The sequence below is a fragment of the Prorops nasuta genome, unplaced genomic scaffold (assembly GCF_024137725.1).
Source record: "Prorops nasuta isolate Cenicafe-Biocafe unplaced genomic scaffold, Cenicafe_Pnas_1.2 PNAS00003, whole genome shotgun sequence".
In the NCBI taxonomy this organism is placed as follows: domain Eukaryota; kingdom Metazoa; phylum Arthropoda; class Insecta; order Hymenoptera; family Bethylidae; genus Prorops; species Prorops nasuta.
The window spans coordinates 3,067,543-3,173,500 of NW_027116800.1; the positions used below are offsets into that span (position 1 = coordinate 3,067,543).

Sequence of the window (105,958 nt, forward strand, 5' to 3'; positions counted from 1 at the left end):
AATTTTTATGCACTAGCTACAATTTCAATTATTGCTTTTAATAAATAAATACTCTTTGCAATTTGACGCTAATAGATAAAGCCATTATTACATGGTAAATAATCAAAAAGTGAATTTAACTTCATCTCAAAGCTAAATCCTGTAGCGTATACAGAAACATTTTCCGTAAAAATTAACTTTCTTGGAACAGTAGATTATCAAAAAGAAATTATTGCAACGTACTATAAAAACTTATTATTGGTTTCTATTCCTTTATTGTATTGTTTTTGGAATGGACAAAACGATAATAATGATCTATAAACTTTGTGTTCAATGACATAAGATTTCTTATTTTATATTAGTACACAATGCTATGATTCATAACAATTTTATCATTACATCCTATAACATGGATATCTGAAAATCGTTATAGCTTAGATCTGGATTTCGTTCTTGTGTGACATAAGAAGCATATAAACGTTCAGATACTTGTATAGGATTTCCCGTGAAAAAAAAAGTGTAGGAAATAATTGTTATATTTAATTGTGGCTGGCAATCTTTTGTTTTAATTATCTAGATACTCTGGAGCTACTCGTCGGGGTACATACTAATTAATAATAACTAGGAACTTGAAGAAGCATGCTTCCATTTCTGTTTATATATATGTATATATATATATACAGAAATACCGATTATCTTTTCGGAAATACCTTTAAGGTAAGATATTCATTAAGAATAGACCCACGCGATACATTTGATCTTTTTGATAATCAAAGTGTTATTTCACTTACAATCTCTTTTTATAAATTAAACTTTAAGTTATCAGAAAAAACTCACAACTCTTTTAGAAAAAACTATGTATTTCCCAGATTACAAGGATGACTAAACGAAATGAATTGATAAGAGCAGAATCTAATAACAAATTGCGAATAAAACAGTTATCAACCTCATTAATCCGTACTTTCCTGCGTATACTGAATGAAAATTATAAGGTAACGAAATATAAAAACCGTAAATTAAGCTATAATATTGAACAATTGAACTAATAATGGCATAAACATAGTCCTTTTTAAATTAACTAGCTCCCTCTTATTTACAAGCTCACATGCCCCTTCGTCATCGTTTTAAATACACTTTGGAAAAAAATTTTTAACATCGTTCATAGAATTACATGGTACACAAAAAGTTTCGTTTACCACTTATGCGCACTTTGTTTCCACGCATCACATCTAATGTATTTCTTATAAATCTTTGAAGTTGCACGCACCATACGGACTATAACGTTATTAATCCTTTTATGAGCACAAGTCAAGTAACAATCAGCGGTTAAAATGCTGAGTGATAATAATCGTATGTAGGCCAGTATGGCTGTAGCCACTCCTAGCTGGTGCGCTGGCGCTTTTTGGCAGGGTGCTCCTCGGAGGAGTGTGCCGGTGCTGGCACTATGATATCACCTCTATTGAACATATATTTAAATTGTGGCATAAACTTCATTACGCTTCTAACTTGAATTAAAGGTAATTCTTCATTAATGGAAGAACATTTTCCTGCTTCCATAAGTATTTTCATCTGCATTCTAAAAGCAACAATTATCTTCCGTTAATTAAAGTAAATCATCTTTCTAAACGGAAATATATTAAGTTTGCCTAGTATATATATTGAAGTGCCCACAGTTATTTTGGTAAACATTGATCAACGTTTCCGAGTGTGTTGTTCAGGGAGAGTATGGTTCTTTAACTAAATGCATCATCATTCATTACATAATACATTTTGTCAATTTTGGTAACAAAGATTGACGTTTGGTTAACGTTGACAAAAGTTTACTATTCATCTGCAGGCGCCTTTATGTATTTCACAAAAAGATCATAGTTTTATTAATTTACCTATTTCCTTGGTATAAATCAATATGAAGAACATCCGTGAGGACCTGTCGGCAACTATTAATGTCACAAGCTGGAAAATATTGTGTGACAAAATCCGGAAGTGTCATTAATAATTCTGTATAGATGTAAGGTTTAAAGTTTATGCAAGGTACTAGCTTATCTTCAACTAGTGCCTTTTGAAGCTGATACGGTGAAACTTGACAGTTTGCAAAAACTGTCTCTACTATAGGTATTAATGGCTTTCTTCCCCTATAACAAAAATATATTATAAATAACTATTTATAATATTATATATAAAATATGGTAAAATCAACAGCATTCTTTTTTAAGACATATTAATACCTACCTAGAATTGTTGTTACTGCCATTCACAGGTATTAAAGGTGGTGGATATTTTGCATGAGATGTATTGTGCACAGGTGGTGTATGTCTTTGAGTGTGCAATAAAGATGATGGTGGTGTTGGTGCAGGCATAAGTGCTTGCACCTGCTCGCTTAGACCAAGCATTTGAGGATAGGTATTCCCACTACCAGCATTTGGTACTCCTATGCTAGGCGTTGTGTATGTAGCCACCCTGAAATACAAAATTATGAATTATGATAATCCAACATAATTAATAAATATTGTAATTGCAATGTTAAAGTGTATGTTTAATGGTGATGCATTCATATTTTATGTTGGTTACTGTATTAAAATGATACCCCTTAATGTAGCCTATTTATAGTTTTTAAAATTATAAGCAAAAGTTTAATATCAAATTATTAAAAACAACCTGCATCAAATATTTTGCATTCAAGTAACATAATGAATATGAAATAAGATAATATAAAAATATTTGTCAAAACAAACTTTAATTATAAAGTGGAAAACTTTGTATATCAATCATGGCTTAAAGTAATTGAAACCTAATGGAGTATCTATGGTATACAAGGGGGACTGGGGATACTAGCATCACAGAATACCAAGAACTAATATCAAGATATTCCTATATGACCTATGGAGTTTTAAAACAATTATGGAATAGCAGTTAAATACATTTATAAACAAGCTTTACACGAATTTATAGAATAATACTGGAAACTGCATGTTATATAAATTTTCATGAAAGTTAACACAATAAAAACAAAGATACAAGTATACCCACTCTCCTTTGATAAACCGCTATGAAAAAATAATGTCACGTATCAAATAACTTTTGTAGAATGCAATCAAATTTATGAAAAATACAAGCAATACAATTGATTAGAGGCAATGTAAAAAATTTTGTAATTCTCATTTTGAGAAACATCTTATATAGATCAGAGAGAATTGTTTATAAAATTGATAAAATAATATATTTAATGGTTAGGTCTTAAGAACTTTCTATAATTCATAAATTTAAACAAAAAGCTAATGCACATAATAAAATTATGATTCAATCAGATATTTAGTATTTGTATTAACTTTTCGCATGCTTTTAACTTTTCATGACCATAATACACTTTACAGGGACTCACCAGTCATCCTTCCCATAGGTTGGATAACTATACAAAAAATCATAGAATGTATGTACAAATGTAGGAACCTATTGTGCAGGCTGTCTACGTTAAAAGATATTTAAATAAATGTTTCAATTTAAATCAAAATGAACACTTGTTTAAAGTAGAATGTTTCTTTTATAAAAATGAGACACTCCATGCATTCTGAACCACTTTCCTTTTACTTATACTGAAGACTATTTATATGATATAAAAATTTGTGGTTATAAGTTAAGCCAACATTTAACATCACAGCAATCTGGTTACTCAGATTTTATATAATTTTTCAGCCATTTTAGTTATAAATCAGAATAAACCTGTTTATTGCTTTATTAGATAATTTTAAAGCAAGTATACAACTTTAAGCAAAAATTCTATGTAAATTAAAGTAACTCTTCAATCAAATTTTTTTCATTTGATGTCAGCAGCTTAAAAATGATTTGGATTAATTATGCAAACTTTCTAATGAAATAACTTACCCGAGGCTGGGTTGACTGGAATGGGCTGTTGCTCTGACAAGAGGGGGTGGTTGAGCTTGAGCAACAGCTTGCATAGTTGTAACTGGATAAACTCCAGGATATGTTGCTGGTGCTCCTCCACCACCCCCTCTACTCCTAGAGGGTGGTTGTGTATATGTCTTAGAGGGTGCAGACAGTTGCTACAATTTGAAAATAAATTGATAAGAATATTAACAAATATTTAATCATTTTACATAGAAATAAATAAAAAGTGATAATGTATTTACAGTTGATTTATATATCAATAGAAAGCTTACATTATGAATTCTCATAATCTGATTTGCCGAAGAGTCTAATGCTGATTGAAAAGCTGGCTGGCCACCAACTAGACCCGACCATCCATTCACCAATTGTGTGACCACAGGATGGGTTGTTACAATTGGTCTTGCCGTTTGCATTACTCGCTGAGGTTGCGGCTGTTGTTGTTGATGCTGTTGTTGTTGATGCTGTTGTTGTTGTTGCTGTTGTTGTTGTTGCTGCTGTTGCTGTTGTGGTTGCACTTGCGACACATTGGTCGTCGGGGCACGCGGCAACATATTTTGTAGAGTAGCGGAACGTACCACCGAATTCATATTGGATTTATTTGCATTGTTTTGTATTTGTGGCGGAGGAGGTGGCGGCGGAGGTTTTGCCGCTGGAGGTGTAGCTGGCTGTTTGGTCCATCCACCTCCGGCACCACTACCCTTACTACTCACCAACAACTGGGAATCCATCACTTTTGTCGGCCAGTAATCCTCAAACCCCGTACCCGGTGGGAAATAACTCTTAATATCACTCAAACTAATCACTGAACATGTTTCACTCGCAAATAATTCATTACGTATACCCTGTACTTTACAACAGAACTTTAAGTATGACAAGTCCCAACCCTCAAGTTTTTCAGCTTTGAGCTTCAAGTTCTCGGTCTCTCCCTCAAAATAAAACAGAGGCACGTACTGAAGACCGTCCTTTACCGTATAAGGAACCACAGATTCCTTGTTTATGCGAATAAAACCGCATTTATCCACTTTTCGTACACTAGAAACACTAGGATTCGTGCCAGTAGTCAATTTTGTGTAACACACTTCAAGGAACGTATAAAATTCTCGCGCATCTGAGAGTCGCACAACCAAATCTTTGCACGTGAATTGTTCCCGCCCAAATTGGTTCTCGCAATGTTTCAGATTGATCTCATTAAATAGTTTGCTCTCAGCCTCGGTAATATAATAGCTCCTTATACATGTACAGCTGTAAATGTCCGAGTGCAAGTAGCTCAGGTACTTATTCAATAATTTAGACTCTAAGATTCGGACTGCACAATATTTCTCGCCTGCTCTATAAATGTATGGTATGTGACAGTCATCGAAACTGGTCCATCCAAAGCGACCACGTTGACTATCATCGTCCAATGGAACTTTGCCACTATCGTTGCTAGTGGATACTGGTTTCCCGTTACTTGACGAATCCGCCTGTCGTTTGCTTAGGAACCCTAGGATACCAGGAAGATTTGTCTGGGGGAGGAGGCACTGCGACCGCTGTTGCTGTTGTTGCTGCGGTTGCTGTATCCCAAGTGCCCCAACCGCATTTGCCACCATTTTCGCTTTATTTGCTTCCACCATTTTGGTAGCCAGCTCACGGATTTCCGCTTCATCAGGACGTTCTTGTTTCACGGCAACTTTTTCAAAGGAACCTGCATCAAAAGAGAAAATCACTCAATGAACCTTTTTGCTACTATATCTAATACTTATTTAGTAAATATAATTGTCAATTCACAGTTGGAAACTATACATCTGTATGGTACCATATATGTACCATACACAACACAACAACTATAAAATAAACATCTTATTATGTGAGTAGGAATCATTTACATAAATTGCTCGAATCTGCGTCAGTTTGGGTCAGAAACATATTAGCCGTATAAGGAGCAATATTAACGAAGATGACGATGACATGCTGTGCGATAAATATTTTTTAAGTTGAGGAAATTATTTAAGAGCGCAGAAAAAATCTAAGCGAGGCTATAGAACAAAAATCAGAATCAATAGTTTATTCGGCTTATACTTTCCTATTCAGTTGGCTGCTTCAGCCAAATTAGGAAAATAACTGTAAAATGTTAGTAACGTCTAATCCTTTAAATTAAGATCAAGTATGTAAAATAAGAATGTGTATTTTCACAATAAATCATTCTAAGCATGATGCATGCGCTTTGTTTCTGGTGTAATTTTTTTCTCTAAAGTAACACAATATTTAAATTACTATCAAATGCTATCAATTTTTTGTTATCTCAAGGGTAGTAGTTTCAGGATATTTAAAAATAAATATAATTTCATACCAAATATAAAGAGTTAGATTAGCGATAGTGACTGGAAACTGCGTAAAAAGAGAATATGATACTCTTGCTGAAACTGCTATAATTTCTATGAGCCTAATGTAGGAGAGAAGAAGAATATAGGACATACGGTGCGACACACGATCGGGCGCTGACTGTGATAATCTCCTATCCTCTAGCCATATGGCATCAACGCTGCTGTCAGCATTCGCGAAAGACACGTCCGTGAAGTCGCTCCTCATCCTTGACGTTGAATCGTCCTCCTTCTCTTTTATATCTATATGTTTCTCTCTCTCTCTCTCTCTCTCTGGTAAACACACTCCCTCGTAAGTCCTACTCCTACTCTCTCTCTCTCTCTCTCTCTCTCTCTCTCTCGTTCGCTCGCTCGCTCTCCCCCTCTCTCCTGCGCAACCTCAACACCTCTCTCTCCCACACATACGCGCACACCAAACTCTCGCTTTATCGAGAGCCCATAATTCCAAATTATGTTGGATCGTTTAGGTTATAGCGAAGGAATCACTGCAAAATGAACACACCGTAGAGAGATTCGAAGAAAAGCATATTGTACACAAAATCTCACAAAAAAGGCTGTTTCAATACCGCGTGAAAACAATTAAAGGCGAGTGCGAGAAGCAATTCACCATGATGTCGCTCCATTGTTTTAACGTTGTTCTTGGAGGTAGAGTCAAAAGATGTAAAACGCACATTTCCCTGCTTCGTATGTAGTACATGAACGTAGAAGAAAGATATAGTAAAATAACGAGAGTGAAGGATGTATAATACAGATAAATCGAATCGTTCAGTGTGCTGACGGTGGTGAGTCTTATCAATGAGCGTGCGTTACTTTTTCGACGTGCAGCGAGAGTAACAGTTACAGTGGCAGCATTGAGGTTATTTGCACAATTTTGTTCGCGTTTTAATAAGAAAGCAGCGACCTCGTCCCTCGCTTTAACGTAAAACACGACGAGGAACCGCGTCTTGGTTCGCGACTCTCGCCGCGCTCTTCACGCTTTCCATCCAACAAGGCGAACGAGCGACGTTTCTCGCTACAAATCCCGTCGCCGTCGCGCTTAAGCGCCAATCCACCAGGTGGCAGTGTCTATCTTCTACCCCTGGTCCCCCTGGAGGCTATTTCGCTTCCTACTGTCCTTTTCCTTCTGTTACGGATTTTCTCTATCTATCTTTCTTTCTTTCTCCGTATCCCTCCCTCGGTAACCCTGTCCCTCCCCCGTCACTATTTTGTTTCTCGTTTTTCCTTATTCTCCCCCCCTTCCTTCACCTTTTCCTCCTTATCTCGGAAAAACCGTACGAAGATCGTTGGAAGAGGCAAGGGAACATATACGCGACTAATACGTATATATATTTGTATATATATGTGTGTGTGTGTGTGTATTCGTTGGAGGAGCACAACAGTATTACCTTTGGGCCCCGATGATGCTTCAAAGTAGTTTATCCTGCTCTCTGACCAGGAGAGTGCCATTATACAGTAACCCGCTGGCTGTCAATTCTTGATTTCAAGTCGTAGAAGAAGCCATGTTGTGACATCGGACTTGTCTGCTTGCAGCTGTACGGGACACTAGGCATTCTCGCGATCTAGCCGACGTATCTGCTCGGTTGAACCATCGCAAGGACCGACCAGAACACAAGGCAATTTTCTTTTTTACTCGGACTGTACCACTAGGTACGTGCCAAGCCAGCTTTGCCGTTCTCCGTTCTTTCGAACACGCGGGTCTACCGCGTGTACTTTCGGAACACATCCAGTACGAGGATTTCTAGACTTCTTCGTGAAAATCGAGGCCATCGCATATTCGCCAAGCTTATTAAAAAGTTATACATATTTCTGAATTAGGTAGCTTTGTATCTTTCGAATTTTAATCCTTTCGGCCTGTGCCAATTATTATGTTAAGCCTATAAAAGGACGAGTATGTGTAGCTCTTTATTACAAATATGCAATAATAAATAGACTCGCAACAAACATTACTTCCAATTCATATGTAGTTTACCAGACTTTAACCTCTTAAAAATGTCATTATTGCTAATTACAGACTTTTTAAAGGCAAATTATTACGGCTTGCACATAAAAAGTATAAGGTAATATGATATGTTGCGATAATGAAACAATAAACGTCAATACAGTCTTTATCTACTCCTGACTCCTCTTTGAATTCTACCGAAAATATTATATGTATATTGACATCGCGCAGCGTTTGCTAGTTTGCCTCCTTCCCTTAGTCGTATCCGAACGCCGATGAGCGAAGGATGGCTTAGTGTAACTCGGCAAGTCGATGCTCAGCAATACTAATGTATAAACCTTTAGTGAAATTGTTACACGTTGGAAATATCATTAATTTCTCCTCAAATGAAGCAATTTCACTCAATGAAATAAGTGCAATAACGAAAAAAATTGATTTTTCATTGTTACTAAATATAAAATCGTGTTAATATTTTTGTTTTTCAATATTTTTACATAAAGTCAAAATAAATCAACATTTTTAAAGGAGTATAAAAACATGATCATTATGAAAGCTTTTTATAAGACCCTTCTACTTTAATTAAATTGTCCCATTATTCAAAAATAACAAAGCCTTTGCTGTATATTAGTAAGCTAAAAAATTATGTACAAATTAGAGGTTTGGCTAAATCTTCAGAATTTTGATATACGCGTATAGGTTTTCTCTAACAGTAGTATGTAGGATTTGTGTTTATTGACTATAAAGGTTTGGGTCAATATGATCACTTTTGAATCTTAAAAAATTAAAAAAATGTACTCGAATATTTACATATACTGCCATCATAATTAATCAAATATTAAAGTGTCTATTCTCATAAAAAAGCATCACAGTTTTTTAATGTAATAATTTGTCTAAACTATTTTCACTTACATCACGTTTAATACTAAATTAAATCAAATATGGTATAATACTGAGGGCTATAGTCAGACAACAGAAAATTGCCTAAATGCGGCTGTTAAAAAACCCCTGGTTTTTATATAAAAGCACAGCTTGTCATAGGAATTACTTTTAGCAAACAAATACATAAAGATGTATATTTAACATATTATGTATGTTGACAAGTGAAAATCATTGTACCCTTGCAATTACATGAGGCATCGTGTGACATGGATTAATTGTGGGGGTAAAGTACATACTGTTCAAAGAATCACCAGAGTATCGTGTAAGATCGTGCGGACGATGTGACAACGCTGCTCGGTCGATATGCTCTTTCAGGCAAAGTGCCAAGATTGGCGAACGAAGGGGGGTATATACATATAGTCATGATTTCAGGTACTATTTCCTCCCCTACCCCCTTTTGTACCATTAAGCTTCATCCCCACCACCTGACTTTTTACGCATTGGTGGGAATTTAAGGAAGAGTGGGGGTAGAAAATTTGGAGAAGGGGAACTGAAGCTGCGCAGAACCCAGCCAGACGTTCGTTTTTCACATACCTCTGCGCAACTTCTATGTATATCGCTCATCAGTCCTATGTACAACTAGCTTCGAACGCACACATCCACAGGTAGCCGTATATAGTATACTTATTATTTTAATCGTGATTTATGGCTGCAGCGTTGCCGGATCTCCTAGTAGGCACACCCACCCCCACTAATATTTTTTTTTACTTTGCAGGATATATATGTACATAATACAGAATACAAAGCGGAAAAGAATGATAAAGTTTGATCGATACTTATAAAAAAATGATGATCTCAGAGCAATATTATAATACTATTAAAAAAAAATGAATATTAAACTTGATGACTTTTATCAATCTATTATCACTATTGAAAGATGGCTGCCATGCCCAATATGTCCGCAGCAAAAACATAGGTTAGGGTACATCCGTTTTGGCAACACTGGAAGGCCATTTCGGTCTATTTATAGCAATTCCCTATTGTCGCTGTTGCTATGCTGTTCTGAGCACACTCCGTAGAAGAGAGGTTAGGTTAGTTTCGAGGAGAAGGGATGAATTATCCCGAGAACAATATGGCGGCAAACCGGATATACCCCCTCCCTCGCGCTTCTGCGCTCTTTTCTCATCGTGTTTCTTATTTCCGTCCACCATAGATAAACATTTTTAAGGAACATGTACTTCGTGCTTTCTATCCATATACATAGGCGCGATAAGTAATCCCGAAGATGAAGGTCGTGCAGGTCTTACAGTGGCTAACGCTCTAAGATGGTAACACGTAGGTGAATTAAAGAGAAAAAAAGATAGCAGCAATAAAAACATGACAAAGAAATAACTAGAGAAAGCTTTCTATTATGTAGCATTAGTACGCTGAAGAAAAAAGTTATAATCAACTGACGAATAGGACGTTTTTTTATATACCAAAACGAAATTGCATATGGCGGCGTACATTGACAGCAGCTGATGATACTCGTGGTATACATACATGTACATGCGATTCTACGCAGCGAATTGCCCGAAAGTATGAGACTCGGCAATGTCCGGGTATCTTCGGGCAGCTGCCTCTTTGTTACATCATTCTTTGGGCTTTATGTACTATATGTACATATGTAGACGGGTACATTATGTACTGCTAGGCCCGTAAGTACATAGTCTCCCCTCTTAGTTTTCTTCCACAGCATATATAGCCCGCATATAACTATATACACAGTACGAGTACTACACATACGAAACGCGGGCGGACAAGAGATCGAGCAAGCAAGCTACGATCTACGTTATATGGAGCGCAGTTTTCAGAATCCATTGCATGGAACGAAAGGAAATAGGGCGTATGCTTTCCACTTACGAAAGATAAATTAATGTTAGAAAAAATTAAGAAGCATAACGCTTCGAGTAAGCATTTTGATTCTTCGAATGATAAAGATAGTTTCAATTAATGCAAAAATAAGATGCGACTCTTACTATGCGTTTTACTTATGCTGGGTAACTGTAAACTTAGTTTTACTGTCTATATTTATATTTATAAAGATAAAAAAAAGTCAACAAGAATACAGCATAATATTTTGATATGGTAAGAGTTTTGGATATCGTTTTGTACGCATCGTACATTTTTTTATTAATATTTATTTTCATGTTACAACAGATATAGCTTCAGTACAACAATAACAACATTTAATATACAGCCAAATGTAAATTCGAAGGCTTTCACTAAATTAACATAGTGATTTGATTCTTTCCAATTATCATTATCTCAAACCACGAATAGATATTACGATATCATACCTTCCGGGTTAAGGGATATTTATACTACAATTATCGTAAAATCCGAAAATCTTTAATTTATTGATTTACGTGTAATTATAATAAATCTGGCAAATACTAACTACACTTTGATTTATAAATTTAACTCTCATTATCACAAATGATTCTATGAAGAAAACCAATAGGCACATTATTTTATAACAACGAAAAAAAGATGATTCATTACATCTAATAAGACTAATTACTTTTCGCGTACTTTAATTAGAAGAATAAAATTGTGCTATTAATAATTTTTGAGTATATTTACTATGGCACAAACTTTCTGAACTATATTATTCGATTTATAACTTTTTATCTTCTTTTCGCAATGCAAACACTAAATCGTACAGATTTGTGAAATAGCAATAAGGAAGATCAAATAAATAAGCAAAATACATTTCCAGAAGTTTGACGAACAAAAAGATCAATAACAATTGCTAATGTAAGGGTTTCCAAAAATCTGCTTTAAAGATCATATATTCTTTTTCTTATATAATTGTGAAAATGTTCACTTTTTTTACTATAAAAGTAGTCCAATTCTAACTTTTTGTAAAAAATGTTACTACATCAGTTTCTTAAATACACATTTTTATTTTAATTTATTCACTTTCATTTTCTCTTTTTTTCTCTTCCACTCTTTCTCTCTTTATATTCAGGATTTTTCTAGCACACAACCCGAAATGTATGTTTGCTGATAGAAGAGCACGCTTTATATAGAACACGAGGTGCCCTTATCCAAAACACCCCACTTGCATCGATGCAACAAGATGATTAAAAAATTGTATGATTCGACAGATGTAAGGTGCAAGTGACAGTTTTAAAGATGCAATTGGGAGAAAAATTAATAAATAGCAGATACAGAAATATTACGAAAAGAGATACGGAAGGACTTGGAGAGAAGCTGAAGTCGTTGAAGAGTGAAAAACAATTGAGTAGGTAGGTGGCTGTTGTAGTATATAGGATGGGGTTGGGTAGGGGTTAGGATTGCACGAGTCGCCGTCTTGCGCGACTACTGTACTGTTCGCCGCCACCGTTGGTGGTGGCGGCGAAGGCTCTGAAACCGCCAGCCGTAAGCCGCCATTGCCCAAACGCCGGAGGAAACCATAACCTCAAACTTACCTTTGTTGATATGAGCTTCGACGATCTGAACGTCCTCATTGCTTTCCCTGTCGTTCATCTTCTTCTCTTTAGCATGAAGGTCCATGCACATAATTCCTTTGAGCTAAATAGCACATTCGACACATGATACATGTACCTTGATCGTTTCACTCTATAATCCGCACGTCAACAATGCTGAAGATGTCCAATTGTGCTCCAAGTCCCAATGTTGACCGCGTTGACACGCGGCAACTCGCGTGTCCCACGTTTATCGCGTATTTTCTAAGTACTGTTTTTCACAGAGGTCTACCGAGAGTTACACTGAGATCCGTCCCGGTTAATTTGAATGTGGCACACGTTGCCAGTTCTTTCTTGCACCTCACCCCTCCCGCCCTTATGTATTTAACGGTTGCGACGTTGCCGCACATCCGGTATCTCCTCTATAGGATTCGCTGATTGGTAGGGAAAACACGGGAATTTTGAGAGGGGGGAGAACAAAAAGAGTGGGGGAAGTACATAGGTATATGAAACGTGGTGGGGTAGGTAAGGGGAAAATATTTACGGAGGGGACAGGAATGCAACATCAGGAATGGAAATTTTCCATGACGCGTATACTAACAGCAACCGTTACATGATCACGTGATCAAACCGGAAATCAAGAAAACGCGCGTAACACCCTTATTACAAAATTTACAAGGCAAATAGAACAGCAAATAGCAAAGTTTTTTCCAGACATTTTACTATCATTTTCCTAAAATATAACTTTGTTAATAATTTCCTTTCTAAGCATTACAAATATAAGATAACAATATATTAAACAATTTTACTACTTAGAAGTATAATAAATTCATTTGGTTAACCTCTTTCAGCTGCCATCAGCTGCAGTTACTACTTAAAATGATATAATTATAATGGTTTATTTTTTAATATGAAGAAATATAACTTCAAATGATTTAATTATATATCTATATATAATATTTCATTATAAAATTAATTTGTTTATATATAATTTATTAGTGAAAATGTATTTTGTGATCTAATTTATATAATAATAATAGGTTTTAAAGAAATTTGTCCAAATATATTGTGAGTACTGTTCAGAAAATCGTTGCGAGTAGATTTAAGATATCCTGTGTGTGTGTGATGGTTGTTTTAGTTATAATCACACATAAATTTATTTAGGTTGATTATTAAAAAAATGAACGATCTTTGTGGTCAAAAGTATAAATATTTTAAATGTTTCAGTCTGGTTAAACTATACATACATACATACGCACACATATATCTACATATATATAATTATTTTACTTTTAGACTTAAAAATATATAATATTCAACTATAAACGAAACGTTATTTGTTATATGCTTTTGTTACGGTAAATTTTGTCGCTATAAGTATGTATTAATCAAATTTTATATTATTTAACATAAATGACTTATTCCTATGTTTAACAAATAGTTGATAATGCAGTACGCACTACTGGTTATTAGCATGCTTCAGTAATGTAGGGAACGTATGAAATGTATCTTTGTGGAAGTGTTACCCCCCATCGTCATTACGTTCTACCGATAATACTTTTAGCAGCTTATGGCTTATAGTATCAGCTGTAGTTTTAAAAATAAAAATATTAACATTACATTTTACCGTTTTGGCAATACATAACGATATGTAATAAGGGTGAAAATCAGCTTATAATAATACGTTTTCTTTTTATGAACTGTTAAAAAAAAAAATCCTAAATAGAAAAACTTATTTTCATAGTAAAAGATTTCATCAAAAGTTTTCGGTGTTTTTTTTTTGTATATTATTTTCTGATCAACAAGTCACGATGACGCTTTGGAGGTTAAATGATGGAAATAGTTTGTTATTAATTCTTTCTTCAACGTAGCTAATCTGTTTTAACTAAATTAATTTTTGTATAATATCTAATTTAAAAACCAGTTCCTAAAAAGATTAATTAGTGCTGAATCTAGCACAGAGTTTTCAAGCACAATGAGCAAAATGTATTCTACTGCAAATCTATCAGACAAGGAGCTTAAAGAACAAGGAAACCGACTATTTAGTCTTCATAAGTTTGAGGATGCTGCCAATTGCTATACAAAGGCAATTGTAAGTGTAAATCCCTATGATCATTGGCTATTCAAGATATTTCTACAATATTTTTACAGATAAAAAATCCAGAAGAGCCAGTGTATTATACAAATAGAGCTTTATGCTATTTAAAATTAAAAAGATGGGAATCGTCATGCCAAGATTGCAGGCATGCTCTTGATATGGATTCCTGCCTTGTAAAAGGGCATTTCTTCTTAGGGCTTGCACTTCAGGAGCTAGAACTTTATGACGAATCTATCAAGCATTTGCAGAGAGGTATACTTATTACTTATCTAACTTTCTCTTAAAAGGTATTATGAGTAACAAACCATCACCTTAGCAAACTAGAATGCAATAAAAAAGCAATTTTTAAGATAATGTTTAACTTGTGGTACCTTTTAAGTACTAATATATTTAAGGAAAAATTATTACAAATTTGATATAATGGTATTTTATCATTCAGCGGTAGATCTCGCTAAAGAACAAAAATTAAATTATGGAGATGATATGACTAGTGTTTTAAGGCAAGCTCGTAAACGTCGTTTTCAATTAAAAGAAGAACAAAGAGTTGCTCAAGATATAGAATTACAAACATATTTAAATCAATTAATAATAGAAGATGCAGAACGCAGCTTAGCTGCTTTAAAGAAAAAAGAAATGGACATAATAAAAACTGATGAAGATGCAATGATTAAAATACAACAAGAAAAGGAAGAAATAGAAGAGAAAAAAGAAGCTAGTATGACCCGCTTAAATGATTTATTTTCAAAAGTTGGAGAGCAAAGAAGGGTTAGTGTACTTGTTTTTAATTGCATTTTGAAAATCAATTATTATTTCTTTAAAATTAAATATTTTCAGAAGCGTGAAGTACCAGATTATTTATGCGGTAGAATTAGTTTTGAAATTCTTCAAGAACCAGTAATTACTCCAAGTGGTATAACCTATGAACGTAAAGATATAGAAGAACACTTACAAAGGGTAGGGCATTTTGATCCGGTAACTCGTGTTCGTTTAACTCAAGATCAGCTAATACCGAACTTGGCAATGAAAGAAGTAGTTGATACTTTTCTTCAAGAGAATGAATGGGCATTGTATTATTAATATGGCCATTGTTGATCCTTTAATATAAGTATAGGATTTTATTAAATTTGCATATCTAACTTTTCTGAGAGGATTGGTGACTTTACATTTACTACATATGTTTGTCTGATGATCAGTAACAGGATTATACTAGATTTTAATGAGATGTTTGCTTTTTCATACAATTATATTACACTTTATTATACTGTTATGAGCATTCATTGAATAAGCATGCTTTATAGTCTTTTATATTCTTATAAATATAAGCTGTAACACAGCAAACATGTTACAATGTTAAAAAACTCTTAAATCTAAATAGGAGATAAATAATTACAATGTAAATTTAATTTGATTATAGATAATAAAAGCAATAATTTATTTTCTGATGCAGTAAGCTTTTATTTATTATGTCATTATAACAAAATACATTACATAAAAATGTAGAAATTTACACTGGATATTGATTTTTAAACTATAAACAAATTATAGATATCTCATATATGAAAAATTTGAAAGAATGTTCATAAAATAATTATCTTTGTACAAAATTTAACAATGGATGATTTGTCATTAATTTGAAAAAGCTGTATCAAATTAATGTTTATTTCTATAAGGTATCAGGTAATTCAGCGCAATAAGAATTATAACTCCTGCTATTACCGGGGGTAAATGACAATGATAAGACGCTGGATGTTCTGATGATGCTGTAGAAAGAATAACCCAGCTTAAAAAACGTATAACATTAGCTAATACCTCAGAACGAAGGCCCATATATTTTGAAGGAATTTGCACAATGTCAAGTGTACCACATGAAATTATTATGACCCAGCTAAGGAGTAAAACTGGATCTTCTGTTGATAACCTTCTTTCATAACTGCAAAAAAGTTATTTAATTAAATGGCTCTAAATTATTATTCCAGTTTCAAATTATGCATCTTATAAACCTGAAATTTTTTGCCCAGACTAAAGCAGACGGTATCGCAGGAACAGCTGCAAAGAGCCATAGTAGAAAAAGATTTAATTGAGTAGTAATATTTTTCCGTATATTTCCATTTGTTTTTTTTCTCCGAATTTTTAAACGTGTGAGCCACGCAAATTGTTGTAATGAATTCATTAATAGTTCTTCCAAACATTCCTCATACATTTTTGTCAATTTTAAGAAATACAAAATAACTGTTAGGATCATAACTAATGCACCACAAGTCGCTGACGCCAGCGATAATGCTATAACAGTTGTAATAAATGGTAACTGATTTAATCCACCCAAAAGCCAGTCTGACCATGTTGTAGAAAATGTAATTGCACGAGCAAGGAATCTATAAAACAGCACATATTAAATATTTCAATTATTTCTCAGTAATTTGGTAAATTGATATAAAGTAATTTGTATTTTCTTACCTGACTGTTATATTACGTGCAACTGACCCAAAACATACAACTGCACAACATGTAAGTACTGATAAAATACACAGAAAGGTAATAACAGCAAAACTCTCTATAATTGTATTAAACATAATACTAAGAGCTAATGTTACTATTAGAGTTGGCTTTTGAGATCGTTTATGATCTATAGTAATAGAAATAGTAAGTAATAAAATACTAATAATTACAGAATATAAAATTGGCCAACGATCTCTTATAACACAAGATAATTGATCTATTATAGTATTTCTATGTATAATAAAATTACATGTACATCCTGCAGATACAGTTATTCTCAGTAATGCAGTTTCATTTTTGAATCCATATATTGTTTGTAGTCTAAAAGTCTTAGATTTTTCACCACTGTGAATAATAATAATGTAAGTAAATGCAAAATTAATAGAAAATTATCAATGTAATGACAAATGGTGTACAATAAAATTTCTTACGTGTCGGTTAAAGATTGAATTTGGCTTATGGTTGACACCCATGGTTCTATAAGCTCTAATATTGCAATTGTGGATTGTTGAAAACTAGTACTACACACTTTATGATTCAATTCTACTGTTATACCATTTCTAATATTGTGAAGGTTGATGAAATACCTAATATGTCCACGTGATGTTTCTATTAAATTGTATTTCAGAGCATCAAAGTTTTCAAATAAAACCAATTTTGAGATACCATTTTTTAAAGATGTTGTACGATCTACTTTTTTATATGAGTCAACATTAATTATAACACGGTCATCTAATTCACTTGCAGGTATACGAATTAGAATGTGAGATATACTTTTATATACTTTTAAATCATTTGTGCTTAGATCTACAGTTCTTCGTAGTCGATATTGATGATCTGGTACTAAACGTGTACGATTGGTAAGGTTCCATCCCCATTCACTAAAATATTAAGAGACATGCAATATTATGTTTTGAATAATATAAGAAATTTAAAATATTCACCAATATCTTGACTGTCTTCGTACTGCAGAAACTGAGCAAACAAATAGCCAATCTTTTGCCTTTAAATTTACAGTGTCAATACTTATGTGATCAATTAATTCATCTAGTCTTATCATGAGATAAATAGGAGAAGGTTTTCTATAGTTGATTACTGAACTATTCCAGGTATATTGCTTTCTGCCATTTTCTATCCATTCACCATCTGATTCAAATTGAATCTTCTCTGGATATTCATACAATTTTTTTCCAGCAGCCCTCTATAAATAATGCATATGTCCATTTCAATTTGTTGCAATGATAGACAGTGTTAAAGGCTTAAAGTTTTAGCTTACATGTAAAAAGTGATATTTTAAAGCATTTAATCTGTTTTGAATGTGATTTGATATTCTTGGAGGTTTTTGTGAAATATCAACACAATCAAATAGCGAGCGTACAATAGATAGTATTAATTGATTACACCATAAAATACTGAAGTGATCTGTTGACTTCCAAACGTCAGGTACATTTGTTGAAAGAACATTAATATCTGCTGTAGGGTCTAAAGATTGATAGCCAGTCACAAGAATGTCCCTTGGTCCTCCACCAATTGATACAACATTAACACCTACTTTATTTATTTCATTCATTTTATTTTTTATATTTTGGTAATAAAGAGCAAAAGTTTTATCTGGTATTAAGGGAGGATAATATGGTGTGCCTAAATTAATAATAATATTTGCATAACTTGCATTTATAATGGGGGTTAATAAAAGAGATCCTTTAGCTATTACACCACCCTGAAAACCAATTAATGATTTGTGTATAAAGAATAATTAATTGAATTAAACTTTGATTTATAATAGTTAACATTACCATTGAATGTCCAATAAGCACAATACTATCCATATTATTTTTGTACAAGGTTAAGATTTTTTTTATACAGTAAGAGACATATATTGTTTCCTCCATCAAAACACCTTTGTTGAAGTAGTGTAAAAATATTATTAAATGAACAACTTTTCAAGAGAAAGTTAGATGTGTTTCAAATGATTATTTAAATAATTAGATAAGCTATACCTCCATATATGGCAGAATAATCCTCTCCCAGAGAAACAGAGAAATAATCAAAATGAAATGGAGTATGGTCTTTTAAACTTTTTCTCAAGCTCACTGATGCAAGAGACCTTACTGTAAGAAATATATAATATAAAATAAAACCAATAGAACTAAATAAATATCTACAAACCTTGTTTATGTGATCCTGCATGACCTGGAATAAATAGAACAGGTATTCCTGTAAAATGCATTCTTCTAAGTTTTTCTGTAATGAAGCCTTCTCCATAAGCATATAATCCAAAACGTGGGTAACTATTTTCTATCTCGCTATCTAAAGAAACTCTCTAACATAAAAAATGCAAGGTTAAATTTTTGCCATTAAACATATTTATAATAAATGCAGAAAGAAAATACATACCACATATTGTGGATATTCAAACATATATGTCATTTTGCAAGTATTTTCTTCAATGTTGGTAATTAGATGAAATGCTCCAAAAATATATAAGACAAGATTGGCTATAAAAAAGCCAAATAATATGCCCAAAAAAATAATTGACTTTATCGAAATCATTTTAAATAATATTTAAAATTATAACTTGGTTTTTACTATTTTTTAGAAATTTCCTACAATTCCAAGTTTAACCTTACATTTAATAAAAGTTATTACAAATTCGTTTAATGTTAATCATTAGTATTGTTTCAATTAAACGTATATTGTAATATAAAATGGTAAAATTATCATTTTATTCTATTAAATTGTGACTGAGATTTAATATTAACATTACATGGTCTCATGTCTGATTTCAGTTGGTTTGTTTGTTTAATAACTTTGACTGTTGATTAGTGACATCTGTGACATTAATGTTGATATTACGTTCTAAATTTGTCCATTCAAGTCATTCAACACCATAGTATGGGCACGTTCCATTTTGGCGTTCTAAATGGTACAGAAATGTTCTACACTTATTGTGGCTGCGTTCGTTTATTAACTGCGAGTACTAAAACTCTACAATGTATGTCACGTAAAATATAGGTTTTCAGCACTGGCAGTACATAAACGAACGCAGCCTGTATCATACCGAGAGAGTTGAGATGTATATGTACATGTCACACAAACTATATACATATGTGTCCAATTTTTTTAAGATTTTCAGGCTAACTGGAAAGTAACAATTGAATATTTGGCTAAAGTTAACAACAAATATATTGGTATGTTTTATATGATAAATGTATATACTTGTATATATCGTTTTCGGTCCCTACCGATAACGATAATATTCGTTAGGGACAGATTTTTTGGTTATTGGTAAACGTTTTGATAAATTTATCCGTTTGGTAGAACTTGAAATTGAATAGGGTTTACTGCAATTTGTAATTTTTACCAAATAGATATATTTTATGAATAGGTACAAAACTAGCCCTTATTCGTTAAAGAATACAGGCTCAGTACTCAATAGTATGTATGTACTACATAGTATACAGTATGTATGTATATACACAACTGCAAGGAGAAAATGTATGCTATTGGCCATTACTTTCAGATCTAATAGTTTTATCTGATAATTGCAAGTTCTTAAAAAGAATTACTCAACAATTGTACAACTAATAACTGATGCTCTGCTGAATGCCACCATTGGCTAAAAGGGCGAGGACCTCTTAGATTATTAAGAGCACATTAAGGCCCGGGTCTAACTCTCTGGTTAAAGTTAACTTAACTCGTAGTTAAAATGGTATAGTTTAAGTAACAGAGGCTATACCATTTTAACTACGGGTTAAATTTAACCAGAGAGTTGGACACGGACCTTAAGTTAATATTGTTATATTTTACCTGACGTATAATGTAGTAAAATTAATTTAATAAACTGAGAGGTCCTCGCCCTTTTGGTGAAAGCTAATTACACACTATATACATACTATAATACACCATGGTATAAAAGTAAATGGGTGCTTTCAACCGACGCTTAGCGGTCTCAGCTGCTAAATAGAAAATGCCTATGATTGGTTGACCAGTTGAAATTGGCCAATCGTAAGTGTGTTTTACTTAGCGGCTGAGAGGATTGGGTGTTGGCCAGACGCACATCTGATTTTGTTGCTTACACTTTATGTATATTTTACGGTTCCAAATTATGCAAAGAATGAAGATAAAAATTTGAAAGGTGTAGGCAACAAAAATAGACCTAATGATTCAATTTACCGTAACGCCTATTACAAGAGACAACTGGACTAGAAAATACAATTGAACGCATTTTTAGGGAAGTTAAACTTTTGTTTTATATCCAATATATTCTTGACTGCGGCAAAATTAAAATGAAATCATAATAGTATAATAGTAACAAATTATATAAAACTTACAATATACAGTAGCAATTTTCATATGAAAAACTTAATACTAAATGTACAAAATAGTATCTTCATTGTTGACATTTTATTGAATATAAATTGTAAAATAATCTTTTTTGAGCTAGGTACTTCTAATCAGTGGCATCTTCCTTAGATACAGCAATTGGCTCCTTCAAAGTTTCTACTCCACAATCAGCAATAACAACATCTTTTGTTGGCTTATCCCTATTATCCGTGCTTGTATTTTCAATTCTTCTCACAATATCCTGTTAAAAGTTATTAATATTTTTAAATAATTAATTTATTATAATACATTTTGATATATTAAAATAAGATATATATTCCCTACCATTCCCTTGAGTATTTTTCCAAAAACCACGTGTCTACCATCAAGCCAAGGTGTCTGTTTCACTGTTATAAAGAATTGAGAGCCATTAGTATTTTTTCCTGCATTAGCCATAGACAACCATCCAGCACCATAGTGTTTCAGCTTAAAGTTTTCATCATCAAAACGGTCTCCATATATACTACGTCCTAAAGTATTATGAAAATTTATTTATGTTATAGAAAAATAATGTTTTATATTAAAAGTACATTAGTTCAAATGAATTATCACCTCCAGTTCCATCTCCTTTTGTAAAGTCTCCACCTTGAATCATAAAATCTTTGATAACTCTGTGGAATTTACTACCTTTGTATCCTTCCCCTTCAGGCTTCTTGGCAAGCTCCAAGAAGTTTTGAGCAGTTTTTGGTACTGTTTTTCCAAAAAGACCAATTTCAATTCGTCCTGCTTTTTCACCTCCAATTGTAATATCAAACCATACCTAAAACGTTAAGCAATAACTTAAGTAATCTGTGGCAATATGAAAAAATCTGCATTGCTTGCAGGCTTATAGTAGAAAATCCACGTCACACGCTTTAAAAGAAATTTGTCTCGACCATACAAAGGAGTTGTCTTACCTTATCAGTTACTTTAGGTCCTTTTTTACTTCCATCATCACCGCTAGCGTAGCAAACAGCTAAAGTTGCTGATAGTAATAAGAGGATTTTCATTTTTTATAAAATTAAACCTTTTACTTAATTGGGGAGCAGACTCAATTGATATACGGCAGCGGCGGCGAGCCTTTGGCCTTTAATACTATACTATACTATAAATGTACATGTATGTGTGTATAGTATATATACGTAGGTAGATTAACCGTCAAATCGCCAACTCAAATCTACCTTGAGCGGAGATGGAGAAGAAAGAATGGAACGCATACATGAAACGCGACAAACGCAGTGTGGCTATACACTGTATATATGTATACGACCAACGTACGATCAGCCGACCAACCCCGACTTAACGCGTATATATTTTTCTATCCTTTACTCCAACTCCAATTATTGAGTTAAGTCAAACCGGTCCGGCCCCCACGATTAACATTAGCCTACAAAAACACACATACATACAACTACCAGCAACTACCAGTCTACCAATCTCTTCCGTTCTTCCAGTAGTTCGAGAACTTCAGTTACTCCTACAGGAGTTGCCAACTTGCTAGAAATGGGTAATTTCTTCCCCCCATTATGTTCTCATTTCCAGAGTATGTACATCAAAAAGGGGAGCATAGTGTGGAGAAGAATTACTCGTTTCTGCCAGTTTCTGCCGACATCAATACTAGCAGCTAAGTTCAAACATCAGCCGAGCACTTTGTAAGACGAAGACCGATTTATGCATTGTATTGAAAGCTAAAGTGAGACGTCTTGGATTTTGGTTAAGCAGCGCAAGCTTATTTTACGTTTAATGGTACGTGAATGTATGTATGTACATACACTGTACAGTTTCAAAAGTCGGTAGGGCATCTTGAACTCCAATGAAATTTCTCCAGGTGGCGTTGCTATCAGCGCCATCTTCAAAATATATTTTTCTTAAACAAGTTAGTCACAAATCCAATAGTCGAAAAGGTTTTGAGAAATTTGATTGGTTTTTAATTTTACCATTATTATCGTAAAACCATGGTATTAATTTTTTTTATGATACATTTATTTTACAGTTATTGTTTTACTTGTACAATTAGTTGAACTAATGACAAGACTGTATTAATTTTTGATTCGCTACTTTGAAAGTTTATATTTATGCTGTGGTGCATGTAACTGCCTTCGCATCATTGGAAGTAAACAACTTTGGAAAGCTATTAATTGTCAATCTCATTATGAATAATGAACAGTGGAAAATGTTTAAGAGTCCTTATACTTATAGCTATCATACATATAGTGAATGAAGGGTAATATAAGAGTTTTTCTGAATCATCAGATGTTTTGAGAAAAAAATCACTAATGCTTATTAGTGCTTCGTTATTAAATGTGGCATGGTGAGGTTAATTTTCGATCTACGTATTCCACTTTTTTTTATCCTGATATTATTTGTTATAAACGTTGAAAACAAAATTAAATATAGAGAAAATTATGCAAAATATTTCAAGCATCAGGAACACGTCGATAAGCAACACAATCTAGAAAGTGTTTACAGCAATAATACAACTTTTTCTAATTCTCCGAATAAGCATGAGTTTCACATAAATAATTTAACTCACGATGGTGTACAAATAATGCATAAACCATATTCAACTAATTTCCATAAGGGTAAAACGGAGTTTGCTGTTTTGCGGAAAATTCGTAAATCTTCTCAATTCACAGATAACTTAAGCCCCTTAATTAATGAGTTCAATAATAATCGCCAAGGCTCGCTCTTTAAAAGGAGAGATTATTTTACCGAAGCACCAGTAATGAATCTTTTGAAAGGTTCTAAAAGCAGCGATTCAAACTTGGAGCCTTTGAATCACTTATTTGGAGTAATAAACAAAGACAATTCGTTCCATATTCAAAAGGAACGATCTATGCAAAATCAGAAAGGAACAGAATTCCAACCAACAAGCAACTACATTTTATCATCAAAATTAGAAGCCAATGAATTTCTCCCTACTTTCGTCGATGAAAATAAGCATCATTCCTTTCAAATACCTAATCAAACAGAAAGTTATGGCATATTCGATTCAGTTACAACGTTGAATAATTTATATAAATTTGAGCATACTACTTCGAACCCTTTTATGAACTTGTACAATGATAATTCAAATATTGGGGATATTCTAACAGATGCACAACATAATTATAATAAAACGCATTTAGAATTGTTTTCCATAAAAAATAATGAGGTAACAAAACCGGTACCTTTCCGACTAAATTATGAAAGTCAAACCTTTTCTGACACATATAAAAGTAATGAATTTCTTTCAATCGATAATAATGAATTTAAGCCAAAAAGGTATAAACGATCGATCGTACCTAACGGAATCTCATGGGGAAAGGCGAAACGTCGCAAAGGATTCGCGAGAAAGCTTTTTGGTCGAAGGAAGAAAAAGAAAAAAAGAAAGAAATTTTTCAAACGTCTGCACAAACGTTACCATGAGCTACCATCAAATTTAAAAGCGATCAATGCTCAACAGCAACGAATTAAGTATGACACCGAAGAACAAAAAATGTTAAATGATGTTAAGAGCCATGAAAGAATTGATGAAAACATTGATGCCATAAAAAGTATTATAAAACGCGAAATTTCAGGAATTCCTACAAATAATATGATCGCGAAAGAAAGGAGAGGATTATACAAAGACAGGAACCAGCTTACGAAAACAGAGACTGACTCGGAAAATGTAGGGAATCAAGAAAATGCTAAGAGTTTTGAGGATAATTTATCCAAAGGAAAGATTTCCGAAGATAATAGTTTAGTTAAAGATTCCAATGTGGATACTTCGAGTGTTTTGAACAGACCGAAACCAAATGGACAATTAAGAATTAAGAGGAACGAAGGAAATTTTAAACATAAAGTAAAGTCCGAGCCTAATCACGCAGATGAATCAAAGTCTTCGAAAGTTGACGCAATGTCAAAGCAAACTGCTGATGAAATTAAAGAGTTATCGGAGGAAATAATCGCCAAGGTCAGGCCTGAGATATTATGCATTGGTACATAGGACAATTAAAGTAAACCTCTCTTCTATCTATAGCTTATTTTATTCAGATAGAATTACAAATTTTATTATAGGTAAATAACCTGCAAAATTATTTCAACGGATGTTTTCGCATGAAAAGAGGAAGGGCTCGGTCTGTTGTTACGAAGTCTAATGAAGGAAAAAAGGCCGTAATAGAAAAATGTAGACCATTGAAAAATGCAAAGATCTCCTCTGGGGCAGTTCCGTCGAAAGTTGCAAAGGGTATTGGTGAAGATGAAACGAATAATGAGGAGAGATTTATCCTGGATAAAAATATACCTGTCGGAAGAAGAAGCTCTGTCAATTCCTTTGAGCTTGAGTCTGAATTAGCTAACAATGCAAGAAGAAAAAGAAAGTCACGTCGTAAATGGGATAGATGGACTGATTGGAGTAGCTGTAGTGTCACCTGCGGCAAAGGTCGGCAAATTAGATGGAGGCATTGTTTAAGAGATTGCTATACTGCTGAAACAGAAATGGAGGAAAAAGCTTGCCAATTACCAGCTTGTCCACCTGGAAAATTTCTTGGAATCTTTAAATGATTCTTATAATTACTAAATAACTCTTAGATATTTTAGATTAATTTTTATTATGAATGTAACTATGTATAATTTTTACATTTTGTAACTATCAAATGAGATGCGTATGAATAAAAGAAAACTGGGCATTGAGTAACAGTAAAGAAATATTCATTTGTTTAACAAATTGTTTGAGTTTATTTTGTTTCTCGTTTCATTACCAAATACACAATATATTATACAGAATATTTTAAACAATATCTCTTTTTTATCGTAAGCATTCACAAAATTTGTTCAGCACTGGATAATTTGCTACTGTTGGATCATACGTTAATTCAATAGACGATAGGCTCGACAATCGTATTTCGAAATAATGTTGTAAAATTATAAAAAAATTGTGAGAAATTGGTGTTTCGTGGCTATACAATATTCAAAATTTAATCGCGCGTTTAATAACTTTATATTTAACCGACATTTCATGCCTTTAATCATTTTCTTTATTTCCTTCGGCAATAATCAACGATGCTCCATTTCGCTCTAATTCTTAAATCTAATATCTACCGCATTATCGTTAGAAAAATTGTCTTCGTAAAAATTGACAATATACCGTAAGTTTAAATTTATATTTTAATTTTTTTTTTTTACAAATTCAGGCATATACCATGAGATCCGATCATTCTAGCGCTTACGCGTTTTATCTCGGCATTCGTTTAAAATAGACGGATCACTGAAGTTGTGCTTTTAAATTACATCACCTATGTTTATTTTAATGTGCGATAAAATGCACAATTTATCCTACGTAATAACGCATCGATGAATATTCACAGCTAATCACCGGCGTACAGCAATTGTCACAGTCGTACTTTTAGGCTTAATAAAAAAATATAAAAAAAGAAACCAAGCACCATTGATTGTAGAAGTGACATTTGCACACAATTTAGGCTCTACGATCCAACCTGGTTTTAAGCGTTAATTCAAATTTCAATAAAATCATCCTTTTCAGCACTTAAAATGCTGTCACAAAATTCAAGACGGACTGTTGATTACAAAAATTTAGACCTATACTACGTCGTCGTATTATCAATATCGACAATATGAAATGCAAAAAATCTCTCATCGTTAATAAAAACGTAACTAAAAATATACGGTTTGTCCGTGAAACTACTTACATGTACAGATTCATCACAATTGTAAACACATATTTAAACGCGCGTAGGACGCGCGAGCACGTACATACATAAAAATGTTTATACACTTGCTTGTTCTTGTATCATTGTACAATATCGTTTTACATTTATCGCGTGCAACGTATATGCACGTTTTCGCTTTTACTGTTAATTGCCAGACATTCTTGTATAAATGTTACACCTGTGAAACTTGAGCTTGGTCTTTTGCCAATTTGCAAATGCACTTCTCCCCTCGTTGATTTTATAAAAAAAATTACTCCTGGTTTATATATTTATTATATTTGCGGCTCGGACGTTGACATGGAAGAATGTGTACTGCTCCTGAGCAAATTACGCAAAGGATTTGATACGGTGCGTGTGATTACGAGCGTAATGATAACGGGTGCTACTGCTATTGATCCAACACTGGGATTGATAAGGAAAGAGCGATCAAATGTATTATTGAGATACAAAATTTCGCGCTTGCTCCAAATCTATTACACCGTAAGCTGGATGTACTTCACCACCGGCTAATACTCTAACGTCTTGGTCAGGATCCAAACGCATCGTTCGAAGTCTTTTCTCCACTTCTTCCGCCCCTTGCTCACCCAGCCAATCAGCTGCAACGAAAAGAGCGAATCAATAAAATCAAACATGTAATATTATTATTATGTATTGTTTTAATACGTATATATTATATATTGCTTACAGCCTTTCGCTAAAATATCTTGAGCCATGGTTCTTGCTACTGCTAATCTGACATTAGGTACTTTATCCCAAGATAGCTTTAATAAGCTAGGGAGCATTTCCTCGGAAAATTTTTCTCCGGTTATCGCGTCGCTAGATATTAATCGTTCGCAAAGAATCGCGTACATTTGCCTTCTCATCCAGTTGTTCGTATCTATTGCGAGTGTTTCTGTGAGCTCTTGTAGTACTGCAGTTACGAGGATTTCATCATTAGAAAGAAGCGCAACTATTTGCGTGACCTAAACACACGAATAAACGGTTACGATCGTTATAAACGTAAAGTAGTTTTAAAGTACGCACCAAAATAAGCGCCATATATCTGACTGCGGCAACTTTGTCGACTAGCAGCTGCATCGACAATGAAACAATGTGTCCTGCCACGCCAATCGGACTGTACAACGTGAGAGCTTCGATTAATTGTGCAGCAAGCTCCTCTCTAAACCTCCAATTCCATTCACTGTCAGTCGCAAGGAAATCTTTGAGTCTTGGTAAATATCGACAGCGTTCAGCAGGCTTTAATACTTTTAAGAATGTAGCAAGATGCTTGAGAACTCCTATTCTGACCTCATCGAGGTCCTTGATAAATCCATCGTAAATAGGTAAGAGATCAATGGCAGTGAGTTCCTCGCCCAATATCATAGCAATTTCATGAATACTAGATGCTAAAGTTCGTCTCACTTTCCACTGCTTAGCTCCCGCCAATGATTGATAGGCTTTCCTTAGGCAACGCCAATTTTCTCTACCCAATGTGAGAGTAACCGCGGGAAAACTGAAGGCACAATGGTGTGAGATATCTGCACCTAATTCACTGCATTCTTCCCGTTTAGGCATTGATACGAAAAAATCGACCAATATCTGAGGTACTATTTCTTGCGTGTATATTTCTTGTTCTACCGAGAGTTGTTTCGTCATCATTATATTTTGCTCCAGAATGCTTTTATCCATAGACATCATCGATATATCGAAGGTGTCCTCGAGTGTATCATTCGTTTCTTCTTCGCTCTTCGAGATACCACTGTCCTTCTTGTAAGATGCAACGGTTTCAGCTTCGCTCTTATTTTTTGCCTCGTCTTTCTCTTCTTTTCCTACTTGACTTTTCTCTTCCCTATTGGTAACATGCTCTTCCGATGTATCTCTGGCTAACTCATCAGGCGGCTCTGCGCTTGCTTCGCTAATTGCTTCTCCAAAATCGGTCTTCGCATCGCCAGATTTCTCAAAGCTTTCCATTGTACCCGTAGTATCCACTGAAGTTTTCGAGGCAGACATTTTGACAGCTTGTACGAGCTCATCATTCAGCGGTAATTCTGGCGGTATGTAATAATAAAGGAATTGGTTGTATTTCTCAATTTCTCTTGCATCCTCGGAATCCTCGCTTGAATATTCCTGAAAGAGAAGTAAAATTAAAGTTATCTTTCTGATCCGAGAAGCAAATAAATTATTACGATAGCGATTGTCGCTCTCGGTACACTTACCTCAATCTCTTTTCTCCTGGTACCGTATAACAACCGATTTTCGATATCCCCTTCGACTTCTGAATTTTTACAGTCAAATATTTGGTCATAGATTTTGGTCATGTACTCTTCACCTTTTTTCATGTTTACGTTTTTCTTACGCCAATATTCTTCATCGTCTTTCTCGTGATCTTCGACGGTTTTGCATTTAAAAATATGATTAACTCTAAAGGGTGACGTACTTTCCTTTTCATATTCCACTCCCGAAGGAAATAAACCTTCATTGGAATATCGAATACTGAAAACAGAAAAAGGCTGATCAGCATAAATCGAGCTTGTAAATATTAGCTAAATGGTAACAGGTTGAACCATGTAAAGCGCTACAGAGTATAGAGGTGCGAAAACGTTTATCTTGGTGACTATTAGAAATATCAATTATGTGCATAAGGTACTTTTGATACTCCTTGCGAATTGCACCCGCGAAGGTCAAATATTAAAAATTGATATATCTTATAGGTCACGAAAGAGACATTTGCTCACATTCAAGCTATGAAGCATTCTCAGCGACGTACCCTATACACTACAATTCTTTAGGTTTAACACGTACCTAGAATTAGTTCCTTGCTGACTTGTAAATACCAGCTCTCCATATTGATTGTAGCCTAATCCTGTAAATTCTTTAGCGAACGTAGATATGTATGGTCCAAGAATCTGGAAAGCGGACATTCGAACCCATTTGGAATCATCGTTTAATCTACATGCTAAAAGATCTGCTAATTTAAATCGCCGGTGCTTTATTGTCAGATGACAGGAAACTGGCATCATTACATCGACGCATGCTTTCCGGACTGCCCAGGCTTTATCACAGCATAAAGAAACGAACGTTGGGAACTGAAAATGCAATATTAGTATTATTTTTTAACGATCCGAAAGAAGCAGAAGCAGAGAAAGAAAAGACGGTGGATGATAGGGCTTACCAATTTATCGAAAAGTGCCTTTTTTCCAACAGCAGAACACATTTCACCGAAATGCGTTGCACAGGTTTTCCTTACAAATACCGTTTGACTTTTACACAACTCGATGTATCTGTCCAGGAAGAATTTTTCTGTCAGTTCGCTTCCGATTAGAGGTGCCATTTTGCTCATGAGCTGTGAACGGATATAAAAATGTGAAAGATGCAAATTAATTATTGTTCGATGACATGTTAATGAAAAAAATGCAATTATTTATATATATAGAGAGAGATGTGTGTGTGTGTGTGTGTGTGCGCGCGCGCGCGCGCGCGCTTGCGTGTGTGGATAAAGCTATTCGGAACTTATTTAAAGCTTATAATGTTTGAGAAAGAAAATCGTTCAAAAGAATTGCGTCATGCCGTTTCGATGATCAAAGCTGGCTGTGATATGAGTAAAATGCACCACATCACAACCACTCTGACCGGCAAAGCAGCCGGTATTTCTTATTCCTCTCAAGTTTACTTTTGCTGTAAATAAATAGAAATAAAAACACAGATCTTAATTAAAATTTATACTATATATACTCTACAAGCAATGAAAATTTCAGCGAAAATTATATTATATAAATTCTTAAAAGATCAATAACACGGAAAGAAATATAAGCTAATCTTGATAGAAACAGTTTATAATTGAATCAAATCAAAGATTCATTTTGCACACTGAGTAAACGGTTGATTAAGAATAGTAAATGTTGTTCAAATGATTCCTTGTTTATCTAGATCGAGAAGACTTAATATTAAATAAAGAATTTAATTATGATTTTAGGAGAGATAAAGAATAAATTCTGCAATGTAGATATTAAGAAAATTATTTTCTTATAGAATAATAGCCTAATAATTCTTTCCGTGAAACGATTACAGTGGTGCGCTAATCTATTGTTTGACATTTTTCATGACTGTTTTTCTTATATGCGATTATTATAAACTAGAAATTGTAGGTGATTCAGGTTGGCGCGATGAACGTTACCGCAACGCTCATCAAAGCTGGCTGTGATATGGGCTATACATTTAAAGCATAAGACAGCCACTTTGAGAGCGACGCATGCACGCTTTCTCCTGGTTGCATCCTGGATGGACGAATCTCTGCGAGCAACGTTGACAACTTGACCATGGGACGATGTAAGTACGACAGTCGAATTCGTCTTAATGGCTGTGATATGAAATTGAGAATAGCAACATATCACAACCATTTCGACGGTTCGACTTAGCGTTTAATGCAACAAATTTTCTCGAGGCTGAAAGACACGTTTCGCGCCAAGAAAGAGAAGAAAACTAGGATCGATTCAGCAGCATCATCGATGTCGTTGCTTTGCAATCGTGTGGCCTGTGAGGCCTTTGACGCCCGATTCTGCGAGCCAATAACACCAAAATGGCTGTGATATGATCAAAAACATTGCACATCCAATTTGATGCATCGGACCGCAAAAGATACTTACTCCCTCTCCCTCTCTCTCTCTCTCTCTCTCTCTCTCTCTATCTCAACTTAATTTCGTTTCGTTCATTTTGTGGAAAATGTTTCATTCGTCATACAGAGGGCTAGCTGGCTGCTTGCCTGCCTTCCTTCCTCTCTCCCTATATCCCCTCTTTTCATTCAAGTTTTTCCTGTTTCTTCACTCCCATTAACCGAGATCCCCGCGGCTCATCTACTCTCTCTCTCTCTCTCTCTCTCTCTCTTTCTTCTCTTAGCATCCCGTTGAGAACAGACACAATTTTGCTCATCAAAGCTGGCTGTGATAGTCGATCTCTATGACAAACCAACTTTGATGATAAAAGCATGCCCTTGTCGAAAATCGCTCGACCCTCGAGTGGCATATTTCTTTTACTCCATTCCTACATCGGATTTTTCCAACAAACATCTTTTGCCTCCCGCTAATCATTTCTTTTCATTCAAAGTAGCGCGCGATGCTTCCTTCGCTCAATCAATGCGCGATTGTTAAATTTCAACTCTCCAGGTTGATCGTGAACGCGTGCCGCATGAAAGACAAGGTAGTGAGACGCATATATTGCGCGGGAACATCTCACTACCCATGTCTTTCAAGCAGAATACGTTATTCTTCGCTTATACGCAGCATTCGTTAGACTAACAACGATATAACCAATATTCCACAGCGAGAGTAGTATATATATATATATATATATATATATATATATTATATTACAATTTAACGCTATAAACTACTATCTCAAAGATTGTAACCTAAAGCTAAAGAAAATTCGTGAAACTTACAGAAATGCCTGTACTGAGGAATTCGGACATGAAAGACAAAAATTCCACAACTGGGTAAACTTTGTTTTCAATTGTTTTCTTGTCCAATAGCTCCCGTTCTATCAAGACCAAGAGGGCTGCTTGCGCCGTTTGTCGAACCTTCAAGAAAGCGATATGTAGTTTTCCTGCTTATCTATATCCTCAGCTCTATTATTTCACACATCCTAATATCTTTTCTTATAATTCTTACCTGACTATCGTCGTCTTGAAGAAATTTTATGATGATTTCCAGAAGATGACGATGAAGTACATCTTCGAAGAGATCTGGAGACTCGTGGCAAATCATTGCAACTTGTGGTAGCTGCTCCACCAAAACGGAGCGAACTTGTGCCTCTGTGAAGAAAGAAGAAAAAATAATTAATTATTTTCGCTAATCCTCTGTAGTACTTCGAGTAAGCAATATATCATCGGTGCATTTATTTAGTTAATAGCCGCGAAAGGCAAAAGAGGCAATTTTCTCTGCCCATTGCCCTATTTGTTTGAGCTGTTTATAGGTATATAAGTGGGGCGAGGCTCGCGAGTCAAATATCCTAATGGTAAAGTAAAACCGAATTCTCTCGTCGAGCAATACGAATTCCTCGCTCTTTCGTTATTAAATATATAAAAATATACCGGAGATTATCCGATAAAATGTCAGTAGATTCTGAAAATTAGCCAAGTGTCCGCAACAGAGGGATAAAATTGCGAAAAATCGCCACTGTGAGAAGCCACAGTAAAAGCGATATATACATATCTTACGGAAATCATCGTTGAGGAAAATCCATCGGGTGTAGAATTAAAAACGCTTTGAATCGAAGCGAAGCACTTGAAAACTGATAGAAACTTGACGGCACGAGAGTACCGAATGGAAATATCGCACAAGTATCGAGTATCCATCCTGACCACGAGACAAAACGGAGCTGACGAGCGTCCGTATCAAGTGCGTGGGTGCAACTGAGAAACGAAGGTTTGGCTTTGGTCGCTTTGGCGATCTGCTAGAAAAATTCACCTTATTTTCCAGCCTGGTAGGGGAAAAGAAAAAGGGCCCCCACTCCAAGGGCCCAGTCTTACGAGAGTGGGGATATATAGCAGTGTTAAGGGAATTCTCATCCTCGTCTTAACGCCAACTGTGCAAGATGAACACGTGCTACATCCCCGTCTTCGTCGTTTTTCCTCTCCCCTCCTCTGCTATATCTTCTTCTTTCTCCATTTCCGGTTACTACCATATATTCTCCCTATCTCTTTTCTCATTTTCCTATCCCTTCAAACTAAACGGTTCTTTCACAATCTTTGCATATCCTTCTCAATACCACAATCAATGTACGCAACATTCCTTTATAATTGAGGAGAGAAATATCAAACGAGACTTTGGTAAACGCAATTAATCGTCTTTCGATCAGTGAGATTGTATTCTTCGGGAAATTCGAAGGGTGAAGAAAGAGGCGAAGAATTTTGAGAATGGAAGGAGCTCGATTTGCGAGGAGTTCGAGAGAAGCAAGGTTTTTCCAAAGTTTCCTCGAAAGGACGGCAAAAGTGAGCAGCGTTTCCTTGTTCGGAGCAGCGACACAGCGCACAGCCTTTGTCCATTAATCACTCGTAGCCAGTCTTATCTACTTGCCCGCCTACTCCATCCTTGCGCCTTCTGCATCGTGAAATCCCGTCAAAAATATTCCATTGGAGTCCTTTAAGGTCCCATGCGCCATTTTTCCTCCTACCGCTGCTGACCCCGTTGTCTTTGCATCTCTTTCTCTCAATTTCCATTCGCAGAGTAAAAAAGACGAAAAGAGAAAAGAAAAGGAGGAGCCGAAACGCGCGCGCATTTAATCCTTGTAAAAACAGCCCTAAACTATTTTCCCAGCTGTTTATTGAAATCTTGAGTTCGTCATTGTTTGTGGAACGAGCGAGCCGAGTATTTTCGTTGGAGAGATACTTTGAGAATAAAATGTTCGAGTAAGAAGATTTGACAATATAAGAGAGGCTGGAGTCCTGAAAATTTATGGAGGATCGGTGGGAAAGGGGGGTAGTTTGTAGCGTTGTAATCCCGAAAGCAAGGAATACTGTTGACGGAAATAAGTGAAAGCTGTAACGCGATTGTCCCTATTTGGTTGTGGGACGGGATATATTTGAGGAATTTTGGCGCGTGGTTCTTCACGTGCGGAAGCGAAGAGGGACAGCTAGGGCGCTTGTGTGGAAGTAGCTTGGAGGAATGCAGCATCTCGAACGCGGGCACCAGGCTCCGAAAACTAGGAAAAAGGAGAAAAGAGAAAAAAAAAGGTGTCGCGTGCCCCGTAAGTATAAATCGGTGATCGCTCCCATCGGCCTGCGATCCCCTCTCACGGAAAAACACTGATGGTATGGTAGCACGTGTTAGGCGCAAGATGTTCCAATGATCCCCTAAAAATAGTCCTCCGATGCTTCAGGCCCTTGAAGAACCCTAACACCCTGGAAAGCCAATAACCATAGAGAGATCCCAGTATCCTGCTCCCAGCTTCCTCCCTTGAGTCTATACCACGCGCTCCGCTTCAATCTTCTTCCACCTCATTCCTCCTTCCTTCCTTCCTGCCTTCCTGCCTTTCCTACCAATCCATTGGACATTTTTCAAACGTCTCTCGTTTAAGGTTAAATCTACCTTTCGATTCACAGCTGTTATCTAATTTCTTTACGAGTTTGACACGATCCCCCTCCTTCCGAAGCACGAAAATATCTCCAAAGTCGAGTGCGTGCGACTCGGCGTACGTCTCTTCTTCAATGAGCATAAGAATCGCGCGCCTATAACGAAACTGCGTTGCAAACTTGACTAATATTTTCCAATTTGCCGGCTTGCCGTTCTTCCCTATTACACACGGACATTTCTCTCCTTTTCTTTCTCTTTTATAACGAGAAGCGTATTATATGTGTTCTTGAGCTGAAAATCCCTGGAGACGCGCGCGGGCAAATCCATTAGCCGGCCGGGACATGGGAAAAGGCGCTACGTGTCATTTTCTACGTTTCTACGAAACTGTTCTCAGGTAAAAAGAAAACGTTTTTCGCAGAAGGGTCGCAAAAGCAAGCCGTCCTTTTCAGAAGAGCTCTCCCGAGTGACGCTTCCCGTAGATAGCATCGGAAAACTGCGTCTTTGACCATAAATTTACGCGTTATGAAAGAAAAGTAGCGGCATCTCGAGCGGTCGTCGGTCGCAGTTGTTTCAGCGTCGAGAGTCTATAATAATTTAGGTAGCGCATGCGAAAAAATTGGCGTCTTCTCTCCTAGAAGGATGTTTTCCTGGATCGAGTTGCGTCGTATATGTATTATATATATAGGCAACGACGGAGCGAGTCCTGCGGATGCACGCATCCATCGAGGGCATTCGAGGAGGCACACGGTATACGGTTGTTGTATAAATACCCCGCGCGTATATGCCTTAAGAAACATGGATGTCATCCGGCAGAGCACGTGCCTCACCGGAAGTGGGAGCATTCTATCGTCACCTCGAGCAATGGCCGTCCCCCACTTAGGGTCTCCACACTCCTCCGCGCGCACACACGGACTCCCCACGAACATTCTGCCTTCTCTCAAAAACACCTCCGGCGCACAGTTGGTCTCCGCTCCTCGCTATTTTTACAAGCAACGCCAGGAGATTTAAGTCCCGACTATCCGGCAGCACGAGCCACCCTTCGACGGCGCGCGCGCGGCCATCTTGTTATTTTTGGTACTGCGCAGCAAGAAAAATCCCTCCCGATCGGACCAAAAACAGTCTTTCATTATTCACGCGCGAGCTAGCTCTTTTTCTCTAATGGCCTGAATGGCCGGAGAATGAGGGTTATAGACTGCATACTACTTTCGATTGGACGCCCGCTTCAAAACTATTGTATCAGATCGATACGCGTGAATTCTCTCCGGAGAAAACAGTTATTTCGAGTGTCGCGTGCAGCTCATATTTCGTAAAAGTAACGCGTGACATAATACGAGACAACTAGCTCTTGCGGGACATGGTATATTGACCTGGCCAGCCGAGCGGTCGAGCAAGAGTCTACTACTGCAGGGGTGAACTAGGCAAACCAGTCGGAGCATTTCTTCTATTCGCCATGCAGCCATCTCTCTCTCTCTCTCTCTCTCTCTCTCTCTCTCTCTCTCTCCCCTCTATTATCGATTATGGATATATGTATTATATAGTTAAACGATGTTGCGCACATGCCAATTTCTCCACTCGCTTCTCAACGTACCATAATACTACTACTACTACTACTGTATATGTATATATGGTATAATTTCTTGTAGAGATTTACCAAATTGGCTGAAAATGAAATTGAGAAGAATGAGGCTTTCGGTATCGTTCGAGAGACGTTGCCACATTAATTATATTAGAATTCCATATAATTTCCATTCCTTATCTCTCGACGACCGTTCTGATACTCGTCTTTTACGAGAAAAAAGCGTACGAGTTATTAAAAGCAAGAGTCTACTAGCAAGCAAATATTTAGCCAGTTGATTCATTGAATTAATTGGCTGTTCCGAAAGCTATCGCAGATTCTTTCGACACCGATCGAAAAATATACGTTACAACGATTTATCTAAGAAGCCGTGTGATATTTTTACAGTATATGTAATAGCGCCTTCTAGATTGGACGCTATACAACAACAAAAATAACAAATAAAGCGTGTGCGTGTGCGTGCGCGTATGCAGTTTGTACAAAATGCGTGCAAGCGAGTGCAAAAGAAAAGAAGAAATATTCTAAAGCTGAATAAAATTTCTCATGGATCGGTTCATATTCAGCTGTAAATGCGTCCTTAAGTTGTGAAGGATTGACTCTGCTCTTGATATTTCTAATCCTTACACACACTTATACATACATACATATACACACACAAACACATAGACACAGCTTTTTTCGTATACTTTGAAAGATAAAAAAACATAGAACAAATGAAGCGTATCTAAATTAAAGCTATTTGCATTACATATTAAACGTACGTAGTTTGTATAGGGCAAACTGTTTTGAAGTTTGATATTTTCACAAACTCCAATAACTGGCAGCACTTGTTAATTATAGGAAAACTCGAAAGAGATTCCGAAGAAGGAAAGCAGGTATAACGAAGAGTGAAGTTTGAAGCTTACCAGGATCATTAATAACCTGTTGAACATGGGACATGACGTTGTTGACATCGATTCTCATCCCTGCGTCAGCGGCAGTTCGAAAAATATCCACTAGATTTTGTCCGACCAGCAATCTGCAATAAAGTAAAAAGAGAGAAACGTTAGAAGATTGATAAGACAGGAGAAGAAATCGTCGCGAGGTACGCAAGAGAATGCTTTGCATAGAAAAATGTTCAATTTGTCGAAGGATAAAATTAAATGGTATATATACTATATATATATATATATATATATATATAGGGAAAGAGAGACGACGCGAGCTGCTGATAAAATGGGGTGGTGGTTGAAGTTTGAATCGATGGTATGGCTGAGAGGAGGATGGTGAGCGGTGGTGATAAGGAAACACGGAAGGAAGTTGGAAAGGAAGAAGAAGAAGAAAGGTGAAGGAGAGAGAGAGAGAGAGAGAGGGAAGAAAGTGTCCAAGTTCAATGAGTTTATAGCGACTTCCCCCACTTTGGACAGCGGTGAAGTCAAAGGAAGTTTTCTTTGTGGTGGCGAGGGAGAAGGGGAGTCGAGCACCAACGGAAGACCGTTGGTGTGCCCCACCAGAAGTGTGAGTCGTTGGTCGCAAAGTGGGGGCAGCTTGTTCTCCAAAGTAGTTGGAGAACCGACTAGCAACCGGTACCGCCCGTGACCGCCTACCATCCCCGCGCAAACATGGCCGCGCCGCCTCCACCGTCATCGCTCTCCTCTTCTCGATCGACGTAGACGTAGATTTCCTCCTCTCGTCAACGCAACGATACTCTTAATCGTTCTTGATTTTTCATCGACCTTCGAAGCCATGCTTCGTCCCTTATTTTCAATTTGACCTCGCCTCGTTGAAAAGTCTACCCCTAGAAGCGAGCAACCTTCGGTGAAACCTGGTGGTTGTTCACCCTCTTTCTCTCTCTCTCTGCAACGCCACTTCAACGTCCGATCGATCAAGTACTGCCAGTATTCGCGAAAAATCCTATGAGAAAGTGGAAAAGTTGAAGCGATCGAATTGCTAATAACGCGACGCGTACCTTCCTCCCTGAGGAGATTATTCAATAATTTCCTCCGACAGAAAGTTCCATCTGGAAAGTTCGCGCCGGCGAGTTTGAGAGAAAACTGGAACGTCCCAAGTTGTGGAAATAAACGGTCATCGCACTTGTACCCGACTGCATAAATAGCTGCATTCAAAGTGTACAACGGATATACCGAAGGAATAGAATACGCCCCTACTGCATCGCCACCATCCTGCCACCTTGAAATACGAGACTCATCCTCAATGATTACACGTGTGTATCTATACATATATTACTTAATAAATGCAAAGCTATTATTATTAAGACAGCTTGAAGGGAGAGGGGGGGGGGGGGAGACACGTGGTAAAAGCGCGGGAATATTTGAAAAGCCGCGAAGAGAGTGGATTGGTCGAGAGGCATAAAAAAAGGTCAAGGGAGAAGCGAGGAGAGGCGATAAAATGGAGATATCGCGTCGAGACAAAATATTTGCCACGTTGCTGGATCGACGCGGAAGCCAAGTGGAAGTTGCTATCGGCTGGCATATAAAGTTATTGCGAAATTTCAAAAGAACTTTCCACAACTTCTCATCGTAATTGGATTCAGGTGGGTTATGGCGGTGGCGGTAGCTTATAAAGTGCTGGAGGATTGCTCTTATCCGAACGAGTCGCCGGCGTCTTTGACACGGACGGTTTCCTCGATGGGGTCATGAGCGAACAAAACACGCTACTTTCCCGCGCAAAATACACAACGATATCGGTGTCCGACGACGACATAGGTCCAAGCCAATCCAATTAACGCAACTCTCCCCTCGTCCTTACTGTTCTCCGCAGTATCGCTTCGTTCTACTCCAATCGTAAATTCTCCATTGACCAACCAACGTTCCTCGTTCTTGCAAACCTTCATTTTATAATTCTATCGGATCGCCAAATCAATTCTCCAGCCTTCTTATTGTTCTTTCTCTTATAGGATGGAGGAAAAATGAGTCTCGAGGTTCGCGCGAAGGGAATTCACATGACTTTCGACGAAAGGTATATGTAGTCGTGGTCTCTCCCCTTGTCCGAGGTTCTCCTCTCTCTTTCTCGCACTTGATAGTACGGTGGAAGGTATGTAGAAACCGAAGGGTGAAGGGAGATCTCGCAGGGACGATTGAAAAGGTGAGACGGGAGTATATATATATATATATGCGGAGACCCTTTGAAAATTCGCAGTCTGTAATAAGTTGTTCCTCGTACGGGACTTTTCAACAGGTCCTCTCAATTCACACGCTTTTCACTCGCCCTTCTTAATTTATCTATTTTCCCAAATCCCTTCTCCTGCTCCTGTATCTCCTTATTATTTTTGCAATTTACATCTGACAAAACTTGGAAAATGTTGTATACATACATGCACATATATACACGTCATAATAGCTATGTGTTTGTGATCGTCTGATAATGGTCGGGCGTAGGAGCGTATATCGATCGTTAAGAGAATTTGAACGAGCGATTTCAGGGGCAATCGCGAGAGAAATGGTAAAATCAGGGCCCCGCACGGTAACTTAGGGGAGCCAGCCGCCGCGCCCTATAGCCAGGTGCACTCCTGTATCATGCGCGGAAGAGAGGGAGGGAGAGAAAGCGACAAACGAAGGAAGGATCGAAATCGGTGCGCATTTGAACCTATGCATCTGTCGTATGTAGCAGCACGTTCCATTAATCTACCTTAATGCCGTAGCCGCGGGGCCATTATGAAGCTGTGATACGTCAGGGCGAGAGAGAAGAAAGGACGAGTTTATAATAAATAAGGTTGTAATCAGTGAGATTTCATGGAGGATTACCAACATTGAATGAATAAAACTTGAAAATAGCGAGAGAGCAACATAGAATAGAGGCGAGCAAAAAATACTGATAATAATTATACAAAAAGAAAAGCTAAATAGGCATTTATAGCAATTGGTAGAGCGTGTACTCTGAAAGAGAGAGAGAGAGAGAGAGAGAGAGAGAGAGAGAGAGAGAGAGAGAGAGAGAGAGAAGGTAATACTTGTTGCAGAGCCGTTAAGGGAAAAAGAATTGTCGGGCTGGGAGGATAAACATTGGCAGGAAGCGATCAGTCAATTTGTCCTTGGCAGATTTATATGCATCCATGGGAGGATAGCTCTGAGCTGGCAGCTAGAATTTGCCAACTGTGCTCGGTAAAAGGAAAAGCGGTAAAAGAGGAGACGGAAGGGAAAGTATAAAGAAATGAAAATAAAAGGAGAGGAGGGAAAAGAAGGGAAAGAAGGAAATTTGGTTCCTTGCGAGGTTAAAAGCGGATTAGGTCCTGCAGCGAAAACAATATGTCGCAAATAAGCGCGATTTACGGAGAGAAGACGGAGGCCCTCTTTTGACCGAGAGAAAATAACAGGATTGCCCCCCCCCCCCCTCCCCTCTCTTCTTAAAGGTTAAGATTAATGCTTTTGCCTAAATTTGTTTATGGTAGCCGATTCCATGGTCGAGAGAGCAGCGGCGAGGCTGCGAGAGCGCCGTTATCGCCCGAGCCGAGCTCCTTCACCGAACGCCTCGAGGAGGAGAGAGACTCCGAAGAATGGAGAAACGAAGGCTCGTAATGTTAATTGCAGGAGGCAGGCGTCTTCTCTTTATTGCTAGGCCAAATATTCCCCGGTGGTTGCTCAGATTTATCGCCGGATTTTCCCTTCTAGACCCTCGCACCTGTCGGCGGCGGACACTTTGACGCCACCACTGGCGCTACCTATCAAAACTAACTACCTTCTTCTTCTTCTCCCTTCTTCCACCTCCCATACCCTCTTACCATCCTTGCACGCAGGTAGCTAGACCGTTCTACCCGTCGCTCTCGCTGTATATCTTGATAAATCAACGCCCATCAATGTCCCAATAGCCATTGACAGATCTTATCGGCACCTCTCTCAATTCAATTGGAAAAAGTCCTTTAGCCAACGAGTCCTCCGTCTCTACGACGAATATACTGCAGCACCGTTTTAACGAATATAGTAGCTATTATTAACGCAAACGGTATACTATACCGAACGTCTGCGAAGGAACTGTTATAGATTCCAGCTGGTTAAATGGCTATGGATATTTGCGGTAGCAGAAACTCGGACAATCTCGTAGGGTTGCTCTCTTACGACATTGTTGCTCCTTCGACGCACACTGGCTAAATAGGAAGAGTCTGCCGGAGACTCGGGAACGAGATGCTGTTGCGAACATGTTTTTCAAGACGCCTTCTTCATTTTGCAAGATCTATTTTTGTACTTTTCCTCTCTCCCGTGCAATTTTTACGAGCGTAAAATGGATGGCTTCCACGGCGCGATGTTTCATCAAGTTGCCGTTAAGTACTGTCAGTACTAGCTAAGTGAATGTTCCATGGGAAAGAAAACGACGTTCTTACAGCTTGACCGATCGATTATTCTCTCGTTAGAATAGACAGGATCGATTTATTGGCAGCTTCTCGGATCTATCTTCGTCCATCCCAGCTTATAGCACGCTATCGACGTGATTCCTCATGTATAACGGTCTTGATGCGGGTGTCGAAAAGTGAAAAAATAATAAGTGTGGGGGAATTATTATTGATTCCCCATGGAGCCTTGGATGGGACGGAAAAGGAGAGTCGTCGTCGTCGGTGGATGGCTTTTTATTGCCTACCCGATGGCCTCCTTCCGTCTCTATCGACTGTCCCGTAGTGGGATCATCCAGCCGTGACATCTGCCTCTTCCTAATTATTGTACTACAGTGTCGTCTCGATTAGCGCAGTCAATTACTGCTCGATCAGTCGCTACCGTTAGCGGTCCCTCCGAAATATCTCAATAAGCCGCCCACCTGTGCGGCTGCTGTGTACTATATACATATTCGCGTCACGAGTGGGAAAGGAGATTTCCGTTCGTAAATTTCTTCCTCTACTGGACAGTCGTAAATTGTCATTGATCGAACGTGAGAGAAGATTGAAGGGATATAATAAGGATGGAGAGGGTATGACATTAGGAATGGGTTTGAGGACGGAGTAAACAAAAGAGGGGGTTGTGGTGGTTGTAGATGTGAGTGAAAGAGTGTAGTAGGGAGGGGGGAGGGGGATATGGAAGATCGCAGGCGCGCGTCTGGTATCGGCGGTATTCCTTCGTGGTGGCACGAAGAGAGCAGCTTTAGAGAGAAGGAATGTTGTTGTTGTGCCGGGGGAGTCGGTGGAGGAGTACGGGAGGCGGCGGGGTGGCGCGGTGTGGTGCGGTGCATCCACCGAGTAGGAGAGGAGAATCGAGAGAGAGGTGGGGGAGGCAAAGTCAATGTACTACGGGGGAATGCAATGCGCGCTCGCCCAGTAAAGTAATACAGAGCCTACGTCAGAGTGAATTCTGCCGCGTTTTACGACTACGTCGTCGGGAGCGCGCACGCGCTTGTCTTTCCTTCACTCTTTCTTCTGTTACATTTCCCCTACTCAGCAGTCGATCGTTTCTGCGCAAAAGCTGCGGCCCAATCGCGCTTGCGGCTTCCACGTTACTTTCTCAAGGTCATCCCCCCCCCCCCACACCCCATTAACACAGCTTTCCATTTAGAGGAAAACTCGCAAAATTTCAAAACTTTTCCAAAGCTGCAAACGAAACTCTATATTAAAAATGAATAAGTGCAATTCTCCTGTATTAATTCAAGTTTAATAAGGAAAAATTCCTGAAACTTGATGTTGTTTCTCAAACCCAACCATTCATCATGAAAGTATACACAGGCGAGTGAACGAAAAAGGAGATTAATATTTTGATCCTGTAGACTGTAAACAGAATTCCGAGCGAGCAATGTTTTTTTTTCCCCGAAGGTTTAATGCTCGTTTGTGTTGCTGGTTGACTTTTAAGGTAAGGTAATGTAAACAGACGGCGTGTGGTCTTCTCTCGAGGCTGTAGGTAATGTAGAATCTGTGTCATATTCCCGCCAAGCCGTCTCGTTCTTCTACTTCAGTACCCGAGTAGAGGATTCGTTTGGACGGAATGGATCGAACGACGAGGAGAACGCGTCGAAAAGCGTTGTTGTGGTTGGTGAGAAATACGAAGCGCGCAGCGTGTGGAAGCTGAGAGAGAAGGGAGTTGAAAATGCGCGCGTAAAAGCCACGCGGCATCGACGGTCACGTTCGGTTCAGTCACTGAGGCCGTTCGCATCGAACCGAAACTCCTCTCGAGTCTCGGTCGCTTCCCATCCTTCTCTCCCCCCCCCCCCCCCCCCCCCCACCTCTCTAGGAAATAGTACAGTACTGTCGTTCCGATGCCAGATTCTACGACGCAATTACAACGCGGATATTCTTGCAGGGAAAATGAAGCAATCGATACTTCTTATCAATGGAGAATTTTCTTTAATTTATAAATGAGTGAGAGAGATTTGGAAGACTTGTATGTGTGTGTCGTATTTATGGGAAGAGGAGGGGGAGGAGAGAGAGAGAGGGAAGCACGTCAGCGTGTGTACGCGCGATGCAGACGGTGCATGCGCTGTACAAGATCGAGAGGCGCACTGAATGAATTCCCCCACCAGGCGTACACACGCTGTGGCTACGACGAGACTCCGAGAAGGGAAGGATGGCGGGAGAGAGACGGCTCCGCTGCTACGTACCGATAGAGGCGCGGGAGACGCCAGAGACGATAGTCCAGATGCTTCCACACTCTTTGCGCCACGACGCTCCCGCCACAGTTGCTCATTTTCCTAATTATCTCTCTCACTCTGCCGTGCATTTGCTCGATTTATCAGAATACTAAGAGCAAAATAAATGTATCGGTCAGAGGATAATCCCTCTCTAATTACAAATCCACCAGGAGACGCTAGTCCGGACGCGAAGGATTTTTTGTCGGACCGGAAGTAGGCTACCGAAAATTCGAGAGGACACGCGTTCACGGCGTAAACTGGAGAAGGCATGTGTGGATGGGGTGAATCGGGGGATGGAGAGGAGAGGAGAGAAAAGAGAGAAGCGTTGGCGCGCGCTCTCTCGTTTAACATATGCCAGCTGTCGTGTGCTTGCAGCTGCTATATCGTCGTCGGCGTGTTTGGGTCGGTGGGTGACACGTTTCGTGTGTTGTGCGCGACTGCTATATACCGTTGGTTCGAGCGAGAGAGAGAGAGAGAGAGAGAGAGAGAGAGAGAGAGTAAGGACAGAAGGACGCGAATAGAAAAGGAGAGACTGCAGCAGATATTGATTTGCAGCTAGAGAACCTCTCGACGCACGATGGCGCTTCACAAAAACATACCGGGGCCTCCCCTTTCTCCTCTGATTTTTTTCTCTCCTTCTCGCTCTCTTTGTCCGACCAAGCAATACCGGTGAGTTAAGCTTGCGCCCCTCCCACAGTCGCAAACCCTACGGGGGGAGAATCCTAGTGTGCGTGTGTGTGTGTGCGTGTGTACCGTGTAGGGGGAGGGGGGCAAATAGTAGGGGAGTGACTGCATCCTTTGGGTGGGTCAGGGCCAGAGACGTAGGAAGCTCAACAGGGGTGCCGAAAGAGCGAGAGAGGGGGGGGGGGGGAGGGGAGGGGAAGTGAAACGAGGAGAACGTAGCCCGAAGAGGGGGTGTCGGTTGCTAAAGTTCGTCAAACCTCAGAGGTCCTTACACCCTGGCAAACTGCACCGACCCCGCACGCCCCAGCGAATCTGCCAAATTCCTCCGATCCTGTGGACCCTTTGGTTAACGAGTTCAGAGCCCCTGTGCCTTGCTGCCCGCCTGCCTGCCTTCCTACCTACCTACCTACCTACCCCCCCCCCCCCTCCCTCTCACCAATCCCTTTCCCCTTCTCACCCTACCTCTCGCATTTCTGCCTGCCAACATTCTCTACTCGAACGACCGCCAACGCTGTTCTTTATATCAAATAATCTGCCGAATCGTATCAAACTTGTACCACAATAACCATTCTCTCTCTCTCTCTCTCTCTCTCTCCCTTTATTTAGCAACAGGTATCAATCCTCCATTACGTGTAAGCTATATATATAGATTGTAGAATTAAGCTTTTCCCATATGTACGAGACGGGATGTCGTAAGAAGATTGCGCGCGCGAGACCCTGGAATTCGAGCGAGCATATATATAGTGACATCGATTTAAATATTCAAGATAGAGTCTTACGCGCGCTTTGGTACATGTGTTTGTAGTACGGGACGAGGGCGTGAATTATGGAAGATTGGCCCGTGTAGAGGGTAAGATGCGGCACTTGAGTAAAGGATGCGTTGTAGTAAGGGGAAGAGAGATCGGAAGGAGGAGGGGGGGGGGGGGGGGAGACGGAGTCGAAGCTGTGGTAGGCGGTGTTTCGCGAAGTAAACAAGTGGAAGTGATGGAATGGGATGGGCACCGGTCAGTGCGGTGCATTTGGCGCATTCCTGCAGTCTGAACTGCTGTGTTGTTGCTGGACAGAGGGAGGGAAGATCGCGAAAGAGGGAGAGGGAGAGGGAGAGCAGAAGGAGAAGGAAAGAGTTCGCGCAGCGGCGCGCCGCTTTGGACCTACGGACGCACAAACCACATTCCCGGCCGTGACCTTCGCTAGGACATCGCCACTGTCCCCACCCCCGTTCCGTTCCACCACCCCACCCCACATCTCTCTCCTCCCTCTTCTTCTTCTTCTTTCAACTCTATTCTCTTTAGTCTCTACCGCTCCTACCAGCGCCAACTCTCTTTCACGTAACCCAATAATAATACTACAAATCCACAGCCTAAAATCATTCTACACATATCCCTCCCTACTACTTTTCCCTCATTCTTCGGCGGGTTTCAAGATAACTCTATATATATATATATATATATATACGCGACTGAACGTAAAATTGAAAAACAGCAAACATACGGATAGAGAAAGTGTGTAACGGTTACGTGTGAAAATTTGCTCTTGCTAAATTTCGTGGATCCAACTGGCCTCTTCTTCCTGACGAGGAGAAGGAAGGACGCCTTTATTCCAAGTGCGTCGAGCGTTGATTCAGGCGCTAAGACGAGGGTGCCGGCAAAAATACTCGCTAAAATCTCTCTTTGAACAAAGCCACGAGAGAAAGAGAGAGAGAGAGAGAGAGAGAGAGAGAGAGAGAGAGAGAGAGAGAGAGAGAGAGAGTTGTATGGAAGAGAATGGGGGCAAAAGTTGGTAGTACTGGTTGAGAAAGGGCAAAGAGTTGGCGACCCCTGTAAAACCATGACCTCGACGAGTGTGGAGGTATGAAGCACAGCGTGGAATATAATTGGCAAACTCTCTCCCTCTCTCTCTGCTATATACATGTATAGTGACACGACGAAGCTTCCTCGCTCAGAGTTCTCTCCGATCCGTAACTTTCTTCTGGAGTTAATTCGAGTAGCGTGAAAATGAGACACGTGGTCTCTGTATAACAGTGAGAGAGAAAGAGACTATAAATTCGGTGGATATACTTGAGCGTTACGCTAATTTCCTAGAAGAAAGAAGAGAATTGCGTTGTTTGTCTCGGAAGAGAGTTAATTGGTTGTGTAGGCCGTTCGGGGTATCGAGAAGGAAGGAAAAAGGACGTGTTGGAGCATGAATCGAGTGGAGTCGAGTGGAGAGGGTAAAGGATAGTTCCGAGATGAAGAAAGAAAAAGAGGTAAAGAGAGAGAGAGAGAGAGAGAGGACGAGAGGAGGTTGCGCGAGTGTGAGTGCGAGTGCGAGTGCGAGGGTGGGGCGAAAAGAATTTCAAAGGCTCAAGGTCTCTGTCGGAGCGAAGCCGGCTCTTTCTCTAATTTACGAGCGGTCGCCCTGAATTCGAGCAAATATTTATCCAGCGTCCGGCTAACGGGCGCGTTTACGAGGAAAGGAGAGAAAGCGTAAAAAGAGGGAGGAGGGAGAATCATTCATAGTTTCTTTCAAGCGTTGTTTCCCTTCTCACGCGCCACTCCTGCACGAATATTTTCTCTCGCCGGAGTTGTCTGTGGCGTACCTGCTCCGGCCGTCGCCGTTCTACCGGAGAGCTTTCGCAGGAGGATCCGCGTACATGTCGTACATACGTACATATACATATACACACGTACCAAAGTCGGTGGAAGAACCGGAGGAGGCTGCGGAAGAAGCTGGCGCGCGGACCTCTTGGTTGGTTTGGAGAGGAGTAGAGAGGAGAGAGAGGAAAGGGGGAGGGGGGGGGGGGGAGAGTCTAGTCGGAAGCTCCGAGGAATAAGAGAAGTGAGCGAAATACCTGGAATTTCTGTTAACACGCGCTGTCGGACGTTGCTGGCCCCTCCATTTAGCATCTTCTCCTCCTCCTTCATTTTCTTCGTCGGAATCTCTATTCTCCTCCACCTCCTTCTCCACTTCCTTCTCGCACCTCATTGCATTAACTTCCATCTCATCTCTCTCCGATCTTCTCCATTCTTGCCAGCCGTAACTAAATAAACAGAAAGACCTGACTAAGCGATGATCCAGCAACCGAGTAGCACCTCAACGACCAGAGGAAAACACGACGATCGCTCATATTGTGCGTGCCCGGTATAAACAGCAAATTGTTACATCAGATTCGAGACAATTACTCGTGAATCTCTTCATGATGCGTGCCAAGAGAAAAACTCGTTTAAAAAAAAGGGGGGGGGGTAGATGGGGCAAATCGGGGGATTACTGAAAAATCTATCGAGCTACACCTAATTTAGGTGGTTAAGAGGAGACAATTCGTGCGGCTCTTCTCAGCTATACCTATTTGTATATACACATATACATATATATATATATACCAATAAATGTCGATGTAAAGTCTGAGAGTATCAGTGTAGTGTACAGACACAGGCTAACTCTAAATGACTGACTGACTCTCGACGGAGGCCCCTGATGGCTGTAATGCCGTGACGTGACGTGACGTGACGTCTATCTCGCTGGCGAAGCAAGTTCAGGAAGTCAAGTGCACGCTTTATTGTTTCACGAGCCACCGTCGTACTCCGAACGACAATAAAGGACGGCTGTTCGCAAACTCGTCCATCCCACCTATTTTTTCTCTTTGCCAATATCGACTATTGCGAAATTCGCAGCTTTTCGCGACGACCCACTTTCGCTAATGTACTTTGCTCGCTCTATCCAGAGCCAGCGGTATAAACGCTTTGGCAATTTGCATCCGCGCCTACCGGGAAGAGAGTGGTCGATCCATCGGTTAAGCAAATTCTCGGATGCTTTCGTAACTGTGCTCTGGGAGTATTTTACGGGATCAGACTCGGCCAAGCGAGAACGCGATGCTTGTTTCCCTGTGAGAGGGATATGAATGAAGCGAGCACGTTGCGCGTTATTTACCGTATAGGCAGGCAGAGGCAGACAGGAGAGAAACGGACGTATAGGAGGAGGACGCGACGGTGGTGGTAATGATAGTGGTGGTATTGGTGGTCTCTCATAAACTGGGAGGGGGAGGGAGGTGTAGTGGAAGGGACAGGCGGAGAAGGGGAATGTATTTGGGGGAAGAGGAGGACGAGGTGGGGGGGGGGGGGGGGGAGGGTGAGCGAGTATGGAGACGCAAGAGATTCGAAGAAAAAAGAAACGGAGAGTCAACGACCGAAGGAGAGAAGAGTCGTGGTGGCGTAGTGGAGCTATCCGGCGCGCCTTCTCCCGAGTGCGCGCGGCCACGAGGCGCGCTTGGAACTTCCAAGCCGTCTGGAGCACGCCAAGACCTCGATAGATCCACGATCAAGGTCATGGTAGTCTGACCAGTCCGGTGCGTACAGGTGTCTTCCACTGCGCGACGAGAACTCGCCGAGAGAGACACCGATCGCATTCTACGGCAGCAGGAAACCCATGTTTCTCCTCCTGCAACGATATCGTTGCTCCCCACCGGAAACCGATCAAATTCCATCCAAAGTAAAGCGCGCAAATACTATATCGACGCAAGGCGCGCGGCAGGTATCAGCGAATTTCGCAAACGATAATATTGCCAGGCAGGCAATTTCGCAAAATCGCAGAAATTCCGTATTAATGAGGGGCCGCCGTTCGTTCGATGGAATTATGAAAGCGTGTTCTCGCCGAGACCGCGGCGATACATCTATAGGATCGATGCGCGCGCGCGCGCGCGCTAAAGATCCAATAAATTCTGAAGAGCCTTCATGGATCACTCTGTCGCGCACTCGTTGCGTCAGAATCGCCGCTGGAAAGGAAGAATAAAACAACAATATCCAGCGTGATATATAGCCTGACCCAGAAGAAGCACGAGCGAGAGAGGATGCCGAAGCGTTTGCTACAGCGGCGGCGGCGGCGGCGGCGGCGATGCATGCAAATGGCGAGTTATGCGCGCGTCGAAATACCTCGCCTCTAAGCAGAATTGCGAGACTTTTTCATTCCCTTTTTTTTCCCCTCGGCCATCTTTCAAGCGGATTCACGACGCTGGAAAGTCGCGCTGTCGTTTTGCTCGGCTAGCGCAAAGGCGGCATATGGCCATTCGCTCGCTCGCTCGCATGCCAATACATCGGTGAAGGCGTGAAATCTAGCAGAGAGACCTCATTGGAATCGCATGAATGACCGTCACATCGGTGTCAACTCGGCCATTTCCTGACGTCACTCCGACGACGCTCGCGTTACGATCCTGCGACCGTTATGTGACCGATTGGAGCGCGCGCGCGTCTTCTCTCTCACACTCCTCTCGCTCCATCCACCAGCAGACACTTTTATAATATAATCTCTCTCACGCACGCGTTTCCTCCTACCCCTCCCCCCTCCCATCAGCTCTTCTTTTTTTATCTCTCAAATTGCATAATTCTCGAGCAATCTCCAAGAGAGGAGGAAGAGGGGAGGGGGTGGAAGAGAAACGTCGATGGGAGAAAAATAAAAAGTGAGAATTGTAAAGGCTCGTGGACCAAAACAAACGGGCTAAAATTCCTGCGGCGCGCAGTCACTGCTTTCGGCTCGGATTGATATGGAGATTCGAGCGAGAGAGGGAGAGAGAGAGAAAGAGAGAGAGAGAGAGAGAGAGAGAGAGCAGGGTCTCTGTTGCTATTGCTGTTGCTGTTGCACGCGTTGACTCCGGAGAGAGAGAGAAGGGTCGGTAGCTGTGCGTTCTCATGCATTCCGCTCTGTCATGGCGGTCGGCAACTCAGACTCGTCGGTCTTCGTCGAGCGTGCAAGCAGCGGGGGCAACGTACAGTTTGTCCTCGTTGTTCGCGCGCCAATGGAGGAAGGGAAGAGGAATAAAGGGAGCGGGATAGAGTGGCGGGGAGTTAAGGGACGGAGGGGGGGGGGGGGGGGGAAGAGAAAAGGAAGAAGAGGAAGGAGCTTGCGAGAGAGCAAAGTTGGTCTGGCTGTAGACGGAGGAGAGAGAGAGAGAGAGAGAGAGAGAGAGAGAGAGAGAGAGAGAGAGGGGCTATACTCTCCGTCTAGCGCACTAAATGCTGCTCGCTACTCGGTAGAGGCGCCCGCCGCTCTCACGGTGCCTCGAGTGGCCTGGTGGACCCCCCTTTGCCCCCGGGCCCATCTGCTCCGCGCGACGTAAACAAGGCGCGCGGCGGGCTATGGCCCCGAAACGATACGCGCCTAACTATATAGTATACCGCGCCGATCCATTCCTTCCTCGCCGTGTTTTCGCTTCGGTGAAACAAACTGAGATGGAGAGTGGAGGGGGGAGGGTGAGATCGAACGTTCGCGCGCGCGCTATAATTTTGAAGAGAGCAAAAAAGAGAAAATGTCGAGAATTTTATTGGAATGGATTTTGGCGAGACTGCTAAGCTCTCGATAGGTTATAAGAAGCATTAATAAAAGGAGATGGTGGCGCGCAGCGTGGTATGCGCCGTGTGTTTGCACATGCGCGGGAGCGTTGAACTTGCGACTCGCGTCGCGCGAGCCTCTCGTCCCGTACGCACGCGTTCCAGCAACCATCCAGGACTCGCGCGCGCGCGCGCGCTGTCCGAGCCGAGCCGAGCCGAGCCGAACGAGCGACGTAGTACACGTTCACCCCGAAAGAACAGGATCCGCTTCACGCTCCTGCGAGTCGCACTCGAGCGGCGCGCGGCCAACTCCTAACGTCCTTATTAATTATCGTACACTGCATACCAGTACGAGCAATGATATCCCGGCTATTCGAAAAATCCTAAACTTTCCAGCTTGGAATCTCTCTCCTCCGATCGGATACCGAGACGCGCAGCAAACACCAGAGCCACGGATTTCCAAATCGAAAACTTTAAATTTGCATAATACGGCTAACGTGACTAATGCTCGTTATAGTAGCTCGTCAGGCTAAAATCATGTAAATTTATTATGTAAAAATCATGCTTCATATTCACAGCCGATGGATAATAGCGATCTTACAGTTACAGCGTATATTTCACGCGACTCTCGATCGTGGGAAAATTCAAGTGGACCTCTTCGCGAGCGTACTCGGTGGTCCGCCATCTTTTCTTTCCACTTTCTTAATCGGTCGATCGAATTTTGCGACGTTCTCGCGTTTAGCGGGGTGTTGTTTGGGTCGAGTCGCGTATAGAGGGCAAAGAATCCTCTTAGCTTCTTCGTGGCTGACGCGCGCGCGCGCGCGTCTCGGCGCGGGCTACCTCATCAAAGACAGCATTCCATTGGGTACCTGTCCTCGAGACTCGGCCCACCACCACACACTCTGTCCATTATACAACCGAGTTGTTTGTGCCTGCCTGCCTGCCTTCCTTCCTTCCTTCGCCCGCCTGTGCGTATCAAGAGTCTCTCTCTCGCAACCAAACTGAGATTCGCGTGGCCTGCTCATAAAACCACTGCTATCTATAGTAGCACTCTCCCGTGATCGAGCACGCAACGTGGATTTCTCAATGCGTAAACATTTGTTTCGATAAAACTACGAGAATCGACGACGACGGTTACGTGGGTTGGTGGCCGATGGACGCACGTGGAATTTATTGTTTCCAGCATTGGAACGAATCTCCACAACTATATATATATATATATATATATTTATACGTATGATAGCATCGGATGCTAATAGCGAGGCAGTATTGGCAAGCGTATACAGAGAGCTGACACTCGCGTTACGATTCGTAAATAGCTCCAACGACGAATAAAAGAAGGTTCGAATTTTGGTGAGTTTGCGGCGCGTGTCGAGGCTGATGATGAGGATATCGGTTGAGAGCCACTGGGAAGCGAGCGAGCGCGCATACGCCGCCGCCCAGTGGAGAAATATGAATGCGCTGAAAATTCATTCATAATAAACTCGTGGAATAGTGCAGTGTTTGGCGCGTGCGCGAGCGCGCATGACAATCCGACGCGCGACCCCGCCGCGGCAGCTCTTAAGCGAGTCTCGCTTAAAAAGGACATTTGCTCCGTGATAATGGAGTCCTCCGTGCCTACGCGGTACAATGACATTCTTTTCGAGAGCTCGCCAACGTTACCGAGCCGAGTGGGCCGTGATCAGGGTGTAGGCTTTTTTGCGCTGGAAAAAGTGGAGAAGCCAAAGGTATGAAAAATGATGGGCGCGATTCGTGCTGCTGCTGCGTTCCCGTCGAGGTGACTCGTCGATAATTCGTCGAAAAGAGAGAAGGAAAGGGAAGAGTACGTACGTTGTGTGTTCGATGCAAGTTTCTTTTTTCTTTCCTCTCTTTATTTCTTATCTGGCAGCGGCACATCGTTTCACGTTTGCCCGTGCACGATTCCTTGGACGAACGGTATATTCCGCGGTGTGTGCTGCTTTCCGAGCGGGCCGAAGAACCTTGCAACAAGAACGAGCGAGCGAGTGTGTTGGTGGTGGAGGGCACGGGGCCCGTATTATGGGAACACACACGGCTGAACACGTGTGTCTCACTTCCTGCGCCGGAGCGGAAGTCGCTATAGTACTATGGTGCACCGTAGTGTAGCGTGACCACGCTACAAGGGCCATTACTACCTCAATGGCAAAAAGAATGGTCCAATTACCGGTCGAGTCGACGGCGTCGCGTCGTCGTGCATGCTCCTCGTCTCCTCGCCCCCGTCGCCCCGATTCTCCTTCCTTTTCACTTTTTTCACCTCTCGACAAAGTTCATTGATACGTCGTTGCTCCCCCCACCACACCACCATTTTCCATTCGCAATTGGATCACTCTCTTCCTCCGCTTTTCCTTCCTCCCCTCTCGTCTGTAGTACGACCAAACGTTTTTACTCTTGCACACTTCTGCCGTTCAGAGGGAGACCTGCGCGCAACTATTCACCTCGGGACGAGAGAACGCTTCGCCCGAGTGTAGCGACGAGAGACGCGAGAAACCAGTAGAGCGACTTCCGGTCGAATTTCCGGTACTGCTGGCTCGCACGAGTCTCGTCCAACGCTTTTCCACACCAATCCGCTGCGGCCAGGGTCGATTCGCACACGTGCTTTTGCTTTTCGCGAGAACATTTTGCACAATATAGTCTCTTCCACACGAGAGTCTCTGTATACAAACAACTGGGCGGTCCGCTCGCCCTTGGCACCGATATCGCACTCGATCCAGAGTCGACTTGTTTCACTCACATGCACCACTTATCCATTCGACAATCGTGCAATAATCCATTGTACAGTGGTGGTCCCGTTGGTACGGAGAGGGAGAGACGAAGGAAAACTATCGTGAATCGTAGCAAGGGATGGAACGTGACAACACAGAACCACACCGTTGAACGGTTCGTGGCACACTGAGAGGGATCAGTGTCGCGTCATGCCGAGGCCAACGCGCAGACGCGAGTTGCGCACATGTTTCTGCGCATCAAAGCGGCGGCAACCGCGCTCTCTGAACGACAAACGAACGGCCGAACGCGAGAAGGAACGCATGCACGCACGCATGCACGCACGAATCAAGCAACAGTCCCGAGGCAGACGCATATGTTGAATGTGAGTTCTTCGGGCCCGTACTCGATTCGATGCCTGTGCTTGCTTGCATGGTCTCTCGCTCGCACCGCTAGAGGGACGGCCGCGAGAGAGGAAGAGATAGAGAGAGAGAGAGAGAGAGAGAGCGCGCAGCAAAGAGGGGTGAAGTAGACCCGTTACTTCTCAGAAGCGAACCGCCGCAACTCGTCGCCAAACAGACCTGCAACCACCACGTAGCGGACGTAGTGGTTGTTCTCTCATCTCTCTCTCTCTCTCTCTCTCTCTCTCTTCTCCCAAACACCAGATCGCTATTCATGCGCCTTTATCACGAACCTCCCGCTTCTTCGAGGAATACGACGAAACTCTCATTGGCCGGAGCCGATAGGAACGTCTTTACACGCGATAAGTATATATATATATGTATATGTTTAGCCACAATAAACGCAGGATTCTTTCACGCTGAATTTCACCGCACTCTAAAATTACATCAACAATGCTTTACTCTCGCAGCATAACTGTACAGGAAATTTGGGAAAATATAGCGGAACGCGTCGATATGGAGAAAGAATCGAAGCAATGTTATTGAAATGATGACGCGAGATAATAAGAATAAAATGAGATTCATACAATTGCAAGCATAGAATTACATATTTGGAAGGTTTACGTTGGCAACTAAAAAAGGACAAGTTATGGAAAAGAGTTTGAGTTGTTTTAGGCAAGCGAGTGTGCATCCGACTCCCCGATCCCGTTTCTCCAGGAAAAAACTGAAAAGGCAGGAAGTGCAACGGTCGTGGATGGTGATGTTTTTTTTCGGATTCGGGAATAGATTATAGAGTTATACCGTCGAGCCTACTTCTGTTTACTAGAAGCGAGTTGGTTGTACAGTAGGCTGAGAGAGAGGGGGGGGGGGGGGGGAGGGGATTCGACGTTTCCTCTATGGAACCTGCCGAGAGAGGTAAGAATAACGAGGAGGGGAGAGGTGAAGGAGGAAGAGGATAAGGAGGGGGGGGGGGTCGAGAGCCAGAAAGGAGGAAAGGGACGACGATCTTCGTGGGCGGTGCAAAGGCGCAAACACGAATAAAGTAACGCAACTCGACTGATCCCGCGGAGCTTTTGACCGTGGCACTGTTTCCCTGCGTTTGCATCCTAACCCTTCCTCCAGAGCTTCCTGTCTAACCCTCCATGTACACATACACAAATATAACGATCCGCACAGTTTACCGCTCATCCATTTTCGCTTGAATCAAAATTGAAATAAAATAATGTAAAAAAAAAAAGAAACCGTAAGAGAGAAATAAGAAAAAGACAAAAGAGAGACAAATTCGGCGTAAAGGAACGCGCCCGTCCTCTTTATATATACATGTATACGCAGAAGAAATTAGTTTGGAGGATCGGCGTGGCTGGAAATTTCACGTAGCGAGGTCGACGAAAAGAAAAGGAGCGAGGTTCATTCGTATTCGGCTCGCGCAACTCCGCGCTGAACATACGTACCTGTATACATTCCTACGTTTTCTCCTAATTTCCGTCGAGGAATTTAACCTGATTTCTTGGACAATTTTGTTCGGTCATCTCCGTAACTTGGCATTGCCACGATCCGGCCACGTGCAATCTAAGAACTGTAAGACTCATTAACGGTTCCTCGATACCACACTGTGTACATATACTGTACAGTCAAAGAGACTCGAGCAGCAACAGCAACACAGCAGCAGTGGTCAGGTATGCGAGCGGAAAGCAGCGGACAAGAGAGCATGTACGAATGTGTCGCGCGCATTCCATCCATGTCTCTGAATATAACCGTAAGGTCTACTACACGTCGCGTCGTCCCTTGGACGAGCGAGCTAAACGTGGAAGCCACGAAGAAAAGCCGAGTGTGCGTGTATATATGGCGTTTAGTGTATGGAGGAAAGGTGGGAGAATGGAAGGGAAAATTATGTTCGATACGCGCGCACACTTTGGCCGGTAGACGGCAGGCCTCGTCTATCGTCATCACTGAGCTACGCCAGGAACGCAAGAGAGTTATTAAGGTCAGTGGCATGGTGGTCAAAGACCATTTCAAGGTATCCCCTCGTTCGCTCGCCACCAACCGAGATTTTCTTTTCAGAGCCTCTACACCGCCACTGCTATATAGTTATATATACCGATGCTCGCTCCTCGTACGCAATAATATTCAGCGGACTACGACACTCCTGATGTATATTCTGTACGGTGCAACGCTATCCAGACCGACGAGTAAATTCATCATCTCGCGGCAAACTGGCTAATTATGCGACATTTTCCGGCCTACTTTCAGCGCCCGAGGATTTCATTTTTACCTCGCTCTACAGAGTCGCTGTTAGTCGAGCTATCTATTACGACGATCGATTCTTCCCTTTGGCAATATTTGGCCTATATATGCAGGTAGGCTGTAAGATAGAGCGTGCGATATATTAGGACCATCGATGTGTATTAGAGAAAAGAGGGTGAAGCTTGTCTGCGTATATGGATCGGTATCGAGTATAATAATTGTACCATCTTTTCTTATATACGAGAAACTCGATGGACAACAGTGTCAAGTACTCTGCACGTATAGATGAGGAGGTTGGAAGATTTGGTGGCACAACCGTTTGCGTTTCCGAGGGTATATACAGCTAACCTATAAAGAGAATTAAGGAGAGACGAAACGTGATGGAATGCAAGTGGTGCAGTTAGTCACCGTTTTTCGTCGCTCCTCGTGCTTTCTCGCCGCGATACCTTAACGCTTGATTTCGTCGAGCGGTGCCTATCGATTTTTCTCCAGTTTAACTATATATATATATATATATATATGTAATAGGTAGATAAGGTGTATAGAAGAGAAGGATGGAGGATAATTTGGAAAATGCGTAGGTCTCGTCGCTAGAGCAGCGTGTATAATTAGAGAAGAAGAAGAAGAAGAAGAAGAAGAAGAGAGCTTAGGGTGGCCGGATGGTATACCGAGCTGGGCTCGAGGCTGCGCAGAGCCAATCACGAAGACTCGTGGCGCCTTAATTGGCACTCGCACGCGTGGCTCGACTCTGGAGAGCCAGGGCAGATGCATCCCAAGACGTTCACAACAGGAAATTCCTCCCCTCTATCCTTTCCCATTTCACTGCCCCCCCCCCCCCCGGCGCCATTCTCGCTACTCCGCTCCGCACCAACGAGCATAGACAGAATCATCCGTCCTTGTTGAGCACCACGACGACGACGGACTGTCAAGGGGACGACGTTGGAATGCAGAAATAGATCCGAGGTGACGCCGCGTATTTGACCGAGAACCGGTGAATGGACCGACGACCACGATACGACCATTACGATCGAGACGAAGAAGACGACAACGTTGTGGAAAAAATGTCAATGGGCCGTGCATGTGTGCGCCGCGTGTGTGTGCGCGTTGCGTGAGCGTAATTATCAACCGTTGCACGCCAACCACCGGAGAAGCAATCTCAGCTCCGGCCTCCGAATCTACCGGGACTGTGCTACGCTCTATATATATATATGTATATATACATAGGCGATTTGTCAATTTCACCTTGAAAAGACACGAGTGACGCAACGGACGTCCTATAAAAGTGCTGTCGCGCGATCATCGCAATCGACATGATTATCTTCACACTAGACTGCAGGATTGAGACAAGTGGAGGGAAGTTACAGTTAAGTTCCGTGATACACTGAATAGTTTCGACGAGTTTTTCTAGTAATCCGACGTGGTGAAGCGAGGAATGCGCAGACTCTCGTTGCCCTTGCCTCGCCAGTTGACCAGTTACGGCCAACGAGCATCGCCGAGCAGCGAGCACGAGTGGCAGCAACGCGCGCCGAAGAAAAAGAAGACGCGGGAGGAGCGGGGGTGAACGCGAAGAAGAAGAAGAGCGCGCGCGGCATACTCGAAGCTTTATTTGCAACGAGGCGTCGTCCGTTCGCTCGCTCCTTGCCTGAGTTGCTTGAATGACGCGTACTCGGCCTTGAAGCGCGCGCTACGCGCCATCGATCGCTGCAATATCGACTTTGATATTTTAATCGAGACGCGCGAGTCGAGGGATAAAGCGAGACTTTTGCCAAATCGACCAAACCAACGATATTACTTGTATGCAAGTTGCAGGCAGATATGCAGGATCCCCTTCTACCCTCCCAATCATCCTCCTATCCCATTCCAATCGCTTCGCTGACTCCGGCAATTCTTCTCCACGTCATTATTTCTCAGGCATTTCCGGCATTCGTGGCATGTAAACTCGAAATATATCTTGGAAGTGGAGCTGCGCGCGAAAACGGGAGAACCGAGTTTCTGGAAGCGATTGCAACTTAATTTATAGGCATTAGGGTTATGCGCAAAAAGTTTATGTTGAATCAATGAAATTATAGCTCCCGTAAAATCTCCATTTACAATCTTGTCTGTGATTACGACATTCGCCCCGGGATTTCTTACGTGTTTCTCATAGCGATTTCTCGAATGTTAAAAATGCATTAGGGTGTTTTTACGGTGTGCTATATAGATCGCTCGAGTGTGCAAATTCGTAATCTACGTTGAGGCTGCACTATATATATATATGCTGTGTAATAGTGTCGGGTCATCGGTCTCGACGGATGAATGGATTGGAGAGAGAGAGAGAGAGAGAGAGAGAGAGAGAGAGAGAGAGAGAGAGAGAGAGAGAGAGAGAGAGAGAGAGAGAAGAAACATGTCAATGAGTACAATTATTATTACACGAGGTAGGCGGCGCATGTGCAACAGGCGCATCGATATCTGCGTGCACACGTCGATTAGAGTGGGAAAGATGGAAAGAGCAATAAAGTGGTAGCTCTCGTTAGAATAGCTAATAACAATCCGGTGGAAGACGCGCGCGGCAGCGCTAGAGGGAGCGACCACCCACTAATATATATACATCTATATATTATACCGACTGTTCGACTCATTAGCTCTCTAAAAAATTCAGTCGCTCGTAATTGTAATCGAGACTTCCGCAACTATCCGACAAAAGAGAGAGATCGATATGCTCATTCATCGAAAGTGCTCCATTAATGCGCAGGCGTGCAGACAGCCATTTAACGATTCTTCGTGAGAATGGCGCTTCCGAGAAAATCTATCGTAACCCCTTTTTTGCGTGTGAGCTACTCCGGAAATGGATGGTAGTGTGTGTTAGGGAGCGCGCGTATATGGTTTTAGTGGTGGTGGTGGTAGTAGTGGAGTACGCGGCACGGAAAGATACGCTCGAAGCATGAATGTACGCGCCAGCTACGTTTCTGGCATGTGCTTTCATCGAGTGGCCCAGAGCCGGTGGAGTATAACGCGAGCATGCGCACTTTCGCTTTATCGCGCCTCTGCTCGCTCGATCGCTAATTTGCTTCTTTCCACCGCTGCCTTTTTGCCACTCGTGTCCACCTATTTACCTTTAACCCTCCCCCTCGCCCCTCCTGCAAAGGCCCGTATCTCGATGCAGATTTTTCCAAAATACTCTAAACCGTCTGTGAACGCAGATTCTACTTAACCGACCACTATATATATATATATATATGTATGTAGGCTATTCAGCAACGAAATTCCTAGCGAGAGGCCTTGCACTGCTAACCTCGATACGTCGCAGCGCGCGAGAGAAAGTCATAGATGCCGAGGAGAGCAATTAGCTTTTATTCAATGGCATATATATATGTATATAGTATAGATTTATATATACGTAATATGTGAGCGGGAAACAGTTTACGAGAGAGAGAATTAATTCTCGTCGAACGATCTCGTTAAACTCGCGAGAGAGGCGACGGGATTTCTCAGAAAAAAAGAAAAAAATAAGAAGCGACGAATATTGTTTTAAAAACGCAAGAAGAGGCAGGGAGGAGAGAAAATTGCTCGTGCGTGTGTGTTTGTGTGCGCGGGTTATAGGACGACGACGCAGAGGCAGAAGGAATGGCGAAATAATAAAAAGCGAGTTAAATCCGCTTGGTTCATGCGTCGCACAAGTCGACAGCAACGGCTTCCAGCGGGGTCAACGGTACCACCGGAAGTCGTCTCGTTGCCCAGGGTCGTCGTCGATTCTCAAATTGGTGGTCGCTCTGGCTCCCCTTGCTGCTTGCGGCCGCACTCGCAATCTCCCGGCCTCGCTCCTTCTTACGTCCAGCCCCCGACTCATCCTATCTTTCTTCGTCTCCTCTTCCTTCGCCTCCCCTCCCCCCCCCCTCCCCCCCCCTCCACCACCATCCGTAAACGGACTACGTAATTCTCCTACACCCACTTTTTCCTCCCGTCTAAATCTGTCTCATCGAAATGCGAGCGACGACCAGCGGAAACCCCCGTCGTTAATTTCTGTGTCTCTGACCCTAGCATCGCGGCGAACATCACACTCGAATTCAACGTAGTGGAAAGTTCCTGCCTATATGCCACACTGCAGCAGCAAATGGATGCCAAACTTTCTCCGCGGGCCTCGCGTATATTCCTACGACGCTTGCGTTAATTGTTTTTTGGAACAACAGGATAATAATGACGAAGAGAAAAAGTTGGTCCTCCTCTGCAGCAACAGGGCTACGTGTAGGCTCGGGCACACCGAAACGCTTTGGACTACTGCAGCGAGCGGTGCGTGGGCGTGTGTGCTGGCTGGTGCTGATGACGTCACGACTGATGCTGCGTGCCAAAGCAATGCTCTCTCTCTCTCTCTCTCTCTCTCTCTCTCTCGATCCGGAGAAAAACTTTTAATAAAAAGCGCAAAAGCAGAAATAACGAAGGACGGAGGCCGTGAGAGGAGCGAAATGGTGAATGACTCGCGAGTGTCGTGCACGCATACCGGTAAGCCTCTCTGCGTGTACGTCGATGTAGTACACAGAGACGTGGATGTGTTCGTGTGCGTTGCGTAGGGTTTCGTCAGTGACATTGGTATACACACACGCACACACTCGAAAGCAGCACAGTCGCGCGTGACGCTGTACAGTATCTTTTATTAGCATCAATGTGTACCTCTACTACTAACGCGCGCGTAGGTAAGATAGAGCGAGGCGATGGAGTAGAGGGGGGGGGGGGGGGGCTATCGCGCAAACATCGTAGTGTCACTGCGTAGCGTTCGCGCGCGCAAGCGAGCGAGCGAGGCAAAAGAGAAGGCGCAACCGACCATGTGTAGGGGACCGGAAGTGTGAGTATCCGGCCAGACTCGTGTGGGCTTCTCTCTACAGCATGTACACTACGCGTTAGCTGCTCTTTCTCTCCTTCCTCGCTTTATACCTACGCGCGATGCGTATTTATGTGCGATCTTCCTCACTATTTCCCCCTTTCCTTTCCTTCTCTCCTCTTGTGGCTGGCCCAACGCAGTCGTCCCCTTAGGTTGCGAGCGCAATGGGTACGACGCGCGGCGCGCTGGGAAATGCAGATGCGTACAAAAGACAGAATAGATAGGCTAACGGCACAATGCGGCTTACTATAAATAGACAATCAGCACCTATAAATAGTCAAAGCCACGGCGGATGTGTCAAGCTTCCTATTTTCTAGCCTGGCTCGATATCACGGGGAGCTGACCGTGATAAATATTGCGGAGCCTAAAGTAGTCCCAGCTATTCCACCTATGTATATATATATATATATATAGTATATATACTATCTATATACATATATATCTGGATGGCGAGCGTCGATGCTGCACAATTGGACGAATTTACGAAACGGGCTGTAACGAATATTAAAAGGTTGCGCGCATATAGGTAAATCTACGAGTTTGATATGCAAGCATTACTCACGCGAGACGGCTATTTGCCGTAGTATAGTTTCGCTTGGGCTTGAATGAAAAGTGGCCCTTGGCACTCGGCAACTACTGAATCGATCCAGTCGAGCAAGTGCACAGCGCTATATATGTATAGTGCTATCTGGAAAAGTGCGCGCGCGAGTGTGTGTGTGTGTCGTGCGTGCGTGCCACCGTCTTCGGCATTCTTCTTCCTGTCGCTCGTGTCGCGGTTCTTATTCCTCTCGAGCGCCGCACACGAGAGCAACTCGCGCGCACCTTCAGCATTTAAACGTCAGAGATTAGTGTTGCTTAAGCAAACAGAAAATATATCGCGTTTGATTAGTTCTTGTAACACCGGAGTATCTCTATCGGTATAATGCTGTATTAGATATAGAAATCGCTTTTGCCTCGTTTTTATCATCAGCTGTGTGTGTGTGTGTGTGTTTGGGCTCAAATGGCGTTTCGTCAAATAAGTCCTGGCCTGGCGCCATGGCGCTGTCTGGCTATCTAACGGCGGTTGGGGGGGAGCCGAAGAAGGAAGTGCGACATTCCCCTTTCCCCCCCTCCCCCCACCAACGCCACCTCATCCAACACACGGTTCCACGAATATATTCCCAATATTCTCGATCGCATAGATAAATAAATACATACGTGAGAGTGTCTGCCCCCTCGAATCCGACCCGGTCATCCCACCTATCAAGAATCCCATTCAAGAATCTAATTTATATTGAAGAATTCCGTAGCTGAGGCCAGACCGAGGCGTCGAGATCTTTGAGGCGCCGCCGTTTAAGATGCATTATGCCTGGCAGGCGGTCGACAATGGGTGTGTGTGCTGCTGCTGGTGCTGGTGCGCTCTGGAGGGGCCGCGGCGCGACGGGGAGGTTGGAGGCCAAGGGCTTCGACGAAGGGATGATGATCTCTGTGTCGAGGAGGAACGCGCGCGCATGGGCAAGGGTGGGGAAGGGGGAGTAGTAGGAACCGCAGCAGCGCAACAGCCAATATGATAATTGAGTATGGAGAACGATGCTAACATGGCACCCCGTATTCTCACAGCCATTGTTGGCCCACCACACCGGCCGGCGAGTAACAACTTTCCACGTGAAAACATCAAAGGCCCTCCCTGATACTTCTCCGTTCTACCCCCCCTCCTCTCTCTCTCTCTCTCTCTCTCACACCTAACTATACTATATCCACCGTTTTTCCCCCTACTAGCCCCGTCGCACGTTCGCTGCTCTCTCATTACACTCGCCTTGCACCATTTGCCGCTGCAATCACCTCTCCCCATCCCCCCTCTTCCTACCTCTGGCTAGCAGCTATATACGCTACACAAGCTTCTTACCTGGCAGATTTCAAAACAGGTGCTAGAAGTCGCGAAACTGGCGACTGTATATCTTCTAGAAATGAGTGGGAGTCATGAATTTTAGCTGTACTGTCACTTAAAAGCAAGAACCTATAAAGGAATGGTACGTGGAATGCGGTAAAGCTAATTCCGAGATGAGAGCCGCGTGCTTTTACCGAGAATACGGTATAGTATATATATATATTTATAGGAAAGATACGCTCGTTACTTTCCTCGAGAAATTCATGGCTTTTGACAGGAGATTGAAGCGAAGGTGCGTTTATAATACCCGAAGAGAGAGAGAGAGAGAAGAAAATCAGGTTAGGTGGCAAAGCACATCGAACAGTGCTTATACACTATCTATATATATTATTCATTTTTATAAAGCACGCGTGAACTTTCAACGTGGCGATACAGGCTCCTCGAGTAATTCATCGACGCCACCGAGCAATCGCTACTTGGTCCCTTCAATTTCTACCATGACTCTCGCTTTATACATAGCTCCACTCCTCTATATAAATAGTGTTATTGCTAGAAAAAAGTATAGATTGATTGGAGAATATCATAGAATGGTCCGTGCGCAAGGGTTTAAAGGATAGATCGAAGCAAATTGGATCCGGCTGGCAGGACGCATCACTGTTTAATCGCCGACGCTTCCCTTTGTCACGCTAATTCATCTATAGAATGCTGAAGCGAGCGGAGCAAGGACGAGAGAGCTAGATTGCAGGTGCGAGGGTTAGATTTGAAAGCTTCTGCTGCTGCGCATTGATGTGTGCCAAATAACGTCCCCCTCCCCCTCTCTGTCTCTCTTTGTCTTTTACCCCAAAGGTTAATTCAGTCTCGCTGCTTCCCGCCTTATCGTGTTACTTCGGGGAACCGTTCGAGTTTGCTTAATCCTCCCGATACGATGGCCATTGAATGACTCTTCGCAGCACCGGATTAACTCATCCTTTCCATCCTTCGCGCACGGCCTTTTATACATATATATATATATATATATATATATGTATATGTGCAATAATATAGACGACGAGCCTCTCGTTGGTTCTTTCAACGCCGCGCCGATATTATCCCAGGCGAGTTAGAGAGGATATGGTATATAGTACCAACGAGCCAAGTTTTGGGATAATTAAGGGGTGGATCGTTCGAGTGGAGGCAATGCTGCAAGTCCGGTTGGTTTTTGTAATTTGTCGGCGAGCCGGGGGCGCAGCACGCGCGGTAACGAGGTAAGCTCGAGGTAAGAAGAGAGGAGAGGTTAGCGCCAGTACTTTATCATATCGGTTGGAGGCCGACAGGCGCCCCCCCCCCCCCCTCCTCCTCCTCCCTCCCACAGCCACTAGCCGCCAATCATCAGCGAATCCCTTATCCCCAACCCTCCACCACACCGCCCGGCGTTATTATCTTCATCCGACAAATAGCTTCGTTTTTTGAATCGTTCCAGCACGCGCTCTGCAATCTTCCGCCCAGTTATATAGGATCTCATATAATGCGATTCTTTCTTCTTCCCGGAACGCTACTTTGCTTTTGCATCTAATTTCCTTCGTGCTGGAAGAAAGATTTGATTGTTCGGCAGCACGCGCGCAAACTCCGATTGATAAGACGAGAATTAAACATGTCCGCTTTGACCCTAGTGCTGTATATATATATTTGGTACATGTATATTTTTGGCGCGCGTATACGATTCGTAAGAGAGAGAGAGAGAGAGGGAGAGACAGGAGAGCATCTTATAAGGAGACACGCTGCAAAGTATTTGGTTTCACGGGGCAGTGTCTCGCGGGTGAAACTACTGGAGCAAGCAGCGAGCAAGCCGAGAAGAAGAAGAAGAAGAAGACGAAGAAGAAGAAGAAGAAGTAGAAGGAAGAGGGAAGGATCGGAGAACCTGCAGGACGCACAGCGCGGAGTCTCGGGTTCACGCGTCTTGTGGGGCTGAAGGAAGAAAGGGAAAAAGAGGAAGAGGAACGAGTCTCGAGGGGGGAGGGAGGTGGCGGCAGGGTGGATGGAATGCACCTTGGAGAGGAGAGTCAATGCTATGGTGGCAGAAGAGGCTAGCTAGCTAGCAGCCAGGCAGGGTGCCATGGCGGTGGTGTGTGTGTGCCGCTGTATACCTATATGTTTATACGTGTAGCGTTGGCTATATGGGCTCCACTCTCCTTTCCTCTCCTCTCGCACTAGCGAGCAAGCGAGAGGGAAGGAGACGAAGAATGCGGTATCTCCGGCTGCATCTTTCTCTCCCTTCCTTCCATCCCCTTCCTAAACGTACCTTTCCTCCTTGCGCATCTTCTCTCTCTCTCCCGCTCGCAACCAACACACAACAAACAGACGCCGCCTCGTAATTTGTTTTCATACGTTCGCGGCGTTTGCCGGTCTACGCCTCCTTCTCCACCTTCGTGATCGGCCTCTTCTCTTTTTCTCTCGCGCATTCCTCCTCCTCGGCTCATCTTCTTCGACATTCGCCCATATACCACCACCACGATTCACCCAACGCGAACCCCCTATATTCATTCAAAAACAATACTCGCTCTTACTCTCTCTCTCTCTCTCACACTTGCTGCCCATATTCCTCTTTCAATTATCCAACAATGCGTTCATTATTATTTATAAGCCCGGCCGCTTGGAATGCATTTATACTCGATATATAAGTTATAACGACAATTATTGTCAGATAAGATTTCTCTCTGATCGAATGCCATTGGAATGCATTATCGGTGCATACCCTCGGTATCTCTCTCTCTCTCTCTCTCTCTCCTTGCAGAGGGATTAATCATAGGCTTTTCGATAATTAGTGGATTATTTGCGTTCTCCGTAACTCCGCTAAGGTGAACGGCTCGAAGAGAGAGATGCCTGTCCGGTTCGCATCGTCGAGTAAAAAAGAAAAAGAGCCTAGCTTCGTACAGTAGTTAAGAAAGTGTGCGTATGTACTAGAGTCTGCAGCGAGCAAGCCATCTCTCGCATTGCTTTCCGTGAAACATCGATGGTTTGGTTCAACTACTGCTGCTGATGAACCAAAACTTACACCTCCGCTATATACAGTCTTTTTCTACTTAATAACGAACACCTTAAAAAATTTCCATTTGCCAATTTTCAAGAATCTTGTGGAGAAATGGAAGCGATTATTATATATTAATACAGGTAGGTATGGGAGAGTGTTGATGAGAGAGAGAGAGAGAGAGAGAGAGAGAAGGAGAGAGACAAGCAAGGCACCCTTAGAATCGAGACTGGGATTTCAAGGGGCGGCCTACATACACGGTTCAACGCATCGACTCAGCCAGTCAAATGCAATAAAGCAATATAACGCGGCAAACGCATGCGCTGCGAAGTTGCGGCTGAAAAGCTGGACTACCACTCTCTCTCTCCCTCTCTCTCTTAGGGTGGCCCACTCGGCGCTCGGCGAGCAATTTCGTCTCGAGGCCCCTTGCAAAGCAAATCTAATTAGCCGGTAGACGCGTGCTATTGCCACAGGAAAATCACTGCTCGCCAACTTTTTCAATTCTATACAGCGATAAACAACTTCTATATATATATATATATATATAGACGCACGTATGGAAAAATGCTGTCGAGATTCACTCGTTTGATCTCGCACCAAGAATAATCAACAGTTGAAATTTTCCTACAAGGATGACACTTTGTTAAATTTGCGATGAAACGCGTGTTAAGATGAGAATTTTACTCCTGAGAGATAAAGTTGAGGTGAGAAGAGGGAAAAATGTTGGATCGGTTGTTTTGGCGCGCGATTCACTCGATTTCTGGCCGATCGGTCACTTGAAAGGACTATGGCATGGTAATGAGCGGTGAAGAAAGGGAACGGCGCGAGGAAGAATAAATGGTAGAGAGAGGGAGGGGGGATTGTGGTCCTTGAGGAAAGACAGAGAGAAGGTGAGAAGAGAGAAGTGCTACAGCGGCGCCCCGGGGTCATCCATCATCCCAATAATTGCTTCCCTTCCCATCATATAATTCCTGTAGAACCTTTCCCCTTCAGGACCTCCTCCCCCTCCTTTAGCACCCGCTTACCCTGCGGTAACACCCGCCGCATCACAAGAGCCTAAAGGGATATCACACCCGTCGTCTCTCACAACCACTGGTTTCGCCTTTCACTCGCACTCCCCCCTCCCCCCCACTACTCATTCCCTCTCTTATATATCACAATTTTCCTAAAATCCTGCAGAAGAATCCGTTTCGCTAACTATATATAGGGTGACGAAAGCAGGCGTGCAATATTCAAAAGCAAACATCCATTGAGTTTCATCGAACGTCAAAAGTTTAGCCGTTCGTACGTAAATACGTACATATAGGTAGTTTATTAAGAGAGAAGAGAGGTTTTCTTTATTGATAAGAAGCAGCGCCGAGAGGTAAGTATGACAAAAGGATATAAGATAATGATATGGTACGCGGACGGTACACGACAATGTATGCTTCGCGTAGAGAGTATATACTTGTATGGTTTATACGTCAACAAGCACCTTTGGTAAGGTACGTATTGGTGTACATATAAATATAGCACGGAAATAACTAGTTGTGGAAAGAGAAAAACACGAGTAATGCCTACTATTATTTCTGATTCCGTTTTTATCGCGCGGGAGAGAATAATATAATTCTTCGTTCATTCAAGTCTAATCATTTATAGTGTTTTACGAGTGAATTCGTCGTACTGGCGCTATTATTGCCGGCGCGTTGAAATGTATTACATATATTACATTGGAGATTGGAGCGTTCTCTACTCTGACGTAAAAAGCAGAACGATATCAATAGTACGTGGAACGAAGCTTATCATTTTCACGCTAACCACTTCTCACGCCTACCGAGGAAAGGACTGCTCTGTTTGACCTTCTCTTCAACGTACACGAGCCAACAATGCTTTGCATAGTTCGCGATCAAGCTCCTGCCACAAGAATATTCGGTCGAAACTAGCTAATGAGGTTAATTATATTTGTTGATATATACTATATATATAAAATAGTGCACGAATGTGTATATTATCATATCGTTTGGCCTGTGTTTCTCGGAAACTCTGTCTACATTCCAGAAATATAAGAAAAATACATTATGCTCTAATAATATTTCATGCTTCCTTATCAAGTTTCTAGATTTTACAGCTGGCGGGGCCTGCGGATGAAAAATGGGGGAATAAAGTGATTGTGACATTGCTAGTTGAATCGATAGCTTCGGGGAAGAGCGAAAGCACTCGAGACTCATTACTTAGAAGGCAAATAAAGATTAACCTGTGTGTGCATGAAATCGCAGTTGGAGATTCTTATCGCGTTCCAGGTTAATTGCGACACGCGTGGAAAGTGCACGGACAGGGGACGTGATGCGATTGATTAGACGGAAAGCTGCCTGCCAGCCGGCCAACCGGCCAATAACCAACCAACCAACCACTCTAATTACAATGGAAAAGGAAGCTGTATTGCCGATAAACATGCACCGCTCCCCGCGATCATTCTTCATCCCCCGCATCCTATTCGACCATCCATTCAACTTTCTACAAAATTCTATCCCAACTTACTTATATCCATTCGAATGTGAGTTGCTCTGGATTTTTGAAAAACTTTTAGAGAGAGAGAGAGAGAGAGAGAGAGAGAGAGAGAGAGAGAGAGAGAGTGCGACAATGGTAAGTAAGGACCTGTGTTTAAAAGTGAGTGGGAGAAAAGTAAGAATTTCTTTGAAGGTGTTTGCCGCGCCCTGGGAACGGGTTCGTTGAGTTTACTTTTTGATGAGCCGGGGTGGAGAGAGAGGGAGAGGTGGTAGTGACTGCTCGCAGTCAGCTATCAGGGCGACGACTCGTCTTGAATTTCGTCATGGGAGTAGCTTGGAATGCGTAAAGGTGCCCATAGAATACGTGCACGAGTAACTTTGCTCGCTTCCTCGTACCAGAGCTCCAAAGAATCCCATTCATTGATATATATACATATATATATATATATATATATATATGTATAGAGAGAAGGCAAAGCATTTGGATTATATACGCGCAGGCGCCAGTTAGGAGAAAGGCTTAATGAAACATTTTCAACGAGGTGTCTTTCACCGGGCTTGTGTTTTTAGGTCGCCGAATTCCTCTCTGGAATTCAAACTTTTTAGCGCGTACGCGATCGATACTTATTCTTCCCTTCTTGCATCTCTTTTTCAACCTTTTCACTATGCATGAACCGAACCAACGCATGCTTCTTTCTATCTACCACACGTTCACACACACACACACACACGCCGACGAAATCCATCGACTTTACGCGATCGTTAAAAAGCAAAGCTACGGCTCTAACCGACGTACTCTAGCGCGAGCTTTCTAAGAGCGTTTCAAATATTTTCAACCGGAGAAGAATTATTGCGTCACCCTTTGCTCGGATCAATCTCAAATTTAAAACACTTCTCCGTTGACTCGATTAATGACTCAATTGGAATTCGTAAGGCAAATGCTCAAACGGTACATATATATATATATATGTAATACTCCATGTTCCAAGCAGATGAGATTTTTCAGATTATTTTTTAGCAAATTTCTACGAGAGACTCGTTCTTTTGCTCCCGATTTAACCGCTGTACAAGTTTCTATAGAGAATTAAATGGTTGCGCGTTAAAGATCATCCATCTGGTTGGTAACGGTGTATATAGTAGAGTACATAGTATAGAGAGGAGGGCGTTATCGTATACAACGCGAGTTCCCACGATTAACGCTGTGACGCGAACGAGCGCAAAGAATGACGCAGCTGCTATGCACGGATGATTTGTTTTCCTTACAAGTCGGGAAAACGCTGGCGCCTGCTTATAACAGCTACTCGAGAACGTTATCTCTGGGCCGATAAGTAGAATCGGGCGAAGGCTTCATAGCGAACGGATCTCGCTGATACACATTGGAGGCCCATTTCCGGTGCTGCGCTTATGAATGAAAACGGAGCTAATATTTCGAAAGAGAGTTCTCGGGCTCTCTCGTGCTTATCGACTGGTCGGTAACAACGTACGGTGAGGTGGGAGATGTGGAGGAGGGAGATGGGGGGGGAGGAGTGATAACGACGGCAGCGTTTGTGTACAGTGGGCTCATCGGTCATCATCGGAAGCCAGTCCTCGGCCTCTCTCTCTCTCTCGTAGTCGTCGGAGCAGTCTATACCAGGAGAGAAAGAGAGAAATATATATATATATATATATATATAACGCGCGCGCCAGCTACCATATTGATAATTATAAAAAATATTCAAGCAATCGTCATAATCGATAAGCGTAGCCCGTAGGTTTTCATCGAGATTAGGTACCGGGAGATACGCCCGTATGCTGTCCGTGTAATCATCGATCATATCGGAACAAATGTCTCGAAATTATTCTCGGTCAGAGTATTTTATTACTGCTTTTTTCTTGGTATTATCCTTGGGCTTTTTCTCTGCGGCGTCGAGCTACGATTATCAGTCGGTGACCCAGTGTCGCCAAACTGATAGCCCTCGCTATTGATATCTGCTGTTTTTTTTCGTACATATATATACCTACTCGAAAATTTCATTCACTCGACGTTTGGCCTTCTTGGGGAGGGGACGTTTATCGAATCTTCTCTTTCATTATATATGTAGGGTATTATTGTATATTAAAACTATTGCGCGTGTGTACTGTTCGGTCGAACAATACAGGTATTCGCTATAGTTTATACTTACGACAAGCATGTCATTGGACAAACTGTTGATAAATTCGCTCTGACCACACTATCGCTACTCACCTGAAACAGAAAAGAAAAAATATTTTATGGAAAAAGTCCAAGTATCCTTGCGGTCGAAATGCTTCGCTTTTGAACTCATCGTCGTCGTCGAGAAAAGCGTCATCAAGCGCGCGGTGCAAACAAGTTATTTTTTATGAAAGAACCGTAACCTAGAAAACCGGATAAGAGCATCGTGCATTATTCATTTAATTTTTCATCTGTTTATGACGAAGGTATGAGATTCAGCGAATAAATTGAGACATAAATATAAAGAAACCTCCCACAGCGTGGTGCATTCCACGCGGTATAACTTATATCTCCATTATAAGAATTTTTACAGCGAGATTCTTTGAGAATCGCGCCATCTAAAGTGTAATAAACATGGAATTAAACGAACGATAGGATATTGTCATTTGTCGTGATTATCGGTCGACTGTATTGTATATTTTCAGCGCGCGAGCGGGGTATACACTGTATACACACATACATATATATATAATAAGTTACTTCGGTAAAAGGCCATAGGAATGATTATCTTTCCAAGAGCGTTGGAATGTTATCTCTGGAAGCTGCCGCGGTAAAATCTGCATGATTAAAGGAAACTCGTGTATTCGCGCCTTTTATTCAAATGTCCCCTCCCCCTCGATGCTCGCTCCGACCCCCTCCACCACCCCCCTCCGTCGTTACCTGCCGTCTGCCGGCGTGGGGTTGGAATACAGCCGTTAATTATCGCGGTAACGTGGAATGCGACTTGGTTTCTCTTCCCATACCCCTCTGGCCCCCTCACGGTCCATGGAGTAGGGGATTTACTCTACTCGGTCCATCGGTAAAGCCATGGACCATCTCATTCATTCTATCTGCATTCCTTCAATGCTACCTGGCCTCCTGCATAGAATGCCCGCACGATAGCCCTTAATAAAACCGACCGATGCCGAAACCCGCCCTGTCAATTAACAGATAAATCCTGCATAATAATTTTCATTTAACTTTACGAGAGTCAATATATGCATATATATAGTATATCGATCCATACCTATTTTCACTTGGCTGTATCTATATATATAGGGTTTGCTGAATCGGTGCGTGTGGTCCTTGAGGAGTGCGCGCGCTCATTCGCTCTACGTTAATTTCGATTGAAGTATGCTAATGTAACATATATATATATATATATATATATACGTATAGTAGGATCGAGCAGCATTGAAAGTTTGGCAGACTAGGCGTCGCCTGTGAGGCCTCCGGCCGACGCGACCACCGTTCGCCACTCTTTATTTTTCTCAAAGTACCGTTACACGCCGAGCATTTGGAAACCAGCAGAGATCGGCAATTATCGCGCGAGTCAGTCGAAGCGACATTAGACGGCTGAACGAAAGAAACCCGTTTTCCTTGTCAGAGAGCGCGCGATAGTCGCATCGGCCAGTCCAATAAAATTCAACGAGCCTCCTATAAAGCGCGCCTTGCACCGCTTCGATAAGGCGGAGAAGATTTTTGGCAGAAAATCGTTACCGGTAAACATATATATATATATATATATATATATACAGGGTGTCCCGCGAACGATGGCCCTGTTAATACCATCGGGTAGGGTACGAAATTCTAAGCAAAAAACTTCTAAAATTTGTTTGGCTAGCACTCTTGGTTAAAAAGTTCTTTGCAATTAAAGATTCTCGATTATAATATCCGTTCTTAAAGAGGAAGATTGTTTTGGTCGAATTTAAGGCCAGAAATGCTAAGAGATTCTGTGAATTAAAATACTAAGAAAAATATAAAGCCAAACATCCATTTGAACCTATGAAGTGATTGAAGGCCGATCGGCAGCTTCGAGTGCGTGAGCCATTAAAACATTCAAAACATAAACACAATCGAGAAAAGCTATGAGCTAAGAATGAAACTTCTGCAACTTTCGTTTAAAAAATTAAGTATTTATATTTTTTAGTTGTGCGTATTTTCACGATGAAAATGAGTCCAAACGTGACATAATTACGGCTATTTTTAGCGATACTATTAATCAATTAAAACTTTTGATCAACTCTAGAATGTACGTAATTATGTTCCGTTTGGACTCATTTTCATCGTAAAAATACGTACAAATCAAAAATATAAATAATTAATTTGTTAAACGAAAGTTGCAAAAGTTTCAATCTTAGCTCATAGCTTTTCTCGATGGTGTTTATGTTTTGATTGTTTTTATGGCGCTCGCACTCGAAACTGCCGATCGGCCTTCAACCACTTCATAGGCTCAAGTGGATGTTTGGCTTTGTGTTTTTCTTATTATTCTAATTCACAGAATCTTAGCATTTTTGGCCTTTAATGCGACCAAAACAATTTTCCTCTTTAAGAAAGGTTACTGTAACCGAGAATCTTTAATTGCAAATAACTTTTTAACTAAAGGTGCTAGCAACAAAGTTTTTAGGACTTTTTTACTTCAATTTTTGTCCCCTATCCGTTGGTATTGGCATGGGCATCGTTTGTGGGAGACCCTATATACAGTATGGGCGTTGTTATAGCTGGAACGGAGAGCTCATTGAGGTTTCGAAGGAGAGATGGATGCACTGAAAACGATAAGATATATATATATAAGGTTCTAGGAGATGGGGGGAGCAAGAGTGAACGCAAAAGCAAAAAGAGGAATGGAAGCTGCACGGTACGTCCTTCGTATATAGCGGGAAATGCCGCCTCTCATCATCGGCATCTCATGGTAGTTAGAAGCGTATCATAACACGCTGTATAACTAGGGGTAGATTAGACGGAAGAGCTGGCCCGGTATTCCAGGTTTCAGGGCCCACAGGCCCAATACGCCAGAATAAAGTCTCGAAGCTCGGCGATTCTGGCCGAGATACCCGTTGCTCCTCCAGTACAGGCCCTCTCTCTCCTCCTTTCTATTTCCGCATATCGACCTCCTCCTCTTTGCCATCTCCTCCTATCTCGATCCTCTCGGCTGCGGGCCAAATCTTTTGTCTTTTCTCTCTCCCTCCCCCCCCTCTCTCTCTCTCTCTCTCTCTCTCTCTCTCTCTCAAAGCATCCCGACGTACCGGATGAATCCTTCTTACGACTTCCACTCTTTAGTCCCGCCGCCAAATCGCGTAGCCCTTTTATCTCCACCCCCACCCATCATCAACCCCACCCCCCCCCCCCCTCCCTCTATCTACCATTCCATTCTTTCGCTTTCAGCCACACCGCTGCGCTATTATATTATAAACGGTCGATACTTGGTTTCTATCATAGAAAACTTTGTACAAAAATATACATCTCTTGTGTAGAGAGTAACGCGATCAGTTATGTATCAAGTATACAGTTTGTCATTGAACTCTAATCCTCCGCGTTAATTTTAACACTCTTACCCATCGAAAGTACGATATATATAAATAACTATTAATGGAGTTCAATATCGATACGATGTTATTTTGAAATTGTAGCCCACTCGATTGGTGTACCATTGGATCAGTGTCGCTTTTGCAGCCGAGTGAAAGCAGCAGGGCAGGTAGTAGCTGCGCAAAGCGCCAAGTGTCCGTCCGTCCGTCCGCGATGGTTAGCCCGCGAATCTCTCGCGCGTTTCTCTCCTGCGGGGGGTGCGGGTGTTAGGGAGGGGGATACTTTTAATCGATACGGTCTTTCTTGAGAGGAGATTGCGCGTTCGGGGAAGGTTACATAGAGGCTCGGCGGCAGCTCCTTTCGCAGGAGCTGCTCCTGGGCTCCTCCCTTGACGAAGGTCAAGACACATGAATCTCCATTGGCCCGAGGTCGTCGCGCCGTTGAATTTCGACGAGGCCTTCCGAGAAAGTCGGCGGCTGCGGCGGCGATCCGATGCCTTCTATCGAAAACAACCAGCGTAGAACCAGCATCGGAGGAGGCGCTCCCTCCCCCACTACCTCGTCCACACATCCTTCGCGTCCTCTCCTCCCCCTCCCCCTCACGGGCCTTTTCTTAGGTGCCATTCCTACCCCTTCTACTCTCCTCGCTCCACACACAGCTTTACATCTCCCGCGCTGCCCCCCCCCCTCCCCCTCCTCATCCTCCTTCACCACCACCACCACCGCTACCCACTATATAGGAGTTTCTCACTTTTTTACGAGCGGCGTTCGCGCACGGCGCTAACGAGCTTCTGCGACTGACTTTATCGTTCCGGACCCACTCACCAGCCGTGTGCTGTGTAGGTGGCTTGGAATCTCTCTCCTATCCTCGCAACTGCTTATTATACAACTAAGCGCTTCAATTAACTGTCAACTCAATCATTTTCCCAATGCTAATTTAATTGCCAAGCTAAAGAGACAAACCTTTCAATAACGCAATTACTTTGACGGAAATTAGCACACGCGAGGCTGTACTTGAAAATCTACATCTCGCGCCTTTCCTTTTCTTCGTTCCTGCGATCCATTCTCGTTGCTTGCCGACCTTCCAATTTTCTCCTTATCTTCGTTTTATATTCTACAGGTTATACAATATATACATTTAGCTATATTCTTCTTTTCGCCGGCGTTTAAAGGTGTTTTAGTATAATAGCGCTGATAAGCAGCACGATTATAGGCGGAAAGGCACAAATGAGCGAGCCTCGTTACTATATATACATATATCGGACGAGACGAATCACCTTCGCATATACTTATATATACATGTATACTATATAATAAGGAATCGACAATGAGTTTCCGAGAAACGCAGAGTTTAACATAAATTTTGGTTCTCGTTCCATTTCGGCGGCTTTCTCTGGCGCTCCCCCCCCCCCCTCCTTTTACTCTCTCTCTCTCTCTCTCTCTCTCTCTCTCTTTCCCTCTCTAGACGCTTTCATTTGGAAGAACGCGCAGCCTGCCCGCGCAAGGAAAACTGTCCCACGACACCGGAGCAGTCTTCTTTTCCGTTTTCTCAGGACCCGAACGCCGAACGTGCTTTGTAGCCACATTTTTCCTTAAAAGACCTACCCCAAGGTTCCTGGAATCGATGGACCCACCAAGAGCCTCTTTGCCCTCCTTCCTTCATCCACTTTATCTTCTTGCCTTTCTTTCATTTCCAAAGGCATCCAATATTTCTTCACGTTCTTTCTACCCACTAATACTTTCGCTCACATCGTAATTTTCAAACATACCGCAGCTATACTCGGTCCCGTACACTATATATATACTCCATACTAATTATCCATTATTGCCAGAGAGGACTCCCGTGCATATATAGCGTGGTATATCTATGACGAAACCCCGATCGGATCGGATTCTCCGTCGAACCAACTGTGAAAAAAAAAAAGAGAGGCGGCTTTATTCGGGGTGAGGCTATAAGGTACTGAGAGAGCGAGCTGTTGAGATTCCCACGCGTCATTCCGTTTCTCTCGGTCGAAGCGAGAAGGTCGACATAATATTTAAGATAATCCCGGACGGAAGGTGGAATCGTCCTCGAGTTTCTCTGATCCTTTCATTCGCGCCCCCCCCCCCCCTCTCTTCCCCATCTCTTCCTTCTATCCCTTTCCCAGAACTTCCAGCAGAAACAGTATAGAATTTATGGACTCAATTTTTTCGTAACAAAAAGAAAATATTCCAAACTTTCGAAAAGTCCATTGTACCGCGCTAAATAGCATCGATATTTCGGCACAATAAGACAAAGAGACTGCCGAGAGAATTCTTGAATACATATATAATACATATTTAAGAACGAAAGGGGTACATCTCGCAATACCGTGGTCGTGTTGCGTTGCAGGAATTTTAGCGCAACGAAAAGGACAATCGATCTGCTCCTCGCCTCCCCATTGGCACACTCGTCTCGTACTCGCTGGAGGAAAATATTGCGATGCTTCGGTCGAGAGAGAAGAATTCCTCACGTGTTTCCCTTGATATCTGTAGGAATTAAAGAACTGTTCGTCAGAGTGTGCTGTTGGGACATTCGCACGGCGGCGCCTGCATCAACATTTCGAAAGCATCGCCTCTTTTCTAGGAACCGATAGATCTTGGAAGGTCCACTTGACTCCCAGGCCATACCTACTTTCGAGAAGAAGCGTTGTAAGATTTTTCTCTCTGGCCTCGCGCTCCCTCGCTCGCTCGGGGCTGCGCTTCTTTTGCCGCCCGAAAACAAACTTCCACGTATTTCGATATCCTTCGAGAGCAAAGGCGCGAAAGCATACCTGACCATGCGAGCCGTTTAATCTGCCAGCCATAATAACACGCCTAGTAAATTGATATCTCAGGATCAAGGAAAAACCGCGCTTCGTTCATTCATTCGTCGATGCTATTATATCTCGATGTAGAGAGACGCCGAGAAATAACAATGCTTTTCTTCCTTCGTTCACCCGCGACTCACGAACGACGCATACATGGAAAGCTCTGATCGCGACGAGGACAACTGTCCGAAGATATATATATATGTATATATACGAGTAGCCAGGATCGAAAAATCCCCTTACGCCGGAATCCAACGACCTACAACATTTCATCTCGCTTGTAATACCAGATACTCAACTATATAGTATATATGTACATATAGTGGAGGGATAAATAAAGGGTGACGGGGCGACAAGGATCCTATCCCGTTAGGGGAGACGAGAGGGAGGTATATACACCGGTGCGGTGCTCTAAAGAAGAAAATAAAAGAGGAAAGAAAGAAAAAACGAAGAAACATGTTGAAAGTGCGAAAAAGACGTGGCGTGGTGTGGCGTGGCGTAGCCACACTTGCCACTTCTTTTCCTTCTAATCTTTTTTCGTCGTCGGTGACGTCGTTGTGGCGTGGCGTGGCGTGGCGTGGCGTGGCATGGCATGGCGTGGCTTGGCAAGACTCGTCTCGGGCCCCGCTCTGTTGTCTATGGATCGGCAAGGCGCGATTGGTCCGTGGCTCGATGGGCACAGTCATTCACAGAAAACACAGAATGCAGACGGTCACGTGACCGGGCCTCCGAAGGGCCCAGGGAGGGATCGGAGGATCTCCTATGGCGCCAGCCGGGTTCACCGTTCGCCTTCCTTTTCTCTTACACCCCCGCAGGTCTCGCAACACCGCAAACTCCTATGATCCCAAGGGATACACCGTCCCGATAACCCATCGACGCATTGGGCCTTATTAACGCCTATACGCATATATAGATATATATAATAATAAAAATCCTGTCTATATTGATTTATCGTTTCGAAAATTCTCCGAATGTTTTTCGCGCGTAGAATGAGAATTTGTGGAGTGGGATTGTTTGTGCGAGGCGGGAAAAAGAGGATCGCGCTGGAGTAAAAGCAAAGCGAAGCGAAGCAAAGAGAAGAGAGGAGAGGAGAAAGAGAGCGAGAGTAAAAAGAAAGACGACTTGGTGGGGGGGGGGGGGGTGGGGCCCTCTCCTTCCAACAATTTCAGCAGCATCTCGCTCGCTACTACCACCAAGCGCGTCACCACCTCCAGCAGCAGCAGCAGCACTCTAGCGGATAGTAGCGTATAGCTGTGATGCTCGAGAGAAAACCGACCAGGGTGGTTCTCACCCCATTGCGTGGTTCGGACGCTGTGTCGGTGGCCCGATTCTCGGAAGGACCTCATTTGTTGCTCGCTGCTATATATCTCCTCTCTCCTCGGGGCCTCTCCCCCTGCCTGGTGTTGTTGCGTCCAAGAACTTCGGGATGCTGGGAATAAGTGCATACTTTTAACGAAAACGGCCCTTGCCGCGTGAAGATGTGGACACGCGCACAGATACATGTTTACTCGGGCGCAAACATGCATCGGAATTCCTGTCGGTGAGTGATCCGCTCTCGAGCGCACAACACATATGAATACTGATGCGAACGCCGTGCAGGATACTAAAGTATTTACTATATTTTTTTTCCTTCTCTCTCTCTCTCTCCCACCCCCTCCCCCTCCTCCTCTATCCTTTCTCTTGACCAAGATCTAAGCGTGAGAACTGAGATAAAACTGTCGAGCCAAGTGTAAAAAGGGATGGCTTAGGGACGATTAGCCCGTTGAGATAGCTCTATCGGCATAAATGAAGAGATAGATAAGAGGTAAATCTCGCGATAAAAGAATTTTCGAAAATCGTCCTTCGCTCCACTCTCTCTCTCTCTCTCTCTCTCTCTCTCTCTCTACAGCTACTAGTCCGACGACGGGGCATTATTGCGAGCTTGTTTCAGGGAGACAAAGTAAACAGACGCCCACGCTCTTATTCGGAGAAGCCTCAGGATCGTCGACCTCGATTATCGTCAAAGGGGAGAGGAGGTGAAGCGGGAAGGAGAGGTGAAGTAGAGAAACGAAGCTAACAAATATCGGAAGACACCCGGAAAAAAGGAAGGGGGAGATCCCGCGGTGCCTTTCTCCCTCCCCTCTCTCTCTCTCTCTCTAGTATAGTTTCCATTCGCCGCAGCTTCTCTTTCTCTCCTTCCGCTCGTGTTTCTCTTTCATCGGACGATGATGCCGTGCGCTTGTCGTCAGATTCCGAAGAGGTATACTACCTATATATATATATATACACGTAAGAATGTGTAAGTGGTCCCTTCCGAAATCTTACCTACTGTCCACCTTACATATATATATATATATATAAACTGATGAAGCGTGTATTCGCGAGTGTTCCTATATACGTATATCGAAGAGATGCATAGATCTCGAAGAGCAAGGCTCGCAGACTTGGCAAAATACATGCCTTATGAGTCTCTCGAAGGCTACCAAATATGGCTGCCAGGAAGCTAGTAAAAAGAGCAGCGACCGCGACCCGAATGGAAGAGACATCGGGAATTACTAATTACAGAGCGATCTACCTTGGCCGATACCGAGGGACCGCATCGCGCGGCCCAGCTCGTAGCAGCGGCAAAGAAAAGTTGAAGAAAAGCACAGAGGGAATACAAATTACGATAATTAACTATATAGCGTATGTACATAGGTGGAAATTATTTGTGGAGTTGCATCTCTCGCGATGGACGCCGAGGAGAGAGTGGTAAAAAGTTATGAATTGCGAAGAGGACCAAGAGGGAGGACCGAGCGAAGAGTACGCGCGCGGTCAGCAGAGGGCGGGAAGCCGAGGTTATATAGATGCAGGAGTGGGGATAAACTGGCGGCGCAGGATTTAAAGAACTGGAAGCGAGGTAAACAAAATATTCCTGTTCATCGGTGTGTACGCAGAGAGCAAGACTATGCAGGTTAGTGTGTTTGTGTTCGAGGAAGAGAGGAGGGGGGAGAAGGGAAGAAAATAAGGAATGTATGCGCGGGCGCGCGTGTGTATATGGTAGTAGTAGGGGGAAGGAATCAGGGGGAGGGGGCTGCGCGCGAGAAGAGGATGGATAGCGCAAAAGCATCCGGTGGCGCCGCGCGCTAGAGAGTGTATTCCTCGACAGGTACGAAAGTAAAGGGGTAAGGAGAGTGGAGAGGGGAGGGGGCACAAGGGTCCACGGTGTGCGTTTGTTGCTCGTTACGGGAAGCGGCAAAAGGGGTCGTGTGGCCGAGAAGGAGGAAATCGCGATGGTAGTGGTAGTCGTTGTTGATGGTGTGTTGGTGGTATCGGTGGTGGTGGCGGCGGTAACGGCGAACAGAGGTGAGAGGGAAAGGACGGGAGTTGTGGAATGCGGCCGTGGTCCCGGTATATACGCGCCAGTCGGCTATGCCAGGGTATTTGTGTATTTATGTGGAACACAGGCGAAAGAGGGAACGAAGGAGCGAGCGAGATGGACGGAAAAGAGCCAATGGCCAACCAAGGTGTGCTGCCCTTTTGGTTCGAAGGACCGAGGAGAGTAGGCAGGTACTCGAGCATCCGACTATGCAGCAAAAGCACCAGGAACCAAACGACAACTAACCCTTTCCCCCACTCTATCTCGCTGCAACCACCACCACCACCACCACCACCACCACCATCATCATCATCATCATCATCAACACCAGTACCAGCGATACTTCACCACCTCTCGCTCCTCGCTATTCTTCTTTCTTTCTCTCTTTCTCTCTCTCTCTCTCTCTCTCTCGAAAGAACCGAAACGCCTGCAGACTCATCGAGCCGCTGCTTCGAAATTCCAACGCGGAGTTCCACGGCCCAACAACAACATTCGCGCGATCGCTCCTTCCTTCCTTCCTTCCTTCCTTCCTTGCTTCCCTCTCCCTCAATCCTTAAACCTCGTACACCAGTAAATAATCTTCTCCAATTAGAGCTAGCTACGAATCGCCACTGAGATCACGATCCGATTCTTACGATAGATCGATGATACTTCATTGGAACAGGTGAAAATCGAAGCTCCCACACTACCGGCAACTTATTTCGTCCGGTTGACAATTTTCGGACGTTTTGCTCGCTACCTGGAACGGTGGACGCGACACGAGTATGCGACACGTGAGAGAATGTCGTCGTCGTCGGTACTCGGTGTAAAAGCAGTGGTTTTGGGAGCGCCAATGGAGTGGGGAGAGGATGTTTGGAGGAGTATTTATGGGTGGGGAGGAAAATGCAGGAGACTGCGGTGAAACTGTGTCGTCCCGTCCCGCACGCACGGTGCGTGCATGACGCATGCAGTCTCGCGTGGAAATAATCAGGAATATAGCGCGACTAAATCGAGAGGGAGGAGGAGGAATCGATGTTGATGATCGTGTTGGCCGGGGCCGCTGGAGACTCGCGGAACGGCGCTCGGTATTCCAACCACGTGGGAGCATCCTCTTGCTCCGCGAGATTTCGAGCCAAAAGACATTGAGGCTGTTGCGTCAACGGAAACTCGCGGCCGTAGATCGAGCCTACTCTTCAGAGTCGCAGGTGTATTTTGACCTGGAAATTCAATGGTGCAGGGCTCTCCCTCTCTCTCTCTCTCTCTCTCTCTCTCTCTCATAAAACTTACCACCCCGCAGCATTTCTATCGAAGAGAATCTATCATTATTCGCCGCTCGCATCTGCAAGATGATTATCAGCCCTTGACATATCGCTGGGAACGAGCGATGCTCGCCAAAGTGGCTCCTAATAATCCGGTAATTACTCGAGCCGCGTCTCCGACGCATCGGTTATCGTCGAGAAAAATTCGAGGAATAATCAAGGGAGAAAATATTTGTGCGTCTGGAGGATCATAAATCCCGGGGTTTCGCTGCTTACGTTGGGCAATCCAGAGCCCGGTGAAATGATCTCAATGGCCTTCGAGCGGCCCATAGACTATTCTACGAAGCAAAAGATCCTTCCCGTGTGCCGCTTCGGGAGTCAAATAAAATCAGCTCTGCGTCCAAATGACCAATAAAAATTTCGATCAGCTCGTCGAAGGATTTAGCAGCGCTAAACCTTTTCTCGCGCGAGACTAATAAACGCATTAATATACGCCGGTGTTACGACAGTTGCGGCGTTCGTCGGTCTATTGGGACGAGCCGATGAAACAGGAGGTAAGAGTGGGGTGGTGTTTTTGGCAAATTTGCTAATCCAAGCACATCTCGATCGCTCTGTTCGTTACTGCTAACACTGTGTTTTTGTTTACGAGAGGAGAGAAAGCCTATCATAGACACACCCGTGATTCTCGAATAATATATAGTATATGTTACTGTTTTTTTTTGTGTTGCAAAGGCCCTCGAAGCGAGCGTTCGACGTGCGATCAGCGGGAGATCGTGCCGTCTCTATCCAAGTTTCTCGCAGCGCACACACACACAACTCGGGCGGTCCAGCGGCGTCGGTGGCCCCCCACTCCGTCCCCCTCCCCCTCCCTCCTATCTCCACCACACAAGCGAATACAAGAATCGAGTGGTAAAGAGAAAGACTGTGCGTTTATGTATGTGCGTGTGCGTATTTATAATGCAGAGAGAGAGAGAGAGAGAGATGGAGCATATAGGGACACTGTGCGTAGTTTCATGTACAGACTGCATGTTTTACAGGTATGTGTGTTCCGACTGGTATAGAGGAGAGGACAGAAGAGAAGAGAGAGAAGAGGCAAGGAGGAGGAGGAGGAGGAGGGAGGGAGGCGTCGCTCCGTGGGAACCGAGGAAAACGTTTCCCGCATACCACCCCACTCCGACGGACGACTCGACCCTTCCCCCGCCGCGCGAAACTCGCACACACCGATCCAACTTACACGCATTAGCTACCTACACGTGTAAACACCCGCCGTATTACGTAGGAATCGTGGGTATGAGCGATACACATACACACACACCTTCACCCACCACTACCAAAGCGGTACAGGCTCGAAGAGTCGAGTCGTACGTTGTGTTTGGATGGTAGAGAATGCGTGGATCCTTGTGTGTAGCCGTGCGTAGATGTATAGCATTGGCCACACGCGTTCACACATACTTTCGCAAGTGCGAGAACGAACGTGAGACGACAACGACAACAACGACGACGACAACGTGACCAGTCGGTAACTCCTACGAGTGCAGTAGGTATACACGCACACACACACACACACACATATATATACGTGCGCGATCACACGCGGTGGTTGCGGCTGCGGCTCTGCGGCAACCGCATCCTTCTCTCTTTTACCGCCACCACCACCGCCGCCGCTGGTTTTCTTTCCCTCCTCGTCGGTTGCTGCCCTCTTCCTCCCTCCCTCCCTCCCACCCAGACTTATCCTTATCCTTATTGGAACGACGCAGTTGCGCGTACCTACCTACCGCGGCAGAGAGCGAGCAACTGCGTCGTAACTCTCCAGCAGGACTCACGTATACATATATCACGTTGCGCGAGACTGGAGCCTCGCACCACTTCCCATATATATATATATATATATATATATATATATATATATATATATAGGTGTGTGTGTGTGTGTGTGTGTGCTACATATTAGATTTTGCCAAATAGCTGCGACGACCGCCTATAGTGTCCCTCGCTAATTAGTGCCCTTACTTTCGATATCCCTCCCCCCCTCCCACCCACTCCTCTGTCCAACGTCTATTTGGACGCGCATCCTTTCTCACCCATCGAGACGTTACGCACAATTAGCTTGCAAAGTACGAGATTAACTCGTGTCCCCAAATTACCAAGCAGCTCCTTTTCCCCTGTCAAATAGGTTTCACAGTCTCTCGTTGAAGCAACACTGATCGATTTCTGTAAGCCATGTAGAGAATATTGTAGATATTAACACATTGGCTCGCATTCTTAATGAAATCATAAGTCTGGTTTTGCGTCAAACGTTTTATTGTCATGTAAATTAAGTCATAGATAAAACTCACCGATACTGGACACCTTATTGGAATTAGAGTGTATCGTTAAGCGACTTACCTGAAACAAAAGAGAGAGAGAGTAACAGCGTTAATTACATAGATATATATAGTTTGGGTATCGAATGATGGATAATGATTTACTTTTATATAAATAAATTAGATCGGAGAGAGGATGGAATATAATCAATTATCTATTTTCCTTCTTGAGCGTATCGTGCGCGCATCTCGATTAAACTAATTAATTAGTTGTTTAATATGGGCTGGTAAAGTAGTTGCTGGTGGAAGAGAGCGATAAGAAACAGTTGATATCGGACGACGCGATGCCGGGAGAATTGAAGTGTTCATTTGGTTCGAACGTTTTCCAGATGTATTTTTTTCTACCAAGTTTGTGGGACCTTTCTTCGAGGGTAGGGGGAAGAGAGCGGGGGAAGAAGAAGGCCGATGGAGGAGGAAGAGGAGGGGGGGGGGGAGGGAGGAAACGGATGAGGCTGTCGGTGAGGGGACAGGGGTTAAGACATTGAGAGAAAGAGAGGGGCAATAAGGAGGGGAGAGGGGGGAGGAGAGGAGAGGAGGGGGTCGAAGAAGGCCGCGGTCCAGATGAAAGGGACCCAAGGGAGGTCGCCGCCCTTCCAGGAACCCTTATAAACTTGGACCCAATCCTCTATTTCGCTCCTCTTCATTCTTCATTCTATCTTGCTTGGGAGGCTTGTTCACGTGAGCACACATTCAGCAAGAGGCATGGATCCAGTGAAATAATCCTCGCGTATGAAGAGGAGAGGGGGAAGGAGTGGGAGAGAGAGAGAGTATAGTGCGTGCGCGCAGAGAGACGCACACCTTCGAGTGTTTTTCGTAGATTCCCAGATTTTTTTCCCTGATAAGTCGAGCTTTCGAGTATGTATGCCAGAGCACCGCGTGGGAAGCTGCCGAGAAGGACATTCACATGTATATCTATTATTAAAGAAAGTCGACAGGATCCTTTTCGAGTTTTCGTATATGCTATTATTGCGCTGAAAAGTAAAATCTTAGCTCGACGCTCGTCCTCCCATAACATCGTCTCTCTCCACTAAAAATTTAACGCGAGGATCTGGAGCGAACGGTTGAAACTTGCGATTAACGCAATTAATTCGTCGGATGGATGCCGGAGTATCGAAGATTTTTCGTTGAAATTTAGTCGATTGGTATTGCTTCGTGCAAAGCGCGTCTCGATCCTCCGACTCAATCGGAAGCAGCAGCAGCAGCCAAGGAAAGAAGAGAAGACAAAGGGAGGTATCAGCGTGGTTGAGTAAAGGATATTCGGGAGTGTATGGCTGATGGTGGAAAGGCAAGAGGAAAGGCAAAAGGCAGGAAAGGACAACTATTTCGGATGCGTGCAAAGTGAGGCCGCTCGTAGCAGCGAGTAAAGTAATCATCGGCAAAATTGCTTGACGAGATAGTCAGATTGGCCGCTGGCCACTTGGTTGCTCGATTGTCCAGACACGCCCCTGGCGAAATGAAATTTGATTTTGTCGGGCAATTTCGCGCCCAAATCAACCACCTCGCTGGAAAGATAGGGGAGGGGGAGCAGTAAGGGGGGAGTTAAAGTTGGACAGAACTCTGTGTCGAAGGGGCGATAAGAGAGTACAATTAGGGAAGATGGGGGAGGAGGAGAATGAGCCAGAGTGCTCGTAACGTCGTTAAGGACGCACTCTCGTGGTATTGGCCCCATTGAGCGCTCAGAATCATCTTTCCTACTGTCGAGTGCACTCTTCAGGGTTCAAAGGCTCGCCTCAAATATAATAGGACCTGCTGCGACTCGCTGGACGCGCCGCCGGTGCTCACGATCCGCGCTTTTCGAGACTCGCTAACTAGCTGCCCCTTAATAACTATATATATATATATATATATATTTCTTAAGCGGATGTCCCGCCATAACCCGTAGGTTAATTTCTACGGGAGATTCTGTAAGCGAAGAGTGAGAACCAGGAGACGCGGTAGTTGGTACGCGTTTAAAGAAAGATAAATGGACTATCGGAGTTATTTTTGGCGGTGGACGCGTTGTAATGGGGTTTACAACACATTGAGGGAGAGGGAGGGGGGAGAGTAGGAAGAAGGAAATGATAGGAGAGAAACATTTCCGAGGCCGGAACCAGTTAATTTATGCGACGATTAGTTGGTCGAGAAGAGGCGAGCAGCGGTCGCGGCAGGTGGGGATCGAGGGACCGTGCTTGCTTTGGCTTGGAGCTGGCTGCCTTTTTGCCGATGGCCGCCATTTTGGTCTCTCCTCGCGAGCATCGGGTACGCAACTTCCATCGCCGCCACATTCCTCCGTCTTAACGTTAAACGTCATTTAATGAGGGACTCAACTTTTTCACCATATATCAACCTATCAGTCTAAACATCGCGCTTAAAAATCACTCCTATCTTTTCAATTAACATTCTCCACCCGTGGAACAGCGACGGAAAAAAGAAAAGTCAAGCGCACGAGATTAACGTTTACGGATTTGACGATAAAATTAACTGTCCGTCAAATTACGGGAGTAACGAGGAATGCGAGATATTTCTGCAACGGGGCAACAACAACACACCTATAGCGGCAGTCTGGTCAATGCATTGTTTCTCTACTGAAGTCAAAGTGGGCGGAGAAGAATAGTAGTAAAAGAGGCGGTGTAGCGGGAGGGGGGGGGGGGGGAGCAACGGAGTGTGGAAAACAGAAAGTCTCGCAGCTTCGGTTGACTATTTTCGACTCGACTTCGTAGAAGCATACAGTTCGTCAGCTAGTTTATGGCGCCATCACTCATTCCGCGGCTGGTCCAACGATCTGGCATAATATATATACCGGGTGGTCGATAGGACGACGATCGCAGTGTCGCGTAACCGACGAGGGAAAAATCTCAAAAAACTTTGCTATATCAGCAGCGCGAAAAGTGTCAATCTTACAGTCGTCCGATCCAAGGAACAAGCAGATTCTGCTTTTATAATTTTGATTAAGGGGTTCCTGCGAGGATTGTTGGGAAAAATGAGGAGCGTGGTGCGCGTCGAGCTACGCGAGTGGATCACGAGGATGATGATGTTGCGTGTGGGCCGAAACTTTGTAACCCTTTTAGGTGTGCCGTGAGGGAATATCGCGTGCAGTCCGTGGCTCTTTGCTGGCTTGGATCTCTCTCTCTCTCTCTCTCTCTCTCTGTTGGTCGGGGTGTGCAACAGAGTAGCAGGTTGGTCGTTGTGCGGTGCGCATCTGTCTGTGTGAGTGATGTAGATACGGTAGCAAGGCGCGCATCGAGCGAGGTTAGAAGGATGATGAACGGGGAACGTAAGTATGCGCGTACATGCGATCGCGGATGGCCCGTTGCTTCGTCAGTCGGCCGCGCAGTCCTCGTTGAAGCCCGAGATTTGCATGGCTATACCGGATGTTTACAATCTGCCACTTGACTGCGACTGCCCGTTGCAATAATTCCTTCCGCGTCTCGGCGTCTCCTTCACCTTCATCGATTTTCCAACATAACAGTCGCGAAACATCTCCGACTCTGTACGAGGTTCTTCAAACTTTCCAAACAGTTTTTGCACTCGCTCTCTCACTTATGCACATATACACACTACCGAATCACTCCCACGCAAAAATCATTATTATCGATCATTTGCGATTGATGAAATTTCGCCAGAAGGATTTGCGCAGCGCGTGTCTCGTGGGTTCAACGACCTCGGCTTGTTTCTCAATCGTAATACCATAGCGACCCCTAAATCACGGTCGTGGTCGTTGCATCGCGCACGCCGCCTATCGGTACTCCATCGTTCCGTCGTGTTGTGAGTGCGGTGTGCGCCGTGGAGAAACGACCGAGTCGCGCCACGCACGCATCAACAAAACCTTGCGTATTGTTGCGCATTGCTGCGTGCCTGGCACGGATCTAAGTAGCGGGACACGCTAACCTTCTCTCTCTTTCTCTCCACACTCATGCTTACTACTGACCCCCCCCCCCTCTCTCTCTCTCTCTCTCTCTCACCCACTCTTCGCTACATTGTTTCTAGATCGCGCATCAAACTCCTCGCGTTCACTTTTTATTACGGGACATCCATACGTTTATTGCTCGCATTAAACTCCAACGACCCTTTATTCCCGGTCGAATATATCCGTCGTTGGATTTGGCGAAAGCACAGTGTTCGCATTAATATTCGCATGTGGGTGTGTGGAAGAGGAGCAACGATCGTTGAATTTGAAAAAAAAGAGGCTAGAGCTATATAATAGGAAATTGGACTCGAAATTCTCGCGATTCCTAATTACTGCCAGGATTTTAGTTGGAGCCTGGGCTTATCGTAAGGAATTATAGGAAACTCGATATAACGTTAAGCACTGCACGAGATGGGAATCAATTAGACGGAGCGCGGTACCGGAAGTAAGACACGCGTACTTCGCAGCGCGCCTGCGCGTCATCCTCCATTCGCTTCTACCATACCACCAGAGACTTCATCTTCTTGACGTACGCGAACCCCACTTGCACCCTCATTAGGTTTCCCTTCACGTACAGTACACGACGATAATACTCATGCACGAAAATCAATGATAGTTGTGCAGTCGTGCAATTTTGCTCAAGATTCTTCTTCGAGCTTTCCAACAATTCTTTCCAGTTGATCTTCACCCCGAGTGATATTAGAAGATGAAGAAGAAGGGGACGAGTCAGTGTTATTAAATAGAGTATATAGGCGAAGAGGTGAGTGACTCTCCTTAGGTGTAATGTATATGCTCGGACTATTGCGCACACCATGTGGCAGGCGGTACTATATACTGGCTGGCTGCTCCTTCGCCAAACGCGGGACTCTCGATATAATTTTTGGCTGCACCGAAACACAACTGTGCTACGCGCGAGTTACGTCTTTTCACGGGAAAGACGACACTTTGCGGCAGCTGCCATCGAGATATTCTCCCTCATTCTCTCTCTCTCTCTCTCTCTCTCTCTCAGTGCCCGCGTGCGCGCGGGCGAACGAGCGCACCGTGCACTAATGGAATTATAATGAGGGGGCGACGTTTCTCTACCGGAAATGGAACGCCGTGAAAGAATGTCACCCTTTTTCTCCCCTAAAGATAGCTGACAAGAAACAATGAATCCGCTCTTTCGAAACGTACAATGCTGTCGGCACATTGGCTGCTCGGCTGTTTGCTTCACTAGCTTACTGACTGACTGGATGACGCGCGCGCGCGCAATTAGCAGTAACGACGCCAAAATATCATCCACCAGCACAGTCGGCAACAATGTTGCAAACGCTGAAACACCCTGGAAATTGGGCCGCTGTCTCCTTTCCGCGCTAATTATTACACTGATGGCTCGACCATTCATTTCGCAGCGTTCCTTCTGCACGCCATTGTCAAACTTGTCGATGAGCCGACAAAACTTTTCCCCTCGATCGATATCCAAGTAGCACGAAAATCCACAATACCCTTTCCCATCGAGCTTTCTCATTAATTCTAATAATATTCCGTGTAAGGAAGTATTATACTCGGAGGCTTTTCAGGGAGAAAATTACAGTATCCCGAGAATTTTATCGACGAGAATCGAGGGTGAAATACGAGGATGCAATAACGAAGAAATACGATCGTCCGGCGATGCTACCACGTCGATGCGCGAGACTCTCCGATGAATCATTGGCGCTTACCTTCCTCGGCCTATTATTGCCAAGGTCAATCGCGCATCGAGTCGTCTCGTTGGTATTGCTAAACCGCGCGTACCAACCCTTATATAGTTACGTGATAACTCTTATCTATCGTGCCACTAGATACATCCTTTGATTATCAGAGTAAATTGAGTTTATTTCGTAGTGTGTTGATGGAACACGTATGTCGACGAGTGTGCAGGGATCGACTGTGTTTAACCCGTGGGGCGCGTGGTGTTTCGGGACAAAGACGCTATAATGGGAAGGGTCGATGTTGTCAAAGACTATATGGTCATTCGCTGTTTGGATTGAATATTTTACGCGGGATTGATCAGGACGGCTAATTTACCTTCGATAGTTTCTCATCAATCTCCATTAGAATTTCCGACAAACGTCATCTTCGGACGCACCCTTGCCCCTTGGACACGCAATATCAAAACTCTTCTTCTTCCGCGCGCAAATCGTTTGGATCCGTGAACCAGAGAGAGAGAGAGAGGCTCGACCCAAACAAACGAACTCTCTCTCTCTCTCTCTCTCTCTCTCTCTGAGCTGTGTTATGTCACTCGTGAGATAATCCTGAAATAACGACGCTCCCGTATTGTGCGCGGACCACGCGAGCTCAGCCCCTTAAAGATGTACAAGCCGTCCCCGCTATACGTCCTCTTTGAAATGAAAATTGCGAGTTTCGGCGAGAGAAGCGCCTTTTTTCCTTCCAAGTAGCTCGAATTTCATTTATGCAGACAGTGCAAAGATAATCCACGCCTGACGACCACGACACGTGTATTAATTGTTTCCGCAGAATCCTCGTCGTCGGACGTACGCTTTTAGCATTTGGCGTCCCTTCAAAACAGACCGTGCCATTCAAATGAAAATCAATATAAACCCGTAGAAAGCTAGCGCTACTGGTTTTTTTCTTGTTGTTTTTTTTTAATTCTAGGGACTGGTTGGGACTAGTTCCTCGACTATACGTACAACAGAAGAAGCAAGTCCACAAACGTTTGTTTGCCGCTTCCGTAACTGCCTATCCTCTCTCTCTCTCTCTGCTTGGAGAACCAATCGAATTAATCCGAAGAGAGCGCGAAACTCGAAGATCCTTGCGAAGAATGTGGTTTGCCGCGATGAGCGTGAAAAATAAAGTGGGAAAGCCGGTGAAAATTATAGCGATGGTGGAGAAATGCTTGGGCGTGTGGACTGGCGATATCAGGCCTGGGAAAGAATGCAGATCCGTTGAAAAGTACTGCGCGAGGGTTATAATTACAGGAAAATGCAAATAGTTCGAACGGAATGACCAAGTGGTAAAGCAGTAATTACGAGCGAGAGTGGCCATCGCTGTTCACTCGGTTGCCTCTGCTGCGGCAGTATCGCGCGCTCTGTGCTGCTTCCTTCTGCAATTGCTCATACGCGGAATCGAGCGAGCGAGCGAACGGCTTCGTTAACAAGCGTTATCCTTTTCCTTGCTCGCTCGTCGCGTTTCCCCCCGCCGCACTGCAAAACTCGCGGCAAATGGAATATCGCGCGTAGCAGCAGAAGGGCTTGTTTTCGTTCGCCTTCCTGCTAAATTCGAACGATACACACTTATATCCCCGTGCGGTAAACAATACGCGCGTATCGGTCTAGACGAAAAGAAAACAAACTGCCGTTAGCACATTTATCGTCCCAGCGTTATTACACGTATTTCAAAGAGACCTTCGTCGCTGCCACTCTTGTTTACAAAATCCAATTCTCCCGGTACGACGGTTGGGACGAAGCAATGTTTTTCGAATGGAAGGATAAATAACGACCGGATCCAGCAAGCAAACTAATTTTAAAAGAGAGCTATCGCAGATTTCGAGGAATTTTCCGGCGGAAATGAGCAAGTTTGGATAACCTTACCATGGTCGTGGAGACGAACCGAGACTCGCCGTTGTATCTTGCTGGCTCACATCTTCGTCGGGTCCCGGTACGCTTAAATTCGCACAGTCACCAGCGATATTGTCCGATTCCGTTGCACATCGCTGCGAACACATTAACGCGACGAACTTTTGTCAGGAGAGTTGGAAAAAAAATCCGGCGAGCGTTGTGCCTATCGTTCGGAATGTTTGGCGGTAAAGGTATAGTGCTGCTCTCACGTGCCGGCCGAATCGCCATCTTGTCTTGCCACCATGCCGATATAATCCCCACCACTCTCTCCGGGCTTCTCCCCCTCCGCACTCCGCCACCCAATGTGTATCACATGCTCGTCCTTCTCTCCTCGGATATTTGCCTCGCAACATTCGACGCGAGAGTGAAATTGCTCCATCTTAGAGTCAGGGTGTGTCATTCCAACAGGCAGCGACGACGACCACTCATTAGACAGGGTCATTAGTGGAGAAAAGAATATTGGGTGGGCGCCTATGCAATATACATATAGATATGTATGCTAGTAATGGCTGACACTTGGAATGACTCAGGTTCGTGCAACTTGAATGAATCACATTTGATCCGTACTGTTGTTTGAGCGTTGGCTTCCAATAAGAGGACGTCATGAATGAAGAAGAAGAAGAAGAAGCAGCGATGATGAATAATGATGGAAAAGAATTTTCTGCCGTTTCCCGAGGAGACCTCCGTTATTTCCGAGGGGTGACCTTGGTATCCTGGAAGGAGCGCGTCCTTGGCTAGGCGCAGAGGTCAGCGGCTCTCGCAGGAAACTCTCACTGTCGCCGGCGCGTCAGTCGTTTCACCTTGACGAATGCGTCGACCGATCGATCGGACGTCGACTCGACGGGCTCGTCGCGTACCAGTATCGTACGTCGTATATCGAATCTCTGCCGTGTCGAGAAAAGCCCGCGTTTCCATCGACAAACTTCACTTTATCATCCTTCGCACCAATTTTCGTAAGCTCGTTCGAGCTGCGGTATCCTCAGGGTACTCTTCTTCTTCTTCTTCTTCTTCTTCTCAAAATTCCACGTATCGTACGGATGATTACACAGAGAGCTGCGTTGTTGTTGTTGTTGTTCTCGCGGAGAGTGGAGAAAAGAATGAGCGTGGCTCGGAAATAGAATTTTCGGGTGTGTCGAGTCACGGGTAAACGGTGACTCTAAAATAGGCGTCATCGGTAGATCGTTTCAGTGTTTCAAAGCGACGTTATCCGTCTTATCGGTTGTATTACGTAAGCTACACCATGTCGCCCACGTCGTATTTCGTAGAAGGGGCTTCATATTTGCGTGTGCGCTTACACTGTTCTTGAGAGTGACGGAGCGAGAGAGGAGGTGTGTGTGTGTGTGTGGGGGGGGGGGGGAGGAGGAGGAGATGAGTGGGGGAGAGAAACGTTAAGACAGCGAATGCGTCCACGCGAGGAACGAAGAAAATGAAAAAAGAAACATGTGCGAAAGGATCGTGGTGTAGAAAAGGTAAAAAATGGTCGAGGGAATTCGTGTGACGTGGTTCGTCTAAAAGTTCTCCTCCTCGTGACGAGATGAACGCCGGCCGCGGTGAAATTGTACGGCGGGCGCCTTTAAGCCCCGTTCATGCGAGCACGACTTACTGCGCAGATTCCGAGTCACGCGGTCGCTCTCGCACATCTCGGACCTCCGTTTCCCACTTAAAACTCACCAATTCCTGCCGTTCCGGCTCGACCATTCCACATCCAACCCCCCCTCTCGCATTTTGTACACTATATTGTCTATATCGCTCGAAATTTCCTCCCAGTTGTCGCGAGTCAGCTCTGAGCACGCCTTAACTACTTTATTTTCAACTGCGAGCTTATTTCTGTTTCCTCTGCTTCTTTTTCATTCTCACTTCCCCTCTCTCTCTCTCTCTCCTTTCAGCGTTTGCTTTCAGACTACTAAAAGCGCCAACATTATTTCCACTCATTCAGCGCTCTCTCGCTGTCATGCGTGCCTTCGCGAGAAACCCCCTTCCTCTCTCTCTCTCTCTCTCCCTTCCCCCTCCCCTCGCTTACCCACGCTCTACTACGGAATTTCATCCTTGTCGTTTGATTCCTCCGCGTGAGTGAACTCGTCGCAATAACCAACCCACGGCGATCGTTCCACAGGCATTTTACACTTTTCGCCAGAGTCACCGTTTCTCCTCGCGCGTTTAACATTAAAATCAGCCATGACTTATATCACCACACACACACACATTCGCCCCAGTGTATATATATAAGCAGGATCTCGTCACTCCGCGAGCCATTGTCGGGCCAAAGGTGCGATCGAAGGAATCAGCGATCGTCGAACTTCCAGACGTCATAGAAATGGAGGAATTTTCTCGGACGAGCATCGATTGCGCAACATTGGCAGCGAGACTTTGCGAGTCGTTCCTTGTGGCGAGAAGGCGGTCCGCCGACGACGGCGTGCTTTTGACGATTCATGCTGTTTCGCGGCAGTTGAAAATGGTTCGTCGATCTCGATCCGAAATTCAGCCCGCGCTATTTGCTACGCGTTAACTCGCGTGCGCCTCGCTTCTGCGCACACGAGACGCAGTTTGCCTAAAGGAGAGCAATGGTGGGGGAGAGAGCAGGGAGTCTGCTGCACACTTACTCTCCCTCCGCCTCTCTCAACATACTGGGTGGCCCGCGTACGCACGGCACACTTAAAATGGCTGCAGTCTAGCCGTCTTTTTTTCCTCCTCCTACCAATTGTTGCCGAGCCTTTTTACCACTTTCTTTCCTCGAGAACCTCCCGACGCGAAAGAAGCAGCCAGCGATCGCGTTCGAACTTTCAATGTCGATCGATCTATCACGAGGGTTGTTGCTTCACTGCCACGATATATCTAGCACCGAGTACATTTGCCGCGACACGGCACGTCCCTCTGTCTGACGCGCGCGCGATTCGGATGACACTTTGTCGTCGAAACGCGTATACGTATCTATGAACGGAAGAAACACGCGCGAAGATTCGCATGAAACTGCGCGCACGCCGCGAACACCGTGCATGTCATGAGTGCCGTCGAGTAGAGTCGGTAGAGTGAAGAGATGCGACGCAAGAGCGTGCTTGGGGCGCCTCCCGGCGGTGATCGCCGGAACTGCCAGGGTAAATAGCGTTTCGCCGTGTGGAGCGACGAGTGGAGCAGTGGAGAGAGAGGGGCGGAGAGCGAGAGAGCGCGAACGGCAGACTGGCAGACCGTCGTCGTCGTCATCGTCGTCGGCAGAAGCAAGTAAAACGGAAGGGGGGAGGGGGGAAAGGTGTGGTGCGGTAGGTACGTGGGGAACGCGGCCAGAGAAACGTCGGACCGTGTGTGTGTGTGTGTGTGTGTGTGTGCGCGCGCGCGCGCGCCAAGTACGAGGGGATAACAAGGGCGGGAGAGGTAGGGAGCGTGCTCGAGGGACAAGGCTACGGGGGGAGGGGAGGGGAAGCTATCTGAAGAGTGCGTCGGGCCAAGTGCGCAAGTGTCGTCACATCCGGTATTCGAGGTGGCGCTGCTGCCGCCACCGCTATGCGAGCGAGAGAGCGTCAACGACAAACCCGTGCGCGTATCTACGTCTCTCCGTGTATTGCGCGCTACTACGCGTCTCCTACCTACCTACCTACCACTCTCTCACGATTCCCACAACGATATACTCTTGCGAAAAATTATGCGCCACGATCGGTGACGATATCACGTGAGATAACTCGAGCGATCCGTCTAATTGTACGATACTTGATCGATAATGTCGAGTAACGTAGTGGCGTTAATGAGTGTGCGAGCTCGCCTCAACTTGTTTTCTTCATTCACAACGAGCACGAGCGGAGGAGAGTTATCGGTAAGCCGGGACATGGCCAAGTAAAGTAAAGCGCGCTTATCGCTTTATCCACTATTCGAGCTTCGATTTTTCTCCTCTTATCTCTCGCACGCTACCCATAAATTGAATCCTTCTCACCGATAATCGAGAGATTCGCCCAGTCCAATCGCGGTACTCGCAAAAACTTAATGGACTAGGCCGTCGATCCCATGCCTTCGGTCGCCCAAGGCTGACGCTTCTCCGTATAATAGTGTATAAAATACTAGTGTGTGTATCTATATGGTATATTATAGAGGCGCGCGTACTGACATAAAACTGACTGTAGAGGTAGACTCGTATGCATCGTCGAGCAGCGCAATGGTAGCACGTAGCGAAGCACGTGGGTAGGAAAGACCGAGCGTGAAACTGTTGAAAGAAGAATGCGATTCCTCTCCCGAGAACTTTGCCCTTTTTTTTCTCTCCAAGGCGAAACGACACTCGCAACTATGCACGACCATTCCTAATGATAAACGCGATAGTATATGCATATATGCGAAAATACGTTAGCAATTGGATAATTTTCACGATTACCGTATATACGTATGGTAAGACGATCGGGACTCTGGCAATGGCAAATTTTTCCTATCGGCGTGTTCCCGGCTTTCCGATTGTTTTGCCGTCTCTGCGTTGGGATACTCGGGCGAGGAGGGGGGATGACGTAGGAGAGAAGAGTTTTCTGGGAGTCGCGGAGAGACGCGCTTCCCTCGCATTCCTCGCAATCTGCGCCAGCGTTGCTCGTCCAAAGGACCAAAGGAGTCGAGAGGAGGGACGCGCGCGCGCGGAGGAGCAACGGTCTATTACACGATATATAGAAAAGCTATAATAGAGAAGATGCAGTACTACTCACGCGTCCTTTTCCGGGACGAAGAGAGCAGCGTATACCGACACGTACGTAACCAATTAGACGTGCTTGCAGGTTTCAGCCAATGGCACGGCACGTCCGTGAGAACGATGACTCCCGCGGCGGACCGACCGAAAGCTCTCTCTCTCTCTCTCTCTCTCTCTCTCACGCGCTTGTCCGACTCCACGGATGGACGCGGTTCAACGGACAAAAAATCCTACGATTCTACACTACAGCCTCGCACTTTTTTCCCTCGATATCACACCTGTTCGAGCAACGATCGGCCAGGGGGGAAAATGTGCAGGGGCACGCATTGTGCGGCTCTCGCGAAGCGTCCATGTAATTCACGTGTGCGAGACGTAGCACATACGCGTAATAAGCGTTGGGCGTTGGTGACGTATAGCGATCTGGACAATTGCACGTAAATGCAGCACGCTCGACGCGTGACGTTGGCATATTATTCGCCGCAGTTACGTTGCATTTGGAAAAGAGCGATATTTAGCGCGCTCCAATCTTTGGAATATAGGAGGAAGGAGCGCGGCGTGACGTCGACGTAGCAATAATGCTCTGCCTTCGCGTCACACTATATATATATATATACATAGTCACTCGTTTAAGAAAAGCAGAGACGCGAGCACCGCTGCGTAAACGGAAAATCACCCATTTCCCAATGTTTTTTAAACGTTGCTTATACGCTCCAACCGAATTGCTTATCTCGCAAAAGTATAGCTCATCCGACGTTTCGCTATAGTTTATCTATGTAAGTGTAGAAATAATAAGGAAGATAAAGGAAAAAAGAATGCAAAGCGCAATGGTCGAATTACTTACACGAGTAATTTTCATTGTACATCACGTGCAGCGTGCGTCGTTGTGTCGGTAGGAGTTTTCGAATGTGGCTGCGAGTGTCGCAGATAAGCTCTCGCGCATCACCAAGTTATTATTTTGCGAGGTTTCTCCGTATAGCGGTACGTTGTACACAAGAGTATAGGCAGTAGTTGGTATCGTTTCGAGACTGACCTCGCTTGGAAAGAGAAGATAGATAGTCGTTGTTGTCACATGGTCGATGACGTCGCGGGCGAACGTTTTCATTCTCGCGACGGCGACGGCAGCGGCGGCGGACTCTTCTCATCGGAGCGCGCTCGTTTTCTTCGGAACCTTTGAACCGTTTCGCCGCGAGCGCTTTTTCCTCGCCGCTAGTGCATCCTACTTTTTATTTCCACGCGCGATACGAGTGCGCGTGGCACAATGGTCAATGACGTTTGGCGATAAAACGCGCTGACGCGCGTAAGCCTGATAAACCTTCGCTGCAAACGGCAACGCATCGCAAACTTTCCTAGTTGCTTTCCTGCTTCTATCCCATCATCTATATACCTCCTCCCTCCGAACCAACAACTGCGTGCTAATATCAACCACGCTCTTCGACGCTGTATATGTAAACGTTGCGGGCACAACTTGCTCCAATTTTCGACTCCACTCTCTCCTTTTAACGATACTTCGTATTCTACATATATATATGGTTGATCACGCGTCACACGGCGCCTCGAAGTTTCGTCCAGAGACCGATAACGTCGCACAATGCCTCGTCGTGGTGTCCACCGTAAGGAACCCCCCCCCCCCCCCCTCCCCCCGTTCTCCCACGGACGAGCCTCCAAAAACCTTCTTTCTACTTTCGGTTGTAACCAATTGCCACGTTTCTTCTTGTATAAACAAAAGAGCATCAAATTCCCCCCCCCCCCCCTCCTCCCATAACCTTATATATATTCGAAATGTATCTCTTTATCGAACCAAAATCAAAATTTCAATCATTCCAAAAACATCTGCATGGTAGATAAGTATATATATAGAGAGAAACTGCTTTCCGGCAGCTGCCAATTTTAAGCTATAACTATATGTGATAGTTGTGGAATATTAGGTTTTTCAAGCGATAACTATGTAAGGAACAACGTATAGGATTAGCATTTTGGTGTTAGGGTAGAGGGGGGAGAGTGGGGCTAATAAATCCCAATTAGGGAGAAATATATTCCACTCGAATATACTTGAGCTCCTTCCGTTTAATTTAGGCAGCGAGATTCCTGTAAAATAGCAATATCGCAGCATTTTAAAGAAGTTTTCTTCTCAAGAGTACATGAGTGAGAGATAGTGTGCTTTTTTTTCTGGAATTTCTCTTATCTCGAGACAATAAATCTCGTTTCTCTGTTTTTCTCTAACGGTTATTTCGTTCGTGACGAAGTCATTTAAACAGTGGCAATCTGGATTTCGTCGCGTCTCTCGTTTCCTCGGGCAGCATTCCTCAAGTTCGTAGGTCGAGCTTCGGGCTGCTCTGTCGAAAACCTGACAACCTGACGATTGCGTGTCATCGGGTCATTGCCTGCAGGAATTTTTATGGTCGTTTCTCTATCTCTCTGTATATATGGGAGAGGATGAGACTGTCCGGGGCGCGATGGAAAACTTTCCGTAATTTTTCATTTAATTGCAAATATTTCATAGTGTTCGATCGATGAAACACTATCGTCGTATAACTATGCGGGTGAGCTTATTGTATATTTATTGTAGAAGACGAAGATTGGAAAGTGGAAAGCTCGGCTGACGATATATATATATATATATATAGATATAGGGGTGGAAGGGGAAGGGAAGAGAATAAGCCTACGTGGCACAAGTTTCGCGTAAACACGCTTTGAGATTGCTTCTCGGCTAACGCTATCGAGGGAATTATCAATTAGAATTAATTAGCAATTAAGTCAGAGCCGACGGACCAACTTGCCGCGAATTACCTCGTCGACGTAGCAAAGAGGAGTCGAGTAAAGTCGACGGCATGGATCAAGCAGGGGGTGAGAGAAGGTGAGGGATAGCTATATAGTCTGCTGAGAAAATGGGGGCGGGGATGATTACCGTTGCGTTGCAGTTTCTCATTCCAGTGACTCTCAAGCTCTTCGGGATCACCACGAATACTTGGCAGAATAATATTTTCCATTTGTCATTCACCGAGTCCACTTGTCGAACGACCTTGCTCACCCTGCCCCACCCCCTTCTCTTTCCAGCAAATTTACAAATTCGCTCAGTACACTGTTTCACATTTATGCAACCAGAAATATGATTTTTTTTGCATAATACAGGGTGTCCAGGGCATAATAAAAGTATCGATAAATCTTTAGCTCAACCCTCGTTAGAAATGTTATCAGGAGTCGAAGGTCCTAATTCAAAGTTTACTTATACTGATAGAACGGTTCGGTCACTTTGTTCCATTAATTAGATAGACATTGTATAAGGACAAATTGTCACTAATATAATAAAAGCCTTTAATTAAGCGGTAGATTTAAAAATTCTGTGAAAATTGCTTCTTAAAATTCTCTCTCATCCTATCTAGATTTTTCCGGATGGCATTCTTGCACCGAACGCTCTATATAAAAAGCCCGATTGTTCCTAGTTACCACCAATTCGCTCAATCCACGTGCACAATTGATTGGAAAACGCATGTACAGGTTCCCTTATAAGTAGCATTACAAGTCTATCATGGATACCGCGTCATGACTAGAATTTTATCTGATTATGGAAAAGCTCGACGTGTGTCTTCCATTGTTATTGTCGCTTAAATTAGTCACCTCGCGAATAACACTCAAAGTTCCGATTATCAATACCAACGATACTCAATATTGCGTATTTACTACGGAATAATAAAAGATATTCCAAGAATGGGACAATAAAATTCGCCATTGATGAGACACGTTTACTATTTGCCAAGTCATGTTTGGCTCGATATTTCGGGGAAAGGCTATGAGTCTCTGTCTCTTTCGAACGAATCGAGTTGTTGACAATCCGAGTCAGCGTAGGCTACACAAGGAGACTGTGTGTAACGAGCGTTTTCGAGAGGAGAATTAGAATGCGAGCGCGGAAAGTGTGATTCAGAGATTTATAGGCATCATCAGTATCGTCGAAGCAGAAGCAGTAGAAGAAGAAGAAGAAGGATGATGACTGTAGTCTGATGAGGATTCTTTCTGGAAACGAGTGAGCGAGGAACTCTCGTGTCCACACACACCGAGTGACGGATAGCGGGCAGTGGGGAGGGGGTGGAGGAGGAGGGGGGGGGGGGGGGGCACCGTGAATCAGTAGTAGCGGACGCTCGATTCGTTCGTTGGCTAGTTGTTGCCGCGGACGGCGTAGCCTCGTGGATTCAGTTGCCGATGTGGTAGAATCCTTATCTCGCGGCAATAAACTTCTTTTCCACTCGTAATCTGAACTTCATCGTTGCTGCTGTATCTGCTCCTCCGGCGGCGCGCCGCTGCAGCAGAGACGAGGTTGACGTCTCCCGGAGAGAAAATTAGCCCCGACACACCGCGACGCGACCGCCTCTGCCTGTCGACGAACCATCAGTCGCACGATACGGCGCTCCGCTACGATATGCCACAGTTTCCGTTCATTCATCGAGCACGGCGCACGAATCGACTCGCTTTCCCAACTGCGATCTCACCGTGATACGCCTCATCGCCGATTCAACGCAGGAAACCGTTTCGTTGGATAGACCACCCCACACCACCTCCTACCGATCGAGCAACAATACCATCCGACCACGGACTCCTCTCTACCAAAAGGCTCGTCCTTTTTTATCAACCTGTCAATTATTCAAAATAAACACCGAAGAGGAAGAGAAGAGCACGCGCTATCGACCCCCTCGTTATCGTAGAAAAATACGTAATACACACTCGGTAAATGCGCCTGTAGCACCTAACATCCGTTTGATAGAAAAGATACGACGACAATGCGCGAGGGAAAGAGGAAGAATAATCTCGTAGATTGTGTGGAACGTCATAAGAAAGTATAGATAATTTATTTCGCGTTAATGAAAGACTTCCGAGTTGTAGCTTACCGGATGATTGACCGCTGAATGATTTTCATGACGAAATATTCCAGTTTGTTTAGGCAATTATCAGGAACAAAGAGAGCGAGAATTTACAAGTCGTGACTGATCAGCCAGAGACGATTCTGGAGCGAGCAGCAGCAGGTCTGGTTTGCGCTGTGGCACGAGAGAAGAAAGAGGGCTGACTTAGAGAGAGAGAAAGAGAGAGTAGGCGAGGAAGAAGGAGAAGAAGAGAGGAGACGTCGAGGAGAAAGAAGAAAAGACGATGTGCTGCTGTGGGGTACACTGGGGTTATTGCGGGGAGAGAGAGAGAGAGGGGGGGGGGGGGGGAGGAGGGGACGGGCGGGCCGAGCCGGGCCAGGCCAGGCCAAGCCGTATGGAGGACGTACACGACGACTGAGCGGAAAGAGAGAGAGAGTATTTTTAGCGGTTACACATTGTTGTTGACTGCCTCTGACGACATTGAACCGCGACGTGTGAATGCGTGTACAGTAACGCTCAGCACTGTAGCCTACGCATAGAATCACTCTTTCTCACGCATTCGTTCTTTTCACTACCAATAATCATGTACATACCGCGTCTTCTTGGATCAAACTCTCTCTCTCTCTCTCTCTCTCTAGATATATATAAATATAGTAAAGCATGCATTCTTTGATTCTTCCATATAATTGTCAATACATTTTTTCTTCTATACTCCAGCCTCTCCTTAATTCGTCGCTTCTTCATATTTTTTCTTCCGCCAAGGAGCACGCGTAATATCGAAAAATTATTACGATTTGCAAGCTCGAATCGTATACACGCTGTATCTGCTGCGCATTGACCGTTCTTATTCGTGACTGCGGCGCTGACCCTACACAGGCACGGTTCACGGTTCACGGCACAGCGATTGGGTCGCAACTGTTTCCTCAGATAACGAATTCATTCACAACGAGTTGCGATGATTCAGACGCGTTTGCTGCTTTCTGGCCACGCGTACTTTACTCGATGAACGAGCAGACAACGGCCTTACAGCAGCAACCACAGCTCGATGATCAGCGGAAAGCCATTTTGCGATATCGATTTATTTATCCTGCGTTAACTGTATTTAAACGCCTGGATAATGTACAGACTCTTCCCTTGATTCGATCATTGAAAACACCGCTACTGCGTTCGTCTTGCGTTACTCCCAACCGGAAACTCGCGAGATATGCCCAATCTCGTTTTTTCTTATCCAACGCTTTTTTTTTACGTCCGGGATGATTGGTCGCGTGTAATTAAATACGGGCGAAACCTTGGATACGTAAGATTTCAACGAATATAATCTTTTACGTAACGAATGGAGAATTGAATTTATTCCAGCGTTTAAGGGTGGAACGTCAGATTTTGAGAAGCACGGAGCTTAACCAATCCGTTTGAATGACGCGAAATACCCACGCGTGTGTAGCGTCGGAGAGTCGTATACGCCCTGAAATTGTAACATAATTCGCCATTCAGCAGAAATTGCTAAACCGTAAAACTATAATCTTTAATAAAACAAAAACAACGCAAAGTCATAGTCACCGTGTCTCTTCCACTCTCTTCTCACTGGATTCATGGTAGATAATGGAACGTTTGCGTTTCGCTATAAAACCTTATTTAGGAAAGTTTTCATTACTAGTATGATAGCAGCGTGCGGCTCAAGTTAGCCGCGATTTGCCGCAGCGTGTAACATGAACTTAACGCGCCACTCGGTATATGACGCAACTATTAAATTTAATAATAAAGGCTTTTACTGCCAATATCAAGAACGGAAATGTATTATTATTCTTCTTAGCATATAACATAATGCAACCATAAAAACCAGATATTCTAATTAAAATTTGTTAAAGATATATTTCATATAGGGAGAAATGTCTCTAACTCCTTTGTACCATTCTTGACATACCGGAAATTAAAAAAAAAACTAATTTACTCAACCTTTTAGGAAATTTAATGTTGGATACAAAGATACGCACACAAAGTGTAAAATGTTATTTTATTTAACTAGGAGGACAATTTATACTCACACGTAAACTTATTGGAAACTCATGCCTCGTTACTTTTAAAAACTAAAAATTTTTTAATAAAGTAGCACTATATACAGTTTTTTTGGCAAATTGAATTCTAAATCCAGTGGTACCAATTTCTTCGTGGATCGCGGATTCTGAATGATGTTTCGTATTACTTAAAAATCTTAGCAGAAAGCTGAAAAGTATAATTTCATTGATGAATTTTTGGTTACTCTGTTAATAAAAAACATTATAACTATGTAAAGAGTTTAATTGTCTATTAGGTTGTATTACTTGGAAATATTAATAAAAATTCATGGTTTCTCAAAATTTCCAACTTAGAGTTTCAAGTGACGTACCATATTAGAGCGACAGTCTTCTCGACTAAAAAAACAACACATTTTGCAATTCGCATTTCCTAACCATTTGCATATCATTAAATTTTACATTAAACAATTCTACAACGATTATTGATTTAACAAAATTAAAAACTCGTCCGTTCGTAAAAAATGGCCCGAACAAATCACATACATACAAACAGAATCATATATTAAACCTTTCATGGACAGGACAAGATCCTGAATTTGTTGAATTCTACAAAAATTGGAATCGTCATATTCCATCGACCATTATGGATTGTTCGATTTGAACCTCGAATCCGTATTCGAAAACTCCAAAAACTCTTCACTAATAAATTTCATAAAAATCTGATTAACCAGGAAGAAATCAAATGGGATTGACGCAAAAATGCGTCAATGCCCAAGAGAGGGTTAACTAATTCAAATGAATCTCAATTATGCTATTTACTTTTCAAGGTTGAATGATGTTATGCTAACAAGAATAGTACATACCAGTTCTTTGATATTGGAAGTAAAAGCGTTTATTGTTAAATTTTAACAGGTGCGCAGTATACTGGGTGGCGCGTTAAGCTCGTATGTTTAGACGCCGCTGAAACTCGCGACTCGAAATTCATCGCTGACTTCAGCCTCGCGATACTGCTCCGTAGAGAAACGCTTTAATGACTGTAGCTATTCATACATTGCTCGAAGCGGCACGATCCTCGCTCATGAATGATCTCACATGGAAAAAGTTAGACTTACCTGTATAAAGAGAGAAAAACACACTGTTGAGAAATCTTACATAATAAGTATAAGGTGGTGATGGAGGTCTTGCTCGGCTCTGCAAAATTTCGCAAGCGAGAGAAGAGAGGGGGGGGGGGGGAGAATGAATATATTTAGCACGATTTCATTTTCAAGGTTCGCAAAGTTTTCTCCTGCTTTATATATATACAAAGTCCGCGGTGCGTCTGATTATTGGTAATCTGCTATTTATAAGCATTTTTAGCGAGAGACAGTCGTATTTGCGGAAGGTCAATTTTCGGAGAAGAAGAGGGGGAGTGTTTGGCACTGTTGCGGCGTATAGAGAGCGTGGCAGGGTCTTGCGGAGGACAATGATCTCGAGCGAGGCGGCAGTGTCGGGTAGGCGCAGCGAGCGGCGATTTCGTCGATCTTATAAAATCGGAAAAGGGAGGAAGAGAGGAGAGGGGGAGACGGGGGGGGGGGGGAGCATGCTGTAAGAAAAAGACGTGTGTTTTTGGACGGAGTAGAAGGAAGAGGAGAAAGCCGCCAGCTGGAACCTGGATTGATCTCGTCGGGAGTATCCTATGTGTATACCTGAAAAGGCCCGCATCTGCCACCTTCTGCTGCTGTCTGCCGGCTTGCTTGCCTGCCTGCCTGCCTGCCTGCCCGTGCCTGCTCGTCTTTTCTCTCTATATACCTCCGCAAGATCCCTCGTGTACCCTGACGCACCACTCAATAATAATGATCGCTCGAGCATCGTCGTCGCGACGATCCTCCCAATATTACTGTCATTACGAGATTAATAATCGAGCCTCGTCGACCAACGACTCCCTCGAGAACTAATTCGAATTTCCTTTTTTCTCGTCGCCCTAGTGGACTGCACCAACAGGTGGGAGCTTCCGACGCCTCGCCTCGCCTCGCCCCGTCGCTATTTAGCTCAGAACCACCTCGTTAACCGTCCAGATGATGCAGCGCGTTCAAAGAAGAATAATTAGCTCCCGAGAATATATAAGGATATAATCAAAAGATTCCACAGCGACACTTTCTTACCTGCACAGAGACTTATCGCTCCCGGAAAAGGACGTTTATGCTGCTAATTAAGAATCAATTAGAAAAATTTAAGAGGAATATCTTGGAAGCTTGATGACGAGCGAACGAACGATAGTAGATAATTTGGCAAAAAATATTTGATTAGCGAAGATTGTGCAAGAGCTTGATTAAGGGAGCCCTGGAGAAAGTCTGGAAAGCCAAATAACAAGCGGGTTATTATGCGCGATGGGTCGAACGATAAAAAGTAGTACTACCAGTGGGAAGTTTTGGGAAACTGTATGAGATGTTGACGATGACGCGAAGGTGTCTTAAGGTGCGGGGGGGGGGTTGGTGGTAGGAAGCTTTCCAAAACTGCACTTTTAGTTATATATAGGAGTTGGAAGGTGGCTATATACATATATAAAACTGTGGATAAATTTAAGAGGTACGGGAGGGAGCAAGGAGCAGGAACAATCGTGACGAGGAGCAGGCAGGACGTGAGAGGGAGGGAGGGAAAAAAAGGGAACCGAAGGTGGCGATCGAGGGGATGAGGGAAAAGAGCGGAGAGAAAGAGGGTGGGGGTGGGGGAGGAGGGGCTAAAAGAAGCAGGAGGTTTAAGCAGGGGGCAGCAGGTGATGCGCCAGGTGGAGGGCGACGGCGCGTGCGCCGTATGCC

At 43.6% G+C, this 105,958-nt stretch overlaps 6 protein-coding genes across 15 annotated transcripts; 2 read left to right on the forward strand and 4 right to left on the reverse strand.

The window, feature by feature from the left end:
- Positions 1 to 224: 224 nt before the first annotated feature.
- LOC136785800 (uncharacterized) lies at positions 225 to 12,861 on the reverse strand. Of its 5 annotated transcripts, XM_066747077.1 has the most exons (8): positions 6,809 to 7,220; positions 6,339 to 6,727; positions 4,155 to 5,566; positions 3,859 to 4,037; positions 3,359 to 3,385; positions 2,209 to 2,436; positions 1,863 to 2,111; positions 225 to 1,555 (listed from the first exon to the last, which is right to left on the reverse strand). In XM_066747077.1, the coding sequence occupies exons 2-8, from the start codon at positions 6,448 to 6,450 to the stop codon at positions 1,360 to 1,362; spliced, it is 2,403 nt and encodes an 800-aa protein (XP_066603174.1). In that variant the 5' UTR covers positions 6,451 to 6,727; positions 6,809 to 7,220; the 3' UTR covers positions 225 to 1,359. The 5 variants fall into 5 exon arrangements, with proteins under 5 accessions (XP_066603174.1, XP_066603175.1, XP_066603178.1 ...); XM_066747078.1 differs by lacking the exons at positions 6,339 to 6,727; positions 6,809 to 7,220 and adding an exon at positions 12,537 to 12,861; XM_066747081.1 differs by lacking the exons at positions 6,339 to 6,727; positions 6,809 to 7,220 and adding an exon at positions 7,628 to 7,779.
- A 1,103-nt stretch (positions 12,862 to 13,964) lies between these two features.
- STUB1 (STIP1 homology and U-box containing protein 1) lies at positions 13,965 to 16,073 on the forward strand. The gene is made up of 4 exons (XM_066747831.1): positions 13,965 to 14,625; positions 14,685 to 14,883; positions 15,071 to 15,396; positions 15,466 to 16,073. Exons 1-4 carry the CDS (start codon positions 14,509 to 14,511, stop codon positions 15,706 to 15,708), a joined length of 885 nt encoding a protein of 294 aa, XP_066603928.1. The 5' UTR covers positions 13,965 to 14,508; the 3' UTR covers positions 15,709 to 16,073.
- Positions 16,074 to 16,218: 145 nt separating this feature from the next.
- PGAP1 (GPI inositol-deacylase) lies at positions 16,219 to 19,958 on the reverse strand. The gene is made up of 10 exons (XM_066747829.1): positions 19,525 to 19,958; positions 19,297 to 19,450; positions 19,128 to 19,238; positions 18,924 to 19,027; positions 18,404 to 18,847; positions 18,072 to 18,328; positions 17,559 to 18,008; positions 17,086 to 17,472; positions 16,632 to 17,003; positions 16,219 to 16,561 (listed from the first exon to the last, which is right to left on the reverse strand). Exons 1-10 carry the CDS (start codon positions 19,678 to 19,680, stop codon positions 16,282 to 16,284), a joined length of 2,715 nt encoding a protein of 904 aa, XP_066603926.1. The 5' UTR covers positions 19,681 to 19,958; the 3' UTR covers positions 16,219 to 16,281.
- Positions 19,959 to 21,417: 1,459 nt separating this feature from the next.
- Positions 21,418 to 22,795, reverse strand: LOC136786229 (peptidyl-prolyl cis-trans isomerase 5). Its single transcript, XM_066747832.1, has 4 exons — positions 22,410 to 22,795; positions 22,066 to 22,273; positions 21,799 to 21,983; positions 21,418 to 21,715 (listed from the first exon to the last, which is right to left on the reverse strand). The coding sequence occupies exons 1-4, from the start codon at positions 22,500 to 22,502 to the stop codon at positions 21,581 to 21,583; spliced, it is 621 nt and encodes a 206-aa protein (XP_066603929.1). The 5' UTR covers positions 22,503 to 22,795; the 3' UTR covers positions 21,418 to 21,580.
- Positions 22,796 to 23,084: 289 nt separating this feature from the next.
- Positions 23,085 to 26,024, forward strand: LOC136786226 (nuclease SbcCD subunit C-like). Its single transcript, XM_066747830.1, has 3 exons — positions 23,085 to 23,238; positions 23,486 to 25,429; positions 25,534 to 26,024. The coding sequence occupies exons 2-3, from the start codon at positions 23,801 to 23,803 to the stop codon at positions 26,017 to 26,019; spliced, it is 2,115 nt and encodes a 704-aa protein (XP_066603927.1). The 5' UTR covers positions 23,085 to 23,238; positions 23,486 to 23,800; the 3' UTR covers positions 26,020 to 26,024.
- A 152-nt stretch (positions 26,025 to 26,176) lies between these two features.
- On the reverse strand, positions 26,177 to 97,359 carry LOC136786224 (serine/threonine-protein phosphatase 4 regulatory subunit 1-like). Of its 6 annotated transcripts, none has more exons than XM_066747825.1 (12): positions 97,143 to 97,359; positions 71,054 to 71,115; positions 47,854 to 48,042; positions 37,712 to 37,824; positions 32,828 to 32,970; positions 32,599 to 32,736; positions 30,337 to 30,507; positions 29,967 to 30,250; positions 29,381 to 29,657; positions 28,209 to 29,291; positions 27,871 to 28,147; positions 26,177 to 27,781 (listed from the first exon to the last, which is right to left on the reverse strand). In XM_066747825.1, the coding sequence occupies exons 1-12, from the start codon at positions 97,155 to 97,157 to the stop codon at positions 27,621 to 27,623; spliced, it is 2,913 nt and encodes a 970-aa protein (XP_066603922.1). In that variant the 5' UTR covers positions 97,158 to 97,359; the 3' UTR covers positions 26,177 to 27,620. The 6 variants fall into 6 exon arrangements, with proteins under 6 accessions (XP_066603922.1, XP_066603921.1, XP_066603920.1 ...); XM_066747824.1 differs by lacking the exon at positions 97,143 to 97,359 and adding an exon at positions 71,865 to 71,903; XM_066747823.1 differs by lacking the exons at positions 71,054 to 71,115; positions 97,143 to 97,359 and adding an exon at positions 91,627 to 94,891.
- Positions 97,360 to 105,958: the final 8,599 nt, after the last annotated feature.

What these genes read in the sequence shown, in the direction of transcription:
- LOC136785800 (XM_066747077.1), bottom strand. Translation starts at nt 6,450, where the DNA reads ATGAGGAGCGACTTCACGGACGTGTCTTTCGCGAATGCTGACAGCAGC. An exon ending in TCCAGTCAACCCAGCCTCGG is followed by an intron (nt 3,386 to 3,858) that starts GTAAGTTATTTC and finishes TTTTTTGTATAG; the next exon opens with TTATCCAACCTATGGGAAGG. An exon ending in GATTTATACCAAGGAAATAG is followed by an intron (nt 1,556 to 1,862) that starts GTAAATTAATAA and finishes TGTTGCTTTTAG; the next exon opens with AATGCAGATGAAAATACTTA.
- STUB1 (XM_066747831.1), top strand. Translation starts at nt 14,509, where the DNA reads ATGAGCAAAATGTATTCTACTGCAAATCTATCAGACAAGGAGCTTAAA. An exon ending in TATCAAGCATTTGCAGAGAG is followed by an intron (nt 14,884 to 15,070) that starts GTATACTTATTA and finishes TTTATCATTCAG; the next exon opens with CGGTAGATCTCGCTAAAGAA. An exon ending in AAGTTGGAGAGCAAAGAAGG is followed by an intron (nt 15,397 to 15,465) that starts GTTAGTGTACTT and finishes AAATATTTTCAG; the next exon opens with AAGCGTGAAGTACCAGATTA.
- PGAP1 (XM_066747829.1), bottom strand. Translation starts at nt 19,680, where the DNA reads ATGATTTCGATAAAGTCAATTATTTTTTTGGGCATATTATTTGGCTTT. An exon ending in ATTCAATCTTTAACCGACAC is followed by an intron (nt 17,473 to 17,558) that starts GTAAGAAATTTT and finishes TATTATTCACAG; the next exon opens with TGGTGAAAAATCTAAGACTT. An exon ending in GTCTGGGCAAAAAATTTCAG is followed by an intron (nt 16,562 to 16,631) that starts GTTTATAAGATG and finishes ACTTTTTTGCAG; the next exon opens with TTATGAAAGAAGGTTATCAA.
- LOC136786229 (XM_066747832.1), bottom strand. Translation starts at nt 22,502, where the DNA reads ATGAAAATCCTCTTATTACTATCAGCAACTTTAGCTGTTTGCTACGCT. An exon ending in GACCTAAAGTAACTGATAAG is followed by an intron (nt 22,274 to 22,409) that starts GTAAGACAACTC and finishes TTAACGTTTTAG; the next exon opens with GTATGGTTTGATATTACAAT. An exon ending in GAAAAATACTCAAGGGAATG is followed by an intron (nt 21,716 to 21,798) that starts GTAGGGAATATA and finishes AACTTTTAACAG; the next exon opens with GATATTGTGAGAAGAATTGA.
- LOC136786226 (XM_066747830.1), top strand. Translation starts at nt 23,801, where the DNA reads ATGGTGAGGTTAATTTTCGATCTACGTATTCCACTTTTTTTTATCCTG. An exon ending in CGGAGGAAATAATCGCCAAG is followed by an intron (nt 25,430 to 25,533) that starts GTCAGGCCTGAG and finishes ATTTTATTATAG; the next exon opens with GTAAATAACCTGCAAAATTA.
- LOC136786224 (XM_066747823.1), bottom strand. Translation starts at nt 91,760, where the DNA reads ATGTGTTCGCAGCGATGTGCAACGGAATCGGACAATATCGCTGGTGAC. An exon ending in CGTGTTAACAGAAATTCCAG is followed by an intron (nt 37,825 to 47,853) that starts GTATTTCGCTCA and finishes ACTTTATTGCAG; the next exon opens with ATTGCTGGTCGGACAAAATC. An exon ending in AGATATTTTAGCGAAAGGCT is followed by an intron (nt 27,782 to 27,870) that starts GTAAGCAATATA and finishes TTTTCGTTGCAG; the next exon opens with CTGATTGGCTGGGTGAGCAA.